The sequence below is a fragment of the Cygnus atratus genome, chromosome 3, assembly GCF_013377495.2.
Source record: "Cygnus atratus isolate AKBS03 ecotype Queensland, Australia chromosome 3, CAtr_DNAZoo_HiC_assembly, whole genome shotgun sequence".
NCBI classification, from domain to species: Eukaryota; Metazoa; Chordata; class Aves; order Anseriformes; family Anatidae; genus Cygnus; species Cygnus atratus.
Window position 1 is genome coordinate 104,308,576 of NC_066364.1, and position 144,179 is coordinate 104,452,754.

The window sequence follows — 144,179 nt, forward strand, 5'->3', positions numbered from 1 at the left end:
CTTACTTGATTAACAGGTACAGCTTGGGAAGATCACTCAGTGAGATTTAATCCCAGCAAGATCCATGGCTGCTAGTGGCTCAGCAGTGGGAAGTTACAGCTGCTAAGGACTTTGTGAGATCCAACAAGTCAACATGTCCCAGGAAATGACAAGCTATGGTTTAACCATCAGATATTAGCTAAGGTCCTCAAAGGAGAGACACATTTCCTTTAGCACTGACACTCTTTAAGTGTCTGTAGCATGGACTAGATAAGCAAAGAGGGGAAGCATATGGCAGCCCTGGCTGGGCAAAAGTCAGTAAGGCACTTCTGAGTTGTTTTTTAATTAAAGATATGAAGCATGCTAACAGAAAGAGTCTCCTGGGCACAGGAAAGCAGCACTAATTCACTGAAAGCCTAGCAGAATTAAAAAAAAAAAATAAAAAATGTACTGAAACAAATGCCATCCTAAGCTTCCAAGTGTTAAATAGGCTGATGGACTGGGTACTTTCCCTCCCCTTGAAGCCCATCTGTTTCGCTCCACTTGGCCTTCGTTGTCTGTATTAGCTCAGGAGCCAGCAGAGCCCTCCGCCAGTCTCTATGTGTAATTCCAGCTACAAGTAGGAAAAAATAAAGAGTTCAGAGACTTATTTCAAAAGATGTTTTTTTTTTTTCATGACAACAGGTAAAAAAAAGTGTACTCTATGGTCTAATTATGCAACAGAATGGGTAGATAAAGAACAGTGCAATACAGATGTGACATTGGCAGTCGTGTTACACTGGTATATGTAAATTCTGACTGTGAATACAGAAAGAAAAAAAAGCAAATGTAAAAAAAAAAAGAAAAAAGAAAGGTAGATACAGAGTGCAGATTATATGAAAGAAATGCTAACAAGGAAATAACCTATTTTGACACAGTTCTGCATTTCAAGTAGTGTTTGGAAATTTGTGGGCAGACATTTCCACATGAACATGGGTTCAGGGTCAGAGGGGTATGGTCAGAGTGCCAGTCCTCTCATTATTATAGTTGAGGCTATAAAATAGCTCAAACTATAAATGACATTTGGATATGATTGTAACACTGTGTCTCAACTTTAGTAAGATAAAATGCATATTTGTTGGCTGTTTTGTAGCCAGGTTGTTTTTCCTGGCATTCTGACCATGGAAGCCCCAGATCTCTGTCTTGTTCGTCTGGTATTTTCTGATCCCACAACTGCCAGTTGGCCTAACACAAAGTTGACATGAGCTGCCCATAGTTATCACTTCTATATGCTAACCTAATAACTGTAGTCTTAGAATTATCAAGTCCTATTATTATATTTACAAGCTCCTCTTTCTTGAACAATGTACAACACCCGGGCATCATGGAACAGCTGGGATAAAAGACAGGGCTACCCTGAGGAAGGTTCCTTTGCCTCAGGCTCTCTGACCCAGCAAGCCATGTCCCTCAACTCTGCCTGGGAGTGAGCTTGAGTGCGTGGTAGAAGGAAGGGAAAAAAGTAATGCCATGTTTCGGCTGTGCAGGCTGGGTACACCATATTCACCCTACTTCTACCTGCAGTGAAAAAATGGGAGAATGGATTAGATTTGGTGCCAGACCAGAGTGTGGGGGAGAAGATGTAGCACTTGCACATCTCTCACTTTCCTCTCTTCCTCCCCTCACTCCTGGCTTCCATTTATTCCCACTTTCTCACTGTCATTACTACCTGATCCTCCTGCTGAGTAGGCAGCAGCGGGAATTACAGACTTTTCAACATATATATACCTCCTCTTGATACCCACCTCATGGGTGCACAGCGTACACCTTCTTGCTCCACCCTGGCTATGGCCCTACCACTTGTTTGCCCAGGGGAAAGCAGCAGGCTTTCAATGTGCAAGAGATGAATACCCAAGAGGGATCTGGCCCACGGTACAGGAAACATCTTGGATTCTCCTTGCTGGCAGCCTAAGCTGTAAGCTCTGTCTGAATCAAGTTCAAGAAGTATTCAGAAAACTGTCAACCTGCCATTGAGACAGCATGATGTACGTCCCTGGAGTCAGGCTTTAGCAGACAAGCAGAATCAGCCTGAAAGTAGAAACCACCATCCCAGAGCAATAGCCAGCAGTTATTAGGATTTCACTAAGAATGAAGTTGGCAGGAACAGAGAGGCATATTGCTAAAAACGTCTTGGCAGGTAGCAGGAGAAAAGGCAAAAACCTGCCTGACTCAGCTCTCTTTGGCCATATTAAGGTAGCAGGAGGCCCTACAGCATGCATTTGCTGAAATCACCCTCTGTGGGTCTCCCTTTGGTATGTAGTAAATGCCTATCAGTGGATTCTGCACTGAATCCTGCTCAGTCCTGGAAAAAAAATGATGAAGGAGAAAGAACCATTCTTCCTGTCAATGAAATTTTTGTCTTAAAGCAAATACATACAGACTAAGAGTACAACAACTAGTAGGTGCAGCACGCTGAACCTATCTTAATCTGCCTACAAGGCCCCTCGTCCCTCAGTAGAGTGAGCAGTATCTTACAGTTTACTAGTCAGTGAACTTCCTAAGGAAGCATTCAACTCCTGCATCCAGGTCATTGATAACGATGTTGAGCAGAACCAATGCTAGAACTGAGCCCTGGGGAACACTGCTAGTGACTGGCCACCAGCCAGATGTATGCCCATACAAGCCCATGTTACCTTCCATCCAAATAATTACAGGGAAATAAAATAAAATTTTATGAATGTAACAAAGTGAAATCCTTATATAAAATTGCATTTGATAAACAAGTTCTTGGACAAAGGTTGGTCAAAAAATTAGGGATGATCAAAGTCGCGATTTTTCAGTCTAGAGCCAAAACCAGTTTTGTGTGTCAATGACTTTATGTAAGTTTGGGATTGTTGTATGTTTCCTTTTGCAGCTATGAGAGGCAGCATAATTAAGTCCATCTACCTATTTATTTTGGTAATTATCTGTACTATGTTTATAACATTTTCGTCATAGCTGTTGTGACACCACAGATGGCAAAGCTCTGCATATTGGCTGTGGAATCAGACTGAGAAAACCTCAGGACTTTAACTGATGTTTTTAAAATCCCTTGTGAAGTACTGCAGACACCTATTACCTCATATATGCATTGCTACTGATCATCACATGTGGACAATTTTATATTGCAAAAACACGTAACAAGGCTGTAGTATATCAATCCCATTTTTCTCAAAGCTCAAAAAATTTGAACAGTCTGCCTCAAAAAAGTCCTATTTCACCTGTAATAGTTTCAAGTCTTAGCTATAATATGCTGAGCTCAAACTGAAATGAGGAAACAGTAACCCTGTGAAAAGAAGGGTTGCAATTCTCTGCCTATTATTAGTACATCAACACTTCATTGTGCAGAGAACACTTCATGTCCAGAGTCTTCAAACATAAGACAAATGAACATGATTCTGCAAAACAAGCAGGAGGAAAAAAAAATATATATTTCTAATCCTATGTGTTTTGTTGATTAAAGGACATGCATTTAATTGATAGGGGAATGAATTTGAATGGGCAGGAAAGGCAAAAGTTTGAAGTACCATATTGCTATAATTGAAAGCCTGGTGTCCAAGAGCCATTGTCCCTTGTAAAGGTAGAGACTGATGGTTCCTAGCACAGACCACGAGATACCATGTGAAAATTTAAAGTCATCATGCAACTAGCTGCAATTTCCAATCTGTAGGTCAGGACCGAGGCACAATGTGTACGAGAGTGCAAGAGACATTTAAATTGGTATTGCATCTCATTTGTAGATAAAATCTTTACTTTCCAGTGACATTTCTCTTGCTGAAAGCCATTCTGTACTCTGAGAGTTCATGATTTTTTTAAAATGTAAATGTCTGAGGCTGCTGGAAGGCAGTGGTACACTAAGTTACACTGTGTGACAGGCAGAGACCAAGCCATTCTAAGAAAACCCACTGATCTGAGAGGCGAGGAGAGAATAAATGGAAGAGAAACAAAGCAATAGAGTGAACACATTTATAAGCATTGTTTTTAAAATGTAAAGCTAAAATAATATTTCATAATAATTTATCACACACACTAAGTATGCATTTACCACACTAAATTTAAGAAACAGAGGCAAGTCATATATAAGGACTGTGCTTATTTTATAGGAGAAAGAAAATCGGGTAAAGAGGAGTAAAAAGTTTTGTCCTGCAGTGGAAAACGAACATTCGAGACCACCGGGGCTACTTACTGTGTTGGGACTGCTCAAAGCCAAATATCAGGTATTCCTATGTTCTCGTGGGAGACCTAGTGTATTATTTCATTAAAACACTCAGCCATTTTTAACTGCTTAAAGATTTTCTGGTTTTCCATGTCTAGCTGATAAAATATATTTTTTCTCCTTATCACTCTTGGTCATTCTCTTAGACCAACAGTAATATTCCTCTTGTTTTAAAACATGTAGTACTGGAAACACCTGAAATAATCAGAGTGAGAAACATGAGAACACTAAAAATCAGGGGAAAATGTAACTTCATGGCAATTTACAGGAAAAGAAATTCATTGGGTGAAGTTAAACTATATCTCCCTGAAAATCACAAGATTTATTGCAGCAGGTTAAAGTTGTTCCAAAGAATGGTCACTGTTACCAGAGCGCAATATATAACTGTCATATCACAGATTGCTGCAGATCTCCTGCAACTGGCCACTTCCAAGCCCCATGCTGGGGCAAGGTATAGGTAGCTACCATACTCCTGAGAGCAGAAAGCTGGATGAATGTGCAGGATTTGAAGATCCTTATGTAGTTTTGCTTGTCTCTTGAAAGAATAAAAATATATTTTTATTTATATTTTTATATATTTATATATTTCATTTATATATTTATTTATATGTATATTACATAGAATTTTAATAATACTATGTTGTTATTTTTATGTTCTGTATTTAAAGGGCTTTATGCCATCTCCTACTGTATTTCAAAATCAATTTGCTCCTTTGCTTGCACAAGTTCCAGCTCTAACACTGGAAATGCTATAAAGGAAGACTAAGGGAAAGGAATCATGGTTGTTGTTCCCTACTTGGTTCTTATAACCTAGATCTTAATACTTCCGTTTATTTATTTATTTATTCATTTATTTATTCACCAGTGCCTCTGGAAATAAAACTAACTACAGGGGGAAAAAATCCCCTGAATCTCAAATCTATTTACAGACCCAGCTGGGCAAGACAAGCAAATGTAATGCTGATGGTCACAAAATTACAACAGATATTAATGAGCATAGAACACGTTTCAGAAAGTGAAGAGCTTCCCACCACTAGGAATTACCAGCATATTTTTGTAATTTTTGAATTTGAATTTTGAATTTGAATTTTTTTTTGAATTTTTGGCAAGAGTGAGACTAACCTTTGCAAGTTATTTATGAGCTCAAACTTGATAGAATGCATGTGGCAGCTAACTGAGAAGGTATTGCAAGCTTTTAAACAACTTGATTTCACTAAATGCAATTGAGGACTAAGAGATATCAGATTCATGCAATCATGTTTTCCTTATCTAACAATTCTTATTAATAAATCTCAGGGACCATTTTAAAATTTGGTATTTGCTGGTGCTCCCTTTTTCTTTTTCTTTTTTTTTTTCCCATTACTTATTTCCATCACACATCTGCTTCTATCCAACTAGCAATTCCGCTTTATTATGGTGCTATGCAAATTCTGTTCAGGGAATATGAGCTGGGCCTAGCAAATCCAATCAGTGAGGAATTCCTTCTGTCTGGTGAAAGCTACTTGAAGACAGAGTCTGACCACTAAAAGCACTAGTTCCAAAAATTTCTTAATATAAAATGCAACTTTTAAGGTACATGGGTGGACTCATTGGGTGAGCAATGTTTATATTACCTATATTTATTTGCTTGCTCTGTCATGATGATTGGTTACCAACTCTGTCTCCAAATTATTTTTGAAAAAGTAGAGCAGCATATCTTGACCCATATTATGAATTAAACTCTTGAAAGAATTGTATGGCAATTCCTTCTTAGCAGATAACAAAATAGAAAGGAGTATCAGAAATTTACTATAAATGGAAATTGTTACTTCAAAGATTATTCTACAAATTTAAAATACTAAGAGGACTTGAGCTGTTCTTTTCTGTAAAATATTAGAAATAATTACTTTCCCTATCCATACAGTTGATATTTCTTTTGTTAGCTGATGAACAGTCTTTATTGTGGTTGATATACTATCCCTTAAAAGTTCTTTAACCTACATCCCAGCAATAATTAAACTGGTATTGCTCTGAACAATGCAATGTAAAATAAAGTTTATAGTTAAAGAATCTAAACACATTTTGGCTGTCAAACTGTCAGCATGCATTAATACCTGGTTTGAACCTGAACGAGCAGGAGAGTCCTTTTACCATAATAAATAAGTAAATGATACAGTTTTGGTGGGTGTAAGACAGTTTTTCCTTGAAGCAAGATAGCATTTGTCAGCGTCATGCTAAAAGAAAGTAGGGTGACTGTTTTGTTCCTAGAAACCTTTGATCTCTTGCTTCACTAACCATGCCAGGTAGCTTGAACTCCTGAGACGTGTGGGCATGCACAGAATAGCAGCTCTGCAGGGAAAGTCTCCATTGCTATACTGCAAACCAAGGTTTACATTTTCTGTAATTGCATGATTCTTCCTGCTCTTCTTGCCCATACTGTCACAGAGCATGAAGGGACAATAGCCTACCAGATTCCTACAACATGTCTCCTGTGAGGAGGCAGCCATCCCCTGATTGCCAGTCTGCAATCTTTCAGCAGCATTTGAGCTGACACAGTGCAATGCACATGGCAGATTTTACCCAGTTTTGTAATCTCTGTACTGTTTAAATGACTTACAATAATGTTAGCTCTTGTGCTAGTACTGCTGTTTCTCTGTGGGAACATTTAGGGAATACTGTAAATCCTTCAGTAATTTTATGGGCAAGACTATATAATACACTTATTTTGGGCTTCAGCTCACAGTATCATATGATTATATCAGAATCCAGATATGGTAAGCTTCTTGCCTTTACAAATAGCTTTAAAGGAAGAAGAAACTCTTTAAAATATGAAATTGATGCAATGTGATATGCCTGGGAGTGTGAAATGTGCCCTAAAGAGTGTGAACTCCAGAATACATTTTCATTTGGTATTTATCCCTGAAGCCAGGATCCCAGTGAAGCTAGTGACAACCAGGCATGCAAAAACAATGAAAATTCACGAACAGATAACTGTGGCAAGCCCTGCCAACTCACTAAGTCAATGTGCCCTGCAAATTAAAGTAACTATTACAGGTTCTCCTGCTACTCTTGCCTCCTTTCTTAAATTAAAAAGTTCCTGTTTTCCATTGCTACTTCCACTGAGTTTGTAGGACTATGACAAAAGGCCACTGAGTATGGCAATAATTATGGGCTCTGAATTCTCTTTTTCTAGCCATCCATGGTCTACAAATGCTGTCTAATAAGGAGATGCAAAAAGTCAACCTAATGCAGCGTAGTGTTGAAAGTTCATGAATGTTGCACAGCTTGATAAACTACTATTTTTCTGTTTAAGGAGCCCTGGAAGTACACATGGGGATAAGGGAAAGAGCTGAATCTGTCAGGAAGCTGTGATTAACAATTACTTAGTTAGAGCCAGAAGCAGAAAATAGCTGTAACTCTGCAGAAAACTAGAATTAATAGAGCCTATTGATTCCTTTGAGCCATAATGTTATCAGCCTGCTTTACTCTCAGTTTATAGAATTGGCTCATTTCCATCTTTTAAACTCATTTATGTGCTGTAACTGGAGGCATCATCTGGCCTTTTGATATTTGTTACTATTTTCATCTGTTATCATTTAAGTGGTTTTGCCATTAATGAAGGCTTTTAGATTTCTTTCCTCTTTGGGCAAAGCTGTTTTAATTGCTTGGCTGCTAATGAGCTAACAGTAGTTGGTTTGAACATTTGTGATCTGACAGTGTATTCTCAAGGGACTAAAAATATGCCCATTAGTGATTTACTAGAAGTAACCATGACATTTAACTGACTGAGGTCTTTATATCATGCTGAACTTAATGTGACCTTTGGTATCCTATTGGCTAGCAGAATAAAGAAAATTTTAACAGGGAGTGAAAAGAAAATAAAATTGAAAAAAGTAGTCATGATAAAGCATCTCGACTTACAAATATGAACAGAATTAAATGTATATGTTTGTGCATTTCTATTTATTTTTACTTCTTTCTCATTAGCCCTATTTTTATGGTTACTATTTCTGAAGAAAAGAAGCTGGAAGAAGAGAAAGGTGGTCAGAACTTCATTTTAAGTAATGAAGGAAATACATTGACAGACAGTAAATGTGAAAAGAAGCAAAACAGCAACACGGGCCTTACCCTGATTCTCTGCTGCAGCTCCGATTGGAGCTGTTGAAGCTGCTCATCTCCTCCTCCCCCTCAATGTTACGGCCTCTCCAAGATCCGTGGGCATAACCAAGCATGCAGATTTGCGCTGTGTTAGCTGAGGTACTTGGCTTTACTGAATCATTCAGTGTGTTGCCCTGCCAACAGCTGAGGTCAGAAATACTGCAGGGGCAGTAGCATCCATCTGAGGATGGATGATAGCTGCTGATAGCAATCCCAATAGCCCAGCTCAGCTGCCAGGAGAGCACTTCTGACCAGCTAATTTTGTGTAAATCCAATGACATTAGATTTTTTACTACTGTATCCAGAGGAGAATGTGACTCATAAAAACTGTAGAAAAGGGAGAAACAGTGCATCGGTTTGGAAGAACAGGAAAAGAAGAACACCCTGGAGGTGTTCAAGAAAAAAAATGGCTTTAAACTAAAAGAGGGTAGGTTTAGATTAGATATTTGGAAGAAATTCTTTATTATGAGGTTAGTGAGGCACTGGAACAGAGAATTTGTGGATGCCCCATCCCTGGAGGTATTCAAGGTCAGGTTGGATGGGGTTTGAGGAACTTGTTCTGGTGAGAGATGTCCCTGCCCATGGCAGGGGGACTGAAACTAGACGAACTTTAAGGTCCCTTCCAACCCAAACAATTCCATGATTCTATTTTATGAAAAGTTAGGAGAAAAAAATGAAAGGGAGACACTGGCTGTTGCTCTGCACAAACCATCTGTATCTGTTTATAAGTGGAGCAACAAAGATAATAGAATCAGAGAATGATAGAATATCCCGAGTTGGAAGGGACCCGTAAGGATTGTTGGTGTCGTTGGCAAATTTGCTCAAAACACCTTCTAGTCCTACATCCAAATCATTTATAAAAACATTGGAGAGGACTGGCCCTAAAATGGAGCCTTGAGGGACCCCACTAGTGACCATCCGCCAGCCAGATGTGGCCCCATTTACCACAACCCTTTGAGCCCTGCCCCTCAGCCAATTGCTCACCCATCGTATGATGTTTTTGTTTAGCTGTATGCTGGACATTTTGTCCCGTAGGATCCTATGGGAAACCGTGTCAAAAGCTTTGCTGAAGTCCAAAAAGATCACATCAGCTGGTTTTCCTTGATCGACTAGATGGGTGATCTTATCATAAAAAGAAATCAAATTTGTTAGGCAGGACCTACCCCTCATGAACCCATGTTGGCTGGGACCAATGACTGCATTGTCCCCCAGGTGCGCTTCAATAACTTCAAGGATCATCCTCTCCATAATCTTACCAGGCACTGACATGAGACTGACAGGCCTGTAATTGCTAGGGTCTTCTTTCTTACCCTTCTTGAAAATTGGCACAACATTTGCTAGCTTCCAGTCCAATGGGACCTCTCCAGATTCCCAAGATCGTTGAAAAATAATTGAGAGAGGTCCCGCGATGACATCAGCCAGCTCTTTAAGCACCCTGGGATGAATCCCATCCGGATCTGTGGACTTGTATGGATCCAGTTGGAGCAGCAAATCCCGCACACGTTCAGGGTCGGTTGGGAGTTTGTCATTCCCACCATCATGGTCCTCCAGCTCAGGGTACCCTGGGTCGCAAAGCCCATCATCAGTGTTGAAGACAGAGACAAAGAAGGCGTTAAACGTCTCTGCTTTGCCTATGTCATTGTCTGTGAGGAGACCCTCCCCATCTAGTAGTGGACCTATGTTTTCTTTGATTCTTTTTCTGTTCACATATCTAAAAAAACCTTTTTTATGACAATGGCCAGCTTCAACTCTAGTTGGGCTTTGGCCACACAACTTTTCTCCCTACAAACACGAACAGCATCCCTGTATTCCTTCCTCGTTGCCTGACCCTCCTTCCAGCAGCCGTACACTTTCTTTTTTTCATCTAAGCTCCAGTAGAAGATCCCTGGTCAGCCAGGCCGGCCTTCTGCCCTGCTTGCCTGACTTCCGATATTTTGGAAACGCCTGATCTTGTTCTTTTAAGAGGCAGTGCTTAGAGATTGACCAGCACTGATGGATGCCAGTGCCTTCAAAAGCAGTTTCCCAGGGGACCTTGCTGACTAGTTCCCTGAGCAGCCTGAAGTCTGCTTTCCCCACATCCAGGGCTGAAGTTTTGGTGGCAGTTTTCCTTCTGTCAGCATAAATTCTAAACTCAACCACTTCATGGTCACTATGACCGAGACGGCCGCCAATTGCCACGTCTCCCACAAGACTCTCTCTGTTCTCCAGCAACAGATCTGGGAGGGCACCTTTCCTAGTTGGCTCTCTTAGCACCTGCCAAGAAGTTATCATCTAGGTGCTTTATGAACCTCCTGGACTTGCTCGTGTCAGCCGTGTGGTGATCCCAGTTGACGTCTGGCAGATCTATAGCAATACATATTTTAAGGACACTTGGAAGATGACGTGAATGCAAAATACAACTGTTTGGTTACGTGTGAAGACCTGTTCCAGAGGAGTTTTTGACAGTGATCTATGCTGCACAGTCTGCTAGTGAGTCTCCAGATGTTATTCAGTTGTAGAGTTTGGGGGTTTTGTTTGTTTGCTTGTTTGTGTTTTTTTTTTTTGTTTGTCTGTTTGTTTGTTTTTTGTTTTTTGACATTTAAAGCTCTAAGAAACACCTTACTCCTTTTGCCAGATCAATACTTCCATCCTAAACTGTAGCCCCATTCAGCTGGAACTGTGCCTCCTTGTTCTATCACTATTTGTCCTTGTAAAAAGTAGTTCTCCATCTTTTTTTCTAAGCCCCTTTAAGTAATGAAAGACTGCAATGAGGTCTCTCTGGAGACTTCTCTTCTCCAGGCTGAACATCCCCAGCTCTCTCAGCCTTTCTTCACAGGAGGAAGGCTCTTCATAGGTGCTTCAGTTCTACAATCATCTTCACGGCCCTCCTCTAGACCTGCTCTAAAGGTCCATGTATTTCTTGTGCTGGGGGCTGCAGGCCTGGATGCAGCACTCCAAGTGGGGCCTCACGAGGGCAGAGCAGAGGGGGACAATCCCCTCCTTCTCCTGCTGCCCACTCCTCTGTCGAACCAGCCCAGGACGCAGTCGGCCTTCTGGGCTGCAAGAGCGCACTGCTGGCTCATGTCAAGCTTTTCGTCCATCAGAACCCCGAAGTCCTTCTCTGCAGAGAAAAATACTTGATTTTTCAAGGCTAATTGTTTTAGTCCTACCCAAAAGAAAAGTCTGTGGTTTCATCGTGATCAAAATAGAAAGTAACAATGATTGTGAGGTCAAACTGAACAGCTTTGAAATCCGATATTATTATTTCATTAGATTTTCATATACTTTCACACCATCTTAAATAGTTAACTTGATTTTGAAATATGACCTTATTTTAATATGAAAAAAAAAGGTACTTCTCTTTATGAAATATTACATTAAAACGATCTGTTTCACACATTAGGGGATTTTTCTATATTTGAGGCTGAAACTTACTGATTAAATTCACGTATGAATTTGCAAGGAGTTCCAGTTGATTCCAAATTGCATAATCAGCAAATGATTTATTTGCATGGAAAGCTTTGGCTACTTTTATATTTTATTCTCTCCATTTGCAACTTTAAACGAAATTGTATATACTACAGTATCATGTATCCCATTACTTGACTGCATATGAAAGTAGAATATTGTAATTAATGCACAGAGAATGAATCAAATACGCAGATAAGTCTTTTGAGAGTAATTCACACTTCTTCCTCTCTAAACTACATAAAATCAGACTTTCAAACTGTTTTTTTCTCACTTACTTACTGACATATCTGTCATGCTGTTTCCATACTATTAAACTGATGTAAACTAGAATCTAACCTGGTAATTTGCAGTAATCCTCTTTTCGATATCAATCTTCTTAAAAGCAGAACTGTGTTGTGTGAGACCTCTTTTGCTGTCGTTATATCTGTAAGGGCTAGAGTGTTATTTCTGAATATGCCTCATATTGCATTCATCTTTGGATAACTTCTACTTATAACGTCTTAGTAAGAAGATTATGACCAAAACATCAGGGAGAAGGTGGGGCTGCACAGGGTGTAAATCTGATATGAAATCATGATCAGCTATGTATGAATCACTCTTTCAAAAGACAAATGCAAATACTTAATGATCTAACCACATGCCTCAAGGAAATTTACATGGCAGTGAGGTACTCTTAATAATTTAATAAGGCCTATGCAATGTTAATGTGCTACTTAGCAAACCTAAGAAAAATCATTCATCAGTCAGAGAGAATTTCTCCTAGCTTCATTTTTTTTCCTGTTGCCTTCCTCTATACTTCAAAATGGATAATCATCCAACTTTTACTTTATAAAACTACCTTTTTGTTGTTGTTGGCAGAGGAACTATTATTTAACACACACAATTTTAGAGATAGATTGAACAGTACAAATATGAACTGGGCTGCATTTCACCAAGAGCAATAAGACTAGAGAAAGAGGGGCAAAAAGCTAAGAGTGTCAAAATGTGTAGGCCAAGAGAAAGGCAATTTCAACATGGCAAAAATGAAAAACATTTATTAAGAACTCACTACTAACTGTACATACTGGCAGGATTAAAAAATGCTACCAACTATAACAAGGAGAAAAAACAGCTTATTACTTTACAATACTGTGTAAACTTGGAATTTTCCTAAGAAATGCTCTTGTATTAGAGCTTTGTACAGTTATACAAATGATCTCAAAGGTTATGAAATCTACAATATTACAACATATTATTTTGTTTTAACATACCAACTACTCTGGGAGAGGCCAAGTAGTAAGAAATCAGGCTAGCCAGTTTCTGTAGTCCCGTAGTCTCAAAACATCATGTAGGAGGGTATAAGAAAGAATAATTTATAGAATTTTGTGAGAATTATTAGAATCTTTTTCCTATAGAAAAGGATCTCAAAGTTGTAATGGCTTTCTAACAGTAATTTATTGTAAAAGAAGTACAACATAAAGATAGTAACAACTTTAAAATGATACCAGTGACATCAGAAACTATTTCTGTAATTAGGTTATTTATTTCATTTTATCTTACTGTGTGAAGCACATGGAGGTGTCCAGTGTCCTAGCAAGCAGAACAGCATATTAATGAAAGATAAGAGATTAAACAAGCAAACAAACAAACAAGCATCACTATCCTGAGACCAATATAAAGCACATTACATACTCTTGTAATTAGTGCTTTTTCTTCAGTGCTTTGGTAACTGCAGCAGACAGGCAGAATGCACATTTATGTAAACACAGCATTGCTGGAAAGTAGTTTAAAACGTATCTAATGTGTTAGCTGAGACAAAGTGACTCATAACAACCTAACAGAACAGTGGGGTTCTGTGCACCGTCTTTCTCTATGTTCTTAATTGGACAGTTCTGATTTCATAATTGGTGAAAAACCAAAGTCCTTTGCAGCAATGGAGAAGGCCTGAGCATTCAGCACACATTTTTCTTTCTACAGATCATTTTCTAACCAAGTAAGTGAGTGTTGACTTCCTCGAGACATGTTAAGTGAGGAGGAAGGTGATTATGTGGCTCCCTCTACTGCAGCATGCTAGGTAGTGTTGCTGGTCCCTGCCACGTTCTCTGGCTTGGCTATGAGAAAAAAGAAACAGTCCTTTTAAATAAAAACAAACCAACCCCAAATATTACTCCAATAAATCTGTCTCAGTAAGGAACAGCTTAATGACTTGCTGAAGTCATGAAGATGTACTTCATTTCAGGTAGCAGAGCTGGCAGAAAGTCAAAGCATTCCACCCAAAGAGGTCCAGATGCAGTTGGAGACTTATAGCTCCTTTTAATGCATGGAGGTGCTGGTGAGGCTGTGAGACATGGGGTGTTCCCTCAAAAGGGCTCCAGATGCTGTCCAGCTGCAGATACACTCTCACCTTTCTATAGGTTCCTTTTCCTTCTGCTCACTTTGTTTTCTTGCCTCCTTTTTCAACCACTTTTCTTTTTCTCTCCCATGCCCCTTATCCTTATCCTCTCCTGTTGTCTTCTTCTCCCCTCATTGTTTTCGGCTAATTTTTCATTTTCTATCTTGTTTGTTTCTACACTTCTTTATAAGGCAAACTATTTTGTTCTGACAGCCCCAAAAGAAGCTGTTTCAGTGTCTTGATGCTGCAGATATTACAGTGCACCCACACCATGAAAAAAAAAAAAAGAAGAAAAAAAAAAGAGTTAACCACCTTCTACCATCCACAGAAGCATGGGAGGACATGTGCTGTGGACCAAGGAACAGATTTGTGTTTCTACATGCAACCAGTCTCAGTGTGGTTCTACAACAGTATGACCTGTCATCCCTGGGCTACACCAAGCTGGTCTGCTTTTCAATTAATCAAGTAGAAACAAATTAGTGATGACTCAGGACTACATTCAGAACTAATGGAGAAATTGCTTGAATGGCAATTGGCAGTTATTATAGGCAGACTTCTTTGAAATCAATGTAAACACAGCTATTTTGTAGCCATCTGGATTCACTGTTGTGCTTGTGCAGGGGGGGGGTCTCTTCACCTCTGGTCTGCCAGCAGCAGAGTTAACAGAGTATGCTGTGTAAAGGGCTACTCGTATCTTTGCAAAGTCAGTGAATGCCTGCGATATGAGTTCATGTCTAACTTTGCAGTGAAATTAATTGGCACTGAAGCTTTTGCTTGATCTGCTCAGTCTGAGGCAGATGAGGAAGGCCGTGTCCAGCCTATAGATCGCTGTTGTCACCCACTGTGTCATCTTCAGCTATTGTGTCATCTTCAATCACTCCAGCAAGATCCAATAAAGATGTAAAGCTATTGCCTTAGCCTCTCCCCACCTACTGGTAGATGCTTTCTCCTCCTCAGTGGACAGTTAATGAAAATGGGCAATCCTTCACATACTACTGAAAAGATGATCACTTCTGGAAAGACAGCTTTCTGAGCGGAATATCATGAGTTTGTGTGCACGTGCATAATGGTCCATTAGTGGAGGACTTGTTAGTGTTAGCTCAGAGGTTGGACTAGGTGATCTTGGAGGTCTCTTCCAACCTAGATGATTCTGTGATATGCACGGCCACACACGCTAGATGCACTCTAGTGAGGATGCAGAACTGTCCTGTTGAGTACCATTATCTGCACAATTGCAAGTTCCGTGTTTCTGTTTGTTTGTTCTGTAAAATTCACAATACATGATACCTTCCATGAAACCCATTTCCAAATCTCCAGCATTACATGAAAATTTAAGCTTATTAGAAAGGAAGGCATGTGCTTAGCTTTTATCTTTCCAGAGAAACATTTGAAAATTAGGCCACCTGGAGCTTCAGAAATCACCAGGCAAATTTAAAAGTTCATTACATTTGAAAAACTTGTTATTTTTTTAATGTCTGAGGATGCCAATATAGCACAAGTCCTATCCTGCTGTCAGCTTACAGATTTCTTAAATTAGATGCTAAAGGAGTTCAGCAGTCCTCACCAAAAAAAAAAAAAGACACAAAAAACTTGGGGCCATCTGTTTCCATGAATTTCTTCTAAAATTATGAATCTCTGTGGCAAGTGCTGCCCAGCTGTAATTGGCTAAGAGGTGAGTAAGCTAACACTTGAGGGAAGAGAAAAAAGACAGTGAATATAAACTTTACCCAGAAAATGAGCACAATATAATTAAGATATTTAACCATTTTTCCAATAAAAAGTGTTTCAAACTAATTAAGCACATTTTCCATTCATAGAGAAATAAATGTATTTAAAAAGTGCATCAGTTGGATGAGCTAGAACGCAGGACTTTCTCTGAGATCCTCCATTAAGATTTAAGGAAGAATGTGGGAGGAGATAGCGGATGCTCTAAGACAAGACAAAATTATTTGGGTGTATTTCTATTAGTAAAAAGCTGCTCTGTATTATTATTAATACAGGATATTCAAGACACATGGTAATAGATAAGGCAAGCAGTGATGTGGGAGTCCTCCATGTTGAAGTTGCCTTCCTGAAACTATGAAGAATGGAGAATGTGTCAAACAGAAGACCATTACATGTGAAGCAAAACAAAGAAAAAATAGCAATGCAAAGGTAGTGTGTAAAATGAGACCTTGTCTCCTGGTAACCTTGAGGAAAAATCAAATTTAGTGATAGAGATTACATCTTAAATTATGCATGAGTGAATGTCACAGCTATAAACTTTGACTTCTGAGGTTCGGGCAGCACTGATAGAAGACCTGCCATGCAACCAGTCTAACCTCCCAACCGCTCAGTGTCACATCTGTGAAAATGCCAGTGCCTACAGAACACAAACATTGAAACACAGAACACTGTGAAACACAATGCACGTGTCATTGCAGAACAGATCACCTCAATCCATGTCACCTCATCCTTGTCTTGATCTACACCTCCTGACATTCAACAAGTAAACAAATTTTGGAAGGCATTTGCCAGATTTAGCATCAAGGAAAAAAAAATGGAACTTGCTTAAATCTATCCATCTAGCTTAAACCTATATTCCCTGCTTGACTGCTGTACAGATGTCATGCTACTTAATTAACAGACCATTCTCATGATCTGTCTTTGCAAATCTTTACATCAAAGCTATTTTCCACAAGTCTGATTTAAACAGGGATTGATTCAGGGAAATCCAATGCCCTGTGCTACCCAGGTTAGGCTGTTTGATCGCAGGTTTTTTGTTTTGTTTTGGTTGTTTGCTTGTTTTTAGATTTAGATATTTATTATTTGTAACTTGAAATTGTTAAGCTATATCATAAAAAAACTCATGTGTTCATACTATTTGTAGACTCATAATAAAACAGATGGCAGGAAGCAAGATAACAGTGGCCACTGCAATTTTAAAAACCAGGAACATCTTGAACCCAAAGAAATCAGCAGAAGACTGTTCTTGATGGTTCAATCATCTTCAGACATGGCCTGTTTCTCTTTTGTTTCCGGCTTATTTCTTTTACTTTCTTTTTTTTTTTTTGCACATTTTATTATTATTTAGGGATCTATAGTATATCACATGAGAAACAGATCTGAACTGGAGATGCTGTCTGTTCAAGTTTTTGGTTGGTTTCATGGGTTACATTTAGACTATTCCAGCAGCTCTGATCTCGCTTCAGACCTACATCTAAATGAAGGCATAATGCAAACAAAATATCTTAAAATGTCATTTATTCAGAAATCTTTCAGTTTCATCTCTTGTTTTCACTGCTTTGTCATTTAAGGAAAATAGTAAAATGGTTTTAGCAACAGACTGTGAAATTCAAGGGACCGTAAATAATCATACATACCTTGCTGCTAAACAAGTTCTTCTAAAACTGGTACAAGGAAGCTGCATGTCTGCAGATGCAAAAAAGCATGGTGGTTTCTCAGCCTAGCTACAGAACAATAAGCTAGTTCATGAACACTAGTCTGTAATTTATTTTCATACTCTTGCTTAGCCCTTTAAGTATGCTGGACGTTGAGGAGGAAACTAAGAAGTAGAAAACAGCACAGAGGATAAATACCCTTTAAACCTTTTAACAACCCTTTATACAGTCATTTTTCCCAGCCTGCACAAAATTTGTATATTAGGGTATCTGACTCTTAGCATTCTACCAGATGAATTTTATTTATGTCAGCAACATCAGTCCTCATTAACATTTTGTCATGGTCATATTTTTTTTAACCCTTAGCCTTTCCTTGGTTACCTTATTTACAGTTCACGTAAAACACAGATATCTCATGCTGGAATTCTCCTTTTGGGGTCAATTTTTTAGCAAGGTCAACATTGTCTTCAGTCATGTCTATATTAGCATGATGAAATTATTTCTGTAAATTGTTCCACCTCACAATGTAACAACAGCTCATTATTATTAGATTGGTCCAGCACACTTTGTCACCAAGGTACGGCTCATAAAGCATTTAGCACTGCTTTAAGGTTACATCTGATCATCTCACCTCTATGGGTGTAAAAGCAGTTTAAATCATCCTCAGAGAAAGGACATGCATTAATAAAGTGAAGCAGTGGATTCTTCTTCCTACTTCCCGTTAAGCTATTTGCATGCCAGTTATTTCACTTGATTTTGATAGAATCACTAGGTGTTTGGAGCAGCCTATATAAAAAGCAGTTGAGACTCATAGCCTTCCTCCTTTGTTGTGTTTTGTGCCAAAAAGTGAAAATAAAAGGTATTAAAAAATTACCTGGAGGCATGTCTGTAGTACAAGAGAAAAGTGAAAATTGCTATATTTTGTCCCAGTAGAACAACTGCAGGATATTGAAATGAGAAAATCTTACAGTTTTGTTAAAAAAAATAAAATTAAAAAATCCTACTTTTGTTATTTTGTTCAGCAGGCATAAAAAGAGGGGTAGTGCATTTATCCTTCAAACACCCATCAACATGAAATTTCCTAGACTACTCTTGAAACTAGCTATCATAAACATACCTCTTTTGTGAATCAATTAGCAAATTCTGCTTGAAGAGGTTCTAAAAGTTTGTTATCAGCAGTTTGTTTCTTGAGCAACAGCCTTCAGGTAAAAAGAAGTTTAAGACAGTTCTGCAAGAACAATTTGTATATACCGATAGCATACCTAATACACAGGACGTTACCAAACATCAATACCTTGCAGGATGCAAGGCCTTCATCCTCCTGAGGGCACCGGTAGGCATCAGAAGCCCATGGCCCTGTCCGTGGGCCCAGAGGCTTCAGGTCTTCTTGGCCCTGGGCATCCAGTCCCTGCCTGAGTGGTGCTAGCTGACCCTGGGCTGAATCCACTCCCTTCTTTTTTTTTTTTTTTAGGGTTGGTGCTGTGGTTACCAGTACCCTGCTTTGCCCACCCCGTTCAGATGCTGTAGGTCTGCATCCTGGTCAGCAAGGGCATAGCCTGTGCCAGGAGCACTCTTGCTGTTCTCCCCAAGCCTGATTTGCTCTTGGCTGTGCCTGGCAACTTCAAGAACTGTGTGATCCCTCACCTGAGGAATGACTCTTCCTTTCTATAATTTTTTTTTTCTGAAGAATATTAGAGATAGCAAACACTACAGAAAATAAACAACCAAGTGTTGATCTTTATTTTATTTTGCTAGTCTGTTGTGGTTGGTGTTCTAGGTTTCCTTCTTGATTTATGTAATTTCATTTTCCCAGAAAGATCTCAAAATCACCTGGTTAGCATTTGCTTATTACAGCATCTAGCAAAAGAGAAATGAGTAATTCCAAACTCTAGGAGGAAGCCTAAGCATAGCAGTCACTGAGCAAGCTAGTTCATGGATCCTACTCCACCATTAACATGATCAACAGTCCATTTCCCTTTCCTGTATCAGATGCCAAGAAGGTGCCATATAATTTGATAAACCAAGGTGTGTTCTTCAAAGTTGCTTCAGTTTCAAAAATTTTAAGATACTATCTTGAAAAAAAGCCAAATCCATGCCTTTTCCAATGCACCTAGAATGGAACTTATTCAGAAGTACTTAGGGAGATAAAAAGTACTGTTGAAGGCAGTGTGGGTGTATTTGTGCATGCACTGGCAGAGGGAGAGGGAGGAAAAGAATCAGAATAAATAGAGCACTTCTTTATATTACGCTGAGCTTGGTGTAAAGTCTATGCTACAGCACTTTAACAGTTCCCAATGGTTTTCTCTGCAAAAGAGAAATAATGATAAAAAATGATCAATATAATGATCAAAAAAAGGAGAAAAGACACAGAAGGATGTTTATAGTAAGTTTTCAGTAATATCACTTACCTTTCAAAGCTTCCTACAAAAAAACTTTGAAGATTCATGTATTAATTACACTAGACCCTACCCTGCTGAGACTGGTAGAAAAACAAGTAGAATTATATATCATACTAGAGGGAAACTGAAAACCCTGTCACAAAAGCCCCCTCTGTGTTCATTTGTGTGAATGGCTCTGTAGGTATGTGTGTGGATGAAGAAACAGGTACTAGAAAACAGCAGGCTGAAGAAAGGGAAAGTATGTGCCAAGTGGTAGTATGTGAAAGTCTCCCATGAACGGATAAGCTCTGGAGACTAGCAGTCCTGCTGAATCCACAAAAACTGATAAGCTCTTAACAACGAGTCTGCTGAATCTGTCCAAATCCACTAGCATCAACAATGGATTGTATAACCCAGGCTATGTCCAAGAAGGCTGCTATTTGCAAGACTACAAAATTACCTATATAAAATACACACACATGCACCCACGCTGAAATGAAAGACCTTGAGGGACTTCCTGAACACCTACCTCAAAGCCACTGGTACACCAATACATGCCTCTGCTAGTCTCCCAAGTCTTGCACCAACTAGATAGCTGTGAATGTGCGTGTGTGTGAACTGTGTGAGGGAATTCATGAACGTAACGTGTCATGAGTACCTTCTGTGGTATCAAAGTGCGGAGCTACCCTGGTTTAGGGAGGGTGCCTGACATTGGATCCAGAATTTCTACAATAAGGACTTGGATATATTTCCAATGTGATATTTCTTAAGTGGCCATCACCATAAGTGCAGGAATGCCCAGATCCAGACACTGTGACATCACAGACACAGAGAAATTGTATCACCGTATGGGACAAATTAAAAAGCTGCATCCCAAAGTATTGATTTTCTCAAAGTTGCAGACTCCAGGCCCCTTGCTCAAGCTTCTGGACCACGTGGTCCTTGAACTGGAGCATCTCACATACAAAGAAAGGCTGAGAGCTAGCACTGTTTAGCCTAGGGAAGGGAAGGCTTGGGGGGAACTTATTAATGCTAGTTTGAATATTAATACCTGAAGGGAGGGTGCAAAGAGGACAGAGTCAGGCTCTTTACAGGGGACAGGAGGCAATGGACACAAACTGAAACAGGAGGTTTCCTCTGAAATCAGGAAGAACTTCTGTACTGTGTTGGTGAACAAGCACTGGCACAGGTTGCCCAGAGAGGCTGTGGAATCTCCCTAAGGGAGATATTCAAAAGCTGTCTGGACATGGTTCTGGGTAACCTGCCAGTATACTGCAGGTTATACTGTAGCACATTGCACTTCAAAGTTCTTCATGGCCTGCATACTTCGGAATCCCCTAGAGTGTTCTCAGGAAGCTAAATGTCTTTCTACTTAAGTTTGAGATGTGTGTAGCTGAGGACACATCAGATTGTTTTGGAGGCAATACATCATACATTAAATGGAAATTATGCACTGAAATTAAACAGAGATGATTCCTTTGGAACGAGTATGCTTTTAAAATACTTTGGTATTGCTTGGGTTTGCCTGACCTCTTGTGGTCAGGTCCCTACCTTGCAGTTCCAAAGTTTACTTTAGGTGGTAGTGCACCTGAGACGTTTTTTGAGGGCTACAGCTGTGCTGAACAGAAGACATTTTGGTTTGCAATCCTAAACGGCAATTTTAGAGAAAGAAAGAGCTAATCTAAAAGACATTTAGTGACTTTTTTTTTTCTTCTGAATTTATGCAGATAAAAATAACTTCTTATTTTGCTCTGTAGTATTATAGACTAAGCACAACATTTAGGATGACATGGATTGTATTGTAACATATAAAAAATTTGCTTTTAAGGGACATAGTCTCACCACTGAACATGAAAAAAAATAAACACATGGGAAGAGCACCAGAGAGAAAAGATCCAATTACTTTTGCAGAGATTGCAGGCTATGTATTATATGAGTGATCAAGCTACATAACTACAAGCTTTCCCCTGAAGACTAATTCTTAATAGGGCACCTAAAGGAAATGAATAAGATTCCAAAAAAAACTCGAGCTGTAAAAAATAAACATAACTACATCTCCTCTGCCAGCACCTGGTGCTCTTACTTTTGAAGTACTTTTACTTTGCCGTACTGCACATCTGCCAGTTTTCTGATAGTAAACGCATCTGAGAAGTACCATCTTAAATTAGGAGGCATTTCTCCTCAGAAGGAGCAGGCAGGCATTGGAAAGGGCTGCCCAGGGAGGTGGTGGAGTCACCCTCCCTGGGGGTGTTTAAGGAAAGGTTGGACATGGTGCTTAGGGACATGGTTTACTGGGTGACATTGGTGGTAGGGGGATGGTTGGACCAGATGATCTTCGAGGTGTTTTATGACTTTAATGATTCCATGATTCTATGATCTTGCAGCTGGGCAGCAAGGCAGGCAGCTGGCCAAGCTTCTGCTCTGGCCACAGCCAGCATCCTTCCCACAGCATTACTGCTCTTGTCCTCTGCAGCAAAGGCTGGAAGAAAATCCCCATTGCAGGTGCACAGCTTCCATTTCCCTGCAATGTGTGTATATATATATATATGTGCGGGTTTTTTTTTTTGTTTGTTTGTTTTTTTTGTGGGGAGGATCCTCCCAGCTGTACATCAATCACAACAATCGCCACAGCCTCACTGACTGCTCGTCTCTGCTGTAAGCAAGGCGCAGGGTTGCAGCCCCCGGGGCCCTCCCCCGTCACACCACCACACACCACGCCGCCAGGACCCCAAAATGGCGGCTCCCGCCCGCGGCGGCGTGTGCCGAGCGCGGGATGAGGGGGGCGGAGCCTGCGGGGGGGCGGGGCGCGCGGCGGCCGTCTTGGCGCGCGCGGGCGCTGTTGGCGCGCTGTCGGCGGGCAGCGCTTCCCGGCCGGCCATGTCGCGACAGAGCACCCTGCTCAGCTTCTTCCCCAGGGCGCGGGCGACGCCACCGGCAGCGCCACCGGCAGCGGGCGGCGTGGAGACGCGGCGCCGCGCTGCGCGGGAGCAGGATGGCCGCCAGGCCGCCGCCGCCGCCGCCGTGCCCCCGAGCCCCGCGGCCCGCTGCGGCGAGGCGGCCGAGAAGGGGCGGCGGCACGGGGCGGCCGCGGGGTGAGCGGGGACGGGGCGGGTGGGGCGGCCCTCGACGCCCGGAGGGGCCGGGAGGGGGCTGGGGGCGCTGCTGGGGCCCGGCCTGCTTGGGGCCAGCATCGTCGGTGTCTCAGGTGCTGGCTGGGATCTGCTCGGTGTGGGGTCTTGGGGAGAGCAAATGGGAACCGCGTCAGGCAAGCAAACAAAAAAGCAAAAATCTGCAAAGCAGAAAAATAGCGTAAGGAGAAGTCTGAATATGGTCGTTTTTATGGGCCGCGTAAAGCAGGTCACGCCACTCAGGAGCTTTCCAAGGCCTCCAGTTGCTCAGAAGCAACGTGCAGTTATGTTCCTGAAGAAAGCTGTTTAAAATGTTAAATGCTCATTAAGTTCTGTGTCTGTTGTCTTTGTAGCGTCTCCTGTGATTATTCGCCTGGTGACTTAGTCTGGGCCAAGATGGAAGGTTACCCTTGGTGGCCGTGTCTCATATACAACCATCCGACCGAAGGAACCATCGTCAGAGGGAAAGGGAAATCCACCCGTATCCACGTCCAGTTCTTTGATGACAGTCCCACAAGGGGCTGGGTCAGTATTAAATACTTGAGGCCATATAAAGGTAAGAGATGTAAATATACGTTTTTGAAATGAAAATATGCCCCTTGTTTTGGAAGTATAGGTATGGAATATAGGGTATAGTATTCTCCATAGAAAATGAGTAGCAAAACCAAAATTAGCATTGAGTGCTAAAGCATGTTCTGTACTTCGTACGTTCAGAGAAAACAAATTTTTGTGGGTTTCAGGTGTGTTTATGGTTATACAGTTCTTTAAATATAAAGCACGCTGTCCTCTTGTTTGTTGGATGACAATGCAAACTTGAAGTTTGCTTATGTCATAGTTTTTTTTCTTTTACTTCTCCCATGCATATAAAGAATATCAAAGATAAATCCCTGAAATCCTGAAAAATGTTAGGACTGTCAAACCTAAATTTTAAGCAGATATTTGGGAATTGCAGTTTGACCAGAGTAGAAAGATTAGGCACAAGATGTAGGTCAGCTAAAATTACTTCTTTTGTGGTGTTATTTCTTGTAAGCCTTGAAGTACAGTTTTGTTAAAATGTTAACTTGAGAATTCAGAGTTTTAGGGTGGTGCTTGTAGTTACAGAGCAGGATTGGCGCTCATCATCTTGAAGAAATGACTTAGCCAACTGATGTAAAATCATACGTAATAAAAAGTTAATCAGAATTTTGCATAATAAATCTGATCTCATTAATTACGATTGTTATATAATGGTTTATAATGTTACTGTGGCTGAAAACGGTAAATCATTTGCTGTAAACTGTGATAACACGTTTCTGTAAATTGTCATTGTGTAAGCCAAATGAGTACTTTGAGTGTAATATGGTATTTTTGGTAGACTGTAAGATTTGATTATTTTGTCAATGAAACAATTTTGACTTCAAAAGGTTCCTTCATTTTTAAAAGCCAATTCTATCTCATGTGATCATGTAGTCATCTTTTGTTTACACTGAAGTGTATTACAATTAAGCCATAATTATTTTAAAATTAAAATGGTATTGTTATTATTGTAGGCATCTGAAGGTATTCTAAAAGAATCAAATATATTTTTAACAGCTTATAGTTACGCTTAGAAGCAAATACAGGTGAGGAGAACTGAGCTGTTTATCAACAGAAAAATAAGATATATGAAAGATGCCCAAGCACAGAAATGCTGGTGTGTCTACAAGAAAGGTGGCTAATACAGAACAGACTAAATTATTTAAAATGCATGCTTTGCTTTTAAATTGAAATAAAAAGCTCCATTATTAACCAAAAAGACTCCAGCACTCTTACTTAGTTTAAGAAGTGGAAAATTTTCTTATTGTTATATTACTTGCAACTGTGAATAAGTATAGACACCACAGGGCTAAGCTTTTTAACGGTTGGGCTTGTAAGAAATACTGGTTTATATACAGATTGGTTAAATGAATATGAGTGTTGCAGACTTGAGTATGCAGTTAAATTATACGATGAGATTTGCTACTGTCACTGTTCAATTGTCATTATTGAATGCAAAATATTTTTAGATTTTTCTCGCTGCATTTGCAAAACAAAAACTAAGATCCAGTTTGTTTGTGTGTTGCATATGTGCTGTAGAAGGAGCTACTTTTAACTCCATACTTAGCTACTGTGAGCTCAAATAAATTAATTTGAGGAAGAAATCTGTTTGGCTTATATTTGAGATAACAGTGGACAAACGGCAGTGTATTTCTACAAGTCCAGCTAACTTGGAGCTGAATCTTCAGTTCATAGCAGCCTTTGAAGTGATTCACAAGAACAGGTACAAAGACCTGTTCAAGCAGATACTTTTGTCTCATGCAGACAGCTAAACTTACAAAGCAGAAAAAAATTATTCTTCCCCATCTATAGCATACTCTACTCTTCTTTCTATCCCCAAGCTTAATGTACATAGTACATTATAAATACAGTTTACTTCTTGAGCATGGCATTAAGATGAATCCCAGCTTCTCTGGGATTCCTTTCTGAAAACCAGTCTGTAGGTTGGCTGCCTTTGTTTTTGTCTTCGTTTATAGGTAGTTGTCTCCTACAAAGAAAGAGGAACCGTGGTGCTAAAGGGATGTGAGAGAAAGAGAGAATATATATGTTATAGTATAATACATATTAAGTATATATTATATATTTAATATATATAATGGTTTGAATATATTTAAAAGTGAAGGATGAACATTAACTAAAGGACTGGTTAAATGCTAGACCAACGTCAGTTTCTGCCATGTTGCTGTTTTGTAGGTTCATCAGATGGGGAGACACTGAAGGGAGGTATCTTTTATAGTACAAAACCTGAAATTAAAAAAGCCATGGAGCTGGCCGACAGCGCAATGAGTAAAGATAAAATTAAGCGACTCGAGCTGGCAGTATGCAGTGAGCCTTCGGACACAGAGGAGGAGGAGGAGGAAATGGAGGTAAATTTTTTCTTACTTGCTGTTGTTTTCAGAAATAATACTGTATCTTAGAAACTGTCTCTTGGAGCTAAGCAAGGAATATCCTACAATTCTGTAGTTTAGTTATCACTGCCTATCTGCTCTTTTATCATGTGTATCCCTATGTTTTTTTTGCATTGCCTTTGTGCTGTTAGGTTATATGCTGGTGTCTCACCTTTTCTAGTAGGAAGAGAAGTCTAATATTTCCTTGGTGTTCCCTAACCTCAGATAAGTTACATAACTTCTTTTAAAGTATGTCATCTCTGCTCATTGATCTCTCGCAAGTTAGCCCAGGTTACCTACCTACTTTTCAACTCAAAATACTTTTCATCTGCTGCATCTCTATCTTCTCTGCTCGTATTCCCAGTTCCCATAAATTCAATCTGAAATTCTCATTTGCCATAATGTAGAAATCCATAGCTTTTCGAGTGCTTGTTTTAAGGCATTAAATTGGATTTTGGAGCCTGCCCTTGTGGAGCTGCACCGAAGTGCAAATTCTAATACTGTTAATACCGGTTTGTTGGTGGGGTAGCTAAAAGGAGATCTTTTATTGTGTTGTGTTCACATAGTATTTGAATTATTCACAATACAGTTTCAGTACGGCTACGTGTATTGGAACAAACTTCTTTGGAAGGGAATGGTATGAGGAAAGTGCTGATGTGGTGGTGGTTTTCCTTACCTCCTCTGTCAACGCGACCTGTCTATTCTTTTTACCAATTATATTTCTGACACAGGCCAGGTCAGTAGGAACAAAATCACACCACCGTTAGCCGATGGTGATGTTTCTTTCTGCTAAATTTCATATACTGTACACCTTTTATCCTGTTTGAATGGCTTTTTAATCAGGATCACTTATGTGACCTTATAAGTGAAACAGTAAGGAACACAAAGAAGAGTAATTATGCCACAGACAGCCGTTCGTTATCCAGAAAAAAAGTCCACGAGGGTAAACTGAATTGGCTGTGACTCCCCTGTCTTCTGGTTCAAGCATCATAGCTACTGCATTATCCTGCATTTCCAAGCTTCTTTTTGCAGCTATGATATTTTACTTTGTAGCCAGAATTTTTAATAGGCTAAATAATTTATTTTACAGCAATCAAGTGAAAGTGCATCAGGTGACAGTGATGACCCGAACAGTGAGGAGGATGTGAAGGGCAACAAGCGATTAATGAGCAAGGGAAGTGCCACAAAAGCCAAAAGAAGAAGAGTGTTGGATTCTGACAGTGATCATGACGGTTCTGATGTAGAGTTCAAGCCTGATGTGAAAGAAGCAGCAAGCAGTGAGGAAGCTAGCAGTGGTGTGGAGGAAAATGAATCTACTGACGCAGAGACAGATGAAGAGAGCATTGCAGAAAGTCCCGTAAAAGTCTCTTCTAAACGAAAGAGAAGAGATGTGAGCAAGCCTTCTAAAAGGAGCAGCTTAGAAAATGGGCGTTCTGAAGCACCCAAGAGAGCAGCAACGGTTTCCTTGGAGGCCAAGTCTAAGCTGACATCGTTTGCAGCACCTGAAAACTTTGAATCTCAAGCAAATGCTTGCAGTGGAGGAACTGGTGGCTTTGCAGTATGGGAACATGAGAAACTTGATTGGCTTCAGGAAGGGAAGAAGAAAGATGCACACAGGAGGCGACAGAGTGACCCTGATTATGACCCATGTACTCTGTATGTACCTGAAGACTATCTCAACAAATGTACGCCAGGCATGCGGAGATGGTGGCAGCTGAAAAGTCAAAACTTTGATGCAGTGATTTTCTACAAGGTTGGAAAATTCTATGAGCTGTATCACATGGATGCAGTCACTGGTGTGAATGAGTTGGGCCTGATATTTATGAAAGGTTCTTGGGCCCATTCAGGTTTTCCAGAAACTGCGTTTGGCAGGTTCTCTGACGTTCTAGTGCAGAAGGGCTACAAGATAGCCCGTGTTGAGCAAACAGAAACTCCTGAAATGATGGAAGCACGCTACAAGTCAATGGCCCACCCAACGAAGTTTGACAAGGTCGTACGTCGAGAAATCTGCAGAATCGTTACCAAAGGCACTCAGACCTACAGCATTCTGGATTGTGATCCGTCGGAGAACCATAACAAATACCTTCTGTGTGTTAAGGAAAAAGAAGACTCCTCTGGACAGCGTGTTTATGGGGTCTGCTTTGTTGACACATCAGTTGGAAAATTTTACGTAGGCCAGTTCTCAGATGACCGGCACTGTTCGAGGTTTAGGACTTTAGTAGCGCATTACACTCCCGTGCAGGTACTGTTTGAGAAGGGGAACCTGTCTGTGGACACACAGAAAATATTGAAAGGCTCACTTGTTTGTTGCATTCAGGAAGGCCTGATCCCTGGTTCCCAGTTCTGGAATGCATCTAAAACACTAAAAGTTCTTCTTGAAGAAGAGTATTTCAAGGAGAAACAGAACTCTGAAAACGGGTGTTCTCTGCCCTCTGTGATCAAGTCTCTGACTTCGGAGACTGACTCGCTAGGATTAACTCCTGGTGAAAACAGTGAGTTAGCCTTGTCAGCTCTTGGGGGATGTGTCTTCTATCTCAAAAAATGTCTGATTGATCAGGAACTGTTATCGCTGGCAAACTTTGAGGAGTACATCCCTGTGGATATTGATACTGCAAAAACTGTGAGTTCCAGTAGCTTCTTTGCCAAAACTGACCGGCGGATGGTGCTGGATGGAGTCACCCTAATGAACTTGGAGGTTCTGCGGAATGGAACCAACGGAACCACAGAAGGAACTTTGTTGGAAAGGATTGATTCCTGCTGTACGCCGTTTGGGAAGCGGCTCCTGAAACAGTGGCTCTGTGCTCCGCTCTGTAACCCAAAATCCATCAATGATCGTTTAGATGCTGTTGAGGACCTTCTGGCAGTGCCAGACAAAATGTCTGAAGTTAGTGAGCACCTGAAGAAACTTCCTGACCTTGAAAGGCTGCTCAGCAAAATTCACAGTATTGGATCACCGCTTAAAAGTCAGAACCATCCTGACAGCAGGGCCATCTTTTATGAAGAAATCAAATACAGCAAGAAAAAAATTGCTGACTTCTTGTCTGCACTGGAAGGGTTTAAAGTAATGAATGAAATCGTTGATGTCATGGAAGAAATTGCCACTGACTTCAAATCTAAAGTACTTAAGCAGCTAGTCACCCGCAAAGCCAAAAATCCAGATGGACGCTTCCCAGACTTGAGCGCGGAGCTTAAAAGGTGGGATACTGCTTTTGATCACAATCAGGCTCGAAAGACAGGAGTGATCACTCCAAAGACAGGCTTTGACCCTGATTATGACAAAGCACTGCAGGATATTAAAGCTGTTGAGGAAGATCTCCACGCATACCTAGATAAGCAACGCAAACTGCTTGGCTTCAAATCCATGCTGTACTGGGGGGCCGGCAAAAATCGGTACCAGATGGAAATACCAGAAAGCATGGTATCACGTAATTTACCTGAAGAATACGAGCTGAAGTCAACCAGGAAGGGGTATAAACGTTACTGGACCAAAGAGATTGAGAAGATGCTGGCTGCCATGGTTAATGCCGAGGAGCGAAGAGATGCGGCGCTAAAAGACTGTATGAGGCGCCTGTTCTACAACTTCGATAAAAACAGCAAGGACTGGCAGGCAGCTGTGGAATGCATCGCGGTGTTAGGTAAGAGGCTTTTTTTTAGTTTTATCATATAGCAAAAATAATCTTGCATTGTAACTGATGAAATCTGAGCAGGATAAGCAAAAAAAGGCCCGTAGCCAGCCCTTAATTTGTAGTTTAAAAGCTGTGGCGGTGATAACAGCATTAGTAGGTAACAGTTACAGCTCGCTTCCTTCCTGCCAGTAAAGGCAGAACAGTTGGTTTGCAGGGTATTGCCACGTGCAAGCTCTTTCTTCATTCCTGTTGTGTGATTGTAGGGGTGTAACTCAGCATTTCTCACCGCTCAGTGTAGCATTACTGGTCTCACACTGCATCTAGGATTCTTATGTATCAATGAGTAGCTTCCTATTAAATGAAGACAGTGCAGATGGAGGTACAAAAGTCTAGCCTGATAGTCACTGTCCAAGCAGACTGCTTTATTAGCAGCTTTTAAAAATAAAATAAAAGGTGGTGGTTTTCATTACCTTGACAAAGGTAGTCTAATAGGAAGACTTCCCCAAAGTTTCCTTCAAGTCTGGGGTAGAACAGTCTCCTGTATTATATTCTTAGAGAAGAGGATTCTCTTCTCAGTCCTGAGAAGATGTCTCCAGGAAAAAACGAAAAGAGTCTCATGCCACTGCAGCAGAAAAGGGAGGACAGGCAGACAGTGAGGACAGCTGTCTAGGAACCAGCTGAGTGGGTTGGGAGAGCTGGGAAGCAGTCACGCTAGCTACACTATGGCACTAGCAGGAGTATTGAAAGTCAAAGGAGACTGAGCTTTCAGGCTCATCTGTTTAAAAGTTGTTATATGTGTAAATGAAGTCTCTCAAATCACACAAAATGGTGTTACTTTGTAGGCAGCCAGTGCTTTGAACCTTAGAGCTAGGCTAACTGAGGGGGATTGCGCTGCTTTCTGCTAGCCATTCAGAATTTTAATCTTTATATAATTGATTCTGACAAGTTTTAAGCAGTATTATAGTTCTTAATAACTTACTGTCGTGGAAGTTGGTTTCCTCCTCACGTAGCTTGTTCCAAATCAAAAAACAATGCTAGAAAAACAGTATTTATACATGTATATAAAAATAAGCTAAGTGAAATGATTCAAATGTTAAAGACTTTAAAAACGAGAGGGGGTATTTTTAATCTGACATCAGAAGAAATCTTGAAGGAGTGAGGAAAGACCTTGTGAATATCCCACCTTTTAATCGCTCTTCAGGAGTGAGTACTTCTTGGGTGTTTCCTTTAACAGGAAAATGGAAAAAATTGTTTCCAAAAATGCTGTTCAATGAGTAAATGCAATCCAGTGAATGGATAAAGAAAGATAAAGCATGACTTACTGGAATTTCTCTTAATCTTATAGATGTCTTGATGTCCCTTGCTAACTACAGTCAAGATGGTGATGGACCTTTGTGCCGACCTGTAATTCTACTGCCTGTGGATAGCGCTCCTCCCTTCCTGGAACTTAAAAATTCACGCCATCCATGCATTACAAAAACCTTCTTTGGGGACGATTTTATTCCTAATGACATCATGATAGGCAGTAAAGATGAAGACAGTGGTAGTGAAGCTTCCTGTGTATTAGTAACTGGTCCAAATATGGGTGGCAAATCGACACTCATGAGACAGGTGATTGTATACCTACATAAAATTGAATGTTCCAGAGTACCTGTGTGCTTTGCATGAAGGAATTGCATGATTTACTTGTTCATAAAAGCCAAAGGAGGTCCCACTGGTGGTCTGCAGGGTTTGCACTACAATACAGCAATTATACTCTACAGACAAAGTATAATTCTGGTTGAAAATGTCAATGGTATGTCAATGGTGGTAGATTTACTATTTATACTGACTTCATAACTCTTGTGAGAGATGGCTGGAAAAAGTGAAAGCTTTTATCTCTTTCAAGCGTTACTATCCAGGACTTGGCATCGTCTGGCAAAAGATACTTCTTCAAATTGAACAAGATTAAAATAGAGGTCATAGGCAACTGGGAAAGCATTAGGAAGTTCACTTAGTTCGCTTTGTAAACACCAGTTGCTGTGGTAACTTGTTTGAAGGCTTTCAGAGTAGTTCAGTCCCAGCTGAGATTATGATGCTACAACCTGCAGGTCTTAAAACTGTAGCAAGTTTTGTGTGTTGTAGTTTGTTTCAGGGGAAATGCAGTTTCATTCCCTTGTTCTCTGTGTGGAACTGAAACTCCGAAGACTTAATAAAAATTCAAATGGTTTAATGTTTGTTTTGCAGGCTGGTCTCCTGGTTATAATGGCTCAACTGGGATGCTATGTACCTGCTGAAGTCTGCAGGCTTACACCAATTGACAGAGTGTTTACAAGACTTGGTGCCTCAGACAGAATTATGTCAGGTGAGTTTCTGTAATCCAGCTGTGGGTTTTACCACAGAATGAGTTTCTTAGTACATTTGGACACTTTGTGCTTTGAGTGAGTGGCAGGTTGGAAAGGGATAGTCTTTCGTGTTTCCATGGAGAGCCAAGTGACTAATTCTTTGTCTTCCATTGTTCAGTTGTAGGTATGCTTGATTTGGTTGGTATGCTTGTTCTCCATTATTTCTGACAGACATTTATAATCATTTGTTATAGACTTTATATTAAAAGCCTACCTTGCGGTTGGATGCAAATCGGAGGAATATCTTTTGGGATGTTGTACAGTTGATTGATATTCTACTTATACAGGCATCTTTTTCTAAATGTTCTAGAATAGGAAGGTGGTGTTCAGGTATCTGCAGTAGAAGAGTTATTTTGCTATCTTCTCTCAAGAACTAGAGGTCCTTTGTTTCAATCAGGATGTATTTGTTAATGCTGAAATCTGATTTCTTCAGATGGAGTAAGGCAGGCTTCCTTTTTGGAAGCAGTAATTGTCAGTTCTTAGAATATTTAAAATCTTGGATGGAGAGGAGGACAGAAGTGGGTGATGACACAACAACTGGAATGGGAAAGTCCGCCTGGGGTGGTATGCCAAATGTCATGAGGCTTGAAAAATTATTATTTTTATCAGGTAATAACTGGTATCACAACTTATTTAAGGTGCGTTTTTTTCTGTGAGCTTTGTGCTGGAAGATGTGGGTCAGTGAAAATGAGAGTATTTAAATTGTTTCAAAAATTTAAGCCCATGTGTTGTTCCACATAAGAAACTTGGAAATGAATCATTCCATCTGAGTTCTTGATGTAAAAAAAAAAAAAAAAAAAAAATTGCGCCTCCCCAAACAGCAACTTTTCTTTGCAGCTAGAGAATTTTACTAATGCTTTTTTGCCCAGCTATTTTTCATTTTATACAAAAATAAATTTTAAGAATAGAAGATTGTTTTTGTTAGAAATAAAAGATGCCATTCTGCAATAGCAAGGTGGTTCAGAAAAACATAGCGTTTTAAATTTTTTGTCAGCTACAAGCTATGCTTTTCTCTTCCAAATATGTACACAAACATTTTAACTTCACCTTACAAGGCTGCACAACAGAGCTACCTTTGAAATCTGTTTCCACACTAAGTAGAAATGAAAGTGCAGTGAAAGTTTTTCTGTGGCAGTCAGTTAATAACAGATGTCAATGGAACTTATCTGAAGTAACTTATAAGTAGTGTTGTTTCAAAATTGCCTGTGTAATTCTTGGATTTTATTTTCCAAAGTGAGTAAATGCTTATTCTTAAACCATATGAAAACCTGGAAATTTCTTTACATAAATGCAGAAAATAAAGATTGCTGGACAATGTTTAATAATGCCTATAAGAAACGTGTGCTAGAGCACAGCAGTGTGGGGTATGTTCAGGCTTCTAACCAAATGAATACAGGAAGTAAACACTTGTCTGCTCCAAAATCGCCATTTTGCAATTGCACTGCTGCATGTGATTATTTAGAATGAATGAACTCTACGAAGAATTAGTAAATCTGGACTTTGTACCCATGGATGTGTAGCGTGCAAGGCTCTGAATAATTGTGTACTTCTGCTTGTAATCTGCTAAGGGGGAAAACCAATACTCATGCTGAAATATATATGTTTTAACTTGGTTTGCTGACATTCCTGTCAGATGTTCAGTTTTCAGCAGTGGTGAAATTTTTAGTAACTTCAGAAAGGTTTGTTTATATGAGTACAGTCTTTATTTGAATAATTCATTGCCTTATGACATCACCAACCAAAACAATAAGCCTGGCTTCTTAGTCTTTTTAAAGCTCCCTGCTTGCTTGTTCACACTGAAAAGTCACACATACATTAGGCCTGTGTCTTGTGCACTTAAGAAGGAGCAAGAGAATCTTGTCTTGTTTCCTTTGTGGCCCTTTTTGATATAGCTAATATATCTGGCCACTACTGTTAATACGGGACAGATGAGGTGTGCCTGTATTGTTTAGCAACCAAAACTTGCTTTTCTTGCAGCAAATGGACACCCCACCATTTTAATGATGGAAAAAATGCTTTATGTTTTTGTTAATGTTTAGTTTGCTAAGTTTCATTTTAGCTTGACTAAGATACCAGTGCAGATTAGACGAGGTTTTAGCTGTGTTGTTCAGCTCTTCAATGACTTCATGGCTTTTTTGTTATTGTTTCTTTTAAAGGTGAAAGTACCTTCTTTGTTGAACTAAGCGAGACTTCCAGCATTCTCCAGCATGCAACAGAGCACTCCCTTGTTCTTGTGGATGAACTCGGTATTTCATCTATTTTCTAATAGATAGAAACTGTCTAAGATGTAATGACTAGCTGGTGGGCTAAATCAGAACTCAAGTACATAGTTTTATCATAATGCTAATAATTTTTAACTAGTCAATATCTATGTAATTGTCTCAAATGTTAATTTCTTGGGTGTGCTGGGCATTTACACAACCCCTTTTATCCCCAATCCCTATTATCCTATTTCTAGTTGAGTTTTCCTGCCTGCCTTTGCGTGATTACTTGCAGAAAATGTTGAGCAAGTCAGTATCGTGTTTCAGTGCTGAAATGTCATCATCTGCAGTGCAGAAGAGATTGTGATTGTTACGGAGCATATACTCCAGTGAGCTCACCCTGCCCGTGGCTCTCATTCCTCACTGCTGTTTTGTTTTTTTCCCCTCCATGCTGCTTGGAAGATTATTTGCCATGTATCAGTTTGTAGTGTTTGTCAATGAATTGCATTTGAAAACTTTCTTTAGAATGTCACCTTTGCTTTTATTGCTCAGTCTTAATGCTTAAGGGAGTCTCTTCCATAGCAGGTAAACTATGGATGATTTACTTTGCCACTTCTGTTCCTGAGTATACCAAAGCTTTTCAATTTCATCTCCAGGTAGAGGCACAGCTACTTTTGACGGAACAGCTATAGCAAGTGCAGTTGTTAGAGAACTTGCAGAGAAAATCAAGTGTCGAACCTTATTCTCCACACACTACCACTCCCTAGTAGAGGATTATTCACAGAGTGTTGCTGTGCGGCTCGGTCACATGGTAAGTATAATAAACTGTGATACACAAATCACGAGCACCGAGGTATAGGGACTCTTCCTCACGGCTGGCAGATCTTATATTGTTTGTGCTTTTCTGCAGTCATCTGCTCAGAGTCTCACAGAGGTGTCCTGAGAACAGCTAGTGATGTTTTATGCATTTATTAGTCTTGTAAGTATTACATACACTAACTTGTGGTAACAATCTTTCTAGGCATGTATGGTTGAAAATGAGAGTGAAGATCCAAGCCAGGAAACTATTACATTCCTGTATAAATTCATCGAAGGAGCATGTCCAAAAAGCTATGGCTTCAATGCAGCAAGACTTGCTAATATTCCAGAGGAAGTTATTCAGAAGGGGCACAGAAAAGCAAAAGAGTTTGAAAAAATGATGATATCACTGAGACTGTTTAGGTAAGGCCTTGGTTCTCCATTTCTAAGTTGCACATTACTTACTAGGCAGACACTTTAAAATTTGGGCAGCTGCTTATGCTTTGCTTACAACTTCAGTCTTTCCGCAGAGGGGGAAGTAAAAACTATTTTTGTGTATGTCAAAGGTACTTCACAAGCATTGAGGGAGGGATGTAAGAAACCATGGCTGGGAGATAGCAGATATGATGAGTGATGCAGTATTTTGAGGCTGGGTCATGTGCTAGGCTCCAGGGCTAAGAGCTTGATTTGCATAGGTGCTAGGCTGGATGTGACCTGAGCCTAACTGAAGGAATGCATGAATAAGTCCTTGCTGACAGCTGCTGGGTGGGTACTGGGGGAAATCAGTCATGCAGGAACCATGGTTGCAGCGCCTCTGCAATAAGGCACTGAAGGCTGACAGCAGCCTTTATACCACAGGGGAAAAAAAAAAAAGTAATGTGTATCTTCTAAAGCTGTGCAAGTAAGAGGAAGCTTATATTCTTGCCCCTTGGTGGCCGTGTTCAGTAACAATGACTTATTTTCTTTAGGTATCTGTGCCTGGTGGTAGATGATGCAACAAGTGATGCAAATGCAGTTCAGAAACTTATCACTATGATCAATCAGCTTTAAGAACAAAAATGCTTTTGTACTGGCAGTTTCTCAAAAAGGTGGTATCAGACAAAGTTATGATCTAATAAACTTTATTTTTTAAAAATGACCATTTTTCCATTGTCTTTCCTAGGAAATTAAACCCTTTAATTCTTACCTACCCTCTACATAATGGTTATTGAGTACTCCACAATATATTAAGTCTAGATGTTATGGTACATGCATACACTTTCAGGCTGTTGATTACCCACTGTCACCAATACACATAAATGGAAAAAAAGCTATGAAACGGTATAGGGCTGTATATATACTTGTCTCAGCTTCATTAGAGCAGGAAATTGCTGTGATTTCCAGCAGGTTATGTAAAGTAATGTCCAGACTGTTCAAAAAAAACTATGAACAGAGTAAAATACAAGACTGTTTTGAGGAGACTTTCTACTGTGTACTTTAAAACATAGTAAAATTTCACTCACAAAACTTAGTTACATGGGTACTTTGTTTTATAGTGCATTATATTCTAGGAAGTCTCATTAAAACACTCGCTTTTTTGTTAGGGTGGTTTGAGTACAGACTATTGCTGGGGCAGGGAAGGAGATTATTCTAACTTCAGAGGACACCAGAAAAATTGCTGGATATAATTTAAGATTAGTGTTTTCTCTTTCATAGAAAGAACGTACATACTGGGACATGAGTACAGTTACAGCAAGTCTAGGTGTGCTAACAAAACAGGACACATTCAAGTACAATAAGATTTTTTTTGCTTGAAATTAGAAACAAACTACATGAGATTAAAGCATTAAAATCATATTTCTCAATCTGAATAAATGTTAAAAAAAATCAAAAAGAAATGCAGAAGTGCTAGCTCACATTTTTTTACCATGTTACAAAAGCAATTGGTACCCATGTCCATAAAGGCAGCAACAAAGAATGCTGCTTGTCTACAGAATAGTACTACTGCAAATTGGACTGCGTTTCAATGCTACTTGTAAAAACACCAGCTTTCAGAAGTTGGTATCTGTACAAAATTGCAGCTTATTTTTCTTCACTTCTGTCCCTTCAAAGTCTTTGTTTACACAGTAATGCTAAAACGCCCAGTTCTGTTATCCTGAGTCAACATATTGCCACTTTCTTTTTTGGTAGGTTGAGCTCCATAGTGTCAACACCTCACACATCCGCTTTAATACAGTCTCTTTCTGCAGAAATGGGCAAGTATAACTTCCTCCAAAAAAAAGTTTTAACAGTTATGATATTAGAATGGCAGGACTTTCTTTCTGAAAGGAATTCAGTTGTGCTGCAATGTATTAGATTCTATAGGTGGAGCAGAGTCATATAGTGTATCTGTGTCATGAGTAGGCTCTCCAGCAAGCGTACAGGGATTAGACAGTGTTCCAGCACCACAGTCACAGAAAAACCTACAAAGAAATAGAACTCTTTAGTTCTCCTGTTCACTTGCATTGCCAAAATTGCTTTACATACTTGTTCAAAACATACCTATCATGCCTAATGAATTCTACATCATGTCCTTGATGGCACTTCTTAATGCAGTTCACACATATGGCATTACGGTCTGTGGTGTTACAGGTATGACATCTGAAGAAAAATACATCACATTGCACATGAATCAAAAACTGATGAGCTGGTAAAAGTGGTTGGGGAGAGTGGGCAGGGGGAAGAACAGTACTTAAGGAAAGGATATGCACAGGACTAAGACTTGAGAATTTTACTTGAACTTAGATTTCATGGCACGCTTTTGGCCGTGTGTTTTGAAAAAAGTTCTGCCATGTAATCCCTTTGGGTTTAATGTTCGTGGTAACCATACCTTTCCCTGAAGCTCACAATAAATTAAAGGCAATGAAACTTGATTGAATTTTTTCTCTTGCAGGTGAGGGAAAACACACATTTGTCTGTTACTGACACAGCAATTTTTAGGGACCTTGCTAAAAGAACATGTGTGGGAGTTTATTTGAAAAACCTTACTGTAGGTGACTAAAAATAAATTGTTACCTGTAGAAGTCATGCATCGGATAGCTGGTGTAACTTGATATCTTATATAAACACTGGCCTCTACTGACAGCTTTTTCTATGGCATCTTGATTGTTCATTATTTTGTTATCTGTTAGGGAAAAAAAAAAAAACGAAACAAAAAAACCAAACCACTAATTATACCTCAGTCGATGAATACATTTACTTTTTATTATTATTATTTTTAAAGATGTTAGTTTTTTGCCTACCCTTTTAAGAGCTAAAACAATTAGGAACAGTTAGTGTTGTGCCTGCATTTTAGTTTTGGCATTTAAGCACATCAAATACTCAATTCCAGATGACAAGACAGGTGCCCAGACAGTGCAATGCTGTCCTCAGACCAAAAATACTGCTGCTCTATGCACTTCGCATAAACCATCTGATAAGCCTTTGTTTAAATACTCTTTGTGAACTGGCTTGTGAAAACAGTTAGAGAAACCAGTTTAAGTTTTCTGTTCAGAAGTCTGAAAATCCAATGTCTGAAAGCCTCTAGTCTACCATAAGGACTTTCATACATCCCTTCCAACAGAAAGGAAACCGGAATTAGGCCTGAAATTAGGACCACCTCCAGCATTTAAAAGACGCGTCCAATGCATAGTGAACTTGGTTATCCTCCTTTATTCACATACTACATCTTCTACCAAGTCCCAAAGCACACCTGACTGCCCCATCACAGCATTGACTGATGCCGTCAGTAAGCCCAGGAGCTGAGGCATGAGCCAGAGCTTATGTTTTGAGTTGGGACAAAGAAATACATGGGACAGGCAGAACAAGCACATCCAAGCAGGTAAAAACTTCTGCAAAGTGAACCTTTCACTTCTAGAGTAACCCTCCTGGAGGTTACTGCCATTCAGACCATCACTCCAAACTCCTCCAAAATGACCCTGTCTCATGCACACTCCCTTACTAGACATGGACATTTTAGGTATATAAACTATTCCTATTTTCTGAAAAAGTGATTTGGGATCGTGAATATTCATGCTTTTAGATCCTAAAAGCCAAGTGAGGCATGCTTTTTTACTGGACACTTGCTTTCAGATCTGTGACAAAAGACTTACCATTATATTAGCTTAGAGTGTGAATTAGAGATGGGCTAAAACCCAGTGACCAGTTCAGAAACCATTTAGAGACAGAAGAGCTAATAGCAGTTTTAATAATGATAGCAAAACCTTAAGTTACCTTTGAGAGTTTCTGGCTATCTGTCTAAAATTCTAAGATAGCTTAGCTTGGCTTACTACCTTCAGTTTAAAGGTTTAATTACAAATTCAGCTTAAAAACATGCCAGATCTGAACCCAAAAGTGGTACAATAAAAAAAAAAAAAAAACGGCACCAAATTAAAAAGTGCAAAGTGAACAAACAAAACCAAAGAAGGGCTCAGGCTCACCTTTCATTGTTACATTGACACCAGATGCTAGAAATAAACCTCCAAAGCGGTTGTTGAAAATCTGATTGCCTTCTAATGTTGCAGTTGCATGATTTGTTATTTCAATACCTTTTTTGGGTTGGGAACAGAGAAAAGAAAAGAAAGTGGGAATAGTTAGTTAGTCCTCAGCCATTGTGCATATTTGTACCTCTCTCATAAGCTGTGAGGGTTGATTTTGTGTATTTTTTTTTCTTTTTATCATAAGCTCAGGGAAAAAGTAAAATGACATAGCTAGGAATTGGACTCTGAACCACTACAAAACTGAGGTTCAGATACTTTTTGAATCCTTTCAAAGAGCTACAGCCAGCATGCATGGTTTCTGGCAGTAACAATATATTACCAGTTTATCTGACAATAAAATGCTACTTTTATCAGGCATTTCCAAGGGGTATATGATTTCTGGGTGTTTAACCTACCGTCTTCATGTATATGTGAAAGTTCTTGTGCACATACCTCACCTTTCTTAAAATATCTTTTTATTACATATATATATATATTATTTTTTTCAAGATAGGGACCTAAAAATCATTTAAATCTTAGCTTTTATCATTAACCCATGTCTTCCAAGTCATTTGTCCAGGACTGATCGACAGCAACCTATCCTTCCCCCCTACTACACACAGAAAACAACACCTTTAGAGACGCCTTCTCAGAAAACTTGCTTCTTCTGAAAAAAAGATGGGAGAAAACTCAAGAATGTGATTTTAGTTGAAATGGAATAGAATGCAAGACGTATGGAAGTCTGATCATTAAGCAATAAATTACACAGAAACCATTATTAAACATTCTTCATCTCTTTTGGAGTCAGAAATGCTTATTTCACTAATTTTTCAAGTTTGTAGAATGAAAGTTAATCTTGAGATGCAATTCAAATCTCCTTAAAATATATTTGCTATACGTTTCCTTTGTTTTAAAGCAGTGATAAAATGTTCTAGACAGCTTTACCAATTACTTCTAAAACAAAATAGCAAAAAAAGTATTTCACAGAAAAATGAGAAGGCAGAATGTGCATTATTTCTCAACACACGAGTAATTCCAGGACTACTGTAAAGACTTTTTGCTACAATTCTGAAATTATTTCAAAAATACACTGAAGGATATTCTGATTGCTTGTTAAAATGTCTAAGTGCTGTGGGGTAATGAAAGTCACAAATTCAGCTTTGTGAACAGCTTATTCTAAGCTCTAACACTTCAAAATTTGATTTGAACAACACAAACCTGCAGCAAATCCATCGAATATTCGATTTTTCCTTAGCACAGGGTGGCTGTTGGTGCTGATAAGAACACCAGCTTGAGCATTCCTGAAGATATCATTCTCTTCCAGAAGACCTATTACAGAACCAACAAACGTTTCGTATTATTAACATTTTCTTATCTGTAACCATTCTGCGAAACATGTATTCCTTTCATTTGGGGAATACCCATCAATAGCACCGAAGTTAGTCTGTGATGCAAGTTTAAAGTCATTCTCAGTGTATAATCATATTAGGGTTTTTTTTTCAGTGTACATAATAGAATTTGGAAATGCATGCACCATTACAGAAGATTCCTTTAAGTGCCATTTTATTTTTGTGGAAAGACTGAATCTTTTGACTTCACAATCTTTTCTTTAATTTTTCTAGCATCTTTCTGTTCTTGTCTTCTAAAACTATCATCCTGTCAACACAAAGCTAAACTTGCATTTTTGTTATTGCAAGACTCTAAAATGCTTAAAATTAAATCTCATTTTAACTACAAAATATCAGAAGCTGTTTTCACACAACAAGCTGACACACAATAGTCAGAAGATTTTAGAAGAGGACCATTTCTAAATCTAACAGGTGTACAAAGATTCCTTTATAAATCTTTTTTTTTTCCTCCTTAAATCGTTGACCCTGGCAAAACATGAAATGTTCATATGCAAGATTTTGGCTAAGTGACTTCAATTTAATACCGTGTCAGTGAAATGGCAAAGCTTACAAAAACAGATGAGATAAAAGGACTGTCTTAAGCAGCAATCTAACAGTCTTCTTGGATTAGATTAATTACCTCTCTGCCCCCCACAGAGTTCACTATTAGTGATGTAATTAAGGCTAAAAAGCATCAGTATATATCTGTTATAGCTATTTTATTACTTCAAAAGACAAGAGAGTTTTCTAAAGAGCACTTTAAAAAGGACACAGCTTAATCTGAAATTAAACTCTTACCCAGAATACTCAGTACATGCTAGTAAGGGAAAAAATATACCTCTTCCCCCATTAAATATACAGATGCCTCCATCTCTTCCATCATGAATTTTGTTTCTTCTTAGTGTAGGGTTACTGTCTGTTTTAATCCATACACCAGCCATTGCATTATCAAAAATTTCATTGTCTTCTATAAATCCAAGGCCTTAAATTGAAGGAAGTGTGGAAAAATATAAAAAAAAGAATAATAAATGAGAAGAGATAATATTGCAGAACATAAACAATTCTGAATAAATGAGAGAAACAGACCTACCAGAATTATAAACAAGAATACCACCATTCTGACCTCCCCAGATCTTGTTGCGTCTTATTTTGGGGTTGCTTCCAGTTCTAGAGAGATACATACACAAATAAGTCATTTAACACAGTTCACTATTTCTCAAGGCCAAAGATTTGAAGTACCTCTGTAGAAATGCCCAATGGATATCATTGTTTGGAAACCTGAATAAAATACTGTATTTTCCAGCAGGCAAACAGGTTTTAATTTTTACATGCTTCACAGGTCACACCTTCTGGTCAAAAACCAGGCTATATTAGAAGCAATTCTTTATTGAAGCAGAGGATATTCAGAAATACTGAATTCAAAAAAAGTTATTTTTAGAAACTGAGTGACAAGAACAGGATAAAACAGCACAACACAATGTCTGTTTAGACATTAAGAATCAGAATACATTTTACCTTATCTGAACCCCTGAGTACATGTGATTATAGATGTCATTGTCTTCTAGCACGCCATGTCCATTGTCATAAAAATAAACTCCAACCTAACATATAGAAAAATAAATTATGAGTTTGAAAGTAAAATATAAAAAAGCAAAAGAACTTTCTTCTTTTTTGGCCCCCTTCTAACACACAAAGTAAAACTCACCTGCTTCCCGCTATGTATTCTGTTTCTCCTCAAGACTGGAGTGCTCCCCGTTGTCACCCAGACCCCAGCCAAAGTATTGCTGTAAACTTCATTTTCCTCAATCACACCTTGTCCTTTTTCATGCTAAATACAAGAAGTATAAGAGTCGAGAAAAATTGCTAACTGCAAATATTGTTTATCTGGTTGCACCCACCATCCCGAACATGGATTCTTTGCTGTGGAAATGTAATTCTCTTCTATTTGAGTATATATTCACACTATTAAAAAAAATAACATCACAATTTTGACTGTTTGTCATAAAATTAAGAACACTCTACATATAAACCACCATATTTCAAGGCTCTGCAGTAGTATTTGCTAATGTCTGCTAGTTTTTGCTAGAAGAGGTACTTCCCCATCAGATGAAAGCTGTGGCACATAGCACTTACACCTACACCCAGCCTGGTCCACCAGACTGACAAAAAAATTGCATGTCACTTTAAAGTGACATCTTTACCACATTTTTGTGCTTAAAAGCGAAGCAACAGTATGAACTGTTCTGGTTAGATCTGTCAAATGAGCAGATTAACACATGTAGCATTAGCTGAACATTTGGTAATTTCTGGTAGGAAAACATGCAAATATTTCTTTAAACAAAATCTGACATGGCTTAAGGTGGCCTGACAGCTCATTGTGCTTTATTCCTCACTTTTACAATACATGCCTGTACAGCACCTGCAACGCATATCATAACTTCAAGGCAAAAAAAAAAAAAAAAATGAGGTTAGTGAATGTATGTTACTGCATAACACTCAAAAAAAGCTGAACAGATTTCTAAATTTATTTTTTAAAAAAGCTTTTATCCAACAAGTGAAGTTCTGCCATCCCATTTTAAATGGTGTACTCTGTAACAGAAATAATTTAGTAACACTTGTAAGAGCCTTAATCTTCTAAGTACGAGCACCAGCTTCTGCCTATTACAATTAACCTAAGAAATCTAGTCATTGTAAGTACAAACGTTTTACGTATAATATACACTTTGGCAACGTTTCTATGAACAGAAACTAAGTCTGCATGTCTACTTGTGGGTCATGCTTACCACGTAAATTCCACCATGCTGACCATCATGAATCTTGTTGTGTCGAACTATGGGACAGCTGTTTGTTCGAATCTGTATTCCTGCTAATGCATTACCTAATAACAAAAATGGTATTTAATGCAACGCATATGCTCATTTTTCTCTGAATTCAAGATGCAATAATCAAATCAGCTTACCGTAAATGTCATTTCCTTCAATAAGGCCTCTTCCATCACCAAAGATATAAACACCACCTTGATTCCCATTAAAAATTGCATTGCCCCTAAGAAATGAAAGAATCGACATTACGAAATTGTTATAATAATAGTACACAATATATAATGTCTAGGACTGTATAGTACCCAGACTTGAAATATTTTTTTTTCCTGTGTCTTTTCAAGAAACACGCTCTTCCAAATACACACGCAAATTAAAAAACACAGTTCGGTCAAACACAGACAGTAATCTCATTTTTACGTATACAGGAATATTTTCAGTTCATTAGAAATAAATGAAATAAGGTTGCACTTTTCCCATTCCGATCAACTCTCTTATTCTAAGTAGTAAAATATCAATAGGGAAAACAATACCTTATTGTTGGGTCACTGTTTGAGGTAATCCATACACCTGCAAAATTGTTTGCATAGATTTTGTTCTCTATGAATTGTCCTCTTCCTTTTTCATGAACGTAGATTCCTCCAGTCTGGCCATGATGAATTTCACACCGAACTACTGTAGGATTGGCATAGGCTTTAACTTCAAAACCCGCTATCCTGTTTCTATGGATGTTGCAGCTTTCGAAATAACCCTTAAGACACAAAACATACAATGTTTCCTGTAAATGTCTTTTCTCAATTGAAGGCTGAACATTGAGATGTTACTCTCTCTCCCCTCTAAACACCATGGTCATTTAGAAGGAAACAGTATCAAAGCTGACAAAACAACAGCACTTACATGGCTAATGAAGACAGCTACTGTCACTATATCCTGTTTTTCCCGGAAAATAAAATACTGTTTCAAAGACACTCTGTAGTGCTATTTATTAGTACTGATTGAATTACCAGTAAAAATGGCAACTCTGGATATAGCACCTCAAAGAGGACTGAATATCAAGTTTCTTTAGCAGCTACAAGCCCACACGGCTAATATCTGAAGGACACTGTTAGACGACAACCTGCTCTTTTTTTCCAACCACATATATACTCTGTACAAATATAATTAATTTAGGAAGAAGCGCCCTAAAATTCTTTGTAATGACTGGTCAGAATAAATGCATACAGCTGTGGGAGATAAGTAACATTTCCAGTGCTTGATAGTAACTAACCTCTTCTCCCTTTCTTCAAGTCTGAGCTGCCAATGAATAAACTCTCCCTCCACCCCCACGCAGTTACACACTTCATTTAGACACTGCAGTAGTATGTGTCAATTATAAAAAAGCAAGAATATATGCAGTTCAAGGAAGAAATCAAGACAGTGTGTACTTTACCCTACTTTGAGGACTGCAGACAGGAAAGGGACTACATTGATTAAGCAAGCTCCAAAAAAGTACTATCAGTATACATGGCTTGGATCCTCAGGCCTGTGTGGTAAGTCAAATGGAAAATGACTGTTTTTTGTAAATACTCTGAATATATTTCAAGAATTTACGATTATGTCTTGTCTCAAAGTGAGATGAGACATCTTCAGAATTCTTGAAGATGCCACACAATAACAGACAGGGGAATGTAAACAAGATCTCTTTAGAAATATACCCTTATGCCAACAGGCAGCCTTCTGTGATTCTCAACCCCAAAGGAAACACTATTTTCTCATTTTTGTTTGAAGAGAGGCTGTATATAAAACTTAGGTAGGATGACAACTTGGTATTAAAAAAGCTTCATCCTCTTCATGGTGGAATACATCATTTCAATTAAGATACTACTTCATGGTCTGGTATCTTTTTAATTACTTCACAGATTATCTTTGAGTGCTAAATATGCTGCAACTGCGAAAACTGCTTGGGTGAAAGAAAAAGGGTACGTAAGGTGTGCTTCATCACAGAAACCACACAGAAGCTGCAAACAGGGTTGCTTAATATAAAAAAAGGCTCTGTGATTAGTAACAAAGAAGGAATAAATGATCACAGAATCACAGACTGGTTTGGGTTGAAAAGATCTTTAAAGATCATCTAGTCCAATACTCCCTGCCATGGCCTGAGACCTCTTTCACTAGAACAGGTTGCTCAAAGCCCTGTCCAGACTGACACTGTGTAATTCCAGTAATGGGGATGTACGCAGAAAATAGATTACAAAAATACCAAGTCTAAGCAGATTCAAAATACTATTTTTGAAGCAGAAAGAATCACCGAATCACAGAATTGTAGGGGTTGGAAGGGACCTCAAGAGATCATCGAGTCCAACCCCCCTGCCCAAGCAGGTCCCCTAGAGCAGGTTGCCCAGGTAGGCGTCCAGACGGGCCTTGAATATCTGAAATATATGAAAAGCTGCTAATAAAAAAAGCTTCATAATATATGAAAGCTACTTTTAAAGCATAAAGAAGTAGTCTCCATATGAGATATATTTAAAATACCAGGCAAGGCATTAGCTGCAGGCACAAAATGACAGTTACGATGACAGAAAGGCTGCTATGTGGGTAAGACAACACTGGTGTAACCTGTTAAGACCTGACCAGAGAAAGTAATTGCAAACAAACACACACCACAGTAACTGTAGTGTTGATGCTTCCACGCACTACTTAGCATACAAAGTATGTGATAGCAAAGATCCTTTCCTGCAAAGTTGGACAAGATCAGGAGACTTTTTACATCAAGACTAATTCAGGAATTCATCTTGTTTGTGCTTTCTACATTTTATCCAGTCCAACGAATACTGCTTTGAAATACATTTGGGTTAAATTTTTTTAATTGATGCAATTTTGTTCACTTTTTTTTTCCTCAGAAGAACTTTTCTGTATTTTTATACTTTTTTTTTCTCTTATTTCAAGAATAACTATTACAGAAACGCAGGCATTTCACATTGTTTGAAAAATATAGGTATTCAAAAAAAAAAGGAAATCATGCAAATTTTAAGATTTCCTAAATATTTACTGAAACTCATAGTCTCAACAGGGCAAGAAAAAAAAAGCCCAAGATAAAAAGAAGAACTGCTAAAGAGTATCTGTCTTTGTATTGACTTAATTAAATATATAATAAATGTGACTGACAACATAAAAACATATGTTCATAAAAATTTGCCTACCAAAGTCTGGAATGGTCTCTATTTGAGAGTTGGTGGATTTTATTAAAAAAAAAAAAAAAAAAAAAAAAAACACGCAGCATAAAGAAAAACATATTCAAGATGCAGAACAAACCCTTTATTTTTAGGGGATAGGAAAAATTTGCTATTGCAGCAAAAGGCCAACTGAATTTTTATGTACTCCACATAGAAACTGGCAAAAGCTTCATTACCATTTTTGGACTATGTAAACACTTCTTTAAAATGATCTGATTTGTAATATTTAAAAGAATGAGTGTTATATTTCTCATTTGGGAAACAAGGAAAATGAAGACCTATGCTTTGGTCTCAACTACAAGTTACAAAATTATGTTAGCTTATTCTTACAGTACATTTGACGGTTCTCTGTTGTTTGCATACGATGATCAAATACAGTTTAGTCTGGCAACTTGTCTCAGGCACCTGGCAAAAGACATCAGTGTAAGACACTGAGGGATGCCAGGGCCATTGCCGCATTTTTAATGCCTGTTTGTTCAATGTTTGGCACAAGCCCTAGCAAACAGCAGAATACTGCTGGTTTAGAAATAAGAGGTTAAGTTTCTACAAGCATCAAAACACAAAGAACAGTCTGAGAACATGAAAGTGAAAAACAAAGCACTCTTTAACCTTTCAGAGTCAGCACTGCAGTACAGAAACCCACGGGAAAATAACGTGTAGGGTAGGAATTTGGTACTGGAATGCACTTATCCTGCTTCACAGTTACAAACAATCGAAGAAAGATATATACAGCCAAAAATACCACATGAGAAGCAAGAGAAAAAGCATATAGAAAATCCACTCATTTGGTAGGTATGTAGGATTTGTATCTGAAAAATACCGTGTCACTTAAAGGATATTTACATTTTGCAATGGTGTTACATCATCATCTCTATCGCTGGCCTGATACAGAACAGAAGACTCTGAAAAAAGCAGGCTTCGAGATGGAAGGAGGTAGGGGGAAATCTTTCAAAGGAATTTATGACTAAGAAGCATTTCAATAGTGGAACTAGACCACTCTTAAGGATATTATATTGTGAAAATTGACCTGTTTTTCCTCCTACTTATTGAAATACTTCCCAAATATACAGACCAATGCTGCTGCATTCCTCCCCCTCCCTTTTTTTTAAGCTCTAAGTATCTCAAAGACTGCATTGCTCTGCACATTTAACCATAGTTAGTATGTGAGACAAGAGGATCATCCCTCTTATTTGCAGCTAAGATAAATATTAGCCACATTCTCTTTAATATGCTACTGTTTCTTTTATATAAAAAGGAAAAATGTCTTTGTATTCCGTTTTGCTTGTGAAACCACGTTGATCACAGTATTAGAATAGATAGTATTAGTATAGACTGTGTATTCATTCTAGCTGGAAGAAAACAAAACACTTTTGTTTCAAATGAATCAAGTGAGCACAATCCAGTTTTATTATTATTACTATTTTTCAAAACGTTTCAGTACTCACATGCTAAACACTTCAGTACTTAAACCAGAAGCTTATCCTAGCCAGATTTTCAACCAACCCTCAAGCCTATGCACACAGACAGCTCCCCTCCGGGAATTACTGAAGCATTCACCTTTGCCAGCCTTCCTGTAGCTGAAATAATTTTATTACATGTTTCAGAGCCTGTTTAAGTCTTGGAGGGATGTATAGATATAGGTATCCATTGAAGTGGATTAAGAGTGCTTATACAATACATTAATACAGCTTAGATGAGGCAGTGGCAGCCTGCAAACACTGAGCTAATATAAAACTAAGACATAACGTCTTAGGTTTGCCATCACTCTTTGCAAAATGCCTACACAACTACATTTCCAGAACACATATAATGTTTAAAAAAATAAATCTGCCAGAGGGCTGCTAGAAGGGAGATCTGTGCTGGTGTAACATTGCCCAACACAGAGCAAATGTGCTCCTTAGGATGTAACAGAGAACGGAGAAGAAGCACCTAACAGAGCAAAATCCTACCACATTTAAACTTCTGCTAGCCAGAAGATTTTCACAGAATGGTTTAAGTGGTGAGGGACCTCTAGAGGCCATCTGGTCTAATGCTCCTGCTCAAGCAGGGACACCTAGAGCAGGTTGCCCAGGACCACGTCCAGATGGCTGTTGAAGATCTCCAAGGAGGGAGACCCCACAACCTCTCCAGGCAACCTGTGCCAGGGCTCCATCACCTTCAGAGGGAACCTCCTGTGTTCCAGTTTGTGCCCACTGCCTCTTGTCCTGTCACCGGGCACCGATGAAATGAACCTGGCTCCACCTTTCTATCCTTCTCTCAGGTATTTATAGACATTGATAAGGTCCTCCCTGAGCCTCCTCTTCTCCAGTATGAAGATTTTATGCCAGCAGCAAAAATAACAGCAGTACACATCCTGATTAACTTATGGTGAGACCAGGAAGCTGCAAATCAAACTGCTACAACTAGTACTGCATTGCTCCTTTACTGCTACTTCCCCAACAACTTGGGTGGAAAGGAAAAAAGCATCAGTAGTTTCTATACACAGTCCATCTTTTGTTAGTACTATCTACAGACATAATTCTCATCAAAAACCCAACCAACCCTGAGCTAGAATTAAAGCAACACAACAAGTACTTACAAAGGCAGGAAGATGCCCTAACTAAAGGAAAAAAGACCCACAATTTAGTGAGCATAGACACACTTGGGGATCAAAATACGGATCTTCTAAAGTCGTCTGCTTCTCTTCTTCCTCTTTCCCATGATAAAATAACATGGATTTTTTGGGAAAGTTTGCTATGTTGTGTTTACCATAATTGCATTTAGTATCTATAGAAAATATGGAAATCCATTTCCCAAAATAAAGGTCTTATTTTATTCAATTAGGAATCTGATACCTAGCCAATGCTCTCCCAAGACACAAATAGTAGAAAAACCTCATGTAAAAAGTTCAGCAGAAAAGTTAAAGCAAATTAGTACCTGAATTGATACATTTAATTTAGGAGTAAGTTTACTTTAAAATGTTGGACTATTGTTTGTTTGGAGCAAACACTGAGTGAGTATAACTTAAAAATGATTAACTAACGCAGTTAGGTAACTGAACATACTAAATCTGGAAGGAGAGTATGATAGTAAGATGAAATACATGGAGGCTATGGAAGGAACGGTAGATCTGAAGGTCATAAGATGAGTGAGAAAATGAAATGAGAAAGCAGAGGTCCTGTCTGCACCCAAGCTACGTTTGTATTAGTGTGACTCGGGACGCATCTTTCTCAGCTAGTCAAAGCCATTAGTGTTCAATGTGTGCATTTTTACTAGTATTATCTTTCTTGGAAACTAAGATCTACCAGCAAAATTACAACTTAGATGATAACACACATTTACTTACGAAGAATAACAGACTACCTATTCTGTTATCTAACAGAGTATCTGTTGATAGAATATGCTAACTAATTACAGTCTTCTCACCAAAAAAGAAGCCTAACATATTTAGTCACAACTAGTCAAGCACTGTGTCAGGCAGTGGCTAGGAACAAAATGTATGGAAGGGAATATGCAGTAGTATCCGACAGTACGTAACATGTGCACTGGGTTTGGCTGACCTTCTTCTTCAACAGAGTTCTGAAATGAAGTCTGTTAAAAAGGAGGCTTTCATTACGACAGCAGCTGTTTATCTACAGCACCTTTAAAAAAGGAAGCCCTAAGCAACTACCTATGTAGTTTATCATTCTCTACAAATCCCTATCAAGCAGTATACAACTCCTACAACAAGATAATCAAATTCTGTGCTACCAATGTTAAGGTAAAAAGGAATTTATTTTTTTTTTTAAACACCGCTTGATCTGAAAGCAAGCAGCATTAACCTCAGTAGCCCTCATTTAGCTCATTTAGTCTGACATTTAGTTCACTGTACTTGATTCACATTCTGTACTTTTAATGTGCAACTCACATTTGTGCTCATAATTATAACAAAAAGTGACCAGAAAAAATCCTGCCGTTTTTGTCAGCTGGGGGGGGGGGGGGGGCGGGACGGGGACTAGGAGTTCAGCATTCAAGCAGGAAAAACAATGATTTGGCACTGTTTGGAACTTGCAGAGTATTTTGCCAAAAACAAATGAGCAAATAATCTTTTACTTGAATGGCAAAAATCCATTCTGCTTTCTATTTCAAGGAATATGCACAGTCATTACACATCAGTTTATATGCACATAGAAGGTATGACCTTCATCCCACAGAAACGTTTTTATGAAAGAATGCACGAATTCTGAAGTAAAATTTTGTGATAAAATTCGACAACTACGTCCGTGCTAAAATGCATCTTCTTTCCAAAGAAGCTGGACATACCCCGTGTCAGTGACGTACATTAAAATAGGACTGATTAAGTGTCCACACAGCGATTTATTATGCTTTCAAATCTTCTAGCACCTAAAGGTACAGAATCCTACAAGAAAAAACTTAGTTTTGTTCTATTTTGAAAGAAAAAGAACAAAGTGATAGTGTAAATGTAAGCCTACCATTTATACCCTACTTCAAGAGGTATTTTATCACTTCAACATAATTCAATATAAGAGGCTACCAATCAAATGCAAGAAGTACTTAAATCTCTCAGCTAAAACTGTCTTTAAAATGAAACTGGCCACGGAAGGGCAAAAGAAGCAGCAGTAGGCACATTTTTAAATAACTATTCACATGTAAAAGCATCTTTTTTAAAAAATATATTTCTTCAATAATGAGCAAAGTCTGAAGACTTCAGCTATGCAACGTCATCTATCTTTCTTCAAAAGAAGAAAATAAACATTACCATGCCATGGTCAAAAGTGAAAACGCCAACGTCACGTCCATGATGAATGTGATTCCGTCTGATAATGGGATTTCCATGGTTTTTAACCCAAATTCCTGCTAATGCATTGTTGGAGATCTCGTTGTCCTCATATATTCCCTGGGAAATAGAAAAGTAAATTAAGATGGGAAACATAAACAGTAAACAATTTTTATCAAAGTAGTAGAATTGATTCAGAAAATACCTGTGCATGGTCTGTAATGTAAAGTCCAACGTTTTCACAGTCGCTGATGTTACAGTGTTTAATAGTAGGACAAGCTCCCTGGCCACTGACACATACTGCAGAGCCAACTGAAAGAAAACAGTACAGTTACCATAGCTTCAAAGCACAGCGTATCTATAAATAGTCTGGCACCAGTCTTGCAAGAAAAGTTAGCGTGAACTGATATTTCAAAAAGATCTGCCATGTGCAGTGCCAAAGCACTGCAAGCCACTGGTGGAAAAACACCTGCGTCATCATTTTGTAGATACAAAAATCTGTGGCAGGAGTTGCTTTTTAAAATCACTCTTCCAAAGTTATGCAGCTGCATATGACTGCCAGAATAGACAACAGTTTCTGTAATAACTCATGTTTATGAAAGTTCTCATTTGTTTCCCCACAGCCGGTCCACTGTATACCATTTACAACAAAAGACACAAGAAATATAATAAAATTCTTTGATAATTCCTGCCTTCTTTTAATTCTATTTAACCCTTCAGAACCCAGTACTTCCAAAGCCCAAACAAATAATAACACTGTAGCATACACAGACACCCGGTTTAACTCAATATGAGCAGCACCAGCAGCACAAGGTAGAGCATAGAACTACACCCCAGCAATCCACACCTCTCTTTCCAGTTGAATTACAATGCTCCTTGCTGCAGCTCCTTGGGTGATTTTACCTAACATGCTATTTATTACCCAGAAAACAAACTCTTCAGGGAGCTAGGACTCAAACTGCTCAGGACTTCATCAGACCAGCTCAATTCCCTCACTTCCATGAAGAATGAAAACATGCAATTCTGCTCCATGGCAGATTCACAGCAATTTCAGAACGGTAACATTTCATCTCAGCATATCTGGCCTACATAACACACACCTTCCCTTCAATTAAACACCACTAAATAAGCAAGCTGGTACATGCCCTATTAGTAAGCTTTCGTATTACTTCAAGCATACCACAAAGACTAGCCTTTAATAATTCATAGACTCATTCAGGGAGCTGCTTTTGTAAAATCCTGAAGAAATCATTCTGGTTGTCTGATCTGACCGTCTGAATAATACAGACTGCAACACCTCCCCGGGTTAACTCCTGCTTCGATTCTAGTAGCTGAAATGTCAGCACGTGTCTTAGTTTTGATTTGAAGGTTTGCAACAATTGAGAAACCACCTAAAGCTTGTTAGAGCTTGTTACACACTTGTTACTCTGTGAATTTACACTTCAGTTTTTAATCTGAATTATCCCAGTTTCAGTATCCAAATATTGGGTACAGATACGTTGTATACAGAAAAATAAGGCATGTATGTATTTAGTGCAAACAACCTATTCCTTCAGTCTGCTCCTTGCAGAAGTAACAGTTTGTGATCAGTATGCATTTCGCTATAAATGAGTTCTTCTGCTTTATCCTTTAGGACTTTTTGTTGACCTGTTTCTAAATTTTCAACGTTGCCGTGGGCACCAGCAACAAGAGGACTTGACCTGAACCAGGACTAAAGATGGGCACAATACAAGCCGTTTCCCCTCAATATTCCCCCATGCCTAACTAAGCATCACATTAGTTCTTTGGACCACTCAGCTACATGTGGGTTCATATTTAGCTGTTTACCTACAATGACTCCTAAAGCTTTTCCCAGGAACACAGCTTCCCAGGATAGAGGTTTATCACTTGCACCCAACGGGCTGTTCCTATTTCCTAGTTACTTTGCATTTTTCTGCATTAATGTGAATATTGTTTAAGAGAGCCCATGTTACAATAAGGATATAGCAACACATCTTCCTAGTTATTAATATAAATGATTTATTAAATTATAAATTATTATTAAATTATTATTAAATTATAAATTATTATTAAATTAAATTATTTATAACACCCTAAATCATCATCTACAAACTTCATCAGTTACATGTTTTATATTCTCTGCAAGTCATTGATAATGTTAGAGGGGCTTGAAGTCAAGAAGCCATCTTTGAAAAAGCCACAAAATCTTAAAAATAACTTGTGGGGTAATTACAATCTATTCAATGTGTGCTATGTTAATTCTGTGGAATTCAGATGCTTTAAAGCAGTGCAAGATAAAGTTGAGTGTCTTTGAGGAATCTACATAGTTTATATTGGGAATGCTCCCTTCTTTTAGTCAGATGAAGTCATCAAAAATGCTAACGGTATAATGCAACCATTAACATTTTCTGTAGTTATATTTGTTTTGATCATTAATTTTAACTCTTGACTGACCATCCACCTGTATTCACTGTCTCCTCATTCTATTCATGATCAGTAAGTAGTATTGTTTATTTCATCCTGTTTAGTGTTAGTACCCCACCTCTCTCCCACCCACCCCCAACAGGTTCTCATTCACCACCCAATCCAGGCTTCAAGTTACTGTTTATACTTAAGAGGAGTTCAGATTTCTTGGCCCGTTCTTTAAACTCTTGTATGATTTTAGAATGGCTGTTTTTACAGCTGTTTAACCTCATCCATGGTTACTGTCAGAGTAGAACATATCTCATTATTCCTCTAGGGTATGAACACATTTATCATTCCTACCTATTCTCATTAAATATAGAACAAAAATTACACAACACTTCTCAAATTCTTCCGTATCTATGACAGATCAGCATCATTGCTAGAACTCCAAGTTCAAGTTTTCCAAGTTAGGGCACAATCGTTGTCTCTTCTGAATAATTTCTCATCTTGTTTTTTAGTTTTGTTTGTTTTGTTTCTCTTGGGGGAAGACAACGGGACATTTCTGAAGGGCTACTGTTTTGTTGAGGGGAAGAATTTCCCAGTTTCTTACAATTCCTAGCTGCTTCCAATTTATATTAACTGCTAATAATTTCTCCTTTCTTGTATCTCCTAATTGTTTTCACTCCTTTTCCTCTACCTCTTGATGACATTAAGGAATTGTGCATTTTGGGGGACCCAGTAAGATGTTCTAAAAGTGTACCTCTATCACATTTTGATTATAAAAGCACTCTTCATTCTGACTCACTTCACTGGACTTATTGATTGGGTGAAATTGGTTCTTTAGAAGGACCAAGCACATCTTACTAGTTTAGGCTTTTTTTATTTTGTTTTTAACTTAGAATATAATGATTGCACACAAAAACAATACTTAAAATAAATAAATGAGGCATACTGCCATCAACTTTTGGTTTTGTCTATCAAGATGAAAACCAATCCAGATTTCTTCTGCAACGGATGCAACAGAATATCTAGACTCAGGATCTTCCCATTTAAACTTTATTTTAAAGTTTCAAAGATACTTTGGACTGGCAGTAAGAGACCTCCAGCTGAAATCACTTACACAGCTCCCATCTTTACATATTACATAAAGAATTTAACATATAACAATATAACAATCTAGAAACAGGTTTTAATGCAATTAGATCTACAGAAAGGGTATCAAGCATGTACTAGGAGAGAGATTCTGAATGTTTATGGATCAATATTTCAGAGATGCCATTGACTTGGAAACAGTAAATGGCTTTTTTGGCAGACTGCCACTATTTTTTTTTTTTTTTTTTTTTCACACACAATACTTCCTGAGTAGATTATAGCATGGCTTGGTAGGATTAAAAAGTCAATAAAAATTAATAATCAATAAGTGTTGACAGCATAGCCTGCCCACAGCCTGCAAAATTGACCAGAAATGTTAACTTTGGAGCAGAGAAGCAAAAATACAATGCAGCAGAAATTCAGAAGTCCAGAGGGTTGAAGAGAGCAGTAGTCCAAAATTACTGGAAACAGTTTGTTATAATAAACAGTGGCATAAAAATTGAATCTTAACTTTAATAAACATTTTTCACAAGAACATCAAGACCTACTGGCTTATATACAAGCATGTTCCAATACAAAGCCATGCAGTTCTTCAAACTACTTCTCTAAGCAAGTTGAACATGTTCCAAGAAATTAGAATAAATTCCTCTCATTCATCATCAGAGTACCCAATATTGGTATAGAGAAACTTAAAGAATAAATTTGTTTTGTTTACTTCAGCTTCCCCAATATTTAAGATACAAAAAGTAAAATAAAAGAATCAAGATACTTTGAGTAGCTAGCTGTCCTTCATTCTTCTTCATCTTTAATACTTTCATATACTAGCTGATCTGTCTCCAGTAAAACAGATGATCACAGAATCATCTAGGTTGGAAGAGACCTCCAAGATCACCGAGTCCAACCTCTGACCTAACACTATCAAGTCCTCCACTAAACCATATCACTAAGCTCTACATCTAAACATCTTTTAAAGACATCCAGGGATGGTGACTCAAAGTATAGAGCTGACCATAAACGTAGTAGTGTTTTGCAGCCTGTAACCTCCAAGAAAGAGCATGTCTTCCTCTACAAGGCATACACAAGGAATCCTTCCCTTCCACTCTCCTCATTACAGTTCCCAGTAGATTTTTCCTTCTGATTGTACCAGAAAAGGATAGTTTCATGTCTAATTGAAGATCTCATTGCTTCCCTGGCTTTATGTTGAGCTGAGCAACTATTATGCACAGCCTGCTGTGTAGATCCATTCCATTTCACTAGCTGAACATAAATATATAAATTTATATTGTTATTTCCATGCAAAGACTCAGTATCTTTGTTCTCCTGCACCTCTTTTTTCTGATGCTCCAATTCTGTTTTATCTGCTTTTTTTCCAAACGCATAGACGTTACCATGTCTTGTCATTGTGAACTGTCATGCCTCATTTCCAGTGACTACGAACTGACATCCATCTTCTCAGACCTTCACTGCCTCTGACCCTTTCTTTCCAGAATCTCAACTACTGTTATTTCTCAAAGCAGGTGGTCAGGTGGTATAAATTTCTCATCTCTGATGCTGAAATGAGTGTCAACCTTCCACACTGTATTCCTTCTGTCAGTATAGCTAGCAACTCATGCTTATGTCAAATCCCTTCCACTCCTGTCAAGAAACTTATGCACAGTAGTTACAGCTCATGACTGTTTCAATGCCATCAAATCCCAATACTGCATATTGCAGTGAACCTGACGTAAAGTCCCACGTATGCCCCCTTCAAATGTCATCTCCTGCCAGCTACAACTATGCATATCAGAAACAACTAAGTTTTATATAAGAACACTCCTGTCATTTCTCAGGTTTTAAACTAACTGCCCGGTGAGTCCGAACTGACTCAAACAGAAGACCAAGCATGTGTCGTCACTAAGGTCTTAAGACATCAGTAAATCACCAGAATGATGCCGTTTCAAGGCAAATAAGGTTTTCAGACCTGTATTAAACACCTGCATAAAAAAATATGGCAATATGGATCACAGTTCGTGTACTCCTTCTATGCACACCAGTTAGATCAGTCAACTTTAAACAGAGTGTTAATTTCAAACAATAAAAAGCCCACTAACCCGTACAAGTACTTCGAATAATACAGTGATCTATAATTGGACTGCAATTCACGGTAATCTCTAAGCAGTGGTGTGCATTGTGGTGCTGAGCAGATTTGTCATCAGGATTGAACTGAAAAAGGAAAACAAATATAATATTTATTGGTTCAGGCACTGAAACGAAATTTTTAAAAGCTCCACTCAAATTTGATATTCTTACCCTGATTGTCATATATCCAACATAGGCATCTTCAGAACCCTCCATAAAAACGAAGGTGGAATCTCTAGTGTTTTCTATTATAACTTTATCTGCTACTTTTCCAGGAGCTGTAAAACATTAAGAAATTTACATTTTAGTGTATGCCAATGAAAATGAATTCTACAGAATTCTATTCAAAGCAACAACAAAAGAAAATGAATGTGATTCATGGCACAAAAATCTTGATGTCAGAAGACCTTGACAACAGTGAATTTCAAAGAATGGAGAAACTAGTCTTAAATGATCTTGTACCATTTTATTATTTAATAACATGAGAAGATCTTCTCTTGTATAGAGCTAGTTTTTCTGAGTTTAGTTTATTAGAATTTCTAGGAAAATTGAAAACCACAAACTGAAAACCTGTACAAGAACAAAAACAAAGACAGTAGCTACAAAATACCAACACGTTTTCTGAATACAAACTGAAGAAACTGTTCAACAAACCTGGATTCCAGTCTAGATACTAGTCTAGATGCACTGTAATTCTGTTATGAAATACAATTTAGTTTGGTATTCTAAACTTTTATTAAAGCTAAATACATACATTCCACCACTAATTTGAACCAATTTAAGCATCTACTTAGTAAGCTGTTCACGACCTACACGTGACCCCTCAATGCCTCTCAAATGTAAGACTCAATGTTTAAATCATTTCTTCATTTACAAGAAAATCTCACATAACTAGACTGAACTCTACTTCTGAAAACATACAAAGAATTTTTTCAAAATAGTTCATTTACAGTTTCCCACAATCTGGAATTTGATTTCCCATATGTTAACAGCAAGGCTCTGCTATATTCTTTATCCTCAATCTGAAGGGAAAATAATGTTTACATTGGTATTACAAAAGCCAGCAGAGGGAGCACAAGTTAACAGTCTTACAGTGGCATAAATTCAGTGATACTCATTCACAAGCAAGAGTTTGTCCAGTTCAAAACTGCACATGAAATATGCAAACCAGAAACCTTCATATATGAAATGAAAACATGGAAGTTTCACATATTAGAGCAAGCTATGGGAATGATTTGGAGTTGCAACTCTGAAACAAGAGATATGCAAATGTGACAGATATTTGCCCTATTATCAGTATTTTACTGAAGAGCCTATTCACAGCATTTCTCACCAGCAGATCTTTTTCTGTTGTCTATTGACACCAGGTACAGACAAGTGGTATGTCCTGTTCTTTAGCACTCAGGCAGAAAGGTGCCAGTCAGAATGAAGCAATATTTACATAATTACCCAGCTTGTTCTTACTACTTAAAAGCCAGATCTCTGTTTTCACTACTGCAGAGCTGCAAATGTTTTCAGGTAGTCTAATCTAGCTCTTTGTACCACTATGCACTTAGCAATAGCCAATACCTAAAAGAGGTTGTATGTTGTCACACGAAATACTTTGCTGTGACCTGTTAACATTTCTATTAGCTGTTTTTCTCCATCACACAAATGCATTGACATATATACATTAGTACACTTCAGCGCCTGAGAAAGAATGGCCCCACAGTACTGCAGCCAAACTAAAACTAGAAAATGAAGTGTGGTCCATGGCAGAAAATAAGAGCCATAAACCAATATCGGAATTGTGCTCAATCCCAGGGAGCAAGGAGAATTTGTACTTTGGATGCTCTGAAACACTACCTAAGCAAAGCAGATAGATCTGTGGAATTGTATTTGGAAGTGCTTGCCATACTCTTGCTTGAGGTTCTCTACAGGCATCTCCTTCCTCTTAGCACAGAAGAGGACTTACAGGTCTGAGTTTGGGTGGTCCCAAAATGTCCAGTATGGAACATCCCAATTAGTAACACCAGTGCATTTAGATGTCCCACCAGGAAAAGACCGAAAAGGGAAAGGGGCATGTTCAAGGACTGATTTTATTCTAAATGCATGAAAGAAATACTCTGCAACATCTTTGCAAAAGAATTATTCAAACAAACATCTCCATTTCAACTTTTGGCTTAGAACACTTTACAAGAGAGAAACCAAAAAAAAAGAATGGAAAAAGAAAGAAAAGTGCCACTAGTGTTATAATCAAGCAAAACACTGCTCTTAAGAGTTCTATTTTGCCATAGTCTAAGGGAGACAATACCCCACAGGATCAGAGTTGGTTCTCAATTTAAGGACCAAGATGTGACAATTTAAAAATAATTTAACAGAAAGCCTATGATAAGAGACTGCCTAAAGGAATTAACTGGATGTTGCCTCAGAATTATTAAATTCCTAAAAAAAAAGGAAGTTTTCAGTACATCAATAAGAAAAAAAAACACTAGATTCTACAGGAAATACTTGTTATGACCCTGTTCGATCACATCAGGCAAAAGATGCTGAGATCCTTTTAGATCTTGCAGCATACAAAATCTATGAAAAGGATACAGCTCTAAACTTGGGTAAAACATTTTCAATTCAAAGATACAGAACAGGTATCTAAAGAAGAGTTCAGTCATATTGAAGTTCTTTCTTGAACACAGGAAGTATCTAATTATGACAGTCTACACGATTTTAGATTCTGCTACCCTTAAAATTACAATCATTTCTATTATTGTCACTACTGCTTTTTCATGATTGGAAAAAATCCTTTGATAATCCCTTTTTCACTTACTTGCACATTATGTAAGTGAAGTGGAAAATAAAGGAAAAAAATGAAAGCTGTATCTCCCAAAATACAGAAAAACATATATAGCTAAGACTGTCAGATCAAGATACCTGTCCGGACAACTGCTGAAACAGTTAAGACAAGATGTTTCTCATCTTGAGTTGAGCACTTCATGGAAGACCTGTACTCCTGCATATATCCGACTCCCTACCCCACCACTTGTTTTCCCCTCCAAACCCTGGACAATATAATTTATTTTTTAAGAAGTTCATAGGTGTTTCTGTCCACTGAACTGGATGCATCCATTTCCTAAGAGACAGTCTACTCTTGCCTCCTACTTGAGAGTTCAGATAAACCACATTACTAGTAAATTTAATTTCCTTTACAACAAGGTTATTTACCTAGTTGATCAAGGGAAACCAGTAGATGGGATTTTTTTTTTAGATTTCAAAGCTTTTGATACTGTCTCTCACAGTATCCTTCCAGACAAGACATCTGGCATACAGCTAGACAAGTACATAATATGGGTTGGGCTCAAATTGATATAGTAAATGGGGTTACGTTAGGCTGGTGGCAAGTCACCAGTGGGGTTTCCCAGGGCTCTATTTTATGGCCAGTTCTCTTCAAGGCTTCATTTATAAAAAGTGATCTGTACGCAGGGCTCAAACGCATACAAACTCAGCTTGCAGATGATACTAAACTAGGAGGAGGTGTTGACTCCGTTGAGTGTAGAGAGGCCTTGCAGGCAGATCTCAACAAATTGAAAGGCTGGGCAATCACAGAATCATTAAAGTTGGAAAAGACCTTCAAGATCATCTGGTTCAACCATCCCCCTATCACCAATGTCACCCACTAAACCATATCCCTAAGCATCACGTCCAACCTTTCCTTAAACACCCTCAGGGACGGTGACGCCACCACCTCCCTGGGCAACCCATTCCAATGCCTGACTACTCTGAGAAGAAAAATCACACCTCATGAATTTTAACAAGATTAAGTGCCAGATTCTGCATTTGGGATGGGGCAATTCTGGATATACATACAGGCTGGGGAACCAGAGGCTATAGAACAGCCCCACAGAAAGGGATCTGGGGAGTTTCAGTTGATGGCAAGATAAATATGAGTGAACAGTGTGCCCTGGAAGTCAAAAAGGCCAACCATGTTCTGGGAATGCAGTAAGCATCACTGCTAGCCAGTCAAGAGGAGTGGTCACAGCACCAAGCCTGTCTGATTACAAGTGTTTAGACAAGACTCTTACAGACATGGTTTAATTTATAGGTAGGGTAGTTCCTGTGTGGAGCCAGGAGTTGGACTTAACGAACCTTGTGGGTCCCTTGTAACTCAGCATATTCTATGATTCTGCAACTACAGTAATACTCCTAAAGGCTTCCTTCTGAACCAGACTACCTCCCCTAGATTTAACAAATTTAAACACCAAAACTAAACAGAACAGCAAACACAGAATACCAGGCACTATTCTGCAAGAAAATTTTGCTTATTTGGGAAAGAAAAAAATTCTTGAAAGCTTGAAGTATGTAAAGCTGCCTTACTAGTAATGCTGTGCTTCTTCAGAAGTCCACAGAAGCAAGCGTTAAAGAAGATTGAGTAGAATTGCAAAGAGATTTGGTGCTGTCTTAATCCCACCATTCTGAAAGGCATACCAGACTGAACTGAGAGGAGGTAGTTCTCCAAGGCTTAGTTGTTCGCTTTGTTTTCTTTTCAGACATGTTAAAATTGAATCCCTCTATAATCTTACTGACCATTCAGTGCAGAAAGTCTGAGGAAGTGAAGAGACAGCAGTGCCAGAAACTGAAACGAATACATCTCACATTTCTCGTTTACTTAGAGATTTTGTTCCTCAAGACAGCTATTCTATTACAAAAACACAATGCAAATCCCTTGCTTGTAAAGAACTGCAGTTAAAATTATTGTTTTCTGAATAACTGAGGTTAATTGCAGTGGAAGGGAATTACTGAAACAGAGGGTATTTCAGACTTGAAAGTATGCATAAGTTTAACCAGGTATCAGAGATGTCCTTTCAAATTTCACGAGGGAAGTAATTGAGATATTTTGCATCTTTGAATAGTACTGATCCATTTTTTTCTGGATTTTAAACACTGAAAGACTCTTGCCCTATTTGTATCAGTAACTATAACTGTCATCCCTTAACTGAAGCAGAAGCCAGGTCAGTACTTTGATATTGGTCCACAGCTATGGCTGCTTTAGACAAGCACTGCAGCACAACGGTAGTGAAAACTACAGAGTAAAATCAGTATTGCTGAGGAGCAGGCACCCATACCATGTTTGTTGCAGGACAGTGAGGGAAGATACGACTGACTTTAGATTAGTCACGGCTTGGTCCCTTTGACCGAATGCACACTGACTACTAGATTGCAGCAAGTGTATACCAAGAACATATCTTAGATCAGCCTCATCCAAAAGAAATCTCATTTGTGCTCTAAAACCTCTCCACAACACAAACCAGAGCACCTTAAATGGAGAAGTTCAGGAGGTTAGTACTGAAATGCAGTCCTGAACCAACACACTAATTCAGCTGCACCTTGCAGATTTGCACGGACAAGTTTTGTTGCAGTATTAAGTCTTAATCTTACTCAGTTGGTCAAAGCATTTCTCACTCCAAGACAGCAAAACCCAGGCAAGAAGTGCCAGAAAAAGGTTCACTCAAGAACAAAACAGCTGGTATACAGAACAAAAATACCTGAAAAGGAGGGACTTTCTCTGGTCAGGAAAAAAGGCAGTACCATGTTTATCTCAAAAAAAAAAAAAAAAGCGCAGAGCTGGCAATTCACTTATGGTCACTATAGGAGCAAAGACAATGAAGACCTCTTAAATGAGATCTGTACCAGATAAAGAGAATCAAAGTTCTTATCACTCTGTTGTACTACTCAGGATTAGCATTCTCACAGTAAGGACAGTAGAAGCAAATTGCTAATTTAGCACCACAATTTGCAGACAGGTGTATTATTTTATATTAACTACATAAGACTTTTAGAATACGGAAGAGTTTATTTACTACTCCATACAGGATTCTTCTTTAGAGGAACAGCTGAGAAATGAACAAAGCAAAAACCTCTAGTCTCAGAATCTTTCTGCTAGATGTTCTTATTTCCTAAGTCAAGATGGAGTTACGATGCTTAAGAAAATAGGACAGATACTAATTTGGTCTTGCTCCCACTACTGGATTTTACTCAGGAGATAAGATATAAAAACAAATTTCATAAGAACCAACTGAAAATTTCAACTGTAGTCATAACCAAATATACTTCCTGACAAATTCAATTTTTTTTCCTCCTAATGAAATAAAGGAGATAAATAAGTTATTCCAAGAACTAACAAGCAGATAATAGTACTTCAGTCCAAAGCATCAGCCATTTTTTTTGTTAGTGACACTTGTACAGAACGTATTTATTCATTATGCTCAAGACAACAAACTGGCATTTATACCAAATATTTAATATACAAAAATATCTTGTAATGAAGGTGGTAGTGAACACAAGTCATGCTTTGAGACAAAGATGTTTTCAGTTTAAATACCTGCACCGATCATGGTGATTGGAGATTCTATATATATCCATTCATCAGTATATATACCAGAGTGAACAAAGATAAGTCCATCAAAATGAGCTTCTTGAACTCCACCAAGAGCATCCTCAATGGTATCATAATACTAAAAGAAGAGTAAGAAGTTTAGAGAGAGATCCATAAAAAGGTATACAAATATTCTTAAGAATAACTGCTTTAGAAACTTACCAACATATTTTCTCTTCCTTTATATCTTGCAGGATTACTGTAGAAGTGTTCAGCAAAACCTGGCTTTACATGTGCTCCTTTGTACTGAAACAGGCAAAATAGTTTATGATAAGCTTGCAGATAGGTGGATCTGAATGCACAGCCAGACACCTCATGTACATACTGACAAGGGATCTACTAATCCCCTAATTAACAAGCCATTTCTTGATAATGGTTAGTTCTGGGAACTAAGGGTCATATTTGACCTCCCACATTAGGGAACCCAATTGAAAATGGCAGCATCAAAACCAAAGTCTGAGTCTTAAAAGAGTGAGTGATCAGCTAGCTCACTTACACAGCCAGAGGCATCTGAAGTAACTGAAATTTGTTAGTAAGCTCTTCACGTACCTTATGAACTCCACAAATTTCCATCTTTTGATTTTCTAGCTGCTTGCCACAGAACAAACTGCACTTACGTGGTGAGGAAAAAATAATCCTGTATACATTCACATCTGATTCAGATACCAAGTTTGTCTTCAACAAGCTTTAGCGGTTCATTAACCAACGTACACTGCGTTGTGTAACAGACTCGCTTTGATATTTTATTTCCATTTCCTACATTTTTCAAATATAAGCCATTCTTATAGTATTTTGATATTTTGGATTAGAGGTTCAATCACATGCCTTAAAGGTAATCTGTTTAGCTCCAGTCACACCAGCTGTAAGCCACCATTTAAGCCCAAGTGATGTTAATAATGTACTGCTCAGTTTACTAGTGGAAGAAGCATCTGAATCTCAAAACCAGCATGCACACAGGCTTAAAAATATACATGATAACAACAATATACTTGAAGCTTATTTGTGAGCCACAGACCATGACAATCTCTTCCACAGAATTTCACTGATGCAATACATGAACAAAACCCAAGAGAGAAGAGCTGGATGCTCAAACATTCCACTTAAGCATGATCTTTCTCTAAAGTGTGCCTCAGAACAGGAAATAACTTCAGATATTTCCTTATTGCATAAGGGTAGAGAGATCTCTACCCACCTCCTTAGTCTCATCATCTCATTTACTTTAAATTCGAAAAAAACTTACTTTAAACTCCAAAAACCAAGTCATTACTATATAGTCAGCTATATTTCAGAAGTCAGTTTTTGCTTTTACACACCATACTGAAATTGGAATATAAATTAATACTACTGTTACCAGTTGCTGAAAGCTTTCTTTCCAGGGATTTGGATGTTCATATTCTTCTGGATTAATCTGATAAAATTTACCAGCTTCAGGATGCATCATTGGACGTGTGTACTCAAATACTTCCATATACAGTCTTTTCCTGAGTAGAAGTGTGAATCAGGAAAGAAAATTAGTGTACTACTCATAACTCCTCCATTTTAATATACCACACAGAAAATTAAAATTGTTTAATACAGTCAGTGACAGTGAATTTGACCACAATCAGTAAAAAACACTTCGAAACACTTTCAAAACAATTTCTCTGTTGGACTGGCTTTTGTGTTTCTGTAAAATAGCTTTTGAAATGTGTTTCAGAATCCACATGACCATGTTTCTCAACACGTAATTTCAATTCAGGGAGAAATCTTAGTTAGCTACACTGTTTTTGGAATTGGAGTCCAGTTGTGCATGAACTGCACATATGAAATATGAATATATATATATATAGCATATATATATATAGCATATATAGCATATGAAAGCTAGCATAGTAAGAATTACAAAACTTAAGACGAAGTGAGCTACTACTTCATCCTCACCTTGACAAAAAAAAGCTACAAAAATACATTCACAGAAGACCAATGATGCACTGTATCTCAAAAGGATGGAATTTCACCAATGGAATTTCATCATGGAAATTTCATCAATGAACAGATTGCACTGATTTAAAAAGAAAATAGCACACCAAGCACAACAATTGGATTATTTTTGATTAATGCCAGAATTCAAACAATTGCAGTGTCTGAACGTGATATTTAGTTTTACAGGATGACACCAAATCTTAGAAATTTTAACTCAGCTAACAGGACACCCCCAAAATTGTTTTTAGGACAGAAAAAAACATCACTTTTGTGATGTCATACTCAGGCTTTGTTCTTTTCGTCCTAATCTTTATCCAAAACTAAACAGAAAAACAAAAACCCACACCAAACCCTAGCATGTGAAACACGTTACTTTCCCTTACGAAATAATGTTAATTTAGAACCCATTTATTCAAGCTCTCAGTAATCCAGGGGTGGGGCGAATTCATATGTGGGAAAATAACTTCAGTATCTAAGCAATAAACAAAAAATGAAAACAAAACCAAATAAAAATATCTAACACTAGACACACTAGCACTTAACATCAAGACATTAATTTTATTTTTTGACTCAGGCAGAATTCCCACAGAAACCTGAACAATTTAAAGGGAAGGAGTGGCTACTGAAGGAATACCTCACTGAATTCTAAAGCAGCCAACTACTGTCTACACTACTAGATAATCAGAAGTTTTACTGTTTAACACACACAGATATTTGTAAGTAAAAAATAATACTTGTGTAAACGAGATATATTGAAATACAATTTGTTTTAATTCAACTAATTGCAACTCCTAACTAACATTTCAATTTTTCTATTGTAACAGCATCTCATGCAGCACATCTTATATTTTCTCTAGATAATGAGGAATAGCTTTTTCACTTACCACAAAATTGGATCATTAGCCAGCTCACTGAAGCGTTTACACACACAAGCTGCTCTGCAGAGATCCTGCTCCAGCAGGTAGGAGAAGATCTTTAGAACCACTTCATCTGGCAACTTTTCCTGAAGATACTGTTCTGCAGGTGCTGCTATTAAACAGTAATCTATGTGAGATTGACATATTTAACCAGCCCAAATTCTAATCAAAATAAATCACCAACTTGCCATTTGCAACATTCCCAATGAGAATTCCAAAATCTCAGATTTTAAATCCCTTCATCTAAATCTAAAGGCAAAAAGAGGTAAATGGTTGACTCTGGAGTCAGGTAGAAGTTACAGACTGACAAAAACCAGCTACTAAACACATTGCAGTAATGAAGAGCCACTGTATCTATTATTACTATTGCCACACATGACAGTTTATACAGAAAAGACCATCTATACACTTTGCATTCTCACGAGGACCTTCTGTGTCAGGTATCCTTACAACAGGGATGTTCTGTTTGCAAAGGTCACTTGTTTGGTTGTTGTCTTTAGAATCTTTTCTCAGGCAAAGCCATACAGAATAGCTTCCAAATTTTAGATTTCTATGCATGGCATTAAAAGCTCCTGCTACATTCATAATGCAATTATATCCATGTAATGCTCCTTGCATTATTAATTTTTTTCCTAGAACATCTGAACCAAGGGAGCAATACAATGATTTTGACTATTACAGGACAATGACTAGTAGGCCTTCTGTCTCATGGTCACTTCAAATTTGAGTGAGATTCTGAAAAATGGTTGCCAAATGAGATTTACCTACCTACCCTACCCCCAACAAAACAAGACACCACACAAGGTAAGCCCCAAGCCTTCCACGGGCAAAGCAGCATGAACAGCTAAGTTATTTCCAGCTAGAAGGGAGAGAATACATGAACTGCAAGGACCAGGACTGTGGCTTTGGCAAAGATGTTAAGCTGTGGTTTACAGACGACATCACTAGAAGCTATGGACTATCAGAGAACTGATTAAAGCTGCAGCACACTTGTGTGTTTTTGTTGTGTGTCTGTCCCTGTGCCCCCCTAGGTGCTATACTCACATCTGTGGTCAGACCATTTAGTAGAAATTATGAAATGTTACTGACTCTCCAGTGACTTCCCCTAAACTTGTTCTTTGGGTGACATTCATACAATGGTGTAGCAAGTGATTCACAAATATTGATTTCCTCTGAGATGCTAGGAGAATAATTTATACAATGTACTGATTGCTGGTCTTTATAATAACACAACTTACAGTCATAAGCTCTAAGTATGCGCCCACCACTTTAAGCAAACAAAAATCCATGCTGGGCATAAGGCAAAGTCTCACTATTCCCTATGTTCATTGCTATTCTCTTCCAAAATATATTTTTAAGTTTGTAGTATTGATCATGGACAGAGGAAAAAAAAAGTTTTCTTCCTCATCCTTACCTGCCCTCCTCCAAATTACCATTTTTCTGGATCAGCTCCTTGTTGTAGCTCATTCACAAGCTACAGAACCATTAGCATGGATACCACTAGCATGGATATCCAGAAGCTGGACAAGACAGTTCTTGTCAGCAGCAGTACTACTAATGCCAGATTAAGGCATTTATTTTTATTAATAATAATAAAAATTCTTATGAACCAGGCTGAAGCCAGTAATCTACCAGAACTAATAAAGAATAAACAAGTAGTCTGGAAAAGTCTCTTATGTTCAAGATGAACTTTGAGAGACCAAGATCTGCAGACCATACACCAACCCTTGAAGTGAATACAGCTAGGAATCATCAAAAAACATTACCCGTGCAATCAGTGCTACTTTTTAAGAAGGTGTTTTTCCACTGGACATAAAGGTTTTTTTTCCTGTATCAAGCAGGCAGCAGCAACTCATTCTACAGTCCTAATTACCCTTGAAATGCAGCACAGGATAACTGGGCTTTGCTTTTGAATTCATCTTTTCCTGGTAGCTTTCCAGTTAGATGTGAAGATAGTCTTACAAGCTGAAATGTAATGTTGTGAACACAAGACAGTAAATCCTCACAGGTCTTCCGTGACCTGTCTTGGGCTTTTAACACACACACACACAAATCCCTGAGGCATACGACGTGATCTTCTTCCCAAGACAATCAGTTACTTGCCTGATCAGCCTTCAGAATTTCGTCCTCCGGTAAATTTACCTATATTAGGACTTGATTAACTTTGTATGGAGGGGGGGAATTTCATTAGTGTAGTGCCTCCCATTGCTCAACAGTTCGTATTTCATTTTCCTCCCTAGGTCACATCTCAATAACGACTGAAATCCAGGTGCATTTCCTCACTGTGAGAGATGGGAGAACTTTGAAGGTATCAAAAAAAATTCTTGGGGAAAACCAAAACCAACAATAACACACCTTGCAATTTTTCAGGCTGTATCTACTTGGAAGTTTAGACACTGCTTGCAAAATGAAGACGACAATTTTTACAGGTGTTTGCTGTCCTCTCCCACCTTTACCTGAAGTCCTTTAGAAGTATGAAATTTTAAGTTGCCTTTCTGCTCAGTTACAAAAATGGGTTTAAGTGATTTCAGTGTACATATCAGAGACAGTGACAGTTACTAGGTGGAATTCTTCAGTAAACTTTAAAAAGGTTGGCTACTTCTTAATGTGAATACCTAGAATACCTCTGAGTCCAAGAAAGAACCCCATGGTTTTGTTTTGTAAATTCATGCTTTGGTATCTTTTAGTACTTTGTCAAAGCAAGGATGCATTTGTGTTCTCCCCAGTTCACAAAAATAGTCCAATTCAGTTTTAAAAGCCTATCTGGTGACCAAACTAGAATCATTAGTGTGCTGCTACTTCTGGTAGTTGGAAAGCTATTTAAGTTTTTTCATGTAAGTATGCATTTCATACTTACCTTAATTTTATTCCTGTTGACATAATGAAGTGTTAAAAAAGACAAAGTGCAAGAGGCTACCACCAATCTTTACCATTGCCCTAACACAGATTCCAATATTGATGATTTTAATAAAGTGTTAATATATTAGACAACTGAAAATTAGAAAAAAAGGTGGCTGAGTCATTCTGTTTCCACAAGATAGGCATGAAGCTAGTTCAGTTTCCTTTTTTTAATCATTTAGTAGATAGAAACTAGTACAGCAACAAGATGAGGGCATGAAAAGCTGCCTGAAATTGAACTGCAGTTGTTGTACAGAGATCAAGAATGCCATCCTGTGAATCCTGAATTGTAAATTATGTCTTGTATGGATACTTTTTTTTGTCCATTTAAAAGAGAAGATAAGGACAGATATCTTTTGTCCTGTAAGAAGGCACTCAATGTTTTCTTAATAAGAAATAGTTGTCAGAAAAGATGGTGGGCAGTGATCTTGGAAAAATAACTTATAATTAATAGGAAAAAAAAGTTAGTAAGTTCTGTGAACCACGAGCTATGCATGTATCTGATGTAAGAAATAAACAATAAGTGATCCAACAACCTAGAGTCTCAGCATCTACTGTAACTCCATAGGTCATCGAAAAGAAATAAGTTGTCCCTGAACTCAAGTCTTCCAAAAACGATTAAAAGCCAGTATGAACTGCTCAGTATAAAATGAATATGCAAATATGGTGATGTAGTGAGAGAGAAAAAAAACCCTACACAGTAATAAACAAAAAGGAAGAGTGTGTCGATGGATTAAAATGACAAGTGGTACTGAAGGTTGAGAAATCATGTTAAGTGGAAGCAGACAGTTCAGTTTATGTAAGGAAACAGAACATACCAAATTTAAAATCTTTCTGTAAATCAGGAAGTACTATGAATATCAGCATATGATAAAAGTATTTCTATCTACAAGATCTAAAAGCAGTAAACTTTTTATTCAGATACCATACAAATAACAAATTTGTAGGTTCACCAGTTACTTGTGATGTAAGCAAGACAGCTCAAGCATATCTTTTTCTTATCTATTTTTTTTTTTCATTTCTTGGTATTCTACTTAAAGGGGTTTAAGTGAAAAATTATTCACATATTTTCTAATAATGTACAACTTTCTTATCAAGATTCTTATATATGCATTAATCTTTCTGTCTCATGATTGCAATACATACTGTCTATTACCAAGACTATTTGAGGACACAGTTGCAGAGAAGAAAAACTTGTCAATATTTGAAATCACCAGAAAAAGACTGAAATACTGTCAGGAAGAACACATTAAAATTTTTAAATAGCGACTTTCACAGAAACAGTAAGGCTGAAATCAGTAATAAAATACGTAATACTCTTGTTTTTCCAACTAGTGGCTCTAATCCAGCTGAATACATTGGTTGACTAGCATTTCTCCTTTCATCTCCCCCCAAATTTTCCTCAACTCAGAGTCCATACAAGAAGGAATGGTTCTCCACCCAGGCATATCCCTACATTACTAGTCCCATGCCTTTATTTTAGAACTCTAGGTGAAATAAACAGTTATATGTTCCAAATGATAATATACCATTTCCACTTGTGATGTTCCAGAAAACTTCATGCTCACACTCAGTCACAATAGCTATCGTTATCCATGGTAACAAAGAGCAAACAAACAAAAAGGCAAGAAAAACCTTGTGGCAATCAGTATTTGCACAAATTTAGAGGAACATCTCAAGAAATGGAAAGGGGAAAATAAAGTAATGATCACCCACACTGGAAGAGCGATTAATATAAAGTGGTTTGACAAGTATCCTCTCTTGTCAAATTGCGACTGGTCTGAATACATTCTTAAGAATATAGTTAGAAAATCATTGTTTACAATTCCTCTGATAATTCCATGCTGGAGAAGCTTCCACAATTCAGTACCTTCCCCAGACGAGTTCAGTAATGCAACAAGAGTAACATACAGGAAATGTGTGGAAAATTCCTTTGGAAATTAGCGTTGCAATGTAATTTGTACCAGAGGACTTAAGTAAAATTACTGACCTTCAATAAAGCAAGGAGGTGGGTATGAGCATAACAAAGGATGTATCAAAAGTAAATAGCCTTGAAAGAAAACCAGGAACTGGCAAGAGAAACTGAGAAACTGAAAAGCAACAGACTTTGTACCAGGCTATAGGTATCAAGTCAGGAAGTGACACTCGAAGTAAAACGACAAAAGCTGATGTTCATTTGGTTCTCCCCATTTCAAGGACATAAACTAAGGTTAAATGGTTTTTAGTTACAGAAATTAAGAGAGAAAGCCAGAAAGGGGGGATGGATATAAAACAAAGGGGAAAAAAGAAGACAGACGGCTTGAAATAGAAATCTACACTACCAAGAAGGTGAGAAGCCAGAAGGAACAGACTTCAACAGAAGCCGTAACTGACCAGTCTCTCATGCCAGCACCTCAGGCTTAATTCACAAGGTTAAGATAGACATGGACTAAAAGATACCCTTCCCCCAACACTCCCCGAAAGCAACAGAAACTACATAAACAGGAGCTGGCAAGTGCTAGCACTGATTTTTCAGGGAGAAGTCACAACAGATCTCACGGAATTAAAGTGTGTAGAAGACAAAAAGGGGAAGAAGCAGAGGCTGAAAAAGGATACAGAAAAAATGAACAAGTAGTATGTGTGTGATTATACATGTACACGTGTGAACATAAATACGCCCATATGTACACACTGTACGCATAATACACATACTTTGTGCATGTGCATATATGCACGTAGGTGTATGTGCATATATGTTTATTTTTTAAAATAATTTCTCACACACACACTGAAAATTGCAATAATGACAAACCAAAACTACTTCTACCTCCAAACAATATGCTGGAACAATCGTAAACAAACCTAGTCCAAATGCTGCACCATTATTACTTTTAAGAGTACCTTGGATATAACTGCACAGCACTTAAGAGGAATAAAAAACAAATTTAAAACAAACACCACAACCTGCATCTGCAGTAGAGCAGGCAGACTGAAGGACCAGATTCTAGGAATCAGACTAAAACCAGGTGTTCTTCCATTGCAGTTTCTTAGTTCAAGAACAGAAAGGAAAAATTTTTTTTTTTTTTTTTTTTTGAGGGTTAGAGGGGTAGTGGTATCAAAGCGCATCCCACCAATCTTTGTACAGTTATTACCTGATAAATCCTGGGATTTTCCAGATACTCTAGCACGTTTAGCTCGGTGACCAAAGTTTTCAGTAGCTGAAGTGGAGGCACCCTTTAACAAAATAAATAAGGATTAATTCAGTCATTACGTAAGTTACAAAAAGTACTAATTAGCTGCCTATTCTTGAGGCGAGAACTATGGTTAAAAAAAAAAAAAAAAGTTACCTCCATACTGTTCTTTGTAGGGCAAGCTGTTCTTTTAGGTAGAAGAGTTTTTCTGCGAAGTTGGTATGGACTATTTTGTGCACCAGGACCTGATTCTTCTGCAACCATATCTGCAGGCACATCATCATCTGTCAACAACAAGAAAAAAACAGTTTAATTAGAAAAACCCTACAATACTGTTTGTTTTTTTTTTAAAAAAAAACAAAACACTACAGAAGTTTTTAGATAAACCCATTCCATTTGGGGGGGGGGGGGGGGGAGGGGAGGGAAGTGCTAGAGCACAGTGAACATTTGAAGAAGTGTGGAATATACATAGTAATACAAAACTACATTCAAAAGTACAGATGAATTTAACCTGTGCTACCCATATATATACACAGCAGCTATACCAGAAACTACTTTTTAAAAAAGCAATTAAAAATACAATTCCACTTTATTTGCAAACATGTTATTCACTGTGCCAATTCAATTCTATTACCTCATTACCACAAACTTTTCACCTCTGTAACACTATCATAATGAATACCACTGGAGCTTCAATTATTAATCAGGTGTTATCAAGAAGTCCCTTAGTAAACACAGTACTTAGTTCAAAACCCACGGTGGATTTTTCCGAAATATTCCAGGAATAGCCCCGGCCAGCACACGAACTCTTCAGTAAAAGGGAAAAGGAAGACATAACGCTAGAGGTAGCTTTAAGGGCATACACTGATTGCCTGAAGTACACTTCTTATATAAAAAGTATATTCTCTTCCTGCTCTTTTAAAAAAAATACAGAAAGTGTGATGAGTATCACTTGAAAGCAACGAATGAAAAAACTTAAGTTTCCAATGTTTATAAAATTATGTAACATATCCAAACAAGCAAGGAATTACTATTTATCTTTACATCTCCTACAACTAGCATCACACAAAAGTTACAATAATTTAACAAAGGCCAGAACAAAAATCTGGTGGGACAAAAGGCTGGTGGCAAATGCAAAATAAGCTTAAGGCAATCTAGGAGAGTGTCATCAGTTATTTAATCCACCTGAAAACTAAGCCTTCAAGAAGTACCTCCACGCTTATCCTTCAACCAGACCAACAGCTCAGCACAGCCACAAGGAGGGGATGAGATCACACAACAGGGAAGAAGCACCCCTTTTGCAGCACCAGCACAGGTTTTTAAGGACATTAAACGAAACTTGTAATAAAAAACAAAAGTAAAACAACAACTCCTTAACTTCAACTAGCTCACTTTCCGTCCACCCCATCTGCTACTTACAGGGCAGACCTCACTAGCAGCTGAGGACTTCCATCTCTGAAGCATTTTTTCATCACACAGAGCACCACCAATACATGAACTTCAGCGCATGTTCCCGTGAAGCGCCCAGCCCACCTCCGGCATCATGCTCCCATTGGATGTTACTGACAACTTACAGGCAACTAATTACATCCCCAAGGTTCAATCATTGAATTTTAAGTTTCTTTGCCATCTCTGATAGAAAATACTGCTGCCAAGTTAATCGCACTGTATCAGCAGCTGGAATAGAAAGCCTGTTACAAGAGAGCTCCCAGCTTCCCTCACACGTAGTAACAGCAGCGGAGTCTGAAGTAGGCCTCGATTATATAGAGTCTTGCTCCTGGCTGTCGCTTCAAAGCCAAACTCTTGCATCCAAAGGTGTTCGAACATTTGAGCGCATCACTACTTGCACCCCTTATTTCTCTGTTGAAGGACTGATACAGTAAGTATGAATTCTGTTGCTGATACCACCAGAAGCATGCTATTTGGAGATTTTGAGCGTCTTCTCTTAAGCCTCTTTCCCCATTTTGCACTGAACACAAACCACCTGTCACAAATGCATGATCTTTCTTCCCCCATTCGTGATGGTAAATACAATAGTTCAAAACTGCCACATGGAACACAGTAAAAAAACCATAATAAACAATTAAAAAAATATCGAAGCACGGGTTTGATCTTTCAGTAGGTGATGAAGAGGGCAACGTCAAAACCCCAGTGGGGTTCTTAGAAGAAAACCAATGAAGGCTACTGAGAACAAAACGTATTACCACTGGAAAGAAGACAGAAGCCTCTGGGGGCACGGGAGAATGGAAGTAAAGGTCAATTTGGCTGAAACACTCAAAGACTGCTTAAGCAGAAAAGAATATATACTCATTTTCTTGCAGGAGATTTAGAAGGATGGCACAAGTCCTGCTCGAAGATCCCTCTTCTAGCACAGATGACATTAAGAGATGCATGCATTCACTCAGATTCACAGCAGGTACTGTAAGAATTAAAACCTTCCTTCTCCCATCTGGCTGGCAAGGCAGATGAGGAAGATGAGAGTGCACCAGAGGGAAGTGTGAATGTGCAGAGCGTGGGAAGCAGCAGGGTGCCCGGAGCAAGGGTGGGAACAGTCCCCACTCCTCCTGCTGCTGCATGGCATTGCCACCAGAGGTGCTGCTCCTGTTTGCTTTAGCATTCTCAGAGCAGCTAATGGGGCAAAAGAGTGCTTCAGAAAGTAAGAGCCTCCAACCTGAAGGATACGTTAATACACTGGCTGCAGATGAATGTTAACAAGAGTTGAGTGGATGAGATGCCTCGTTTCCTCACACTCACTAAGAGCTGGCCCAACCCTCAGAAAGATTTCTAATATTAGAGAAACAATAACATTGTTCAGAAACTGCTAATATTTTTCCAAATGTGCCCCACAGTGTTTCACTTAAAGTAACTATCAGGAAACTCGGAAGTTTGAAGTGATCCATTAGAGAAGTAATCTCACTGCTTGTTTTTGATCTTCCAAATGCTACATTTCCAACTCCGAACAGAGTAGAACAGCTACAGGGTAAGTTCTCAGAGAAATAGTTCTCAGGATGTACTATTTCCTGAAGACTGTGTTACCCTTCCATAAAGGAGTAACATGACAACACCCAATTTTGCCTGGGAACTTTCTGTGCTAAGAAAACATTTTGAAAATCCTCCCCTAAAAACACTTGCATGGTAGACATCCTCTTTTTTTTTTTTTTTTTTAAGAGAAGTTAATTTTAAAATACAGAGCCTCAATGCCTACAAATCATTTTGAGAAACCCAATTTTAATGTGCAATGGTACTAGCTACTGCATCTACTGACATAAATAAAATGCATTATCAACATCTGCTGATGTTAGAAGTGTTTGTCCTATAAAGTCATTAAACAAATTCAGGGGAGCATGTGTAATATCAATGCCCTCGTGTACACACCTGCTGAAATGACTGCCAGATGCTGTCACAATTTTAAGTCAATACATTTGCAGTTTTAAAAGATTAATTTAAGCTGGAGTCTGCTCTCAAACATTTACCTGTATACTTTACGCTAGTTGTATTATTTAAGAATATAAAATAGTTTCAAAGAAAATAGCATTTATTTAAAAGTTTAATCTGCCACTCTTGTCAACTGCTATAAGCAAGACTCTTGCACTTCCACAAATGCTATGAAGCGTTTACTTTTAAGTGCGTATGTTAAAGAACATAAAATTAACATTTTTTAGAACGTAACTTACAATAGTTGCATGAAAAGTAATAAAGGACTTTCAAAATAGTTTATTAAAAGACACACGGAGCACCTCAAGAGAAAGTTTATCATGACCATACCATTTTCTTCACAAAAAACTATGCACGTGTGGTTTCATTTCTTACACATTAAGATTTCCAAGAGCCTTCTCAAACAATGAAGGCAACCTTCATGAAAACAGAGTGGGGCTCATGAAAGTTTTAAAATTATTTATTTAAAAAATAAAACAAAAACACCAGAAATACATCCTTAGCAGAAAAATACTGGGGTGGAGGTCATCAAGAGAGGAAAGTCACATCCTATTTTGTAGAGTTGAATTACTTAGTTTAATGTCTGTAATATTACAGTTTCACTTTTTTTGTACTGTTTTTCCATATATTCCCAAAACATGGGGGGTAATGGGAAATGTAGAGAGCTTTGTACTCACTGGCAGATGAAGTGACCACGAACCGATCAGTTTTAAACTAGGGAAACACCTAGTGAATAGGGAGCAGCTCCTAGAAGGACACTTCTGAAACAAAGTAATCCATACTGAGGCTTTCTGAATGAAGTGATGATTAATCTAGCCCATCAGACAAATTTTAACAGTGATAAAGGTCAGTCACACGCAATCTTAAGTAGCTGGTATAATTTCTGAATGAAATAAGCTATTAACTAAGACAGAAAATCCGAGCACTTTCTAATTAGAAGAAAACCTGAAAATACCAACTAAGATGTAAACCAATACAATTCCCAGGCCCGTAAGAAAACACCATGGGGAAGACATATGGCCAACCTGCTGAGATGACAGCTCCCACTACTTCACTGCCTAGAACTGCAATGCAGATGAGAAGAATGAAGCTTAAGGGAGTGGGAAAGGAAGATGCACATACAAAAAAAAAGATAGGAATGAAAACAAAATAACTCATGGAAAACAGAAATACATGGCAGAAGTTTCATATTTGCACATACAATATTTACAAGAATGTGAACGTCTCTGTAACAAATTGTCAACCCACAATAAAAGAAAACACCCACCCAACATTTTTCTTTAAAATAAAAAAAAAAAAAATCTGGCAGTGAGCTGTTAAACAGGTGTGTGTTTCAATAGGGCAATTGACACTTATCCCATGTCCTTGCGAAACATCCCAACAACTGAGGGACGTCTTACTTTTAGGTACTGTATCCACTTTCTAAAAAGTGACCACATATTTAAAGCGTACATTCCACACCTTACATCAGAGCAAAAATCTTCTTACATGGAAGCTTTCCCACTGATTCGGGACAGCATTTAAGGCTTAGACTATGCATTGCAGACCATAATTTGGAGTTGGGATAGCTCTTGAATGAAAGTGGTCTTTTCTGCAATCTGGATATTTAACTTAGCTTCAGAGAAAGCCACTGGCTGGGTATACCACCACAAAGGAAAAAAACTCAAGAACTGAGGAAAATGAATCAACTCCAACTGCAAGAAGTTCACTGAAGCAAGATCTAACATCATTTTAATAGTCTTTCACAGTCAAGCAGTCCCTCTCCTGAGTGGACTTCAAAAAAAAAAGTCAAAGAAAAACAGTACGCTTATATACAGTAACAGTAGGTTTAATGGTAAAAGAAAGTGTTAATATTAAAATAAGAAGTACCTGCAAACTCATTTACTACTAATACAAAAGCTAAAGACTTTGATAAACATCGCAATATGTTGTAATTATCATTAATTAAATCCTACAATATTTTTTAAACAATATCCAAAGCAACCTGGCTCACAGAGATAAAACCGAAGAGATGACATTTTTGTAAGGTTCCAATGGCACAGGTCAATGAGAAGGATTAATCTGACATGAGAGTCGAGGCTGCTTGGAACTGGAAGAGACCCAGCAAGAATAAGATTCGGAGGCAGATCTCCATTCAGAGTAGCAGGATTTCAGTTTGGAAAAGGGACAGACCTAACATTAAAAATGCATGCTTTCAGAAAGACTCCGGAAAGATCAGACTTACTGAACACCATATGGAATAAGGATATTCTGCCTTATGGAAAGAACAACAAGACAGAATAACCATTACTGACTGCTAGAATGTTTTAGGCACACATACAAATTCTTAACTGATGATAAACTAAAGATATCTCACTCTCTTAACAATATTCAAGTTTATTGTAATTGGTTCAAGTTTGTTTGATGAAAGAATCTTAGCACATGTAATATCTAGAATTTTTTCTGTATTAAGATTAGTATTTCCAAGATGAGGGAATGCTGTTTTACTGTTTAAACAAATACTAAGAATTGGTAAATGTATAGGACAGGTGGTGGTGGGGAACCACAACACAGAAAAAGAACAAACAGCATCTTTTTGGAAGTTACATTTTAAGCTTTTAAACATCACTATCCAAATGAGACAGCTTATTACTCTTTGGAATTAGGTCATGCACAGCAGATAACATGATGGCCTAAAAAGAGTAAGAATAGATCAGATAGATGCTCAATTCTATTTTTATTTGCTCAAAAGTTCATGTTAGCTTTACAATACATCTCTCTCTCTCTCTCTCTCTCTCTCTATATATATATATATATATATATTAATAAGAAGGAAAATAGCTAGATTTAGCATCTATACAGAAAGTTTCTTGAGACTTTTTTTTTCCTCCCTGTTATTCTTAGGATGCAACAGAAATTAACTTTTATCTAAGAACCTGACCTTTTCTCCAGCTCTTCTCATTGTAAGGCCCACTACATACGTCATTAACAAAATGCTGAATAAAGCTTATATACACACGACAAAAACTTAAGTTCTTAGAGCTGGCACAGAGAGAAAAGCAGAGAGAAAGTAAAAGGTGACAACTGGGCAAGATAAACTGTCTACTAGCCCCCAACTAGTCCCCAGCTACATTTGTTTAAAATGTATGACCACTCAAAAGCAGCTATTCACAGCTCTGAGCCTCATTAACTACGGAGCTCATAGTCCAAAACTATCTAGCACAAAACCATGCGTGGACAGTAGTTAAAATACTCCAAATACTATGAAAAATATTTTCCTTTTCAGACACCAGAAGCAGGAAGTGATAACAAGGATCTGATGAAAAATTCTAGTTTCCTTCCAGAACACCTCCACCCCAAGGTATTAGCACCCAGTTAAAGCCAGAATTTCTAAAGAAATACAGTAACACGCACATTTTTATTAGGCATACAGAGTAACTGTTGAACTACCTGCATACTTGAGTTACGTGTTATCTAACTCATTTTAGAAACGCAAGGAAAACTTTCTTGGAGCAAGCAGCTCTAATAATCAGTACTGGCAGTTTTCAAACAATAGTACCAGACAAGATAGATTTTTCTTTTAGTATTTTTCTAGATCATACTGTTTTCCCAAACCGATAACAGTATCACAGCCAACTAATAAAACAAATCTCCAGGTGGCTGCTTTACAAGTATTTTATTAAGAGAATTTCCCTTCTTGCTTAATAGCCAGCTTGGCTCCTGCTCTAACAAGCTTTCACTGAGAAGGGACAAGGATCCTTTCCTGGATGCACTCCTCATTAATGAACCAACACTTTCAAAGCCGTGGCCTTGGTGCATGGTTCCTTGATGATATAGTGAAAATGCTGGCCAAGTAAGTTTTAAAGGTGCGGGAATATATAGTGTTTAAGCACTATATAGGGAAGCCACTTAAGGGCCCTTCCTCATTACATTTCTGAGCAAATAAAGAAAGGAACTTTCTTTAAAAACTTGGAACTAAAAGGAACTTTCTTTAAAAACTTGGAACAATTAAAATTTCTATCTGGTGATATTTGCTTCCTTTGTTAGAGAAGTAAGGTTACCAGTCTCGAAGGTCATCTTCCTCTTCAGCTGAAATATAGTAATGTTCAACTAATTAAAAAAGCACAGCCAGTGACAACAATAAAAACAAGCCAAAACCACAATGAAAGAGGTTCAAGTATTCCCATTTTATTCTGCTATTCTGCATTGCAATTGATCACAGCAATTGTCCTGATCAACCAGTGTGTTTTAATTTATGGCTGTATTTTAAGGTGCCTAAGCACCATCAGGAATGCATGCAACTCTCTGCCCACATCCTTGCATCTACTGTTATGGAAAATACAACAAACCTCTTCTTCCTCATCTTCCTCTCAACAAACATCCCACCTTGTCTGAGATGCCACCTCCTGATAAGAAGAAATGAGATTATCCAATACCAACAGCAGAATGACCAGAACACATACACTTCAATGTCACTGTTGGTTCAACAGTTTCTGACACTTCAAAACTCACTTCCCTTAGTAAAATTGCTGAATATTGATAGGATGAAAACCTGCCTCCAAAATGTAAGTATTAGGAAGAGGACAAACGCTGGCTGGGGTCAGGTGGACAATCAAGTCAGTTAGTTTTATGGAACAGCCATTAAGGCAAACCAGTAAGTCCATCCTGTATGAAACCCTGGCTCAGGCTAGATATTTTTTCAAGTAAAACGTCATAGCAATCATATCTAAAACAGATATTGGAGACAATAGATTTCTAATGATCAGAATCACTGAGCTATGAAGCAGAAAGGTTACATTATTTAATAAGACTGAATCTGGACATTCTTGATACCCGTAAACTCCAAAAAGAATGAATTAGAAGTTTATAAATAACTGTCTTTAGCACTGCCACAACTAAAGAATGAACTGACAATTCCCCCCCACCTTTTGTGTTTCTCATATCTTAAAAAAACGAAGTTGGGAAAAAACAGTATAGGAACGAGCAATAACTCAGTGAGAATGCAGATTTTACTTGATGCACCTACGTTTTATATTTCAAGTTTTCTATGGCCCATAACTGATCCATCTGAGGATTCTCCTGCAATGCATGGGTACCTAGAGAAATCTGGCTGAGAAAAACGTTACTCCCCTTGAAATGACAGGAAAGCTTCGTGTAATAAAACAATCCACCTAGCTAGAAATCTCGGTATGACTAAACACTATTGCAACTATTCAAGCATAACTCCCATAAAGCATAATCTCAGGGAACAATCACTTAACCAAATTTTCAGGAAATGGAAGCCTCCCACAGATTTCTTTGCCATAAGCCACACCTGCAGAGCACTGATGTGACACAAGGAAGGGGTGGTGGCAAAACATCCTGCTACTAGCCGTAGTAGCAGATTTAGAAATCCTTGCCATCTGCCTTATAGAGACTCAGTATCAGAAGTAACTGGCATCTATCAATACACTGGGCCAGGTGAAACCCAGTTATGTCAAGGAACAGTTTTGATATATGGAACTAGGAATTTCCTAAGGCTCTTCAGAAGTGTTTCTGAAATGCCTACCAATGATCTGTCCTGCAGTAGCAAACAAAAAGATAAGATATAAGCTAAAGTATTTCAGGATTTGTTGGACGACTAGATCAAGTTAAGACAGATTATGCACAAAATACAGGAATTTCTCGGACCCTTTAGTAATCCTTGGAGAATTCTACATAACACCTAGAGTAGTTTGCTGAAGAAATTTCTGTTTTGGCTAGAAAAATTGGGGAAGTATATAACTATCTTCAATTGTCTCTTCCAACCTAACTGATTCTGTGATTTTAGTGTACACAGAGTACCCTCACATAATGGAAAAGACTTCTTTCTTAGTACAAGGGATTCGTTTTTGAGCAACAATACAGCTCTTTATAATTAAAAAAATAATATATATTAAGTGTCAATGCAAGTTTGTGACAACCCCAGTTCAGGCTCTGAAGAATCCAGAGGTAAATCTCATCTATTTTAAGACCAGAAAGAGGAAAACTCAATTAAATCGGGAAGTAACACCAAGAATTATAGTTGTCTTTTGGCTTTGTTGTTGCAGTCATATGAGTTGAAAGGCCATATAGCTCCGTGTGCTACGGGTAAGAGGGGGTACAGACAGTATGGCTTTTTCCTCTCTAAGCAGGAAGAGGAAAAAGTAGATTGGTAGTGCTTTAAAGCTTACTGGTTTGGGTTGATGTTACATCAAAGGAAGAAAAAAAAAATGAAGATCCAGGAACCATCAACTTAAGTACTCCGTATAATTTAACGTTACTGTAGGAAAACGGAGGATAAGCAAGGAAACCTCATAGTCTGATACTTTGGTTTTTACAGATCCCATGTAACATTTTGACATAGTCTGTTGGCTTGTACTGTTTCTGAACCCCATGAAGCATTTCTCTTTTTTAAAAAATAAATAAATCCCTGCTGCTACTTACTGTACCAAGCAAAGTTTCCAAGTCATATTTGGTTACAGTTGCAACTTACCCAACCATTAGCCTAGGAAGGAGCAAAAGGCCACCAAGTAGTCTCAGAGGCAAAAAGGTGTACCCCGTAACTCAGTCATAAAGCAATGAAGAAAAAACACCTTGAGCTAATAATAGTCAATTTCAGATGTACAACAGCATGCCACTAAATAACTGTGTCAACTGCAGAAGGTAAAATATGAGATTTGCTACCTCTTTTGGCTATTTCCCCTAACTCACCATTACAATGATACTGAAACATGCACATCACTTCCTCCTCCCCCCCGCCAGCCCAAGTACTAAAATCAACATTTACATAACTTTCAAATGTTATAATGGAAATGAAAAATTATGAAATATCACTATTTGAACAATATTATTAGAAACAGTATACTAAATACACACCAAAGGGAAAAAAGGGGGGGAGCAAAGCATTAAATCCCCCAAATTACTGTTCTTTACCAAAAAAAGACAGAACCTCTATTACAGTATATATTTATTTTTAATCTGACTTTCAGTAAGGCCATTCAGTGATAATTAAGACACAAAAAGAAAAGAAGCCTCTATTATCTTTGGACCAGGCAACAATATGTTGTATTTAATATAAAATTCAAGCTCATTACAAACTACTAGACTTGCTCCTAACTGTGGCAAGGCTTGCATGCTGTCAGTCAGATGTATCTGATCACTATTTACTCAGAAAATGTTTCAAAATGACTTTGCCTATTTTTCTGTTACTTGGATTACAAACTCCAAAGGGCCTGACAAGAGCAGGAAAGCATGGCTCTGTTTAGCTTCAGGGAAGTCACTATGAAAACAGCCCATGGACTGCAGTAAAACCTGGCAACATCAGGGCTCAGGAAGAACCTTCTTTGTTACTCATTATGTATCTGTTAGCATATATGGTATTAAGATGGGTTACAAAAGCTGACACCACATTATACAGTGCCAGTGTAGCAGGCATCTTCTGATTTGAATTTAATTTTGTTAGTAACTACAGTAAAAAGGAAAAAGCTATCAAGATCGGAGTACTGTGGTAGTAATGGCTAAAAGTCTGCCTAGGTCCAAGCTGCTATGAGAAAGCAAATTGTACAGAACATTCACATTCAGACCTCCTACTCTGGCAGATAAAGCTAAAAAGGTTTTCTACTCTGTTTTAAAATACTAACATATTACATAAACACAAATTGGAAAAACAATGTTTTCCATTCCCAACACGTGTGTTAGAAAACACGTCAGAAAAGCTAGAAACAGGTTTTGTATTAGATGCTCAAGGAAGTTGCTCCACACAAAGGATTTCTGTTCTTCCTTGCCCTGAAGAACAAGCATCTCCCAACCACACCAATCCATCAGGTACTACAGCAGCTAATACACTGCTCTTGGACTTCAGCAGAAATCACATCCTGAATCTTATTTTTTAAAGTTATAAAACCAGATGGTATAGTTTTGAGACATTAATTCACTTTTCTACCTCTGCTTGTTTCAACTCCTTCCAAAAAAACTTTTTTTTTTTTTTTTTTATAACCATGTTTACTTTGAAAGACAATTGTTATACTAAATATTCTAGTCTAGGTTTTTCTAAACATAAACACTCTGTTTTAATTCTACATGCATTGGTTACCCAGCCCATTCCACAGTACTTCATAATCTAATCCACAGTTTTCAGACCAATCGCTGCACAATGCCCACTTAGTTTTTACTTTGACATTTTCAACTGCAGTGGAAACATGCAGTCAGATGCAGACTGAGCTTTTTTTTTTTTTTTAACCATTAAAAGCAGTATCATGCGTGAAATGCTGCTTCAGTGAACTTCTAAGAGCTTTTTTGTAAGTAGTTATTAGATTTCCATTTGTATTTTCTATTAACATTGTCATTACAGATCGTTAGGAGCTCTTACATGAGGATTTATGTATGTATTTAAATGCATTCCCACTTCAGAAAAAATACATTTTTATTACGTTCTTAAACTGATTTTGACACAGGAACTCAGTTTTCAGTAAAGCTTCAGAGACTAAAAGACCAGCACCTGCAACTGCTAAGGCATGCGCGTGCAGGAGGTGTATCAGAAGTCAAACTGCTTTTAGCAGTTGCAATTTTGCTTTTAATTTTTTTTTTGGCAACTAATACTAGTTGCTGATTTTTTAATTTATTTATTTTTAAGAAATACTGAAGTTAAAGTGTAGTGGCAGCTTAAGAGTTTCCAAACTGAGATGTTTGCAATAAATTTTCTCAACTTCAAAACTCTGCAGGTGATGCCCCGGTTCTTGATGAAGTATTTTTAAACTACTGACATTTTCTTGAAGCAAAATAAATAAATAAATAAATAAATAAATCTAGGTTCACTTTCTCACCATCTCTCAATTGTTTCTCTCCTAGTCCCAATCTGGCCACAGCTCTGTTTCAGTAAGCAATATGTAAGCGTGATTTGATGAAAAAAACAAATACTAACAGCTTCAACTGGAGATTTTTTAGTTTTCAAATAAGAGATGCTTGTTACTTGTTCTTCAAACTATTCTTAACAGCATTAAGAGAGACAAATTTCAAGTAGGCAGCATAAGCTTGGTTATCTGATAGCGAACATAACTCACAAGACAGAAAGGAACTACCAGTTTTTCACATTGTCTAAGACATCCACAAGTAGGTGCTGAAAGCTTTCAACATAGTTTTGCATCGCTCCATTCCCTTTTATGTCCCTTATTCCCTTTCTGTATATCCACAGCAGAACCCTGAACTTTACTTATTGTTAAACAGGTCCTCATACTTCTGCACCAACCTCCCATTTCATTTAATTTCCATAGGTCTGGAAATTCACCCATTGTAAGACCAGGTAGAACAGCTGCCATTTATTCAATATCCATACTGAAGTCTGGACCCACCATACCTCCCACAAATTCCCTATAATTTGTCATGCTTTAGTATAGTAAGTTTCTATTTAAAAAGCTACTTAAAAAATATGTTCATGAGCTGTAAAAGCTGTTTGGACATATGTAACAAAATTTTCCTGAATATTTTGAGAGAGAATAGTTTCTCTGGAAAGTTAATAGGAATACTAAAAGACGCAAGATTCCCCAGAGCAGCTGTCCCACTGGGACACCTCTATCCCAAGTCTGGTGCTGACTCCCCTTCTCCAAATCAGCCCCATATTCCCAACTGTTCCACAGGCCTGTGCAACTTGATCCTTTCTTTCAGCTTTTCATAAAAAGAAAAATAATACTGAGAAGTATTAAGCAAATACATATAGACTAGAAATGCAGCCGTTTGCACATGCATAGCTGTTGAGGCATTCTTCTACAGACGATTTTGATATATATACAAAAATATGGGAAAATAGTCACAGGCCTATGGCCCTTGAACAGTTCCAAGCACACTGATCCACCTGAAAAGATAAACACTTTTCATTTAGCCAAATTAATTTTACTTAGTACAACAGGCTACGTCAGTCACAATGCCTCGGTTAAGGAGGGCTATCATTTCACACTATTAACTTATTGTGGTTTTTAGGTCATCTGGCTATATCCTGAAAAGGCTGCAGGAATAAGGAGTGTTAACATTAAGAAGGAACACCGCATAACAAACAAGGCAGATGGCTAACAAACCTTCAGATAAGTTCTGTATGACAAATAATCTTCTAGATAATTATCTCTTTTAGAGGACAAACTGTTCAAGTATTATCTTAAAAAAAAAAAAAAAAAAAGACTTCTCTGGTCCAAAGCACTGAAAAAGTTAACTTACAGCTACAAATAGGGAGCACTAAAGCACTGGAAGGACTTTTATTTAAAAAAAAAAAAAAAAAAAAAAAGAATCCACCTGAACATAAGGAGAGGCTTCTTTACTGTGCAGATAACTGAGCACTGGCACAGGTTGCCCAGAGAGGTTGTGGGGTCTCCCTCCATGGAGATCTTCTAAAGCCATCTGGACACGGGCCCTGGGCAACCTGCTCTAGGTGGCCCCACTAGAGCATAGGGTTGGACCAGATGACCTCCAGAGGTGCCCTCCAACCTAAACCATTCTGTAATTCCAAAAAAAACCTCAGTGCTCCCTTGCCTTCTCTGAGCATTTACAAAACCTCAGCCAGAGCTACTTCTTAGCATTCTAATTTTGAAATATCTTGGCATCCTGGCATGAACGAACAAATCAAAGTACCTAAAAAGCAAACTGTTGTCCCAATAAACTCTCAACCATTTTTCTTACCCTCCAGAAAGGCAGCAGTGTGTTTGAATTTCCATATAATAAATTAATGATCATGGCACCTTGGGTACCATGCTTTACAGTCCCACAAGCACCCAGTCCTTTCCTGTAAGTCTGCCTGGAACATGCCAACACAGACTGTAAGCCTGTGTCAGCCATAGCTTTGGTAACACAACTCATTTGAGGTACAACAAGTTAAGGAAATACTAAAATGAAAAGCTCAAAAGGCTGTTCCAACCATTTTTGAAGGATGACCTAAGTTACGAGCCTGGACAACCCATGCAGTCAGCAAAGAGAAGTCGCTATCAGAGAACAGACAACTCATTCATGGCTTGACTTCGGTGTGCTGAACAGCCAGGTAGCTTCCCCACTCCTGCTGAACATATGAAGAACTCACGTATTTACCAGCATACCACCTCTAGATTTCACATTTCCTGGTCTAGCTAAAACACCAAAAGCTTTCACCCAAGGAATACTTCGTTTATAAAACAAAAGCTTGTGTATTAGCATCTCAAAAGCCTCAGACCATATTCATTGTACTGAGTACTCCACACACCCGTAAGTCCCAGGAACGCCAGACCATACAGTACTTTTAACTGTGCACATGTAAAGTTGCACAACTTCATGTAGCTTGCATATCTATGTAAACGTGCATATTTTCTATGCCAGCAAGTGTTACTGCAATAAGCAGAGAATCTCTCTGTATCCAAACGTATTTTGATAGCAATAAGCCCATTATGAAGGAATATGAAGAATGGTTTAAGTTAAAGTGTCAACAGTACAGTAATTTAAAGAGATCTGATTAAGTATAAAATACAACTTGTTAAAAATGATCTGCAGTTAGAGAAGCTTCCTTCGTCCTCTTTTAGGTTTCCATAATGTACACATTAACCCGTTCCTTCCCAGATGTAAAACCCAGGTGTTTTTTTTGGGGGGGAGTACCTCATAGGGTACTTCTACACACTTGACCAGGCAAGTAAAACATTGTGAAGCCTCTAAGAACACACCACGTTTACTTAATAACAAATAGCTGAAGGGCTATTGGTTGATGAAGACTTTTAAAAAAGCTATTTTATAGTAATAACAACCTTTTTACAAAACTGACACTGATGACTAGCTTATGAGATCACTGTCAATTTAGTTATGTCTACAGGAAAAATAAAGGTCTATCTCAAAGGTGATTAGCAGAAGTTTTAGAAAAGGAGGACTCGAGCAGTTTCCTTCCTCACCTTGGTACATTGAAGACTCTTCCAAAAGCTAAGGAGAACATGTTTGCATGTAACCCAGAAGGTGGACACGGATGCAGCCACACAGAATTAAAGAACTGGCCTGTGTGATCTCATGTACGCTGCTCAATTTTGGTTGTACCAAAAATAAAAGCTTTACCTGCAGGAGTACGGGAAATATTTATCCCTCGCTACTAGAGATGAGGGAAAGTCTGACAAAATCCCAAACATCCAACAGATCTCCCTTTAAGGGAACAAAGCTTCCAAAACGCAGGTGCAGGATGGAAGCAGGCCAGCGATAACCTCCCGCTGCTGTCAAGCAGACAGGCCCTCCCAAGCACAGCGGGCTGCGTACAGGCCCACAACCCCAGCGGGTGCATGTATGGCCCCAACGCAGAAAGGTGGGTGTGCAGAGGTACCTACAGCAAGCTCTGCTCCTTTCACTCTCTTCCTGTCCCCATCTCATGCTCTTCCAGTCTTCTGTTTGTGCCAGAACAGGGAGGCACTTGGCTCACAAGTACAACCCGCTTCAGTGCTCTTCAAAATAGTATTTTTCTCCCATTTCTTTCACCAGAATGAAGTATTTACACAATTACTGTGCACTATCTTTATACAAACTTGTAAGTATCTTCCTAGTACAAAAGATAGTTCACCCTTTCTCCATATTATAGCTTTAGGCTCCCAGTGTCTAAAATGCAAGAAATGCTACTGTGCCAATTCATGTTTCACAGATCTTTGCAACTGTAAATTCAAGTACGCTAGAACACATGCTTGTTCACACTGAAAAAAAAAAACACCCCACGATTTATGTGCTAGACATGATCCATGCCAACTAGAAAACCAGAGTAATAATATATTCAACCTCATACACCTCCATTCTAAATTACAATTTGCTAAAAGTGAAGCCGCATATGATTGCTCTCCCTTCCAAAGTATGCTCTCAAACTAATGAATTTATAGACTTTACTAAGATGGCTGTAACATCAGCAAATTGAATTTATGTTGCTTGCCCTATTTTCTGTCAGTCTTGGTAATCACTCTGGTTTCACCTTTCTTCAACAAATGATCCTGTCACAGTTTCACCTGTGCTTAACTCACCAATCTGACATACCTGTCAACTACTCAGTTGTTCCAGTGTTAGTCACTCGCAGGAGCACCTAGGGACAGTCATGTTGGTCACTTCCTGGTGACCCGGGGGACACAACACCTCACCTTACCCTGGTGGCCTTGCGGACATGGTTACAAGCACAACTAGAACAGGAGAAAATAAGGCACACGAAGTCATCGTGCTGAGTATGTTTTTACACAAGCATACACCAGCACGTTGACCATGGTTTGGGGATTACATGAACGTGGTTCACTTTTCTTTGCTCCTGCTGGCTTACTCACAGCCAACTCTTTTCTCCTAGTTAGAGATCTGGGATGATGGCTACATCTGGGATGATCGATACATCAGTTAAGAGCTCTGCCTTCAAAGGCCTGCTTGAAACTGAAGGAGCCAATTCAGAACTGGTTACAGCCATCTCACGATGCTCTTTACCTGACTCACAAGCATATGAATGATTAATGTCTTCCAGAATTATGCCAGGAAGGGTTAAAAAAACAAAACCACAGAAACAGACGTTGCTGCTTACAGTCTTTCAACTGCTGCTTCTTTCAAACATCACTGCTAACAAGAACTACAGTTTCCACGGCTTGATCTAAATTAATTTACCTTATGCCAACACTTAGGACATCAGTTCAGTACCAGAAGTCCTTCATTTTATTAACCACATTTTACTCTCATTTTTCTTCACTGCACTTGCAAACTCTACAGAAACAACAAAGCTCATTAAACCACAACTAAAGTTTAACAGAATAGCCACTGTTTACCTGCAAGATAACAAGAGCATCTTGATGCCATAAAAGCATACATGTGTTTCAGAAACTTACAACCCCCCCAGAAAGGTGTCTGGAGAGCAGTTAAACTTGCAAAGAACATACACAGCCTTTGGCTTCTCTGTACTCTCAGGTAAGGGCTGGACAAGCAGACATTATTCAAAATCTGCAAAAGGGAAGGTTTCCAGGCAACAAGGACAGAAGACTACTTTTAAATACTGATTACGCCTTGAAGAACCTCATCGCTGTACAGTAGCTGGCTAACAGTATTTTTTCTCCAGGAGATGTCAGAGCATATCCCACCACTGATGACAAACAAGGAGCACAAAAAAAAATTTAGTGCATCAGTCAAACCATGATTGAAAAACCTATGAAACTTGAACATCAAATCAGGCTGCTATCTTTGATGTGTAATACTTGGTGAATTATTTCATGTCAGTGCTGTGTGGGTTTTTGCTACTGGCACAGGAATCAGAAACGGGCCAGAGTATTACCTATGATGGAATGAAACTTCATTTGCAGTTGATAGGCACAACCAACACCACTAGCAGACATATGCACTCAGCTATCTACAGTGATATTCTGAGAAAATATCATGGCAGTTGAAAGTGTCCAGTCACAACCAGAAACGAAGCAGTAAATGAAACAAATCATCGTAGAGATGTACTTTCTTTCAGAAAAACCTCAAGTATCTTTTCAAAGTGTAAAGAAAAAATCTCTCTTATGGAGAAAGACACTTCTAAAAACATTTCCAGAAAAAAAAAAGACTATAGCTCAGTCTCTGAAAGGACTTATAGGAGGTTCCACCTTTTGTGGAGGAAAGTTTGAGACCTCTAATCGCAAAACAGAGCTATGCATGTCTGCACACAAATGCCAGATTATTTATTTTTATATAAATATATATAAATATATACTTATTTATATATATATATATTATATATAAGAATGCATTGAAGAGTAAGGCCCCACTTCATTCTGCTCCAGTCCCTCTACCTTTCTTGCATTGTTTGATCCTGGAGAACTGCAATGTTTCAGGGAACACTGGTCAATGCCAACAATTCAGCTCTAATGCACTTCTATCACATCTGGGGATGAGAGGTTTTCACTGACCATCAAGCACCCTTACGTTGAGGAAAGCCTCTCTACAGTGTCCAAGTCTTCCTAGAGGAAGACCTCCATAAAGGATCTACAGACTAATGATACTGTCTTTTAGACAGTCATTCCATGTACCCTTTCCACTTCTTTGGCAGACCAGTGCCTACATAGGTTAGTGCAAGTACAGAGCTCAGCCTTAGCACAAAGGCTCATGACACTCAATTGTTAATCGTTCTCCATCCAAAGCAGAAACCCTGGATTACTGCTCATTGTTTCTGTTTTTGCCACTAGCAGAATGGAGATCATTTAAGTGTTCTAATACATATCAAGGATATTTTACAAGCGTATTTTGCAGCGTATCCTGCTGTATTTTGTTTGACCATACAGAATACTAGCCATCTTTGATACATTCATGCTTAACAAGCTTCAAAAACTGTCTAAAATGTATTCTACAGAATTCATTCCAATAAATAATGTTTATTCACAAACTATGGTTCAGTTAAAAAAAAACTGTTTGCATTCTGTAACAATAGAATGCACAAGAACATTACAATGCTAGTGTATTTATTAAAGTAGTATTTGTTCATGTGATTTTTCATAGCTGTTTTACCACAGAAACAGAGTTTTACACAGTAATTCAAGATTAATAGCTTTCACAATGCATTAAGCCTCACCATTCTGAACCCTGAAGTTTTCTACAGCAATCTTTACTTTTTCCCCCCACATGTATCTTTACTTCCCCCCAACACGGACAATCTGTCCTACGTTCCAGATCCTATAAATACATCATTTGGGTTAGCTTTCTTGCGTTTAGTTGATTACTGGTTTTTTGTTCCCAAATTCAAAAAAAAGAAAATATCTTGGTAGGAAAAAGTATTTCTGAAAATTTTCTACCGCAGTTATGTAGCTATATCTAGTATTAATTCACCAAGAGCTGTAAATCCCTTTCCAGAAGGCTTTTTTTTTTTTTTTTTTGTAACTTGAAGAACAGACTTGCACACCATCTCTCCTCTGCCACATTTTCTTCATCTTTTGCTTACTTCCTCCCCACAAACTGTAACAGAAAGCTGTGGGAAGAGTCCTGTTACTTGTTTTAGAAATCTGACATTATTATTTATCACATAGGACAAAAAATTACTAGTACAAGTTTATTAATACAGGTAGGATTATCTAATGCATAGTTTCTATGAAGTTTGAGTTCCAGCATTTCTGACTACAAATTTCACTTGCAGGAAAAAAAAAAAAAAAAAAGGCAGCAGAGGAGGATTCCAGTGCATGCTACTCCGTACAAAAAGTGACCAGCCTTTGGGGGCTGTTTCCCCCAAATATTTCAAAGTTTCAGGTATAAAGTATGCATAATAGGCTGAAGACTTCACAGCACAATCCTCCAGGATACGCTACCTTTTTTTCAAGGTGACTTGTTTTTCTAGTCATTCAGGTAAAGGAAAAGAAATCCAAAATATATCCACCAATTTCTAAGATTCTCTACCTTTAGTTCCTTCCCACAAAAGCTTGGTACTCTTCACCTTCAACACACCCATCAGTAACAATATGAAACACTGCAGAGAGCTTCACTGCCTTTTCCTCTTCAAGCTTCCTCTGAATCTCTTTACACATTAAGGCTGCACCCAACAACTGAGCTGCCCCTACTTTGTGTTCACAAAGCGGGCTTCTCCAAGTGAGGTAGAAATGCCTGCATCTGGCGCTTCTGTTTTAAGGCCTAGAAGAGGCTGCTGGACACCCATCCTGAGTCAGGACACTTACGTGCACTTGATTGTCTTCTGCTCCAGCCATCCATAATCACTGAAGGTTCCCGTCACAAACTGGTCTCTTTAGAAATAGGCACTGCAAGTCTTTTTTCAGAACATCTTCTGCCTGACATGCATGGAACACTCAAAAAACACCCACCTACTTTTTATTACCTGGGTAGCCATGTCGCATATGATAAGACAGCTATAACAAGAGACAACAAAACCAACTATACAGAAGTTATTGCAGGGGTGGGGGGATGCGATACAAAAGGGACACCAACCCAACCCACTCAAGGGAATCCATCATCAATACGAGTGCTACAACACACTCCAACTGAGGAGCAATCTAGACCTAAGTTCTTCTGCAAGACAATTATAAGTTGAAAATAGAAAAAAGATGACTAGCCAGAGTTTAGGTTATAATATATTAGACCTCTACACCTACTGCAATTAAAAATAAAGATTCTGTAAAGAAATTCTTTCCAATTCTCCTGAATAGTGGATAGAACAAGAGGAATTACTCTATACAGACTTACAAATCCCCGTTTTCTAGTAGCTTTTCTTCTAGTCTCATCTGAAGAAGCTTATTCACATCTTCTCCCTACCACCAGCCTCCTCAGCCTCCAAAAAAAAAAAAAAAAAGCTCTGCTGGTGCCAGGTAACAGCTATGCATCATCCTAACATTTTAATTCATTTGTAGGCAATACAGTAGTCCATACTACTCAACAGAAAACGTACATACACAGGCTCCGGGTATTAGAAACTCCACAATAATATAAATAAGGACTTCCTAAACCTTGGTACAATCACTAGATTTAGCAGCAGATGCAAAGGCCTCACATACAGGCAGGAGGCTGATAATTCTTTCAAGCTACATCTACACCCATTACTTCTAATTAAACATACGGAGAGGCAATTCATATACATTGGGGTTCCCACCTAGTATCAAGTAAAGCATACAACAACAACATTAGGTATTTTGTGGATCAAATGCACTAGTTAAAAGCAGTTACTAAAATAAAAAAAAAATTAAACATTAAACATTTATAATCACCTAGCCTTGGAGACGAAAATTCATATTTAAAGCTCAGACATGATTTACTGCCAGGCAGTAAACTGTTGAATACATATAATTAAGTACACACAACAGTACTATGCTAACAAGACTAAGAGCAGCACTTAGGTAAAAGACTAAGAACATCCTGCGTTTCAGTGACCATTTCTCTATTCCAAGCGTTAGAGCCGTTCACTCCATAGTGGTGGCCAGCTACTAGTCAGACAGCGTGAGCATTCCCACAAAAAATAAGTGAAGAGCTGTGACATTACAGGATTTTTGAAGAATTTAATTTCATTTCACACTCAAGTGCTAGCCCTCAGTTTTTTAAGGCAGAGGTTTGTGTTCTGTATGAAAGAAACAGAAAGGGGAGCAGCTTCCCTTGAGCAAAAAGGAAGTAACGGATTGTGGCTGAAGATCAGCTAACCTCAGCTATTAAAGCGTTGGGAATGTAAGAGAATCATACAAAGCTAAAAACTTCTAGAACCTATACAGCAACAAAAATCACCAATGATTTAACACAAATGCAAAAAAAAAACCAAACACACACAAAACAATACCTCTTTTGGTGTCCTCAGCAGACAAACACAGAGCTGCAGCTGCTTGAGTAAAGAGCAGCTCAAAATTAATTTTTCATCTTCTATAAAGCAAAGCCCTGATGTGAACTGGTTGCTCACTGTAAAGACTGAAGAGCTCTGGATTCCCAAGAAAGAAGAGAGATGAAAGCAAGGGAAGGAGGCTATTGTGTATTAAAACACAAGTTAAACACCATTTAAAATACATATATGCACACACTACAACCCCACAGCTTCCTCCCTCTCCTACCCTGCTTAATGTGACCGCCTCAGACAAGACAGCACGCTTACCAATATAAAGTTGTTGCTAAAATATCTTTTAGGAATCATGGTATGGGAGAACAGAGATCAAAATCAAGGCAACTAGCTCATGAACCTGAGCATCTGAAAATCCAAACTACACCTGACAAATCATTTATCAGAAGCAACTGGACTGAAAACAATTTTGAAAGTGGCACTGACCTTTACTTTGCCAGCATAGGAATAGAATAGTTTGTCTGTGTCTCTTCTGGTACTCACAATTGTAACTTATTTTCCTTTAATTAATGACATCGGTGTTGTTTTTTTGTTGTTGCTGTTGTTTTTTAATCCAACTGTATTTTTCAGATTAGATTTAGTTCTGTATTATTCAATTTCCTGAGAATTCTCGAGGCAATTATTCATGACAAATGCTTCCACTACATCAGGAAAAAATGTTGTCAAAAGTTTGCTTTCACCCAGCAAATGGTATGACTTGGGAGGACAGCTGTACAGGAAGGTTTAACTGCAGACTGTTCTGAGCTGCACGCCCCAACGCGGAGATGCTCCAGACATCCCACGGCGTTTTCAGAAGAACATGCTCAGCCTGTGGGCCCTCCCAATTATTTTTAGACATTGTAAATGCACAATCAGCACTGAGACACATTCTGAGACCAAACCAAGAGTTTATCAATTTTGTGCTGGTGGAAGACATGTTAGACATGCCCTTTAACAGTCTCTGGTATACTGGACATGCTAGAAAAGTGGGGAGAAGTGGTCACAGCACATGTATGCCAGCTAGTAACAGTTGCTTTCTAAAGGACTTCTGTAAAACAGCAGCTAGTTTAAACTGAGCAGAATACCATCTGCACCTGTTGGGATTACGACTAAGGACTAAGAATCCCCTACAAAGTTATTCTGTTTCCTACCTTTTACCCCAGGCATATGAGCTGGCTATACGGAATGAAAAAAATAGCAGCAATTAGGCTCATGCAAGAGCAAATGTAAAATGCCATCCTCGGCAATCCAAGTCCTCCTGAAAACAGTGAACTATCAAATCATTCCTGGATTTGAAGAAGCAAGGAAGCCAACCAATTGAATAAAAAATAGAGGCAATAGTACCTCCTCTTCCGATAAAAATATTCGAACCATTGCAAATTAAAAGCCACATACTGTTTGACTACCAACTGCAATGTGTTCTCCAGCTATTTTCCCAGCAATTACCTTTCGTAAGCCCAGTCTTCCTCAGATAAAACAAGGCTTAGTGCTTTTTTTCCTCTACTAACAGCAACAGATCCAACCACGATCAGCACCATTAAGAGGTCAGATGTCCTTACTCAGAAACCCATACCAAAACCACTGATGATAGATTTCTTAAGAAACCTGTGCAAAATCTAAATGTTTGAACCTTCCACGTGGTTCTTCCTCTAGGCTGTCTCAACATATTTCCTTCAATCTTTATGCTTTTACGAAATAACATGATTTCAGTACGAATAATTTTCTTATATTATATGACTGGCTCAGTGCACGCAGAGATGAAACTACAGCTTCACAACCATCCTATTATTGTTACATCTTGAAACTGCAAAAAAACAAGTCTCTAAGAACACAGAATACACATCATATGAATGCAATTTATTCTTGCAGAAACATCCACTTGTCCTCTTGGGATTTCTATTTTAATTAATTGCACAAATAATTAAGGGAACCCCTACCCTCTTCCTTACCAAGGAATAAGGGCTCTGACTGACAGGTAGTGGCAAATTAAAAAAAAGTCTGCCAGCTGAAGCAAGCCTCACCCCCTCCAGCTGCCCCTTGGAATACAAGTTGTTGCCCCAGTGACAGATGGCCATATAGCTCGTGGCAATTCAAGAGCAGCTCCAGGTTTCAGCCTAGCATAATTAAGCAAGCCAACTGCAATTCCCCTTTACCTTAATAACGCTGCCCTGAAAGATCAAAGCACCACCACGGCCATATTTTGAGCTGTTCAGTGATCCCCACCTTGAACAGGGATCAGCTGGGACCAGAGGACAAATTACAGCTGAGAACAACAATCCCCACTCCAACCACCTTGTGTTTATCTTGGGACAAGCTGAGCACTAAAATAAGACAGGTACTGAACCAAGAGAAACAGCACAGCTCCATGACTATGGTACCCGCTACAGGAACCTTAAAGCACCAAGTTCAATCTCGAGCTTTGCCATGGATGCAATTCTATGATCAAGGGAAACCAACATAGGGCTATAATGCTACCAGAAAAGACAGTACAGACCTCTTCCACCAGCTCCCCTATGTAACATCCACTGGTTGGACAGATGAAGTGTGGGAAAGAAGGAAGGACAGACAGACAAGCATCAAATCCCTTTTGGCAGCCATCTACAATCCGACTGCTTAAATCAACAGTAAGATGGTGCCTACAGTCTTCCCTGGTGATTTTGGACAAGTTAGGACTTTTCTTAACACTTTCATTCCCCACTGCTGAAGTCAGAGCACTGGTACTTCACTGTATCAGAGGCGTGTTCCATAGCCACCCTCGTTGCACAACTGAACTCTACGAGCTGCAAGACTTCTACACAAAAAACATCCAAATTAGTAAAACAAAGGGAAATACTTGTACTCAAATTACTCTAGGCCATCACTATAACCGTCATAAAAAAAACCATGGTGGGATAAGAGACATTTTCCACACACATACACCACTGAATGCTTGAACAGTAGGGTTTTTTTTTGTGTGTGTGTGTGCGTGTGGTTTTTTTTGTATATGCTGAGTATTGACTTAGGAAAAAAATTCTGCAAGGAGTCAGGAACCTCCTGGACATTGCTGGAAATTGCTCCTTAGCCTAACTCCATCTACCACTGTTACTGAAACGACTGAAAGAGGAAACAGCCACTGAATTACTCCTGTTGCTTTAAAGAAAGAAACTGAATATGTATATATTCATGAGTGAGTCTCTTCATAAGAGGAAAAAAAACTTAGCTTCTGTTTGAATCCCTAAGATCATAACATCTTATATAAACACACCGACCAAAGGAAATTTCATCTATGTAGGGAGACTTTACCAGCTAGGTTTGGAGAAAAATACTTCAGAATTTTGTCTCCACATATGTGAAAAATATCTGATGGGGGGGGGGGGGGGGGGGGGAAGAGACATGCCTTGGGAGAACATTTATCACCCATGTGTACTTATAAAAAAGGAACTTTTTTTTTTTAAAAGAAAAAAAAACTACAAATCCAATGCGAGCAGGATTTTTCAATACTAGCTTCTATGAGCCTGCTATTCTGACCTATACCTCTTTGCCCCCTTCTCAAACCACATTTTGATTTCAGAAGCTACAGGAATTAAACAAATTCTGTAGCCAAAGCTTAAAAATAGTTCATTTTCTGTAATATATTTGGCCACTTCTGCAATAGCACAGAATAGAGGTCGGGGAAGATGACAAAACAAAAACATATATGCCTTTATATCCCAGAAATCTTGAAAAGATAACCTAACCAGGCTCAAGCAGTCCCCCAGCCACTAGAACATACACACAGTATTTTTATCTCTGAAAATAAAACCTTTCTGCCAACAGGGCCCTACACACAAGTATTCAAATCATAGTGAATGTTTAACACAATACATGCACAGAATTTTAGTGACTGCAACAGCATCAGAACTTCACGAAAACACCAAAACAGATGACTTTCAGTTTTTTCCTACTATTTAAAACTTGCTCGTTATGCAAGTGGCATCATTCAAGTGATAGGAACAGTTGAAAATTTCTGCCTTCCCCAGGCGTTAGAGTACTTCTTCAGTGGACTGTTATCTGCTTGCTAACACCAGTAGGAGAGAGGAATTCTGGAGGTCCTACAGTGCTGGTAAAGAGAATCAACATGGCAGCAACCAAAGTATATTAAGTATGAAAATCGCTGTGTCCAACTCACTAAGATGCTCAATGTTTCCAAACATTATTATTGATTTCACCTGATTGTGTAACACTTCAAAACTTCATATTTAAAAAATACATTGGCAGCTCATACCACTCTGATCTTTGCCATTAAGGAGACAAGTAAATGACAAGCTATGCTGCCTGTTGGGATCTGCCCAAGAAGACAGGAATGAATCCACTTTTACAGCATAAGTGGAGGGCAGGTATTGCTTGGTATGCGTTTCAAATAGTTAAAAATTGTGATTTTGACATGTGCAAACCATTTTTAACTTCCACTGTATTAATTAGTTAAAGCAACCCACAGCAAAGTACATGCTCAAATCTTCAGTTTCTTGATAAAGTTTTATGGAAAACATAGGCAGAAAAACTAATGAAGTGAGCATGAAAAAATAAGGTTTAACTTAAACTGAACTAATACACAGTGTCAATATTGAAAATTTCAAATAAATTGAATAACATGTCAAAAATAAAAAGGAAAGGTAATTCCAAACAGATTTTTACAAGTAAGTTCACACTTCCTTTATACGTCTCTTTTATTTTCACTCTAAGTACAGAAGCTAAGCTAATAGCTATACCAAAGCAAAAGCCTCCAAAAGATGAAGTATTTCTTTCAACATTAACATACCCAGTATATTTTCTTTTAAAGTTACATACTGAGGTTATTTTGTCTATAACTGAAAATCAGAATTTTACCTCTTCCTCTTCTGTTGCATGTAGAAAAAAAACAGGTTTAGCTGAGAAAGCTGTCAGAAAACTTCATTTCCTGATAACATTAGAAATGAGTTTCACTCAAACTCAGTTGTTCAAAAGTCACTTAGGCAAAATGGGAAAGGCAGCATCATACTGACATGTACCATGACAGCTTTCTCTTCGAACAGGCCTTCATTAGATACACAGTGAACCTAGCCAGGTATGCCCTTTTCAATTATTTAGATCTTGTAATTTAAAGTAAAGTTTGACCATGGCAAATATCCACACTGATGATGGATACGCCATCAAGTATATCAACGGATTATTGATCACGAGCTGCTGTGACTGAGAAATTTGGCAAGATATGAAGAAGGGGTCTAAACTTGCTATTGAAGGTCACCTGAAGTCACTCAGATATTACCTGTTATCACAACCATACCAATAATTCTTCTAATCATCCAGACTACAACAGTAGCCAAAAACATTCATCTTCTGCCTTCTCACTGATGTTTAGCTAGCCAAACAGCTTCAAAACTTGCACTGAAGGAGGTTCTTTCAGCAGCAACTTGAAGCATATGCCTTAGAGGCTCCATTACCGTATACCTTTGCAGAAAGTTAAAAACAGACGTAGAGAGGAACCAAACGGATCAGAACAAAATGTTCATTCAGTGATGGAACACTTGCTACTCATTTTCATATACTACAGCCACCTTAGAGACCTTCAGTCTTGCAACCTCCCAGGTCAGAAAGGATGGAGCTCAGGTCTTCTGTCACCATGGGTGATCTCAACATTGACGCTGCAGTCAATACAGTCAAATAACTGAGCAAGTGAAATTCCGGAGTAAACTCTGGTTTGTTTTGAACAACAGGTCTTATCACCTTCAGAAAAAGGTGAAACATCACACCTTGCCAAAGTCTTTAACGTAACAGCCATTTAAAGCTGTTGTCCACCCACCTTCAAGATGGCAACAACTCAAGGAAATGGCAGATAGGTCCATCTGGATGGTTATTACACCTAGTTTAAATTGAAGATATATCAGCTGTTGAAACACCTTTTTTGACTCTTGCTTTCATGATAATCAGGAAAGAGTTACTGAGCCAAAAAGCATCTGTTTTATCCTTAGATCGTAGAAAAATGATGAAAATTGGAAATTTTGCTGTGTTTCTGCAGCATAAAGTGTTGTGTTTTTTTTTTTTAAAATCAATTGCAGCCTACTATAAAGCGACATTGATAGACCACCTTCACAACTGTTTATTTCTCAGAGAACCACATTAAGTCAGCACCTAGGCCTATGTCTTCAGAAGACTGAATTCCAGGAGTTACACTTTTCCATTCATTTTTCCCAAGTACAAGAAACTTAGGAACTGTACATTTTACATAGTATTCCCTTAGAAATTCTCATCTGCTAAACAAGGAGAAATGGGAAGGACATTATTTGTCATACAGATGTAGGATCAGTAATGCAGTAATTAACTAACCAGATTTGTCTTGGGAAAGAGTGGGAACTGATGTAGGTTCAAGAAGCAGTTTTAAGTTTTTGTTTGGGAGCCCTGGAAATTTAGTCAGGGAGCAAGACAGAGTGGCAATACCTGACTACTGACAAGTTTTTTGTCCCACGTGCATTTAAGTAGTATTTTATATTTTTAATAATTATTGATGAAGCAGATTGGATAGCTATGTATTTACTGTCACAAACTCAACTTTCATATCACTAAGCACTAAGAAGAAAGTTGATTGTTTTACCTTTCATGTCAATTCAGATCAAACTCAGGTGCCATTTTGTGGTCAATGGGAATCTTTCAGCTAGCCAGGATTTCAGTGAGCTTTGAATCAGAACATCCAAAAAGCATTACTGAAGCATTAGAACGATTGACTTCTTTACGAAGATGCTTGCTAATTGCAAAGTAAAACCTACTTTAAATACGAGAAAGAAGTATACCGAGATACTGTGAAATAACCAACCTACTGTAGTGTTTTATGATGTGCTAATGAAGCTTTCATAAGTTTTGCCAAAGGAAAAACAGACCTGGTAATTATAACATCTGACTGATTCTCTGGGTAGCATCTTTGTAGCAATCATTCCTTCAGCAAGGTATAGTCTCAAAACAGCAATGATAGAGCAAACTATGGCGAAGCCCTCATCTTACTGTTGTACAGATACACTCAAACTAGCTTGGAGACAGAAACTGGATTATTGTTCTAGCCAGGCACTCCAGCAGGTCTAACAATCCACGTGGACAAGGGAGTGCCTTGAAAGAACGTAATGAAAGAGGGTCAAGCTAACTCAAATTACCTTCCATTTGCCACAGGCTAAGAGCACACACATGAACAATTATGGTGCATCAGATACCACAGATCAGCTGACATCTGGTAACCTGTCATCCTGCAATAGCCTGTCCAAACACAAAGATAGCTTGAAATTTAGACAAACTGTAGAGTTAGAGCTCACTCCTGTTCAGAAAGCAGAGACTAAACTCACAAACTTTTGCCCCTAAATGCACACCACAAAAGAAAACCCACAAGTCAGAGCCCTTAAGGCAAGCAGGCTGCTTCCAAACACTACAAACCAGGATTACCAAAAGGAAATAGTTACTGTAACATGACCTATTCATGCTAACCAGCCCCTTGGTATAAAAGCATGCACACAGCATGATGATCATGAGACTGCAAGTTCAGCTCTTCTGTTGATCTGGACAGTGGTTATTCAAAACAAGTGCAATAATTCCAAGTACAGTTTTTAATTTTGCCTTGTAATGGCAATTCACAGTACGACAAAAATAAAAGACCTTTTACTTCCCAACCTCGTTCCCAGGAATGCTTGTTTCCCTACGCAGTTTTCAGGAACCAGAGGGAGACTACCCTTCTAGCAGCCTACAGACAGAGTAATGAATGCGTACTCCTGCCTCCCACCCCCAATATTTTCCAGCCATTACCCTGTCTCCCAGCCCAAGAGCACTCTCTGCTAAGAGGTTTAGCTAATTTTCCAAATCAATTTTCACTAACAATTGCAAAAACAATCATTAAGTAACAGCCCTAATCCTTACACCTATGAGGTTTGATCAAGTCAGGAAAAACAAAAAGGGGAAAAACTATGTACTTAATCAACACTAGACTGATGCTGACCTGATAGAGCTATAAAATTTAATCAGTTTTTGGAACACAGAATCACTTGCACTGGAAGATAAATACTATTCTTTTGATACTGGAATAAAAACAGTAATAACCAGTATGTATTGGAATGATACAAATATATATTTTTGCTGAATTAACTAAGTAGAATCAAGAAACTGTAACAACTTGTCATAAACAAATTTAAGAGCTTCAGCAACGACACCTGTAAACAAGAAACATCTATGCACCAGTTAGAGCTCCTACTGCAAACCAGTGCCTGAACTCTCACATTTAAGACACCAGGAGAGACCCAATGAACCTGGCAATGGGGTGGAAACTGCAGGTTTCTGTGACAACAGTAAATTTTATTCATGTTTTATTATACGTGTAACAGCATGTTATCTTAGAACAAAGCCACAGCAGCGTTTGTACAGCTCCTACGGAATGGACAGGACTATCATCATTCACTGCGTATGGCTAGTCTCCTACAACACCAAAACTGCTTGACTGATTATTAGCCATGACAGCAAGGGGCAGTCCCACTTCCTCCCCCCCATTCCCAGGTACATACCTGACGACCACATCTCATACACACTGAGCTCTGCAGTTAGCTAGTTCTAAGTGCTTAACCAGCAAGTAACTATTCAGGTGGTGGTGGTTTTGTTTGTTTTTTCTTGATTCTTAGCTTCCATGGTATTCTGGTTCAGGGTTGGCCTAAACCAGAGGAGTGACAACACAAGGCAGGGTATAAAAACGTGCTTAGAAGCAGGAATAGTAGTGAGACAACCCCTTCCTCTAGCAGGCAGACTCTAAAATAAATAAGTTATCTTGTCAAAATGCAGCTAAAGGAAATACCTCAGAGGACTGCATAAGGAGCAGTCCTTAAAAGCCTGCTGAAAGAACTAAATGGTTTACAAGTGGTCATTTGTTGTTTGCCTGCATCCTAGCAGCTTCTATGAACAATAACATTTTAAGAACAGGCAGCAGCGCAACAAGCAAACCCTATGTATTGAGAAGAACCACAATGATTACTATGCAACAGTTACCTTCTTAGATGCATTCCAAAGTCAGAGATTTTAACCACCTCAAAAGAGTTCATTAAACTTTCTAGTAGAAGTAAAATTAAAGGTACCCATGCAGTGTCTTCTTTACTTCAGGATTTATATCTAGACCTTGCCTTCCTCTTTTACATCAATTCAAAATGCTTTCTAAAAGTAAAATTTTAATAGGTGTTTTGTAATTTCACTGTATATTTCAGTTTGCTTTCTCCTTCCCTCCCCAGCTCATTTCATCAAGAAGCAAAAGACTCAAACTAAAATTCTAGGGATATGTTCACATACTAAAGTTTAGCGCTACGAAAAATAATAAAAAATACTAAGTATATTTCCCCTCCTTTTCAAGTGCTAAAAAGAAAAGCACCACATAAGCAAGACAGCAGCAGTAGTACTTAACAGTCAGAAAACAGAAGAGGATTAAGTAATGACAGAAATCAACTGGAAACAAACCTTTCATTTTTTTTAAGTTCTTTTTAGTTCAGTTACATCTTCTTTTCTTTGTTTTTATTAACCACATACACAGTTCTGATTTACTTTTCTTACTTCACATTAAATATGTTTACCATTGTACATTATAAACAGCGTGATTTAGAAATCTTAGAGAAACACACTACCTCCTCTTTATGGCAGATCAAACAGTTCCCAGCCACAAGCTGTAAAAGGAAGTTCAAGCCCTGCTACAGGTGACCCACATTACAATACACCTGGAGCATACTCCCAACACAACTTCCTTTGTAGAAGCAACCTAGAGCAGATGGTGACCAAAGGAGTTGTCTTCGCTGCAGTGGCTGCCCTTGGCCTCCTCGATGATATCAGCGTGCATATGCAAAGTAAGTACACTTACTGCGCCAAACAGACCCCCACATGCAGCAGTCGCTTTGTATGTACACTGCAAACTGAAGCACTTGCCAGGCACACCAGATTTACAGTGCTGGTGAGGAAGCTGCTACGTAAACTAAGCTGCAAGTCTGGCGTTCCCAGGCAGCTGCTGGGCTGACAAAGTGTTCACAGTACTCCAATTCTATGCATATACATTAAATTCTTCATATCCAGTGTGCATAACGTCTATTATGTATAATGCCCTGCACACCTGCAATAAGCCTGACACGTGCTGGACAGCTTTGGTCCACTCCATAACTGCGATGCTCCCAGGTAGCACTGGAGCAGGAAGGGGGCAGAGCGTAACGCTCCCACGAAGCAGGAAGGTACTAAATAGACCAGTGTAGGAGACTGCATTTACCTAACCTAAACCATTCAGCTCAAGGTTTTTGGAACACAGAAATAAAATTTGGAAAGACTTGCTAGTTCTCAGAAACTAACGTATGTTAATATTCTTATGAATTATGAAAAATACACCAAAACTATGAGCCAATTAGCATTATTACCAAGACCAAATATACTCTGTTTCGATCTTTGCAAAAGAGATATGTAATCTTTAGCAAAAATTTGGCACTTGTCCTACATGACGGACAATAGTACAAGTAAACAAGTACACCTCTTTTGTACTCCTGATGCAAAATCAGGATTTGAGAAGTAGTAGTACTTGCAAAACCAAGTTCATAAAATCTAATTTTTTAACTGTAAGGCAGACTTCAGAAACTTTTTGCTGCAGGAACAATGACTACGCATCTGTATGTAAACATTTTTTCCACAGCCTAGAACTCTATTTTAAGGAATATGGAAAAACCTGTATTAGATTTCTTTCCACCTGGAGCAATTGATGCCCGACTTCTTGACTTCTTGCCATAAGGGATGATCCTACAAAAACTGAAACCAATTTAGCTATTTTGATGCAAGTCTGGGCATCTGCTTCAGAATAAGAGTCATTTAATTCAGTCACTGTTACAGGCTAGCACACACCAAGGTAGCCCTTTTGGTGCATACATTAAAAAATAAAAAATAATCTCGCACACGCTTACACACATGCACTTGAAACAGGGCCAAATCAGGACTCCTTAACTTTCCCAAGATATTTATCTTAACATTACAAAATTCAAGCTGTGTGAGCAAGAGATCTACTGGAGCTTAGTTTCTACATGTTTGTGTCTTGCACAGCCTAACCTACTCTTCCTCTCAGTACTTCAAGCACTCGTGTCCCCTATACAGACAAATGACTAATTCAATTACCTTGTGTGCTGACAGGCCAGCTGGCTGTTGCTTCTTGGCATGGGTAGAGAGGATAAGTTACAACTGTCTTTCCCTCATTGTCTTCTTTCTCTGCCCATTCAACTATTTCCACAAAACTTAAGAACTTCACACCCCTTTGTCAAACCTGGTTGAAATGAGCTAACAAATTCAGAAGTTGCAGAGTGACAGACAGACAGAATGTATGGGTATGAAAGTCTTGTTTTGCTTGGAAAACAGAACAAGGAGGAAAAAAATGAGCAAGCTTGCCAGGTAGGTATACAAGCTGTATTCCATATGCCCCAACTGCAGTAGTATTGACCCAGCTTAACCCAATCTAAATTGGAGCTGCCACCGTCCCACCACACCCACAGGCATTCAGTGTTATCCCTCCCCTTGGCACTCAAGCCAAAAATACACCTGGGAAAGGAAAAGAAAAAAAGGAGTTAGTTTTTGGCACAGCCAGCTCACTACCTTGTCATGTGAATACCAAAACCATATAAAAGAGGGGAGCAGGATCACGGCAACCCCACCAGCTGTGATGGTGCTATACATGTGGTGCTTAACAACATGCAAGGTCCAATCCTGAAAACACTTAACACTGGACATAAAGCTCAGAACCTCATAAATACTATATTCAGTAATGTGCTGACATCACAAAGAAGCACATAGGCACTAATGCATTTATAATTCTGAGAGGAGTAGAAACAAGAAAAAAATAAAACTATCATACATGATAGCTTTGAGGTTAAGTTTAGCTGCATTCTTTTTTTTTTTTTAAAGTGTCTAACCTTGTTTGCTTCCTAAAACTGTAGCCAAACAGAAAACAGATAAATAAATAAAAAGCACTATAAGCAAACATAGGAATATTTTAAACACAGACGTCACCCAGTCTAAATTTCCTTCTGGACAGACCATTGTCCTAAATAAAATGAAAGGACCCATCCATTCTGTATCCTTTATGCAGAATTCCAAAACCACAGAATAAACCACTGGCAACGCCACCAGTGACTGTGGAAAGATCAGGAGGGAGAAGGTAAAACAGAAGTAGCATAGTGTAGCCAGAGTGGCTAATTTAGATGGAGGGAGGTGTGAACAGCAGAACATAAGGCAAAACATCTTGGGAACTATATTCTGATGACATCTTATCTTGGCTGTACAACCCAGTAAGTTTGGGGGGGGGGATTTTTATCTGCATGCATTTATGATCTCCCTTCCCCAAAGTAATCAGAATAAAGGTACACAATCATTATTTATCAATCTATAATATAGATAGCACCATTACATGTTCATTAGATCTATTCATACTATATGTATAAAATACATTAAGAATAATCTCACATTATACAACACAGCTCTATATGATTTTTAAACCTTTACAAGGAACCTTTGACAGAGGATTTCTTTACTTTTTTTTCCTAGCAATGTATTAATAAAAGGAGTCATAACTCTAGATTTTTACACAACAGTGAAATTTTAACAGCTGTTGCACAGATGCAAAACACTGTGTACTTATGCAGCATTAAATAATAAATAAAGTTCAGGATCTAGCACTCATTTTACTAAGCGATCTACCTTAATGATATGAAACAACAAGAAGTTCCAAAGATTAACTATATGCTACATTATATACTCTGTTCTACACTATTTGTAAGATCCTCCTTACTGTGATGTGAAGGACGAGCAGAATTAATTTTAACAAAAAATAATTTTAATTTAATCACAGGCACACTCGCATTATCTAATAATAATTTTTAAACAAATTTAAATCTGATTTTAATAGAAACCCTCGGCTAATAACTTACACTGCTTCTTTTATACAGACTTTTTTAAGACGACCTACATTGCTTGGGAATAAAGGTGAAAAAAGTCAGCACTGACTTGTGTGGTATAGTTTAACCCTTTTATATTGACTTCTCATTTGGTAGCATTTTTCCTCATCCTCTCCAGTACCAGCCCTGCACAAAGCCATCAAAGTCACAGGTAAAAGTGGCACTAGCTTCCAGAGATACTGAATCTGACCATACAAGTTCTGAGATGGGAATAGGAACTGCGCTAGAGGTACCCTAAACGTAAGTATGAAATTAATACAAAAGCCCCTAACACTAATAATGCATTTTTCAGCAAGCCAGACCTTAGCGCAACTGACCTTCAAAAATGGAAGGAAAAAGCTAGCACTGACCCATATAGAACAGTAGTTTCAGCAAACAGTTACCACCATTGAGTGGTAAACAGCAGTAACGATGTAAGAAAATAAATAAAAATAAAATAAAAAGGTTAACCTAGAGTTCCACAAAATATCGGAGCAATGCAAATAAATTGGAGTCTCATATTTTAACAGAAAAAGTTTCTGCCTGGATCTTTAGCAAATTAGTAACATGTGAATGGTTTGAGACAGGCAGTAAAAAAAATGGTTTGAGACAGGCAGTAAAACTGAATAATCACAGCATTTAATTTATAAGCACACCTTCCCGATGCCTCTTAGAGACTGTATTTTCATCTGTTTAACATATGAAGAAAACTCAGGGATTGAAAAAAATTCTGTATTGTGCATACGGAACGTCAATGATGAAAATCCTCAGTGCGTATCGTTGAGAGGAGGAAGTACTTTTTTTTTTTAATGTCAGTTTACCAGTGAAGTCATTTTAATTATATAATTACTGAAGATTTGGGAAGATTTACACAAGCCCCATAATTGGGCATAAGACATCACATCCTCTGGTGTATACACAGCAAGCTGGTCCGGGTAACATTCTTTGCTCTGACCAATGTGTGCGAGGGGGGGCGGGGGAAGGAAGGGGAGGGAGGGGAGAGGGGAGGAATGGAGAATTAAAAATACTTCCTCAGATTAAATTTTATTTACTTCGTTTGATTAAAACGCTTTGATTGCCACAAACACGCTGGAATATTTATGGTGACGCATCTCCATAGTTAGAATACCTCGCTCTTGATGTGATATCCTGGATACTCAAACAAAAGACATTCAGCTGACAATGAAGGCTTTTTTTTAATTTTAAAAAGACATTTGTGCATCTAAAACTGCACCACGGATCAGTCTCCTTTATCATGCCAGAGTTGTGACAGCCAACGCATGAAAAATTAAAATCCAATCCACCAGATAAGACATGCAAAATGTCTCCTCCAATCCCACCCCCAATCTCGCCCTTAAAAAAAATAAAAAAATAATAAAATAAAAAATCCCCAAATGCACGGAGCACACTGGCACCCCCGAGGACCCCTTCCTGCGGTAGCAGCCCCGGGCCTGAGGGACCACCGTCCCCGGGTCGTCGTCGTCGCCCCCCTCAAGAGCCCGGCGATCCCGCTCCGGCCTCCATTAGGGCCGGGATCCCCCCTCGGCGATCCCTCTCCTCTCCCATCCCCTCAGACAATGGTGGTGCTTCCCTGCCTGCGCTCGGATTGTCAACATTTCCAGGCCAGGCCCCGGCCCCGCCGGCCCCGGGGCTTGAGGCGCCAGGGCCCGAGGCCGGGGGCGGCGGGGGCGGCGCGGCGGAGGGAGGTCACCAAATGGCCGCCCGGCCCCCGCCGCCGCGGCCCGCGCCCCCCCCCGTAACCGAAGCCCGGGCGCCCAACTGCGCAGCAAGCCCTGCGCGGCCGGGCGAGGCGAGGCGAGGCGGGCTGCGGAGGGCCGCGGGGCTCCGGGCCGCCGCCCCCGGGCCGCGTTTGGCCGGGGGTGCCCGGCGCCGTTCCCCCCCCCCCGCCCCCCCGGTACACACACACACACACACGCACCCCGCAGCCCCCCGGGGTGGGCTCGCGTCACCCCGGCCGGGGCTGAGCGGCGAGCCCCGCTCTGTCGGCCCGGCCCGCCAGGGCTTCCCGGGGGACGCGGCGCGGGGGCAGCTCGCCCCGTTCCGCCCCGGGGGGCTGGTGGCGGTCGCCCCCCACCCTCCCCGGCGGGCGTGGGAGCGCGGCCGGGGCTGAGGGCCGGGGCCGAGCCCCCGCCTCCCTCCCTCCTTCTCTCTCCCTCCCTCCCTCCCTCCCGCTCGGCGGCAGGGCCCGCAGCCCCGAGCCGGGGCAGAGCCCGAGCCAAACAAAGCGCGGCCTGAGCGGGAGCCCCGGGTGCCGCCGCCTGGGCTTTTCCTGCCGCTGCCCGGCCAGGCCCGGCGCCGCGCAGGCCCCCGCTCGGCTCGGCGGCGCCTTCCTTACCCCGATCCCCGGCGGCGGCGGCGTTGTTCCTCTCCTGCTGCTGCTGCTGCTGCTGCACCGGGCGCGGCCTGGACACTCGCCTGGGTCTCCTGTTGGCGGCTCGGACCGAGTTCATTTGCCGGCTTCGTGTGGGTGGCGGCAGGGGAGGGGGGGGGGGGGTCCTCCGGCAACCGGCGCCTGCTCGCGGGGGAAGGAGGGAGCCCCGGGGCGGCCGCCTCGCCGCAGCGGGCGCAGGAAGGAGGGGGCTCCGGGTGCGGGTCCCGCTGCCGCCGCCGCCTCCTCCCCGGCTGTGCTCGAGAGGCGGAGGAGCCGCTGGGTCTCCCGAGCGCTGGCTGCGGGGGACGATGGCTCGGCGGCCCCCCCGAGAAGCGCTCTCTTAAAGGAGCCCCCGGCCCGGCCCGGCTCAAGCCCGTCGCTGCTCCGTGGCAGGAGGAGCCATTGACACTGCCGGAGACACACACTCGCGGGGAGGCAGCCGCTGGCGGCCGCGCTCCGCCAATCGCCGCCTCCCACACAGCGGGCCGGCGGCGGGACGGCCAATCGGCGCGCCGCTTCTATGGGGCGCGGGGCAGGGAGGGGCAGGCGGGCGAGCAGCGCGGCGCGGGGTGGGGTGGCAGAGCCCGATATAAGGGCGGCGGGCGGGGAGGGGGGGCGATGAGGCTGCGCGGCGCGGCGCTGCGTGGGCTGACATGGCGGGCACCGGGATGGCGGCGGCGGCGGCGGCGGCGGCGGCGGGAGGGACGGGGGCCTGCGCCCGCGGCGCTGTGCTGACAGGGCCGGGGGCCTCCTCACAGCGAGCTCCCCGCTGGGAGAGGACGCATGGAGGGCCCCGGGGGCCCTCAGCCGCGTGTAAAAGGGGAAGGAGGCAGGCAGGCGGGTGGCCGCCGCCTGGAGTGCCTTGTTGTGTGTGCGCTGTGCCTTGGTAACCTGCTGCTGCTGCTGGGTGTGGGCTCGGGCCCGGGCTGGGGTGGGTGGCTTCTGGCTCCACGTACAGACTGCTCGTTTCCTGACTTCTTGTTAACAACTCTTTCGTTCGGGGGATGTACGTATTTCTCAGTGTAAATGCTCTTTCTAATATAATAATGTGGTGTTTATTTTGGGCTGACGCTATATGAAACTTCTCCTTTATTATATTGGTGCTCACCTGGTGGCCTGGGATGTATAAAAAAATAAAGCTACCTATGTTTTTTACTTTTCAGACTTCATCTAATCCAGTGGCAAAATCCAAACAGTAAGGATCTTCTCTGTGTAATCTTCTTCTAGCCTTGCAAAGGTTGGTCTGTGCATGGTCCTGCTTTATCTAAGTGCCTGGAAGCCTCTGTGGAATCAGGACCTGGTGTGTTATCTGGCATGAAATGTAAACAAAGGGTTGTAATTAAAAGCGCATTAGGCAGAAGGTTGTTTGAAGCAGACATGAAGATATAATGGAACCTGAAGTGAATGCTCTATTTTAAAAAAATGAAGATTTAAAAATGTTTATATTTATGCTTTTCAAGTAAAAGACAGTGAAATCTTGCTTTTAAGTTCATACCAGTTCAGAAACCAAGTCTGAGTGTGTATATATGTACATGTGTAAATACATATAAAAATAAAGAGATCTTGTAGTAGTAACTGTTAAGGAGTATTTCTTTGACTTGGTATTTTGTTGCCTTGAAGAATGGTAGAAGAAACTGAAGAATTGTTTTCCATGCCTGAAAAAGTAATTCTTGCTACTGTCTCTTAAAGGGAGGGGAAATAATAAAGGTTAGTGCTCATGAAGAGAACTTTACAGGAAAAGAGAATAGTTGTCACTCTACTTGAGGCAAGTTTCTGTCATAACAATTGCCAGGCTAGAATATAAGCTTTCGTTAGAATGTACATATACAATATATTTATTTTCAGATAATAGCAGTGTGAAACTGCTTTAACTTTCAAGTGGAAAGGGTGATCCATAGTAAAGAACTGCCTAACTTAACAGTGACAAAGTTGAGGGATTTCATATCACTTGAAAACCTATAGTCTTCAAAATACAGCCTATAATGAACTAACTATACAAACTATTTTTTATATATGCTACTAATAAATATAATAAATAACTTTATACAAATATAAAAGTTTATTTGTATTTCTGTTCAATTTTTCTGGTTGTTCTGTCTTCACCAAGATCCACCAAATGAATCCTTAGTGACTCCAACTTAACCTGCAGTTGTGCAATATAGTATAACCTGATTTTCTAGTACTCTGTCCAAATTTTTGAAAACATGTTCAAGGGTCAAGATGGATGACAAGCTAATTTTTACCTAAAGCATAAAATAATCTAATGTTCTGATACTAGAATAAAACTTTGAAACCTTTAACCAGAGCAGACTTTTGACTTCAAGTCACTTCAAATCTTGACTTGAACTACTTTGAAACCCAATGATTTCTTGGCATAAAAACACTTCTTGTAATTGTCTTATGTGGTAATCTGTGTTAAAGATGTAATGGTGGGAGTCTAGCAAAATATACTGTAAATGGAGAAAAATAGTGTGACTACTTGTAAGCAGTTCCAATATGTATTCTTACTGATTTAGTCAAGAGGGATTGAGGGCGATCTCTAGAAAGCTACACAAATGTTTGAAAAATGTTCTGAGTTGATGTAGTAAGAACCTCATGCTGAGTAAGACAACCTGTATAAAGCTACTAAATACATTACTGGTGCAAATAGTGGTATTATGGGCGCTTTCATTTGTCTTACAAGGCATGAAGTATCAAAATAGTTGCACTAATCTTCTAGTGCTCATGGCTGCACATTAGAAAGCCTGAAAAGTCTTCAGAACAGTTTTTACTAGTATTCTTTTTTTTTCCTCATAACAAAATTATTCTGTCTGTGATGGCTGGGAGTTGATTATCATAATTTCAGTTTTGTAAGTCCTTAAATTCTTATACATACCCATCCCAAGCATTTGTTATTGCTGTGTAGTGTCTGAGACGAGAAACACCCTTCTGTGATGCAAATAGCACTGAAGTCCAAAGTAATATTAAGGCTATGTTTTACTGACTACTGTGGAGATGATTTAAGCTATCCTGTATGATGTGCTAATAAAAGCTTTTCTGAATGTGGGTGCAATTTATAGTGGCAAGTTAATGTTGCCTTTGTCAACACGGCTTTTCTTTATTTAAATTGGAAAGAGAGGGAACAGAACATGGAACTAAACATAATGTGATTTATATTGTAGATAATTATGCAAAGAAAATGCTTGTCAGACGGGTTCTTTGCCACCAACTACCTTTTGGTGACCTGTGAACAGCAAGGCACAAGACCTGGTAAAGAGTTTACTCGGGCCACTTTCAGCATAAGCAGTTTGGGCAGAGTTGTTGTGTGCTAGTTCATATGGTTGTGTGCTCGTTCATTTCAAATGTAGATGTATTGAAGCATTAAAGATATTTAGTTCTCTGTATGTACACGAAGAGTTGGCTGCTGCTTTGAAGAAATCAACTTCCTTTCTGAATGCAGAAAGTGATGACATGGAGTGCTTAGTGATGACAGTAACGCGTTAATTATGTGTTAACAGTGAGTAGTTAGAACTGCTTAGCTAATGAGACTACTTCATAGAGAGAAGTAGTGCAGGCAGTAGTAGTGAAGGAAATATTGATAATGAGTTTCCTATTTATTTGTGAGGGTAACCTGCAGAGAGATGAGCAACTCTGGTTCAGATGACTTCCGAAGTGAAGACAGTTACAAACTTGAAGATCTGTTCAAGTAAAGGGATAGTAGTACAGCTAAGCATTTCTTTTCTGAAATCTCAGAATGAAGAAGAGACAAGATGGTGGGGTCAGAGAATAAGCTGGGTTTACAAATGGATGTGGGCCAGTGTAAACTGTTCAATCAGGATGATTCAGGCCAGGGTGATCATCTGGAATCCCCACTATTTTATTCCCCTTAACGTACCCGTTCAGTAGCATCCGGAAAGGCCTTGCTTCAGAGACTGCTGAAAATGTTTTGAATGTGGGACTTTGAATGTTGTAAGATGTTATGATCCTTACATATCCTGAGGATGTGAGTATTGCTTCAACAGTTGATCAAAACAAGTCTAGAATAAAAGATTTCAATGGATGGTGGTCTGTGGATTGCTTCTAAGCGGTTTACAGATAAGTAAGAACAGACTTTAAATTGTATACAAAGGCTTAAATCTATTTACAAATTGTTCAGAATCAGCAAATTGAAAAATAATAAATTGTTGGTTTGCAATCAAGTGGAACACAGTATTTTTACTGATCATTGCTTCCTAATATTTGAGAGAATGAGAAATATTGAGACCACTGTTGCAGCTTGTTACACAAAGCCCACCACAGAGCCTTCTGCTACATACAGCTCCTAGATTTGAACAAGAAATACAAGTCAGTTTTCTGTTGCACTTTTTAATCAGTTCAGAGGGCTTTGCAGAAGAGCCACATATCTATCCCTCTCCTTACAGATGAAAGTGAGGCACAAAGGGTTGAAATGACTTGCCCGAGAGCATTCACAGGCCATTAACAGGGCCAGGAATAGAACCTGGTGTACAGGAGTCTTTATCTAAGGCTTTCTCTACAGTGTCACATTTCTGCTTTCAGGAGCAGAAGACTTCTGCCTATTATTTCTATCTCATAAGCCATTAATATATCCCTGGCCTAAAAATACTACATTGAAGATTTTGGACTGACCCACTGGCAACTACTGACTTTAAACCTGGAGGGTCGTTTCTCATAAGCTTGGAAGATCTGAGCATTTCAAAAATACTGGGATCTAGAACTGGCTGAACCTGCTTACTGTGCAGCTGAAAGTATTAATGCCATTTTGCTGCAGTTGCTCTGACCCCTGCTTCAGCTAAGTCTTCCACGTGTTACAGCAAATGATTCTTAGAAGTCCCTGCTGTTTACCTGGAATCCATGTCTCCAGAAATCTAGCTTTATTTTAGCTCACCTTAGTGGCTTGCGTCGTAGATGAATGTGACTGGGATGTCGTCTGTTGCTGTACCAATGTGGTTTCTGCAGAATGAGTAAAGACCTTGGGAAAAGAAAAAAATATATTGTTTCCTATAAGCACTTGGGTCTTGGGACTTGGTTATTTAACATCCTAATTTTGATTCTGCCCTACCGAAATGTTTTTGGAAACCTGAACGCTGCTTCAGTTTTCATACATATATATATATATATATATATTTTAAAGGTAACTGCTAAGTCCTGTAGGAATTTTTTAAAGCATCAGCACAGCACTCTGTGGTAATGTTTCAAAACCACGTATGCATAGGATACTGGATACGTATGCATCCTGCTTCAGGATTTTCTTGGGTGTATTTTCAGGGGAGGGAGAGTAAATACGAGTGATATCAAGTGATGGGAAAAGCACCCAGTTTTGTACAGTTGCCCCATGAGCAAGGAGGGAGGTGGTATGCAGTTCCCGTAGGCCACCTTCACCCAACAGCTAGAGCAGAGCTCTGGGTGCTGGCCTCTGACAGGGCTGTCACACTGGGACTAACCCAATCGCCCTTGACAGCCATAAGCAGGCTTGTAGCAGGGCTTAGGAACGTGCTCACTTGTGCGGCTTTCTGCTCTGTGCAGGGAACGTGTGGGAAACTGCTGCCTTTGTTTCAGTACGGTTTTGAGAAAGTGTGTTCAATCCCAGCTATAAATTAGGAGCACAACACGTCTCAAAGTGAAAGGAGCAAGAGCCTGTGTTAGACATGAAGTCTGAATGACAATTTTAAGGTAGCGTTACGGCAGAGATTTCACTGTACAGACCAACCTAATGGCAATAATAAGAGTTTATGCTGAGGAGGTAGAGTGGATGAAATCCACTGCATATGATGGTATAAAATTTTGGTTCTCTGGATTGCACTGAATTTATCTATTTCAGTCTGAACTGATACAAAGCCGCTGTGCTAAAATTAATTTAAAACCCAATGGATATAAACCATGTAATTTTAAGGGTGACCTGTCAAAATAGCATGATTCTTCCAAATTATTTGACTAGATATTTAATATTGAGATAATGTTTTGACTCAGCAGTCAACATCCGTTCAGGGTTTGCTTTTCACTATCCCTTTTCAAACATATCTGTACAGGGATTTTTAAGCGTGGGCTACACCTTATACCTGTAGTTTCTCTCAAGTCTGTGGCTTAGATTTGAGAATTATTACTAGATTTTTTTGTTAGTTTCTAGTTTCAAATTTGTCTTGCGCTCAGTTCCTATTTCTTGAAGTCTACTTTTGTTCTGCTCATTGCGCCAGTAACACATCCATATGACAAGTTGTGTCTGTAGGGTTGAGCTTTTCTGCCCCCAGATACTGCAGGTATGTCTGCTTATATTGCCTTGGAAAGCACACAGCCTAAACAAATCTTTCAACACACTGAATTGAGTCAGATCCTGAGTGAAAAAAGTTTACAAGAAGCACCTCCAATACTACCAACCAGAAAAATCAATTTTTTGATAGAAGGATGCTGGAATATGGAGCCTGCCTCCAGATTTAGACCTACCTAAGAAAAAAAAATGTTTCTTTAGGAATTTTTTTTGCTGGTCTAAGGCATATTTCTCCCTAAAAACGTATCAGTGGGATTCTGAACTCTCCATTTTTACAAAGCAATAATGCTCCGTGATGCTTATCCATGATGGGCCTAGATTGTCAGGAGCAGTTAATGACACTTTGCCTCATCTTCATTATGAGCAGGTAAACCTAAAAATGAGCACGAGAAATCCCATTCTTCATTTCAGCTGTTGATAGCATTGTAGAGCATCCAAAGGAGCTGTCTTAAATGAGATTCAGTATCTCCAATTGCCTCAATGGAGAGTCAGCAGTAAAGAATGATACCTGCTTCAGTCCTGGAGACAGGAAACGAAGTGTCTGTATTCACGTGCTGGTGGTGAGACGACATGTGGCACGACTGCTTTCACTTCAAATACTGAGAGCAGGTGGATATGGGTACTATCGGCATTAACTGACTACTGTATCAACAACTGATTTTGTTTACTGGTGGGAGTAAGTTCTCACTAACAATGGATAATATGCAGAATGTTACTGCCTTTCTTTGCTAGACCAATGCTATTACAGATCTCCTGCTCCAAAACAGTATCATTTTCTTCAGAGGACTTCTTTAGATGTAAAAGGATTGTGAAATGAATTCCCATGAACACATTAACAGCTAACGGGGAAAAAAAATAAGTGTAGCATATCTTATGTGTATGTCTTGCCAGTTTGCTCCTTCTCTAGATTGGGCAGCTGGAAGAGAGGAGTCTAGGTCCTTGTTGCCCTTCTTAGCCTCAGCTGGATCTATCAGTCATGGCTCAACTAGGCCTTTTCCCTCATTCATAAGATATCCTTGCAAGTGGTTCATAAAGTCATAGAACAGTTTGAGTTGGAAGGGACCTTAAAGATCATCTAACTCCAACCCCCTGCCATGGGCAGAGATGCCACCCACTAGATCAGGTTGTCCAGGTATTTCCCCAGGAAAGGTTTTCGAATGTCCTTAAGAGTGTTTTGTAGTTAGGGTCTAAACTCTCATTGCCATTAAAAAGCAATCCTGCTCTTCTCAGGCAACCTTTTTCTTTTTATTGTTCCTAACCTATCCCCCTATTCTGTCAACTAGTATTTATGCAGCAGCACAGTTAGGCAGATCAAGGAGGTAATACAGCTGAAGAATAATCAAGCTGAAAGTGCAACTAGTTTTCAGGCACATGTGCAGGTGTTAGCACAGGTAAGTGGAGGGAAAGCATGGATCCTGTGTGGTGAAGGAAGCTTGGATTACTGTGATCCTGGAATCACATGCATTTAGCATTTCTCTGAGCCTTTAAGGTGAAAGTTGTGTTTAATTAAGTATGTTTTATTCGAATGTTCTCAGACGTAGCTGCTCTGCTGGAGGATCTCTTTGGGCTGCTGATGAAACACCACGTTATTTTTCTTGACCGATCTATCCATTTAAGCAAATGGAAGCATGTACTTAAAGCTTACCAAGTTATAATCACGCAAAGCGTATGGATGCTAAGCTTGTTAATGACTTTAAGCAGTTTGTTTCTCTTCATTGCCAAGTGGTGTTGATGTTGGTTGTTCCCTTCAAGAGCTTTGGACTTTCACTGCTGTGGGCAAGTGGCAGGGATGTCTTGAAGACCAGTACCTCCAGATTTCACTATTGTTGTGTGTTTTTTTTCCAGTTATCCAAATGCTGGGGACATTTGTGCTCCTATTTGTACGATACTTTACAGGTAAACATTCCTATACCTCAGCAGGGTGAGCTAATCAACAGCAGGAAGTGTTTTGCTAAGGATAATTTTGACAAAACGTAATGCTTTTTCATGGCAACATGCTGCAGGTATCTCCTTTTGAATCCTTGCTCATCTGTCGCTCTAGATTACTCTAGATCTATAACATTTTCCTATCCCATCTTTATCACATTAGTCAAAATCTTGGCTGTGATCTTTTCATCTCCCTACTGACTCTGTTTCTTTAGTGAGATCTGAACTCTGTCCTCTTGTCCTCAGTGGGTGAGCTCTCACTTTCTTCAGATACACCATCGTCAATGCCATTCACTGTAATGTTGCTGGATCAGTGCAGTCCTTCAGTTTCTGTCCATCCGAGAACTCCGGAACTTCAGGTAAAGGCTGTGTTTTGTGTGGAATACTGATTTGTTTCACTTTCAGCACGGTAATCCTTGTAATAAGTCTTCAAAGTTTATTTGCCACTAGCTAACTAACTAATCTGGAGTTGATGCGTGTTTATACTCACCAAGGTGAGGAGCGGAATGGTGGGCTGCATTCCTGGAAGAGTCAAGCATTTTGCAGTTGAAGGGAACTGTGGGCTTGCATTGCCTCCTTAGCAGAGTGTGTGGTCTGTGCCCTATCAGCAGGTATTCTCTGGTCTTGACTACATGTAACCCCCACATGCAAACATAAATACTAATAGATATGTAACCTTTCAGTATGCAAAGGACATAAAAACAGGAATTCACCCAAATTAATCGATAAAGAATAACTGTGCTGTGTATGAAAAATGCTCTGGTCTCTTTCAGTTGCCTATTGGGATAGTTGTCTTGGAATCTCATCAGTTTTATGCTGACATGCAGAGATAGAGAAGAATTTTAGAAGAATGTGTGTATAAATGACATCAATAGCACTGTAAAATCCTCTCCATTGACTGCTGATTATGAGCATCAGTGTGATCTAGCCCTTGAAGAAATTTATACAGTATAGGTGACAGCATAGTAAGGACAGCTTACAAAACAGCTGGTTTAAATGTGTTTAATCAACTGTTTTTCCTCCACCTGTCTGTGTCCAGTACTACGAAGCCAGATTTGCTGAGGCACTGAAAATCTTGCATCTTCTGTTTCCTCAGCTTGTATTTCTGTGATTTTCTCCACAGCAAAGCAGAAGTGGAAAACGGGAAAACTGAGATTCTCATCTATTTTCAAGTCTCAGTTGGCTAACATGAGAAGGAAAATTTGAATAAGACAAGACTACTCTAACATTTTAGAGAAATTTCCTATTAGGAATTGGATAAAGGGAAGTAATGTGTCTGTGCTGTTTTGTGTACATGGGTTATTTATTGACAGTCACTGCAAGCGTATGATTGAGATAGGTAGGCTAGCTGTTGTTCTAGAAGTTTATAAATGTTCAAACTTTATTGTTTGTTTTGTAATCTCCATTTCTTAACATCTGATATTTCTTTTTTTAATCTAACTGGTGATCTTACTACTGTGTATGATTAAATGAATTACTTTGTCTTGTAATGTTGCCTGGCAAAACCAGGCACATTTTGATGCAAGTTTGTTTCTTTTTAGATTTATATCTGCTTACATAGCATTATTGCTGTTGAAGTAGGGCATTTTATTTTCTTCAATGGTATGTGATCAGAAAATGAAAGGGAGAAAACGCATCAAATCAAACGTTCTTTGTATAAACTCTGTTTCAACATGTCATTGCAATAGCTAACGTTGGGCAGTGTTGGACTGTGGAATAAGCGGAACAATTTTTCATAGCTCTGATGATGTTTGAGTGGATACTGGAGGTCTAGCCGTCACAATTGTATAGTTTCCCTGGCCTGTATGAGTGCCTTGACAGCTGTGTTCTGTTGCAAGACCCTGTATAGGACTATGTTTACATGTCTTTTATCTTTCAAAACTCAGCCTGTGAGGTGTGGGAGAAAGAAGCTAACAGTCTGATTTATGAGTCAAATTTTTTGGAGGTGTGCAAGAGTAGTTAGTGAAGATGAAAAGAAAAAAAAAGATGAAGATTGGGGAATGGAATGTTTGGTGTTGGTTTTAATTAGAATCATCCTGTTCATCACTCATACCATGAGATAAAAGGGGAGAAATATCCATTACTAGAGTACATGCAGAGAGAAAATATTTGTATTATAGTGAGTGAGCAATTCTAATTGGCCTGCCAAATATAATTGAATTGAAATACAGACCTTTTCTTTACTCCAACATTAAGTATATTCCCTTATGTGTATGAGACACACAACTGGCATCATATTTATTCCTAATCTGTTTGCCATCTAATTATTTTTGTCTAAAATACATGCTAATTCAGTATTAAACCTAGCAATTATCTTAGTCAGTACTCCTCCCCCTCAAAAAAAAAAAAAAAAAAAAAAAGCCAAGTTAGTAAACCTTTTTTTCATGGATATAAGCCTTCTTGTGCCTTTCTCCTTCCAAAAAGGAAATCAATGGGTTTTGTATTGTGGCTTGGAAGAATGCATATTTTAAACCACGTAGGAAGTTGATGGATGACCTTTCGAGTTCAGAGATGAAGTTTCTTCTGTTTTGGGGGCGCTTTTTTCCTGCCAAGGAGTAACTAACAATCCGCTCAACTGTCCTGCTTGTCTTCCCATAGGTGTGGTGCAATGACATGACAGGAGAGGTATTTGCTACCCGTAACTGTAGTTAGTCATGCAAAGTGACCTATGCTCTAATCTCCCAGCATTGTAAACCAGCCAAAGTGACCGATACTGCTACTTCACATGTTACTGCAAGTTAGATTAGAATCTGCTGCTCCTGAAATTTAATTAGCTGGCAGTATCTTTAAAATACTTTCTGGAGTGTTTGAACTGTAATGCATCGTTTTAAAGACATGAACCTTACTAAATGAAGCAAAACAATCCGTGCTCCTTCCACATGTTAAAGGGAAAAGTTTTTAAAAAATTCGGATCATACTACATTTTAAAACTTAATATCAGGATAAGTGGGTACAAGTAGCCCTTTCAACCTCTAGTTTATACAAAATGCTGTTCTAACTTTACATGAATGCCTGTGTGTAGACTCAGTTCAATCTGAACCATTTTTTTTTTGGTTTCTGACTAAAAAGCATGCAAAGAGATGGTCCAGGGTAAGTACGGCAGGTTGCTATCAAACTCCCAGATATCATATCTAAAAATAATGATAGAGGAAATAACTCTTGACTGATTGCTTTCCTTTTCTAAAATAAAAGTAAGGCAGTTGTGACACTATTTCATTGAGGTCATCAAATTCATATAATTGTATAACAATGGGTAAGGCATACATTTTAGAAAAATGAAAAGTGCAGAAAGTTTGAACGATACGCAAATGTAAATTTACTCATCTTCTATAAAATGCCTTCTTGAGGTGCTGACATTTTCAGTACATTAATTGTTCATAATGAATACTCTTGTATAAAACATTTCAAAGGTAATTTTCTGAGGCCAAAGAATCACTAAAATGTTATTCACTAAAGAGCAGTCAATAATCTGCGTCCAGAAGCAGACTTACAGGATGTGAAATAAATTGATGCAACAGGCAAAGAGGTTATACAAAATAATCACTTGCCCTTTTACAGGTTCGATGTCCTAAAAGAGAAGCTTCTGAAGTGGTGTTGGCTGATGCAGAGGCAGTCATTCTGTTCTGACCATGTGCCATTGAAGGAAAGGGAGGAAATGGCTCTGGGCAAGATATCCATACCTATTGTAGCAGAAGCCCAAGAGGAAGTCAGCTCTGCTGCAGGTAAAATGCAATCACTTTTGTGCTACGTGCTTCAGGATGGATAATACTAGTCAGTGAAGATACAGTATGTTTGGAGAATATACGTAAAAATAAGGGAAATAAACTAGTTGATCTATCAGGCTGCTTCCAGGCGGTAGTCTTTAAAAAACTTGTCATTGGTTTCTTGGCTATTACAGCCCTGCATAAAAGCTTTTCCTGGTTCATAAAGAAAATTAATGTGAAATCAATAATGGTATTTAAAAATTCACTGATAATTTCCCACCCAGATAAAGTCTGTTTCAGAGTGCTACTAATGCTACAGGCAGAGTGGGAAAAACACAGAGCTGACCATAATGGCAAACAAAAGAGAAAGCAATGCAGATGGAAAGTGCAGTGGAGAAAGATGCTTTCAGGAGCCACCAGGAGGAACAGGGAAGACCTGCCTGCTCCCCCACAGGAGCAAACGTCTACACAGAGCCACTGTGGGATCAGCCTGCAAAAGTCTTCTGCTTGAAGATGTAGCCTAGATGCTGCACTGACTGCAAAGTGAAGGATACACGTGACATGAGCAGCAAAGAAAAATTTGCTTAATGGTGAAAAGACCAACAGAAACACAGTAAAATGAATTTCCTATAGCATATCATGACCTTATGACCTGCTGGATTCCTGACAGTGAAGAGGATACTTTTGCTACTTCAGATTGCTTCATTCTGCTATCCCAGAAAACACAGAATTATTGTGGAAATTCGAAGAAACAAACCATATAATTAGATTTGGTTGTATATGTGTTTAGGCTACTTCTCTGCTGAAGATGTGTTGTATTTACAAGTTGTACAATTTAGTGCAACTGTAATTACCTGCAGTTGCCACATTTAATCTGTGAAAAATAAATAGGATTTGTCAGTATTCCCTCTCTTCCTCTTTCCTCCCTGAAACAACGGAGGGCTGTTTTCCAGCCTCTTTCACAGCATGGTTCAGAAATAGCAGAAGGCAGCAGCAGCAGAGCAAAGCCTCTAGAGTTTGGGGTGTAATGGTCTTTGCTGAAAGGCTGATTTCCTGATCCACTGCACCCAACAGTGAGGTTCAAAGGGTTTGCTCAGGATTGCCATCTCCTCACCCTCATATCCATATGCCCTCAGTTGCCTTCACACATTTTAAAATATGCTTCTTTATTACTTGTGATGATTTCTAGACTGGGGGGTTGTGTGCCTCACATTTTCCCAAGCAATTCTCTAAACTTCAGAGTTAGAAAAGTCATTTTTCTTTTTAGGTTAAAATTCAGATTTGCATGGAAGTGCTTGACTCCTGAAGCTGAGGCTCAAACCAGCAGATAGGAGGTTCGTGATAAAATTGGCAGAACTGTACTGCTCTAAGCACTTTCGGAGACATATGCTGCTTTTCCTGCTCCTGGAAGTAGTCCCACAGATGTCTCATGATTATTCACTTGAGTCATGGTTGCAGAACTGAGTTTTTGGTGTTTTGGATTTCCAGATACACTGCACATTTATGGTGTTTGGAGTGCAAATTCTAATAAATGACCTGCCTATTTTAAAACAGACGATTATGTTTTACCCCAAACTGGTACTTTGAATTTAAACTAACTTTCCTAATTACAGCAATATTTGTTCAAAACGAGACATCTCCCAGGACATAGAAATGACAAGCATAAAACTAAACTGGACATGGCACGCTGCTATTAAAACTTCCGTATTTGTTTTTATTCTCCTTGCGGTTTTCACCCGTGGTATTACTGTGATATTAGGCACTAGGTGGTGCTATCCTACATGGTCTTCTGCATTCCTCTCCCAGGGTGGGAGTGTCCTGGGCTGCAAGTCCTGAGTAGTTTGTCTCAGAAAGAGAGCATGGGAGTTATAAAGTTAGGCAGCAAAATCTCTGGCCCACTTGGACTGGAGTGAATTTTTAGAGTAAAGTTGCTCTACGGAGCCTAGGTATTATTTTTTTTGGCTGAGATGCCTGAAATGAGAGACTGCTTGTGTGCCATTTATGAGCAGCTCCGCACGCAGGTTGATGTGCTTTGTAACAACTCGGTAGTGCTAAGCCTGTACTTACAAGCAGTTTAACTCTACAACTTCTATTAAGCTACAAGGCTTTAATGTCTAATGTGTCAACACAATAATAGCTTTTTTTCCCATGTGTACTTTTACTGTTAGCTGAATTTATTACAGGTATTTGTATACACTGTACCATTAACAGATGTTAGGCAACCTGAGAAAACTCACGCAGTTTTCACTTCTTCCATTTGTTTTGTCTTTTTTTTTTAATTGTTTCAGATTCATTCATTTTTTATTTTTATTTTTAATTGAAATGGGAAAAAAAATCTGTCTATAGCAATCCTTTACAGAGTTCAAAATTTTAGATATGTCATGAGAGAAATTTAAAGATTGATTGAGTACTAGGGATGGTCTGAAAATGGTAAACATTTCTCAGTGCTTTCTCTAAATTTCCCACAGAGTTTGGAACATTTGAATTATCTGACTGTAAGTCAGTTTGGTTTTCAGGCAAAGAAAGTTGTTTTCTTTTTCCTCGCTTGTAGTATTTTTACAAGAAGTGAGGACAAGATCAGACAGATGGAAGGAAAAAAGTGTGAAGGAATTGCGACTTCAAAATCTTTAAAACTGCAGTTTGGGTTTGAAAAATGAAAACATTAATTGTGTAGCTTCCGCATCTAAATTTCAGGAAGTTCTTAAAAATAGCATTTTTTTTAATGTGTTGTATTTATTCAAAGACATCCAAGAATGAAAAATATTGATACATTCTATTAACTGTTTTTATATGGAATCTGTTTTCAGCCTCATACCAGAAAATGTCTGTGTTATTTTTTTGATTATGATCCTAATCTTGGAATGACTTTTCATTTATCAGTGCCTCTAAGTCTGCTATTGTGTTTCAAGCCAGATCCTTTCTGCACCTTTTTTTACTGTGTCAGCTTCTTGCATACTCACTGCGGGGCAAAGTTTGCAGTTATTTTCCACCTGCACAGGAAGGATTTCCCCTCTCAGGGGTGCACATGGGCTTTACAAAGTGGAAGCCAACCCAAGTTAATGCTGGTTCTAATCTTTTGTGATAAAATTTCTTTATTTTGTGTATTATATTTAATACTGAAATCTGCAATTTGAGATTTAACTTGTTAGCAATTCAAAGGCCTTTCTTTCTTATGCTGTTTAGTCAGATGAAATGGCTTACTTCCTGCTTTGACAATAATAATGTTAAAAAAATACCACTTCCTAGAAGAAGATTAATTTCTAGTATCTGCTATTCAGAAGTTGGAAAACATGATTACAGTGCAAAATAAACAAACAAAAAATGAAAAAAGAACTGATTCCTCTTAAAATTGCATGATTTTTTTTCATTGCTTAATGATATTGTAGCATTCAGATTCTCTGAAGTGTATGTATTTTAACTTGTCCCAGGGTGTTCAGGTTCATTTCTATGTATTCAATATGCAAGAAACAGCTGAAATTCTCTCAAAACAAACAAACAAACAAAGCCCCACTGATTGTTCTCCCCTGATTCACTATTTGCTATTACAGGTTTTGTAACTCCTGGTAGCAACAAAAATTTGTGTTAGGTCCTTGATCAAAGTTCCCACGTCCCTGCCCTGCAGCAGCTATGTGCCGGTTATCATGGCTGCCATCTCCTGCAGCTGAATGGATCTTGTAAACTTGTGGAAAGTGCTTTGTGTTCCCTTCAGATGAAAGGATGATGTTCAGACTGGAGTTCCTTGTATCAAACGTGCTTTTGTGTTTCTCACTGGACATTTGTGGCCTCCAGCTGGAGCTGAGGGAAGCAACAGTTGTTTGCCAATATCAAATAATTAGATATAACAGGAGAGAACCAAGCATGCACGAATCAAAACCAGACAAAACTATTCAAGCTGGCTGTACTATGGGCTCATATTGCTCAGTTATGTTTTACCAGGTGCCAGTTTAAAAATTTAGTCCATCATGTTGTTTAGGTATCTGACACTACATATTAGAGAAGCCAATAAACATCTGTATCACAAAATGAAAGCATAGGTATGAAACCTCTTTGGGGGTTTTGTGCAAGTTTTGTTTGGGAAGAGCCAGACTCATCCAAATCAGGTCCATGGGAAAGTGTCACCGATGCGCTGGTCTGGCTGCTTGCCTCACTCTGCTTTCCCTCCTGACATTGAGTTGTGACCTTTGGATGATTCCCTTCCCATCTCTCGGCACTCCTGACTCCTCCTGCCACTTGATTGCTTTGTCTTTTTAGAGATGAGCTCCCGGGGAGGGCGAGGCTGCATGCTTTCTATCTTATGAGGTGTTTGCTCAGTACATGTTACAATGGGACTATCTCAGTCGAGATCTCTAGGCGCTAATGCACTACCAGTAATTGTTACTATGAATAACAAAAGCATCTAGTCGTAATAGAGTGTGGAAAGGGGAATAACTTGGCATTATTAATGTCAAGTTTAAAGAGCAAAAGCTCCATTTGTGTTATTACCTGTCATCCTCTGGAGAACTATAAGCATCTCCCTGAATAGGGATCCAATTTCTGCCCTTACCCTATATAACCTTACTGGCTTCAAAACAAGATTTGATGTCTTTAGAGCAGACTGGCGTGAAATCAAGGGATTTTGTCCAAGGAATTCAGAATGCCTTTACTTAGTTTTGTAAGTGCATAGCATCAGAAAGATCACTGAGAAACGTACCCATAGCAGCCTTTCTTCCCAACAATCTCAGTTCCTGCTTGTATCATCATTCTTTTTGCCTATGCTGCTTTCCATTATATGGAGTGGCAAACATCTTTCAAACAACTTAACATCCTGCAGGATATTTTACACTCCTCTTGTTCATCTCATAACTGTGTGGTCTGCTCATTACCTAGGAACTTGGTCAGCCCTCTTCATGTTCTCAAGATCGGTGATCGATTAATACTCCTCTCTGGTTTTGCTGTGGGTTAATTATCATAATTCACAAATGGACTAATGTATATGACTAGCATTTAGTTTTATACAGGTTTCTCTTCTTTTTCTGCAACATTTTTTTTCCTACTGCTTTACACAAGAGTATCTACTTCCATGATAGAGTCAGTCTAGAATTCCTGAATTAGTGATTTAGGTTCTCCTTCTAGCTTCCACTTTTAAATCCACTTTGCACTTTGAAATTTATGCATTTAAAAAAGGGGGGGGGAGGGGCAGGGCAGGGGAGAATCTCCATTGTGGAACTGCTTAGATTTCTTTTGTAGATTTTTAGTATATCATTCGGTAATTTGTATCCTGGTAGGTATAACTCTCCTAGAAATATCTTTCTACAATCCTTTAGGGTACCTCCAAAAGGAACGCAAAGTAACTTTCTATTAACTTAAGAATGAAGCTTGAGGTATCAAATTGTCCCAGGAAGAACGTGACCACCTGATGGGGTGGGCTTGCTGCAGAGGGCTAAAGATGGGAAAGAGTGTGACTCTGCATGGAGGTGTGTCTGCTCTAGAGCCCCTATAAATGTAAATGTGGCTGAAAGCTGAAGAGAAGCAAGGAGGCTGTGCAGGGCAGCATATCATTTCCTGGTGTCATTGCAGGAGATTAGAAAATATGTTTTAAAGGGGAAAGAGATTTTTATCTTTGGAAATTGATGCCCACATGGGTCTAAAAGAGAATGAGTTGGAGATTTCCACTATGGTATTTTGATTCTAAGAGAGACAGTGACCGTGATAAGTAGTGAAGAAACGAGACTTACAGTGATTCTTAAGGAAGCTTTTTCAGCAAAAGCAACAGAAGCTGTGGAATGGCAAATTAGAGGATGTGGTCTAAGAAAAGGTTAATTCAGACCACATAGCAGATAAGTGTGTTCCCAAAGTACAGGATATTCCCTTAGGAACACCCCCTACCCCACCCCGCACCCTCCCCAAAAAAAACACAACACTGCCAAAAACAACAACAAACGGAAGTATTGGATTCCTTTACCAAATTTAATCAATCTCCCTGGCATGACATGTCAGTAAGCATGTAAACTCCTTGCTGTAACACCTTTCTGTATAGATGAGTTGCAGACATGAAAACTGAAGACAAATGTCATATGTATTGAAGAGCAGACTCTTCGTGAGACTGTATGAAAGATGTTAAAAACATCCCTGTTTTTATTTTATTTTTTTCAGAGGGCCAGAATGCATGTCAGATGGAAAGAAAAAATCTGAACTTTGCAATGAGAATATTTCAGGTGAAATGTTTCCTCTTAAACCCTAGAGAAAGACACAGAAATGATAACAACAGATTTGTTGTCAGCTGTCAGAGTGAGCGGGTAATACGTACCAAAGGGCACCCAAAATGGAGAGCCTGCGGATCAATCTGGTTATCTCCTGTAAGAATAACCAAAAAAACAATACTTTTGGAGTAGTTAAGCATTTGAGAGGTATACAGTGACAAAATGCAACATAAGACAAAACTTTCAGAGATTAACTAGTACAGAAGAGTTATTTCACATAACTCTTGTTTCTGATCATTTTCCATCCAGTTTCCTGACTTTTCCTTTCATTTCTTTGTAATACATGTGCCAAGAACTGTTTCCAGTGAGTCAATTCAAACAGAGGCTGAGCAGATATCTAAGGGAGCAGTCTTTGCTAAATCAAATAGGAACATATAGGTAGATCTAGAAATTACGGGCACAGGCTGAACACCCCTGTATAACTTACAGGCTGTACATATTCAGTCCTGCAGTTGCAGCGTTTACAATAGGGATGTGACATATTGCTCATTTAAGGGGGATGTGCCAGAAATTATGAATTACAGATCAAGTCTAGTAAAAGAAAATCAGACCAATTGGAATCTTGTCTAATATTCTCAATTAACTTAAAACTCAGCCTCTTCATTCTAGAAAAGAGTGCCTGAAGGGATAGAGGCACTTGGATAACAAAATTTGGATATAATTCCAAACCATTTGGAATTCACTCTGTTAAGAATAATTTTTGGCTTTATTTCCAGCTAAATTTCAAAGTAAGATGTTAGTCAATACAACCTCTGAAAACTGAAACTGAAGAGGAGAATTCAGCTGACTTCTGATACCTTTATATGGTACCAGTCAGTCCGGATACTACAGTATCTGAGCATCTCAGGCTTTAATGTATGTAGCTTCAGAACTTCTATACAACTATAATTTTTTTAAAGGTCAAAATCAACTCCTTAAAAACAACCCAGAATGTGAGAGCCAATTCCTAAGAAGAATTTGGCAGCATGCAACAGGTGAAGACATATTTCAATGTGGTGTGTTTTGTGATTATTTCTATTTATAACATACATCTTTCGTAAACATACAACCAGCACAAATATATAAATAAAGAAATAATCCATGCAATGAACTGGTAAAAAGCAGTACATCTATGACCATTCAGTCTGCCAGGTTTTATATTTTTCACCCACTTACACTGTTCTCACTACATCTTTGTGTCTAGAGAAAATCACAGGATTTATAATGTACCAAAAGAGCAAAAAATCTCAGTCCCTGCCATGCTAAGGGGAACACCAAGTTTCAGATAAAAGGATCATTTCCCAACACATCCTTGTCTGTTTATTTTATTCTAATCTACTCATATTTTACATATTTTTATATTATCTTTGTTATCATAGTATTTGAGCATTTCTTCCCACTACCCACAAGTGGAAATACTGTTCTGTATGGCTGGTAGATAATCATGAACAAATGGGAGTCCAACAGGCATAAGCCCAAATGACTAATGCTATTTTTAACACTTGCATGCATTTACTCAAATTCTCATGTTCTAGCGTCAGTAAGGTCCACACCTTATGTTTGAGTGCTGCTGAAAGATAAACAAGGAACAAAATGCACACGCGTTTTCAGCTCCCCTAAAGGTGTAGTGGAAACTCCCAGCTGATTGTATGGCTATCATGGGACAACTGAGAGGAGTCAGGGAGGAAGGAGGGCAGCTGATGTGATCCAAATCCTATTCACTTATGTGGTCAATAACGTAAGCACAGGGAGCATCTTTGCTGTGGCTGCAGACATGGCTGTGAAGCAACTGCAAGGTCAGCAGCAGCGGTGGGGTTTGCTCATTCCTGCTCCTGTAGCTTATAAAGAGGGACCAGACAGGGCTACACAGAAAAGTTATGTCCTGTTATGAGGCGGGGGAGAGACGTGAAATACAAATCTATAGAAAGTTCCATTGTTCATAGGATAATTTTATGTCACGTGCATAAAAGCATGGCAGTGAACGTATACCGCCTTTTTAATAGGCTGCACAGGTCTGTGAAAGAAGCAGCCCTGTTCAGTCATTTGCTTAATACTGCATATGAAATAAAGATGAGGTTGGGCTCTATACAGTCTGACTAACGATGGGTAGTCCTGGATTCAAAAGCAATATAATATTCTTATTTCTCTCTTAATCCTCGTCATTCAGGTATATACTTTGGTTCTTCTGCAATTAACGTTCGTTTTTTTCTGTGTTGTAGCTCAGAGGCCACCATCCCCCTTGTTATAACGTTTCCAGTTTGTAAGAGGGCAGTGGGAACAGAAAATAAGATAGTTCTGAATCTTTCATCTCCATTTCTAAATCCTGTAATTTCTTTAAAGTACACGCTGTCTTTCTTTCTTGCCACCAGAAACAAGAACTTACTTGAATGTCAAACAGGGCCTTAATGAATCCCACAAGATAATCATAGCTGCAGCTGTCCAAGTTAGTTTCTATAAATAATTCTATATCATCTTTACTTAAGTTTTTGAGTGCTAACTCCAGAGTCTGTTTTTCTCTTCATCTCATACATCTGTTTGAAAACAGGGATGTGAATTTACCAGTTAAGGCCTTGTAAGTACTTCAGCTTGGGGTCAGATTGTGCCACTGAACCCTGATCTCCTCAAATGTGCCAATTGAAACGAAGTATGTAATTATGGAGGTAGGCACTCTTAACTAGCCAATATTGTAAATAGTGTTGAAACAAATTGTTTAAATTGTTGAAAGAAATATTTTAAAATGTCTTGAAATGACATTAGTTACCACTCAAAGGTTGGCACTGTAGAATGATGGTTAGTAAATAATCTTGTGCTTTATCAACTTCATTTGACAGAGTATATCTTATGGGTTTACTAACTTCCTCTAAGGAAGCACTGCGTACATACAGCATTTTCCCAGTAATACACCTTTTAAAAGTCATACAAAGAAGGGCAAATGACAGCAAATTAGCATTGTTGCCTTGTCTTCTAATCTGTGTGTGCTCTATCCATCACTAGCAGATGCTTGTGCTTTCCTTTTGGACATACGTCTGAGAATATTCTAAATTTGAATCCCTTCATTTGCACATACATATCAGTCCTAAAACGAGGATGTGCAGCCAACGTGCAAGGCAGTTCCCTCATGTAGGAATCCTAGCCCAACATCTCTGTCTGGTTCCCAAGAGACAATTCTTACACCAGAATTGATTTAACAAGACTTAAAGCAGACAGCCAATTTTCAGACTGTTCACATTGCCTCCTCTTCTTCTCAGTCTGCCAAGGCACCAAGTCCTTGCATAACCCAAAGACTGAGCAGCAATATAGCAATTCTCTCTCAGTGATGAAAACCTGCTTGCACACTACAAGGGCAACATTAGAAAATTTTGTACTGATGCTACAAGGAGATGCTTCCCGTAACAATTTGCCTGCTTCTGTTAACACAAATGGTAACTGCAAAGCTTGAGAGCTTTGCTCTTGACTGTTATTTCTGTAGATGGGTTCTTATCCAAATTACTTGAGTCTGCAAAGCAAGGGTAGGACTCAGCTTTCTGGTAGTACCCTGATACTGGTTACATGTATCTTTAAAATGTTTTCAAGTTTTCAATGCGCTTACTAATAGGCTTGTTCTCAATAACTTTAATTCCTGGCCTGATTAGTTATACAGATAGGGGCTTTTTTACTTCAAGAACCTTCTTTTTCTTCCATCAGTTATTATACCTTCACGATGACATCTTGTAGGGCTTCCCCCAGGAGTACTGGGTTTCACACATTTTTCTCTGAAGAAAGATTTTTTTTAGTACCTCAGAACTGTCTCTCTATAGTTCTGCTATACTTTTTTCTCTTCACTTGTTTCAGATTTGCAAGTAAGATGCCACTAGTAACATAGGAAGGCAGCAGTAACTTCCAGCCTGTTCTCAGCACTGCCCACAGACTGATGCAAATCGGCGTATTTAAAGCCCAGGCAGACTGCAGCTGTGTAATGCAGTGGCATTTCCTTCTAAAATTTTCTGCACAGAAGAGGAGCTTGAAAGGAACATGAAATGAATTAACAGCTTGGAGAAGCAGCACTACACTAAGCAATACATCTTTTTGTCTGTATCTGCAGAAAGAGAAAGCCGCTCCTGGCTTGCTGGCTCTGTCCCTACCACCAGGCAGGTGCCCACAGACCTCCTTCCCCTGTCTTCTGTCTGACCATGCTGCAATTCCCTTTCACCCTATGCTCACAGTTTCCTTTTCCATGGAAACCAGGACACTGTTGAAGAAGAAGGATGGGAGGGATACTGTGTACCTTATTTCAACCTGACATGGCTTTAGGGCATGAGCAGAAAACAACATCCAGATGCAACCCTTTTTTCACCTTGCTAGGTTTCCAGTAGTTTTAATCAGCTAGACAGTGTCTGATTTGAAAAACAAGCTGAAAAAATACACTAACACACAATTCTTTCATCAGGAGAAGTCAAAAAATTGACTTGCTGTGTGGGTTGTCTAACCTAAGCTGCCTGTCCTTCAGCGTGCTGGGCTGACCCCGATGGTTGAAGGCCGAGCTGCTTCCCTGCCAGGTTAGGGGGAGTTGTCCCCACTGCCCTCCAGCTTTCCTGGCCCAGCTACTGCTCCCTTGGCAAAATGTGTCTTTTGGGCTGGGTTGGGGTGAGGAGTGTGCTGGACGTGCCATCTGGCAGTGATATTTTAGGAGGAGTCCAACCTAAGAGGTGAGACCAAAGAGAAGACACAGAAACCCGAGCTGCAGCTCTCAGGGTACACGGCTTCCCTGTGCAGCAAAATGTAATTTAACATTGAGCTGTCTCAAAATAAAAGGCCAGAGAATTTTTCTTTCCCATCTCCCTTTCACATCACACTGATATTCTTCTCTTTACTACTATCTCTGGGCTTTCAGTTCCTCTAACAAACCAGCGGCCTGTTCTGCTTCTGGGGAAACTTGAGGAAAGGAACCGCAAAAATGGAAAATAAGTCCACTTGTTTCTATCCACCTCTTCCTCTGCACAACTTGGTAAAAAGAAAATTTGCTGATTTCGTATCTCCTTTTGTTTAACCCCAGACTGCTTTTCTTAATGCTTTCTGTAGTAATTTCAGCTATGCTTTTTGTTCAAAAAGAAATAAACCACTTCATGTTTAAAAGCCACAAATTGTTGCTTCCGTTTTGTCAAAAAGGATGGTCTCTGTCCAGGTTTAGAAATACACTCAGATCTACCAAGTTTTGTCAAACATTACCTTCCTTTAACAAGAAATATTCACAGTTTTTGGATTAAAGAGAAGAGGAACCATTCAAACGGCTTCTAAAGAGGGAAGATTTTGTATTTTCTTGGGTGCAGACAGAGGGGAAGAGGAATATGGAAACACAGAATAAAAAAGAAAAAAGCAGACAGAAATACCCAACTGAGGGCCAATTTTAGTTTATAATTGGTGTCAGATTCTACCAGTTTTACTCATGTAGCACAATCCCTGTTGATTTCTAAAGGTTCCTCACAGAATAAGTTAATGTTTAACGTAAATAAAGGTTACAGGATCTTGTCTTTTAGAAGTAGGGGTTTGAAAGATTTACCAATTCAAATGCCGTAATGCTGACTGGCAAGCCCGCTTGATTCAGGGTTAATTAACAGATTTTTTGGAGTGAAAGTGCTGTGGAAGAGCACGATCATTACCATTTATATTCATTCTAATATGATGTGTTCCAACTCCCCCTCCATCATGTCTTACAGGGAGTTATCTGGTAAGGGAGGATGTCAAGTCTTTGTGAAACGATCACAAATCCTGCCAGATTTCAGTGCTCATATACTCATAGTTCACGTTGCATAGCAGTGCAGGATCAGACATAGTGTGAAAGAAAATAGTGCATACTTTTTTTATTTGAGGTTAATTTTTAAGCTTGCATGATGCGAGACCCTAACATTACAGGGCATTTAGCTCACTTTTCACGTCAACCTTTGCCACCTAGCCCACTCCAACATGTGGGAAAGAAACACTGATTTGAATTCTGCCATGGTGCCATGCATCTTAATAACACTCTGGAGTGATTGGCACCAAGTCTGGATCCTAAGGATGGACCCAGTCTCTGCCAGGAGGTAATACTCAAGAGAGGGACTACAGTTATGGTCTCTGAAGGGACGTGGACAGTCTATTGATGTATTTTTTCCCTGTATCTTGCAGTGCTTTAAGCTGCTAATTTGTTCACATTTTCCTCTTATCATTAATGTACTCTCTCCTTTAAAATTCGCTTTTAAAAATAGAAATGTGTGTTGCCTATCTGAAAGATTAATCACAAGAAGGTGCTTTGGGTGGGAAGGGTTTTCCAGAGAGGTTACACGTCAGGCAGTCACTCCGAATGGTTATTTCCAGGTAGGTCTTTTAGCTTTCAGAAGTGACATTTAGTCTGACATGTGCCAGCTGCATAATCTACCTAGCCCTTCAAAGTGCAAATATGAACATAAATGCATATTAAGATACTGGGTGTTAGCTCCTTAGCTGAAATAAAGAGTAGGTGTTTCAACAGATGCAAGCAAATACTGTCGATTTACAGTGGCTTGAGGATTTGGCCTGTTATCACTTCTTTATACACTTTTTAGCAGAGCTGCAAATTACATAGCTAAGGTTTTTTCCTGGAACATAGGCAAATAATTGTTTGTTTAAGCTGACTGGTAGTAATGCTGGGGAACCTTTTGCATTAACTCCTATAGAGCTACTTATTTATCTCAACCACTTGTCCTGGGCCTGCCACTCATCTCAGTGATCTCATCTGAGCAGATATTAGAGAGCAGCTCTGATTATCCAAGGTATCTGTGTGTCTGACCAATATATCTGTGGAAGGAGGTCCTGGACCAGTTGTGTCTGTGGTGTCTGGAGCAGTGCCCACAGGCAGCCACCCTGTGCCTCACACCCAGCTTGCCTGTGCAGACGAGGTGCAAAAGTAGCTCCAATACTTTCTGAAAAGCTCTGGTGTTACTGCACAGATGCAAAGCAATCGCAGTGCATGTGAAATAACACCAATGCTGATTTTATAAAAGTCTGATTTTATAGTATAATTCGATCACAGTTTTCTTAGGCATTTTTGCCTCTCTACTAAGTATGCTGTGAGTACATCTATGAGCATCCACACGTTGAGATAAAAATACTGGTGGTACTTATCTCCCCTTCTGCTGCTGCTGCTACCTCCATGGTCTGCATGCCTACATACCCACACAGATGCATGCACATGACACCTGATCTGGTTTCTCAATTATTTTTAGCCCAATTTCCTCTGTTGTTCTGCTTCCTGCTGATGAATGGGAAGCTGTAGTAGCGCAGATTCATTTCACCAGCTTCTCAAATGCAGAAATTACAGTAAAGTTGCAAATAAGTGAGATTGGATTGATAGTTGCACCTCCTTCTCTAATTAGCCAACCACAGTATCTGTGGAGACAAGGAGGGAATAAGATTTCACCATGGCAAGAGTGCTGGAGGTTCTTTCTTGTCTGTTCTTTCCTGTCTGTCTGTTCTCACTGAGACTAAACCCTTTCATGATGTGTGCTTTATTTACAACTGCCCTCACTATGCTACATGAAAGATTTCCTTGACCTTGGCTCCATGATTATGCAACAGAGCATTGTAAATTATCTTGTCACCAGAATCTCCATTTAGGCAAGTATAATCACTTTCTTGTAAGAACCCAGGCCTGATGTGCAGAAACAAAAAGTCTACTGCATAATAATGAGAGCAACGTGCTATTAGGGAGGAAAAAAAAAACCTCTACCATATGGAAAACTACAACACAAGGGTGCTTGCAACCTGAACGTCATTAATTTGTGCAAAGTGCTTAGCAATCCTTTGCAAAAAGGTGATAAAGAGTAAAACGTTATTTTTAGCTATATTAGGAAATGCAGCATATCCCAACTTCTATTTAACAGAGTATTGAGCCTTTGTGCGCCTTGCTGCAGTGACATTTGGCAGTGCTGCAATCACTGCTTGGCAATGCTTCTGCAGGCTCCATATTGTGAGGATTGTTCCTCACCTTATTGGCTCTCTGATCAGTGGGACCTGCAGTCGAGTTTTTCTACACCCATGGCAATAAAACATGTAAAGCTAGTTCCTTGCAATGCATCAGGGGAGTGAAGTGGAGCAATTGTATCCTGCTTGCTACAAGAAAATCGTATTATGTAGATCAGGAATCGAATGGCTGTGTGTCTGCAGGTGTGCATGTGCACACATATGCATACTGATTCCTTCAAGGATATATATATATATATCCTTGCCTGATGTTGCTAGCAGGGCTGCAGAAGATGTGGTAGGGATCAGCTATTATAGCAATGATTGTGTCCAGTGAGCTAGAATCAATTTAAGAGGTAGCATATTTGCTAGTTCTAAATATGCTCTCACATTTGCTTCACTTCAGCTGGGAATTATCCTTTCCTGTTTTGTATCTCAGACTGACAAAAATGTCCCTCCCATAAAACAACTCTTCAGTTTGTTTCCAGACCAACTCGTCAGCAATTTTCCATTTCTCTCTCCAAAACCTTGAATGTAAAACGTTGGACTGTTAAATTATATATATGTGTGTGTGTGTGTGCGTGTATGTATGTATACAAGGGAATCACATTATCTTGTTCTTACTCTAAAGACTTCATAATTAGTCCTCAAACACAGTACTTTCTCCTCTCCCTCTCCATAGTAACAGAAGAACAGTTATTTTGGTATATTTGTTAGGAATGTAGTTAGCATTCAGTGAATAAACTCAGAAAGCAATATTTCACATAGAATAATGATGAATATGTATTTACTTGAATAAGCTGTTGATTTTGCATGAATTCTGCACACTGGTTCTTAGGCAAATATGCTAATGATTGATGTGTGAAAATTTACTTTATTTTGGGCTTGTCAGACTGACTAACAGAGTGATCAAATCCAGAAAATTATTTCCTTACAGCTAAGGAGCCATAACAATTACAGGAATATTCCAGGGAAGCTGATTACTAATACATCAAAGACTTTTCTTACATATATGGTGACTTTGCACCAATATGTTTTTTTGAGGAGAAGGACTATGGATCTGGGTGGACAACATGTTGAACATGAGTCAGTGGTGTTCCCTTATGGCCAAAAAGGCTGGCAGCATACTGGCTTCATTAAGAAAAGTGTAGCCAGAAGCTCAAGGCAAGTGATTACCCCTCCTGTACTGGTAAGACCATACCTGCAGGGCTGTGTCCAGTTCTGAACTCCCCACCACAAGGTAGGCATGGGCATAACTGGAGCAAGTTCAGCAACAGACACCAGGGCAGTCAGGGAGCTGTGGCATACGGTGTACATGGACAAATTAAGAAAGCCGGTTTGTTCATCCTGTAGAAGGGATGATTAAGGGAGAATCTTACTGTTCTCTGTTAGTATGTAGTAAGTGGATACAGAGAAAATGCAGCCGGACCCTTCTGGAGGTGCACAACAGAAGTGCTAGGTGCAGCGAACACCAGTTGCAGCAAGATAAACCTCAATTAGATATAAGGAAAAGATCTTCACAGTGAAGGTGATCAAGCATTAGAGCAGGTTCTCAGAGAGGTTGCTGACTCTCCATGCTTGGATATATTCAAAGCTTAACTGGACAAGGCCCTGAGTAACCTCACCTTATCTCAAAGCTGACGCTATTTTGAGCAGGGCTTTGGACCAGAGACACACTAGGTCCCTTCCAGCATATTGTATGGTGAGTTTATGGCTAACAGTTGGAATGAATTTTGCGCTTAGAAAAGTACTCCTTTTATCTGTATTTTGGATATCTTTCATGTCACAGTAAATTCCACCAGAAAGGCATCCAAACAATGGGAATTTTGCCAAAGAGATGAATGCTAAGACTAATTTGTATCACGACAGTCTAGCTATGAATTTATAGTTGGATCACTCTAAAACCGACTGCTTCCATACCTATAGATCTCTGTATCTGAACTCTGGGCACCTGCTTTTAGGGTTGAAAACTCTCTGATGCTTTCATCTACAAGTTGCAGTGGATGAAACTTCTGTCCTTCACTGGACACCCACACAGTTTTGGCTCTTTGTTTCCAGCCTGCCTGGCTGCACTGAGTAGGCTGTGCAACCCCACGTAGGTATGAAGGTGTGAGACTGATCTTCAACACAACCGTCAAAGAGCCAAATTTGCAACCTAAGTGTCTCCTATATCACTTGAACAAGGAGAATAATGAAACAAGTTCTGAGCTGATATGAGTGAAGTCCTTTCTGGATTTGAATCAGTGGGAATTGTGTCATTGATATCAATGACAGCAAGATTTCACAGTTCCCCTCCTTTAAATATGTACATACAAAATCTTAGAAGTAAATCACAAGTTTAAAGGCAATGTTTAATGCAAGAATAATCTAGGTAAGCATATTGACACAAAAATACTAATTGTTCACAAGCTTTGCCTTTTCAAATGTAAATGGGAGGTTGCTTGCAAACTGGATTTAATGGTTTATTTCTGATGGTGAACCATAAATGAACATTTTTATGTGAGTTTGGATATGGGGAAGAATACTTGGCATTTGGCTTGAGCACTTCAGTGGCAGGGAATCTATTCTTCTAACTGTCTGGATGATGTGCCTGGTGAAGTGTGCATAGGATAGACTTCAAAACTGTTCAATAAGCTTTCTTAAAACCTCCAAAAGTATTTTGATTTCTGAGCATATGGAAAATAACTGAATAAGAAATATTAAATTTGGGGGGTAGCTACACAGTACAAGATTTTTCAGCATTGCTTTGCTAATGTAACTGATTGAGTACAAGATGTGTTGCTTGCCATTTCCCGGAATAAAAAAATGAGCTGTTGAGTCTTAATGCACTATTCCAATTATGGTTATAAAATACTGAATCGAGTCATTCTTTTTAAAAAAAAAAAAAAGAAAAAAAAAAGAAAAAAACACCACTTGCAACAGTACTTGGAATTAAACAGTTCAACAGAATTAATGATTCCAGATGGGCTTGTATTTGGCACTAAGAAGTGTGTGAAAGGAAACATTTTAGGGAACTCATTTTAAACCAGAATTTTGAATGATTTATAAAAGTCCTTGAAAGATTTTTCACTAGTAAAAATGCCCTTTCAACCTTTGCACATTTGGAGCTAACAAAGGAAGTGACACTCACTCACTGAAAATCTTGGCATTGGTGAAAAACACACATATGTTCACGAAGAGAAATGCCTGAAACGGTACAATTAAAAGCCCTAGCAAAGTCAGGTTCCCAACACACTCTGTGTGCCTTATTTCTCTATTAGTAAAATAGGAATAATAGCAGTTCGCTACCTCAAGAGGGTACTGGAAACAGGAAATCTCTTGTGATTGTGGATTACATTGATGGTACTGATACCTATAGAATATGTTGGGAATAAAAGCAGCTTCTATTTGTAATTTGAATCTTTCTTTAGGTCCAGGAGAGACAAGACACTGGTCTACGTTTGACAACAATTATTTTAGTACATAATGTTGGGCAGACTTGGGAACACTGGAAATAGGTGAAGGCAAAGTTATAAGCTCTTACCAAAAAGTAAATGTTATCTAACTCCACTGACTAATTGTCTCCCTTTTCAACAACATTCTTGTTATAACCACTAAGTATCTATAAGACATTTAGCTCTCTTAAATGCAAGTCAGCAGCTGGAGTTAGGAAAAGAGTTGGCATCATGTGGTCAATCAACCTCTTTACTGGTCACCAGTGATTCATGGATTATATTAAATGGAGGAACAAGAAAACAGATTACACACACTTCATGTGTTACATTAAATCAATTATTAATAGACAGTTGGACATTTTACTGACTTGTACTCTGTTGTGAATTTGTAAGAATGAAAGAATGACGAACAGCGAAGCAGAAGATAATAGACTGCCCCAAACCACTTTTTTTTTTTTTTTTTTTTTTTTACTGATTACGGTTTTAGCCTAGTGTCACTTAATGGAAATTACTGAATTTCCACATCCTGCCTCTTCTATGATTTACAGTCCGTTCCTTGATCAAGACTTAAGGGAGGATGTCTTTTGCAGGGGGAGTAAAAACGACAACATATGGTTTCTGTCTCATATTACACCCATTTGTAACCTACAGATTTAGCTTTCTTTGTCCTACAAAGCCTGAGGGATCCCTTGGCATAACTAGCTCCTGAATGCCCCAGAACCTTTCTCCTTGCAAAAGTCCCTCTCCTTTATTCCATCACCTCACAACTTGCTGCCTAGTAAAGTCACAGCCTTTATTTGTGCACCTAAAACTGCCCAATTATTGATAATATCTGGGCCCAAGTTCAACGAGTCTGTTTGAAGATAATAGTTGCTCTGCACACACAACTTCCTTTCCAGTGAGTGGTCCAGGCTCCTGAGAGCTCATCTGTTTCAATGAATACATGGCTTTCTTATTTACCTGCTTTAAAATGTTAACAAATGGTTCCACAGGCAAATTACTGGATTTCAAGACTTGCTAGAGCCATCATGTGTTGAGAGTTGCATGACTTTATTGTGTGTCATTATCCTTGTTACAGTTTAAAAGCAGATGCTCACCAAGAGTGAGCTGTTAGTGTTTCAAGACTTATGAGGATAAACTGAGGAAAATGGGGTTGTTTAGTCTGGAGAAGAGGAGGTGAGGGGAGACCTTGTTGCTCTCTACAATACCTAGAAGGGGGTCGCAGCAAGGAGAATGTCTGTCTCTTTTCGCAGATGACAAGTGATAGGACATGAGAAAATGGTCTCAAGTTGCACCAGGGGAGGTTTAGATTGGACATTAGTAAAAATTTCTCCACAGAGAAGGAGTTCAATCATTGGACAGGCTGCCCAGGGAAGTGGTGGGGTCTCCATCCCTGGAGGTGTTTAAGAGATGCGTGGATATGGCAGAAATGGGCATGGTTTAGTGATGGGCTTGGTAGGGTAGGTTGATGGTCAGACTTGCTGACATAGAAGGTCTTTTCTAACACAGATGATTCTATGATTCTCTGATTTTTAATTCAATCTTAGTGGCAGCGTATCTCATCTGCACCTTCTATTAATTGTAAATTTTAGAAAGAACATCACTGTTACCTTTCACTTTCTGAAATTTCCAGGCCTTCACTTCTTTCCTCTTTACTGTTACATGAATTTGAAAAAAACAGGTTGCATCCTACATGTTGGATCTATGAATGTTTATTTTTTTGTCCACCTATACTGAGACAGGTTCTGATGCCCTGCACAACTGGCAGTGCTGCTCTCGTCAGGCTGTGCTTGCTCCTCTCATCTGCCTTGGGACCTATGGCCACAAACACCTCACCTTTCACCTTCATCATGAATTTTTCCCCTTTAAAAGGGTTTATTGGCTTACTGTATTGCTTCCTGTGCAATCCTTCTTGTTCTTTCTTGGGTTTTGATCTTTTATAAAAAGGATTGGCAGCAATTCTGATCGTGCATCTTTTCTACTCCCTTCCTTCTTCAGTACCTTCCACGAAGAGCATCATATTGTCCATTGCTTTGTAACTTTTCCATTCATTCAACATGCTCGGATGAATCTGTCATTCTGGTGTTTAAACCAAAACTCATCCAAGACCATGGAAAAATTCCTAATTCCCTCAGCTGCTGGGCCTCATAAACTTGGCACTGGTTACTCCAAAGCTTTGTGCCTTTTGTATAATTATTTAGAAGTTTGCAAAGTCAGGGGAAAGTTAAGTGTTACACAAGTGGAATATCAGGGCTTCACAGCCCCTCTGCACAGCTGTAAATGAGTTAGAAAACTCAGAAAATCTGTTCTGCTTGGTAAAATAATACTAACAATTTGGAGTTCATGTTGGGCTTAGGCAGGCAGAGCAAAGCACCAGCAACTCTGCCTAGGAAATGTACAGAGAAAAGCCAAACCTCATAAACATTTCCTTTCAAGGAAAATAGGTTTTGAAACAACGTAAATACAGACACTGCCAAAAAAAGAAAAACGTTTTTCTTCTATGGAAGGACCATCCAGGATGGAGTATTTTTTTTTTCTTCCATTTAGGAAATAAGGAGGTCTATAAGAAACTGGTCAAAATCTATCAGAAGCAAAGTAGTCTGGACAAGAAGAGGAATAATCAAACGAAAATTAATGTTTTCTTTTTTAGGATTGTAGGAGCTGTCTGTGAATTATTTTGTGTTTTAAGGTCTAATTTTCTGACAATAAATAGATCTGTTTCAACAGAGAATTTTCAACCTGTCTTTTTACATCCTTGTGTACTGTAGCAGATGCTAACATTAGCATTTCTCTTATTTACAGAAATAACTCTGGATTTGAATGAACCACCTGGACAAATACGGCCTTGCTGTTCTCCTTTGCTAAGAGATACAGCCTTATTTCCTCCTTCTTGACTAAGCCCATTATCAAGGTGTCAGCTGAGACTTGAATCCCACAAGACCCTATGGTAGCCTGAATTGCCTTTAGGTTACCAAAATCTGTGTTACACAGTTATAACACAAACTTCAGGTCTGCATACACACAGCATTACTTCATTCTGGGGATATATCTTTTGCAACATTTTTCAGGCTAGAGGAAGAGGTTTTAACTGTTCTCTGCTGGCTAGAGAATGAAAGGACAGCTCCCAGCCTGCTCCTTGGTTGTGGTCTCAATCAAATCCTGGCTACTGCAACTGGAGATCTACAGATGTGAGATCCCCAAAAGGGGAAATTAAAATGTGGAAGAGGTTCTACTTCTAAGGCAGATCATGGGCATTAAATAACTACCTGGGCATGCAGGCACACAATGCCTGGGTTGGAGGAAAAGCTACAAACCAAATCTGATTGCTTATTTATACATTTTTTATTCTTAAAAATGTAAATTTGCAGCAGGACCACACGTGTCTGATATGCCAAAAAAGACATTTGAATAAACTTGCAAATTATAAAACACACTAGAAAGTGAAGCTCACTTCTGCTTTCCCGGTTGCCTAGGTGACTAACAAGGGATAAATACAGTTCTTCTTATGTCTATTCTTAAATCTTTAAGACAAAGGGCTTTTGACTTGGTGTTGCAAGATGTGAAGGTGTTTCAACAGCCAGATTTCACAAGAGTTGGACCCTCCTCCTTTCCCTTTGCTTGTATCACATTTCTGCTGTGAAGGTCACCTTATAGTGACTTTTGAACACCCTCCAAGCCCTGCAAGGGCTGGGAGCAGGGACTATCCCTGGGGGTGACCAAGTTCAGTGGTGAGCGTGCTTATAAGTAAAGCTCACACTGGTTAAAAATACCAAGTCATATATAATTATCTGGAATGCCATTAACACCCTGTAAGCATTAGAGCAGCAAATGATGGTTGGCCATGAGAAAGAACAGATTGCTGGGCTAGAAATCAGGATACCAGACTGCTGCCTCTGGCTTTGGCACCAAACAGTATAACCCTGAGCTAGTCAACTCATTTCTAATCCCTCCCTTATTTTTTCTTTGTCATGCCTATTTAGAGAGTATGTCCTTTGTGTCAGGGATAGTCTCTCCCCTTGCATTTGTACAGTGAATGGCACAGTAGGCCTCAATCTCCAGTGATGGCTCCAAAATACAGAACCTTCATGAGAAAAGACTTCTGATGCAGAAATCTCCTTGTCTGATAGCTTCAGGAAACTCATTTCTGATACCTATTTTCCCTTCTCCATTCTGAAGATCTCAGACTGTTTGTAAGTGAGCATCAACATGAGGCTGGGAATAGCTGCTGCCCTTATTCAACAGATCAAGAAACAGAAGTACAGAAATGTGGAATTATTTTCTCCAGCTCATACAGCAAATGGGCTTTTTTCCCCTCCCTCTCCAAATTCAGCAATACAAAGATACAAAACATTAAAAACAAGAAAAGAAACACAAAATCCCAGCATATCTTCGAGTTTTTACTTCCTGCTTCCTCTCCCTCTTCATGAGCTGGCAGAAGCCACCACATCTGCAAGTACATGCTTCCTTTCATGTACTCCCCTCTCCTTCCTCCCTGCTTCTCTGCTGACCTCTGGAAACGCTCTGGGGATTACCTGAGCAACTCTTATCCATGCAAAAAGTCTCTTCTTTCCAGAGACAGCCACTGAACATGCCTAATCCATCCTGAGGTTGTAGATGCCTGTATCTACCTAGCCCTACTTAGCCATAAATTGAAGCTTTTACTGTGAGACTTCAACATTCACACATCGACAGTAATCAGACTTTGTTGTTGTTGTTGCATGCTTCTGACCGGGAAGCAGAAAGAACATTATCACCCTTTGTTTAACCTCACAGCTCCTCAGTGGAGGAAACTAATCAGAATAGTGTCTACTTTAAAGACTAGCAAATTGGGGTAAGGGAGTATGGTACATTTTGTTGGGCACTTACAAAATTCTGAGGTACAGTCAGACGATGAAGCAGTCCATCGCCTCACTGCTAACTGGGACGGGAAACCATCCTCCTTTGGGCCAAATCCTTCCCATTACCACGCACAGTAAAACAGAGAGCTGCCTTTGCCGTTTTGTGCATTGTGTGTGAATTTGGAGCTGCTTCAAAAAGGAAGCTTAGGAAAAGAAA

General features: G+C 39.1%; 2 protein-coding genes across 3 annotated transcripts; one reads left to right on the forward strand and one right to left on the reverse strand.

Annotated features, from left to right (window-relative positions):
• Window positions 1–22,730: 22,730 nt before the first annotated feature.
• MSH6 (mutS homolog 6) lies at window positions 22,731–36,142 on the forward strand. Its single transcript, XM_035563557.2, has 10 exons — window positions 22,731–23,018; window positions 23,408–23,610; window positions 25,803–25,975; window positions 27,087–29,631; window positions 30,968–31,233; window positions 31,849–31,966; window positions 34,163–34,252; window positions 34,864–35,018; window positions 35,229–35,428; window positions 35,974–36,142. Exons 1-10 carry the CDS (start codon window positions 22,804–22,806, stop codon window positions 36,053–36,055), a joined length of 4,047 nt encoding a protein of 1,348 aa, XP_035419450.1. The 5' UTR covers window positions 22,731–22,803; the 3' UTR covers window positions 36,056–36,142.
• On the reverse strand, window positions 36,112–110,091 carry FBXO11 (F-box protein 11). Of its 2 annotated transcripts, none has more exons than XM_035563573.2 (23): window positions 109,592–110,088; window positions 72,781–72,908; window positions 72,586–72,667; window positions 66,524–66,668; window positions 65,029–65,158; window positions 63,840–63,923; window positions 63,624–63,756; window positions 57,443–57,549; window positions 57,244–57,355; window positions 51,861–51,967; window positions 51,638–51,775; window positions 44,221–44,438; window positions 43,828–43,913; window positions 43,652–43,746; window positions 42,574–42,696; window positions 42,384–42,469; window positions 41,959–42,035; window positions 41,707–41,850; window positions 40,699–40,809; window positions 39,442–39,549; window positions 38,039–38,147; window positions 37,526–37,624; window positions 36,112–37,446 (listed from the first exon to the last, which is right to left on the reverse strand). In XM_035563573.2, exons 1-23 carry the CDS (start codon window positions 109,704–109,706, stop codon window positions 37,317–37,319), a joined length of 2,667 nt encoding a protein of 888 aa, XP_035419466.1. In that variant the 5' UTR covers window positions 109,707–110,088; the 3' UTR covers window positions 36,112–37,316. The 2 variants fall into 2 exon arrangements, with proteins under 2 accessions (XP_035419466.1, XP_035419476.1); XM_035563583.2 differs by having other exon boundaries at window positions 36,114–37,446; window positions 66,524–66,665; window positions 109,592–110,091.
• Between the last annotated feature and the right edge of the window lie 34,088 nt (window positions 110,092–144,179).

Bases quoted from the DNA above. Each gene is read 5' to 3' on its own strand.
- MSH6 (XM_035563557.2), top strand. From the start codon at position 22,804: ATGTCGCGACAGAGCACCCTGCTCAGCTTCTTCCCCAGGGCGCGGGCG. The intron at 29,632-30,967 runs GTAAGAGGCTTT...TTAATCTTATAG, and splicing joins GGAATGCATCGCGGTGTTAG to ATGTCTTGATGTCCCTTGCT. The intron at 35,019-35,228 runs GTAAGTATAATA...CAATCTTTCTAG, and splicing joins CTGTGCGGCTCGGTCACATG to GCATGTATGGTTGAAAATGA.
- FBXO11 (XM_035563573.2), bottom strand. From the start codon at position 109,706: ATGAACTCGGTCCGAGCCGCCAACAGGAGACCCAGGCGAGTGTCCAGG. The intron at 72,668-72,780 runs GTAACTTTTTTT...ATTTTGTTAAAG, and splicing joins CTACAAAGAACAGTATGGAG to GGTGCCTCCACTTCAGCTAC. The intron at 38,148-39,441 runs GTGAGCCTGAGC...TTTCCCTAACAG, and splicing joins TGTCAATGTAACAATGAAAG to ATAACAAAATAATGAACAAT.